The sequence below is a fragment of the Equus quagga genome, chromosome 5 (assembly GCF_021613505.1).
Source record: "Equus quagga isolate Etosha38 chromosome 5, UCLA_HA_Equagga_1.0, whole genome shotgun sequence".
Classification (NCBI taxonomy): Eukaryota; Metazoa; Chordata; class Mammalia; order Perissodactyla; family Equidae; genus Equus; species Equus quagga.
In genome coordinates, this window is record NC_060271.1 from 102,831,048 (window position 1) to 102,956,471 (window position 125,424).

Here is a 125,424-nt window from a genome sequence, read left to right on the forward strand (position 1 = left end):
AACTTGGTTCTCCAAAGGTGATGCCAATCCAGAGGAAAGAAAATAAGACTGACTCCTGGGGAGGGGATCAGAGAGCCTCCAATTTTTCTGAGGATCTACTGCTAGCCCAGGTCAGCAGGTAACACGAGGCCAGGCAGCCTGGCTGGGAAATGTCTCAAGTTCTTCTTGTCTTTAGCATTTTCACATGAGGATTCAGGGTGACAAACACTCACAAGTGACCCAAGTTCCTGAAAGCCCTGGGTTACTTGTGTTCAGGGATCACACCTAATCCACAGGATGGCTCACAGGGGATCCAGAGCAGTGCCGCAGCCCTGACCAGCAGAGTTGCCCCAGGAAGGTAAAATGATATGATATGAGAATATCAAGTGTTGATATAATTGTTGATGAGTGTTGATAGTGTGATGATATCCACGTCCACTGTGGATAATTGAGTCTGCTTTCCCAGCAGAGAAACACAGTATTCCATGTACAGAATTGCTGTACTGATTAAAACGTATGTTTTGAGGCAGAAAAAGATTCCCTCCATTATAGTCAGACTGAGAACTTGCATGTCAGGCTGAAGCCTCATACAAATTAAACAAATGAGTAACAAACTTTTTTGGAGAGGAGTGTACAATGGAAACACTGACGGGATATAATTATGATCTGGATTTTGATCACTACATTCTATTGAAGACATCTGTGGTATACAGTAGTTATGTAAAATACCTGTACACTGTTGTCAAGTGGCATTTTAGAAAAGCATTGGGGTAAAGTTAATTTTTAAGAGCCTCGGAAACCACGGTGATGATTAAATGAGGAGGCCAACACTGCTTTCTCTTTGCTACAAAGGAATTCAAGAGAGGAGAGGGGAGGGGGATGACTAGTGGCAATCCACTCAGGTCTTGTCTGTTTTTCCTTCACTTCTAAGAGGTTCTCAGTCTTCATAGTCTACGTTGAAGGTCTAATTATAGGACTGGTACACAAGTGTAGCCTGATAGAATTTTCCCAAATGATTAAACTCAACAAATAATTACAGATTGCCCTGTGGCACATACAACATAAGCCACAACTACTGCTCTCAAGGAATTTACAATCTAGTGGAAGAGAGAGAATTCAAATGCACGAAGGACCAATATGCAAAGCTATGCACCGTAGATACTATTGGGCCTTAAGTCTCCTTACTTAGTTGGGGAATTAGGAAAAGTCTATGAAAACAAAGGGCTTAAAAGATGAGTACAATCTTCAGAGAGAGACAAAGGTGAGGAGTGTTTAGGGCATATCAGGCAGAGGGAATAGCAAGAACCATGGTGCAGAGGCCCATAAGGTCTGATTGGGGCAAAGCACTAAACAAAGAAATAGAACCTTGCAATGGGTGATAGTTATCAGTATGAGGTCAGCCTGGAGAGAAAGACTGGAAGAAGATCCCATGAATGCCAATGCCATGCTAAAGACTTAGAACAATAAGACTGCATTATCCATCGAAGGTTTGTTATCAGAAAGTAATCCCATCAGAGCTGTGTTATGTTTCCAACAAGAGCAAAATTGATAATGCCCCTCAGTGACAGAATTGTCCCTTTTTAAAAAAGAGAGATGTGCTGCAGATCATTTTTATAGATTCTAAATCCCTTTATACTTCTCTTCCCATCCTTGTCTTTCTCTTTTAAGCAAAGAACACCATTCTACCCTGGCTCCAGCCCCAAAATGTCATTTAGGCCCAATTTCAAGCTAAACTTGATTGAGAGGCTTCCAAATGAGAATTAAGAAACCAGAAAAAATTCATAATACGCACTTAGAATTAGGCCACTCAGCCTCTGCAGTTTTCTGTCCTTTTCTATCTTGGGCCTCAGCAGGAGGCAAGCTGGGGGCATCAGACTAGGGATAACTGGCTGGTCTTAGGGTGCTCAATATCATGGACAGCTGAGTTCTATGTGTTCCTACTCAGGGAAAGCTGAGTCCAGAAGGGCAAAAGCAACACTTTAAATCTCCCTATTTTCTTATCCCAGAGCCTTCAATATTTGTAAAAAGAATTCGTTTTAATTTTCTGAAAGCTCCAAGTTTTCTGTGTGTGTGTATGTGCATGCAGATATGCACGCATCTGTACATCAAGTCTCTAAAGGGAGAACATGTGGGGCTCTTCTCTTCCTGGTGGGAGCCCAAAGAAAGGGAAGCTTGGTAGAGGGATTAGTCTTTGAAATTCACTGAGAGTGTCCATTCCACTGGTTTGGTGTGACAGATCTACTACGTCAAGTCTAAACTCCTGTGCCTGGAGATGCAGGCTGTAGCCGTAGTATCGCTGTCCATGGTGCTGACACATCACTGTTCACTAAGACATGGTTGTATCTCTTAACTCTGAGACACTGATGATGGGGAATTAAAGGTCCTTGTGAGCACTTACTTCAAAATGGTCATAGCTGTGTGTATTTTATTTTCTATCTGAGGAGTAACTTTAATTTTTACTATATTGCAGCACAAAATTATGATTTACATAACCCAATGTATGTAGAGAATTCACAGAGTTCTCTACTTATAACTCTGTCTGGCTTTGAAAGTACTCTACATTCCAACCATAATACCTGCATAGCCTTATCTCCTTCTTTCAGCACATATTCTCAGCAACAGTGAGCAATTGCCTCTTCACCTGTCACATGCTACTGCCATTCCCCCTCTATTTCTTAGCTCATTCTGTTTTCCAGACTGTAGTTCCCCTCACCTTCTATGAGTCTTTTCTGTCCATAAAAACCCTACCCAGATTTCAAGGCCCAGTTCCTACCCTGCCTCCTTAATGAAACAAACCTTCCTTGATAATCCAAGTACTTTTAGTTCTTCCTCTTCAAATTCCTTCAGAATTTATTATTTGGCAAATGTGGCATTTCATCTTGGACCACAGCACATTTGGAAGGAAATCTCAACTTTAATTCTGTGCCAATGTAGTACAATAGAAAAGCCATGTGTTTTAGTATCAGACAATTCTCGATTTCAATTTTAGCTCCTCCATTCCCTAGCTTGAGTGATGTACCTAACCTTTTGGGGCCTTACTTCTTCTCTAACCATGAAGCATAAATATTTACCCTATATATTATGAAATTATATATGCAGTATAAATTATTTGGCATACAATAGACTCTCAATAAATAGGATTTTGCTCTCTTCTTCACTGTAGCCTTCATGCCACCTAGCAAAATGTTGAACACATGGCAAATGTGGCTTTACTGAAATGTATACAAAATTCAGCTAGTCTACTTGTCTACTTTCCTTGCTGTGTGCAAGAAACTGGCCACCTCTGATCAAGCACATTTTGGGCAGAGAACTGTCCATAAAGCCTGAGAAAGTAAATATAAGAGAGATCATTTGGAGAAGACGTTGAAATACTTAGCTCTTGAAATGGTTATTGTGATGGTTAATTTTATGTCAACTCAACCGAGCTAAGGGATGCCCAGACAACTGGTAACATATTATTTCTGGGTGTGTCTGTGAGGGTGTTTCCTGCAGAGATTAGCATTTGAATCGGTAGACTGAGTAAAGAAGATCAACCTTATTGATGCGGGCATCAGCCAATCCACTGAGGACCTGAATGGAAGAAAAAGGCAAAGGAAGGGCAAATTTGCTCTCTACCTGAGCTAGGACATTCAACTTCTTCTGCCCTTGGACATCAGAGCCCCTGGTTCTCAAGTCTTTGGACTTAGATCGGGATTTACACCATCAGCCCCATGATTCTTGGGGACTTGGATTTAGGATTGGCTCCCATGGTTCTCAGGCCTTCAGATTTGGACTGAATTCCACCACCAGTTTGCCTGGTTCTTCAGCTTGCAGATGGCAGTTTGTGGGATTTCTTGGCCTTCATAATCCTGTGAGCCAATTCCTACAATAAATCTCCTCTTACATATTTCTATATATATCCTACTGGTTCTGTTTCTCTGAAGAACCCTGACTAATACAGTCATGCTCTTAGTGAAGGTCTGATGATGAGCGCAAATACTGTGAAGCCATTCAACAACATGGGCACTGGAAAAGAATACACGCGAACGCAGAAATCTGACTCCTGAACAACCTGTGCCCAAAACGCTTTAAAATTCAAAGTACAGTGTTGGAAGAAATTTCCACCCTCTACAGTATGCTAAATTTTGACATTTTTCCCCCTGACATTTTTTATTTTCTATTATCAGAAAGGGCAGAATTTCTTCTGAAAAAGAGAAGAAAAAGAAGATACACAGAATATCGGTTTTAAGTGTTATTTTTGTTCTTGAAAAGGCTTCTCATAGACTTTAAAAGAAAGCTTTTTTCCTTCAGAGATTTATTTTGATAGAATTATCTGAGCCTTGTCAGGGAGAACAAAATTTTGTGAGCCTACCATACCAGTAAAATGCCAAATTATATGCTGTAAGTTTTCTGTTTTATTATCTCTGGGTCCAGTCAAAGACAGAAAAGATTTTGAATCCAGAAGTATTAGCATCTGGAGACAAAAGAGAGCCTTCACTGAAGCTGTTCCCCCAGGGCTTGTTTCCCAAGCCCTAGAGGCTCCATCACTCAGGTGGGAAGATGCTCTACCCACCCCCTGCTGCACCCCCATGGCCACTACCCCTGCACACTTTTCTTCTGGAAATCCAAGGAGTTTACAAACATGATCAATTTCTCAGCAACTTCTTTCAAAAGCTTTAAGCCAGCTTTATAATGAGTAACAGGACATAAGCAGACACACAACCCCCCTAAAAAAAAAAAGTAACATTTTGCTGAGGGCATTAAGTCCACACTGGTCTATCCTGGTCACAAGGAAGTAGCATAATACAGTGGAAAGAGTTTAGACTCTAAAACCAGACACACCTGGATGTGAATCCCAGCTCTACTACTGTCCAGCTCTGCTAGTTTGGGCAAATTACCTAACATCTCTGAGTCTGAGTTTCTTCATTTGTAAAGAGAAGATGATAATATCTATGGTGAGGGGTCATGGTTAGGATAAAAAATATATATGCAAAATGCCTAGTGTACTGGCTTGCCTGTAGTAGGAACTCAGTAAATGATATGCTGTTAATGTAAGTGAAATCTGGGACTATGATATCTGAGAGACAAACTTTAGGTGTTGGAGACATCACGGGAAGGCTACTGTGGGTGGAAAGAGGAACCAAGAGGGAGCAAGTTAGTGAAGCTGGAGAAATGAGCAGAGGCCACGTCAGGTAGGATCTCATGCAGCCATGGTAAGGGCTTTGGATTTTTGTTCTAGTTGTGATGGAAAAGCCATAAAGAGTTTGACTAGGGGAATAAAATGATTAGATTTACGTTTAAAAAATATGACATTCGTTGCTGTGTGGAAAACAGACTGCAGTTGAGCAGTTACGAGGCTATTACAGCAGTCCAGGGGAGAGCTGATGGTGGTGGAAGGTGATGATGCAGGTGGCAAGAAGTGTTTTGAGGTGCAATAGATCTTGATGGTGGAATTGACAGGACTTGTCAATGGATTGGATGCATCGTGTGAGAGAGAGGGGAGGAAAAAATATGATTTTCAGGTTTTTGCTCTGAGGAACTAGGAGATAGGAATAGCCATGAATGAGACAGGGAAGACTGCGGGAGAAGCAGTTTGGGTCAAAGGTATTTATTAAACATCCAAGTAGGAATTGGAGACTGGACCTCAGGGAGACGTGAGATAGGAATTTGGGTGTCACCATCATAAAGATGGTATATAGAGCCCTGAGACTAGAGGAGATTCCATGTGAGAGAGAGAAAGAACTCAAGGATGAGGCCCAGGGCTCTATAATGTTTAGAGGTTGGCATAAGGAGGGAATCCAGTAAATTAGACCTAGGAGGAATATTCACCTCTGGATTTGGCTACATAAAGGTAGTGGTAAGTGGAATGGTGGGGACAAAAGCCTGATGGATAAGTTCAAGAGTGAATGGAAACTGATGAAGTAGAGGAAAAACCAGCATAGACAACTTTTTTCAGGAATTTTAATATAAGGGGAAAAAAACAAAACAGGAGTTGCTGGAGGGGTAATTAGAGTCTAGAGGTTTTTTTAAGATGGAAAATATATTAGAATGCATGGTGATCGGAATCATTTGGCAGAGAGGGGAACTTACTGGTACAGGAGAAAGAAAAGAGGATTTCAGGAGTAAAGTCCTTAAGTAGGCAAGAGGAGATGAGATTTGAACATAAGTGGGAGGACTGGCCTTACACAATGGATTATAAGAACAAAGGTCAGGTTTATGGGCACAGATGCACGAGGCTGGTAGAATAATTGTCTTGCATGTTCCAGAACAGGGCCTCCAGAACATTACTGGAGAGTATCCTATACTGGGGAGGGTGGCATTCTATTAGTATGAGATTTCATGGCACAACATAGGGAAAGTTAATTTTATTTTTCTCCTAGTTCCCTTCCATCGACCTCTCCCGCAGTCTCTGTGGCTTTTCTAACCAGACTCCAGCATTGACACTGCATGCTAATGAGACAACACTTGGTCCAATCCCAGGCATTTGTTTCTGAATAATTAATCTGGCACTTTACCAGCACCTACGAGCTTTGGTTTTTCTGATGATTAAATAAAAGGCCAAGGCTCTTAACAACTGTCAACTAGCTCTTCGGTCTGGTTTAGCTCCACATCATATTAACACACTGGGAAGTCTGGACCGATCTGATGAAAGGAGAATGCTCTCCTCCCTTTTGGCCCCCCACCAAACCATAGCTCAGACAGCAGGGGGTTCAGCTTAGCCATTACAGGAGGATGAAGGAGGAGAGAATGTCCTGACAATTCTGACCCTTACACCCATTTCAAGCATCACCTGGACCCTCTGGATTTCCTGAGTCTCTTCCAACATTCAAGTGCCTTGTTTTTGTTTGCTTTCTGGCAATTCTCACATCTCTCTCCTCTCCGTCCTCTAGTCTTATATTTCTCCTGAATGTGATCAACATCAGCTTAAGTTCCCCAGACTGTGTGACTCAAGCCCTAAATTCAAAATAAAAGAAAGTCTCCTTCCCACTGAGAATTAAAAAAAAACAACAGGTTTCTCTCAGTTCAAATTTGAAAATGCCAAACAGGAGCCCCACCTTTTAGCCCCACAAGCTTTGAGATTTCTTTAAAGACGAAGATGGAAGAGAAAGAAGACAAGTTAGCAACCGGTTTTTGCGAAGTCCTGCTGGCACTGCAGAGCTTCCTGAATTCACAAGGGGCATCGGAGGCACTGAGATGGCAGAGATTGTTGTGGCAGAAGCAACTGGAAAATGTCCTGAGACTGAAACACAGACAGATTAACATTACCCCAGTGGACACTAATGACTTGCACTTTGAAATGCCAGAGGCTCATACTGCCAGTTAAGACAAGGAAAAAACACATTTCTAGTCTCCAAAGACCTTAGATCTTTCCAAACTCTGCAGGCAAATGCAGCCGTCGTGAATTTCTGCAGCTGGGCAGCCCCTTTGCGCCGCTAGGGGAATCATTGCCAGAGTTGCTATGGGCAGTGTAGTCAGTAAACCTGAATAAAACAATCACGGAAAACCTCCCAGAGGTTAAGTTAGTAATGATTCAATTTATAATTCAATGCAATCAAGCCTACAGCACTTCCACATACCAAGCTTATTTTAGTGGGACTAGGTAAACCACTCTTTCCTCTGAACATTCACAAGCTCAACAAATGGGTTTCCAAACAAGTTTTAGATTTACCATCGACAGATAATTAGAATGTCTTTTTCAATCTCTGCCATCTGGATAAGGTAATTTTGTCCCAGCATGGGCATTTCTAGGAGGCAAACAAAAGTCAAAGAGGAAAGAGCTTGCTGGAAGCTTTCTCAAAAGGAAAATCTTTTAAGAACTGTTCAACAAGAATGTTTCCGCACCAATTTGATTAGCAAAATAAATGTGGGCTCTGAGTAGCGCGATCAACAAAAGGATAGTTGATGTAACTGAAGGAAAGAAAGATCTGGTTAAACATCTAAAACCGCAAAAGGATAGGAACTGACACAATGTAATGTCAATCTCATTAATTCAGTCCTAAATGAAACTAAAATTCACAAGTAAAAGGTTTCTAACGTCAATTTAGCACTTCCAAATCTGGTCAACAAATAACTTAATGGTGCACTGTAGCAGGTGTTACAAGCAAGGGGAGAAGTAAAACTGGATGAGTTCTCTGTCAATTTCTTTTTTTTTGTTTGTTTTTTTTGTTTGTCTTTTTTAAAGATTTTACTTTTCCTTTTTCTCCCCAAAGCCCCCGGTACATAGTTGTATATTCTTCGTTGTGGGTCCTTCTAGTTATGGCATATGGGACACTGCCTCAGTGTGGTTTGATGAGCAGTGCCATGTCCGCACCCAGGATTTGAACCAACGAAACACTGGGCTGCCTGCAGTGGAGCGCGTGAACTTAACCACTCGGCCACGGGGCCAGCCCCTGTCAATTTCTGATACAGTCAAAAAGGCAAGACCAACAGAATGAAAGGGGAGAGGCTGGACCCACGGCAGAGTGGTTAAGTTTGCGCATTCTGCTTCGGAGGCCAGGATTTCTTTGGTTTGGATCCTGGGCGTGGACATGGCACTGCTCATCAGGTCATGTTGAGCTGGTGTCCCATATAGTACAACCAGAGGCACTCACAACTAGAAAATACAACCATGTACCAGGGGGCTTTGGGAAGAAGAAGAAAAAGAATGATTGGCGACAGATGTTAGCGCAGGTGCCAATCTTAAAAAAAAAAGAAATGAGCGCTCCTGTCTTCTAAAAAAAAAAAGAATGAAAGGGGATACAATTAAATGCCAAAGTGTGAGACATTGATTGTAAGTTGAGTATAAGATGTTCAGAAATGAGAGAAATCAGTGTAGGCTGGGGTGGAAGAGTTCCTGGGAGGCAGAGTAGCAAAAGACTCCAAATGAACCCAAATATGTCTTCTACTGGCCTGCCCGCCATTGTCACCATTATTGTTGTGCCTTTGCATTAAGGCCGCTATTTTAAAACAGTACAGGTGGCTTTGGAACCAGCCTGTCTGGGTTTCAAACCTGGCTCAACCATTGACTAGCTGTATGATTTTGAGCAACTTAGCCTTTCTGTGCCTCAGTTTCCTCTTAATAAAATGTAGTTAATAATAGAATCCACCTTACAGAACCATTATGAAAGTTAAATGAGTTAATTTATGTAATTCACTCCATAAATTTATAATTTGGAGTGCATCAGAACCACCTGGGGAATTTATGTAAAATATATATGTCATGAGATCTGTAAAAGTTGAAGAAACTCAGCCCTCTAGAGCAGCTAATTATATTGGGGGAGATGGTGTGGTAGCGTGCAGTTTAGAATTTAATTGAGACTTTTTTTCTTTGAAAGTCTTATTTTTTCCAAGCCACTTGGTCAGAGTCCATTTCACTTTTGCTCTAGGGTGTCTCTCCTCAATCTCTTGCACTATTTTGCTGTGATTCCACATTTTGGTGTGTTAGTTTCAATTTGGAGTATATCTGATTTTTAAAAAACTCAGTTATCCTTGACTTGTTCCCTTTTGTTGAAACTTTGGAGTAGGGCTTGGTTATATTTTAATCTTCCAGCATTTTCAGTGCAGTATGTTAAAAAAAAAGTAATGAAGTTATAACCAACAAAATGATAAAAGAAGAAATTATGAAAACAAAAAGAACGAATTAAAACATGTAAATAATAATAATAAAAGAATCAACACATACTCATGTTTAGAGGAAGCATGCTGTTAAAGAATCAAATGTAAAGCTCCAGAGAATGACGATCCTATCCAAACTCAACAGGCACTAAGTTGGGCCTCTTGCTAGCGCAACAGGAAAACCTCTCATAGTAGCTTAAGTACACAGTGATTTATTGGCTCATGAAACTGGGAAGTCCAGGGGCAAATATGGCTTTGAGCAGGACTGGATATAGAAACGCCAATGAAGTCACCAGCCTCTCTTCAGTCCTTGGTTCTGCTTCTCTACGTGTTGTTCTCATTCTCTCCTACTACATACAGGTGTCTTCAAGGGGCAAGGAGAATGGCCACCAGCAATGACTGATTCCACATTTTCACAGCTCAATGATTCTAGGGTAAGACATCTTTCCTACTAGCTGCAGTTAGTAAAATTCAATGAATTACGCCAACAGCCTTAGTTTGGATCCCCTAAACAATCACTCTAGCCAAAAGGATGGGATTGTCTCATAGGCTAGGCCTGGGTCATATGCTGATCCCTGTGACCAGACTGCGGGCGGGGACGGGGAGGGGAGATACTGGAAATCAGAAGTATGTATGCAGGGGAAACACTGTGGAACAACTGAAAAAAAAAAATGCTGACACAGTCTACTCCTAACATGCAGCAATAAACACATACCTTTCTTCTCACATATAATTCAAAAAGCACTTTAACATAACGCAACTGTCCCACACTCAACTGAAAACACACCCCTCACTCTTTCATGGGAAACAACCCAAAGACAGACATATACCATTTCTACATCCTGCATTCCTCCCAATCAGGCCTGGAAAGCAAGATGGGCAGCCAAGAACAACAGCCAAAGCACTGTCTTCGCAACTTAATGCAATGGGAAATCCATATATTCTTTACTAAGCCCAGGCAAACTCTCGTCTCCCTCTCCAAATTAAACTGAAATTATTAGAAGGCAAGCTGCATGAAAGTGTCCAACTGGTAAAAGATAAATTATTTTCAACCCTTAGAGACACACAAGCTAAAACAGAAATTCCACATTATCTATTGCTCAGAGAAAATTAAATATATTTTCTAGTTCCTTAAAAACAAAACAAACAAAAAACATCAGTTAACCAGGAAATTTAAGAGACTCATGGCACATTTGAGAAATTAACAACAACTGTTAATAACCATTTCCTAAAGTTTACGTTCAGCTATTACAAGGATTATAACTGTTTTCTGTCTTGAAGGGACTCCGTTGTATAGTACATTGAAATGCCAATTATGTTTGACCACTATCCTATATTGATTTATGCAGACACTATCTGCCCTGTGGGAAATACATAAACTTTCAGCCTTCACACATGGTAACACTGGGAAAATATCAGCAACAACCCTTGTTGCCAGTGCCGGTTACTTTCTGACAGTAAATGACCCTGTATCTGTCTTCCCGGTTTGTGAGCTTATGAAAGAATTATTGTTTGACAGAAGTGTTGCTGAAGGGTGTAACAATGACAAATTGGACCTCCACTTATAATGAGAATCTTGGGGCTGTGTGCAAATAAAGGTCTGAGCAGAACATTTTTTTTGAATAATTGGGAATTACATACATGAATAAATTTGGATATGAAAAATGTAGTCACAGATGAAAGAAGCCCCTGATTCATCAGACAAGTTGCCTTAAGAGGAAATACAATCATAGCTAAACATTACATCTGCTGCTTAAAATATGTTAAAGCTTTTAAGCAAAACTGGCTTTTAAACTCAAGGCAATCACTTGGTTCTTTGCTCACATTATTTTGAATGTATTTGTGTGAAAATTGGAGGAGACTCCAAAAAGGCTGACAAACAATTATGAATTTTCAGTTCTATTTTCTGATTCTTTGGAATTCATAATAAATTGTTACGAGGCCAAAAAAACGTTAAGTGACCAAAGAGAAAGGAGATTAATGTTCACTGCCTTGTAGATTTCAGGGTGTTGAGTATCATTCTTTCAGCTCAGAATTTTGAAGATAAACGTTTCTTTTTGTAAAAAAACTTTGGTCTTAAATGAAAATCTTTGTCTTAGATTGTAATGGCTACAATCTTAAATATTCCATATTTTATGTAAAATTATTTAGCGACAACAGCAAGTTTTGATGTTTGAGTAACTATTTGCTGGAGAAATCAATTGACTATGTTGCTCCCATGACCAGGTCTCCAGCTCTCAGAGGTACAGGCTGGTACATTTGTCTGCCTGGTTCTGTTTACTTGGCATTAATATTGACATGATTGAGTACAGTGTTTTTCAAATTCCAAGTCATGCTGTATTAAGAAGTAGTGAAATAAAAATACAACCAGCATTTAAGATCTTTTTCTTTATGAACATTTAAAAACATAAGAAAGTAAAGAGAAGAGTAAAATGAATTCCCATACACCCATCACCCAGATTCAACAATTACCAAGATATTGTCACGTTTGCTTCTTATATCCTTTTGTCCTTTCTTTTATACTTTGGGAAGTATCTTAAAGAAAATTCCAAACAGCATGTTAATTTACTTCTACATATTTCAGCATGTATCACTAAAAAAGTATAAATATTTTCTTACATAACAAAAAAGTCCATTATCACACCTAAAAAAATTAGCAATAATTCTTGATATTGTGCAATATACCTCAAGTGTCTAAAAAATGTCTTCTTATAGCTGGTTTGTCTAGATGAGGATCAATCAGTGTTTTTAAGAAAATAAGATAGAAAAAAAAGGATTAGTAAATATCCAAGGACATCATATGTAGTAAAGCTCATTACTGTTTTATGAAATGTCTTTTCGTATGTGTGTATTTGTGTCATTTATAAAATGTATTTTCTTACCATTGGTCACAGCCACAGAAGCATGAAAGTCACTGGTCTAGCGATCCTCTCCTTTACGTAACAGACTGCGGGCAGACTTCTGCATCCAAGAACACTTTCTGCAGTTTAAGGAGGGATGTATGTACAGGAAGGAAGCATCATATCTTTGCTCTTGCTGTTCCCTCTGCCTAGAACTCCTCTGGCCACTATGTCTACTATTTCACTTCTTCCGCAGTCTCCAAGGGCTGAAATCTCATTCCCATCATGGAACCACCTTCTTCTCTCCTGCCCAGCTGTCACTTTACAATATGTATTTTATCCTCCCCAATAAATTAAGCTCATCAAGTGTGGTATGCATAACTTCTTTGCCCTGAGATGTAACTTACCCTGCACTTTGCTTACACTAAACAGTTAATAATTGACTAAACTGAGTTAGGAGCTTGAGACACTAGCTATAGGTTATTAGACAGCGAAGATGTTAGTATCAAAAATCAGACCCCAAGGAGAGACTGGAGAAGAGCCCAGATTTATGAGGTTTAAACCTGATGACGAAAAGCAACAACAACAATAATGGTAGCTATATCATTTTTCAGAGCTCCCTATGTATCTGGTACTGTAAGTACCTTACTTATTTTATCTAACAGTCCCCAAAATCCTAGAAGGGGTAGATATCGCCAGTTTTACACATAAGAAAACCAAGAAGTTAAGTGCTTCTTGCACTTGCAAAGTTTAGCTTCTAAACTGTCCTTCCTAATAAGATTCTGTTCAGAGACTATTCCACTCACTGGGACATGGACCCCTAATTTTCTAAACAACATTTGCAATTCATTTCATAGTTTAGAATAAGCTTAGGGAGAAACCAAGGAGGATCAATCTGGACTTCTCTTCCATTTCACAGCTTCTGTAGTCTAAAAAATCTGAGAACTTGGGAAGCGTGAACTGAAAAATAAGAAAACACCACTCTCTCTTCCTCCCTTACACACGTGTGCATGCACCTTGCACATGTTAACAACTATTCATCCTTCAGACCTCAATGTAAGGATCCTTTCCCTGGGAAACTTTTTGACTCCCAGGTGAAGCATACTGTCTCATGGAAACATGTCTCTTTCCTTCAGAACTCGTTTCAGTGTGTAATTCATTTTGTGTGATTATTTGATTAATATCTGCCTTGCCCTCTGGAATGTAAGCTCCATAACTGTAAGGCCTACTCTTGCTTTTGCCCATATTTTTTCTAGCACTTAACTTGCTGTCTGGCAGATTTTTTTTTTTTTTTAGGAAGATTAGCCTTGAACTAACATCTGCCACCAATCCTCCTCTTTTTGCTGAGGAAGACTGGCCCTGAGCCAACATCTGTGCCCATCTTCCTCTACTTTATATGTGGGACGCCTGCCACAACATGACTTGATAAGCAGTGTGTAGGTCCGCACCCAGGATCCGAACCGATGAACCCCAAGCCGCTGAAGCGGAATGTGCGAACTTAACCACTGTGCCACTGGGCTGCCTCCTGCCTGGCAGATCTTGGGTGTTCAATAAATAGTGAATACATTCATGAGTGAATAAATGAATGCTTAGACAAATTTCATCAGCAGTTGCTTCATACTTCAAGGGGGCGCCTCGTACAGAAACAGAGAGAATGTTGGTAGGGAATTAAGGGTTTCAGGGCTAGAAGCAATCAGAAGAGAGCACTCACTCATTCTCACCACTCTCTCTCCCAGACTTGTTGCATCTGTGACTACACACCTTTCCTTCTGTGACAATCGCTGGACTCTCTGGATTCTTATCTAAAGTCAATCCCTTCTCTTTGGTACTGGATCCCATCGCCTCTTGCCTACTCAGTGTACTCTTTCTCTCTTTCACGCATTATCAACTTTTCACTCCCTACTGCAGCACCATCCAATAGAATTTTCTATGATGATGGAAATGTTCTCTGTCTATGCTGTCCAATATGGTAGCTACTAGCTACAATACTTGTAGCTATTGAGTATGTGAAACGTGGTCAATTACTGAGGAATTGAATTTTTAAAATTTTATTTAAATAGTTACATTATACGGATAACTCCCATCAGCATCAAACATGCTATTATTTCTTCCATCTTAAAAATAATTAACCTCCCTTGACTTCACACTCCCTTCTGGATACCACCCCCATCTCTGCTCCCTCCTTCACAGTACATTTATTCTACAAAAGGTTTGTCTACACTGTCTGTCTCCACTTTCCCCTCCTTCATGTACTCTTAACCTTACTTCAATCCATCTTTTGACTCAACATGTCACCAAAAGGGCTCTTCTCAGCACCACCGGGGACCTCTGAGTCGCCAAATCCTATGGTCAACCTTGAGCGCTCATTCGACTAGAACAGCAGCATTTCATGGGGTTGATAATTCCCTCCTTGAAAGACTTCCCTCTCTGTTTTTTGAGACGTCACCACTCTCTGTTGGTTCTCATCCTACCTCTCTTGCTATTCTTTCTCAGTTTCCTGTGCTGGATTTTCATCTCCATTATCCTCTAAATATTGAAATGTCACAAGCCTCAGTCCTTGGACCTCATCTCTTGTCTATCTGTATTTTCTTCCCAGATGCTCTCATCCTTTTCCATGGCTTCAAATACTGGGTATAGACTGTAGACTTCCAAATGTATCTCTAGCTCTGAACTCCAGACTTGTATGTCAGACAGCCAACCTCCTACTCAAACACGACATCTGGATGTCTAACATGCACCTCAAGCTTAATATTCCGGAAGATGACTTTTGATTTTACCTTTTAAACCTGCTTCTCCCTCAGTTTCCTCCATTTTAATCAGTGACATTTTCATCTTTCTAATAGCTCAGGCCCCAAATTTTAGAGTCATACTTGACTTACACCCCACAGTCAATCCATGAGTAAATCCTCTTCATTCGACTCTTTAAAGAGAGTGAGAACCTGGCCCTTTCTCATGATCTCACCTGCCACTCCCCTAGTCCAAGGCACTACCACCTCTAACCTGGATTATTGCAAGAGCCTCCTCACTGGTCTCCCTGCTTTTATTTACCCCTATTCCCTTAAAATAACCTCTCCAAATAGCAGCCAGAGAGATCTTTTAAAAATGCAAAAGGACTCATATCACAGCAACACACCACACTTTCCAATGGTTCCCCATCTCATTCTGAGTAAAAATCAAAGTCCTTACAGCCACCTATAACACCCTGCATGATCTGACCCCCCCGCCCCCCCCACTACCTCAGGCCTCCAGGTCCACTGTTCCTCCCTTGCCCACCCTGCTCTTTTCTCTCACCTACAGGGTCCTCCTTATTGCTCTTTTAAGGGGCTAAACATGCCACCCTCAATCCCTTTACCTTGATTTCTTTTATATCATAGTCCTTATCTGTCTTCCCAAACTAAACTTTGGAGCACTTAATGAGTCCAGTCTTGGCCTGTTTTGTTCTCTGCTGTATCCCCATCTCAAATAGTGCCTGGCACTGAATATGTTTTTAATAAAGGTGTTGAATGAGTGAATAAACTATATTCCTAATACGTAGTAGTATAATCCAGAGTAAATCATTTAACCTTTTTTGGATCTAATTTCCCTAATCTCTCAAAGGAGAGGTGAGCTAGATAATCTCAAAATACACATTTATTCAGCAAATATTTAATGCAACCTACTGTGCGCCTGGCAGTAGATGGGTGCTTCCGCTACAAGAAAAGGTCACAGTCCTTGCTCTCAAGGAGTTTGATGTCCGCCGGGAGAAATAGCCAAACGGGAAATTACCGCGGAGGGCTTCCAGAGGAAACTTCTGGAATACAGTTAGGTGAAGGTGGAGTGGAAGTTTGTTCCTGGCTTCCCACGTGCGCACAGGGAACCTTTCCAGGCCCTAAACCCAGTGAAGGCAAGGGCCTCCTGTTCCGCGAGCAGATTTGGCTCCAGACTCTTAGTCCTATCGTTATCTTACTCCGGTGCCAATGCCGGTGCATTTACTGAAGGAAAGGGCGGGGTGGGAGTCGGGAAAGATGAGTTCAGTTCCGGCTCTAAAACTATACGACCTTTGCTAGAATGCATCTATTTCGTAAAGCGAAGCACTGCTTATGGACTTAGGCTTGGATCTACGTATTCCTTTTCACGGCCCCCAGGCCAATAATCACATCATATATAACCTCGGAGGCCCGGAGCACAGTGCAAAGGTCTTCAACGTTTCTTCTGTCTCACATTTCTGAGAGGTACCGCATGTTCCTATCAGGTAGCGCGGCAACTTCGGCGCTGAGCAGGAAGCGCCGAACGTCAGCTGCAGCACCTGCACTCGGCGAAGAATCACCCCCTACACTCTGGGATCTTCACACTTGACTCTTCTGGAGAGTTCCCAGGGCTTCTTGCAAGTTGGCCTCCCGGCAAGCCCCTGCGCTAACCTGGGAGGAGTCGACCTCTTCCGACTCTACCAACTGGAAAACGCAGGGGTGGAACGACTGAACTTGCTGAGATGAAAGATAAAAGCCGGAAAGAGGAGCGTCCTTAAACACTATATCAAGCTACTTTATCATTTAAACATGGCATGGGCTCACGTCTCGTCGGAGGAATAGGTTTTTCCATCTTCCAAGCTAAAGCAACATTTGTCTCCCCCTACATCTGGCGCGCCCGGCCATTGGTCTCTCCCGCGCCGGGCGACCCCGCGGTCACGTGCTCCCCCTGTCCTAGCCGAACGTGCATCCTGCTGTGGGGACGGTCGAGCCATGGCAGCCCTGCTGAGACCTGCCCGCTGGCTCCTCCGTGCCGGGGCGGCCCCGGGCCTCCCGCTCCCCCTGCGCCTCCTCGCGGGCGGCCCGGGTCGGCCCCGTGTTGCCCTCTGTCTGCCCGCCGCTCTCCCCGGGCCCGCCGCCGGGTGAGTTGCCCATGCACTTCCTCCAGCCCGCCTGCAGCGCGGGCGCCCCCCGGGGTCGGACGCTGGTGGGGACCGGGTCCCGCCTGTGCCCTCTCCACGCTCTCTTCGCCGCTCCGGGGCCAAGCTTCCCGGGGCCTCGGACCATGCTCCCCGCCTGGGGATTTTCGGGTGACGGGGTCGCCCTCAGAAGGTCATGGCCGCGCGCATGGCTTGCTTCCGGCTAGGATCCTGCCCTCGCCGCCCCGAACTGGGTCTTCCTGCTTTCGCAATACCAGTGGCCTATGAAGCTGAGGGGGGCTTTGAAGACTACTGCAGGGGTCAGGTGTTCCCCTTCTCCTTGGGCTTGACCGGCTTGGGTGCTGCCCCACGTGCAAGCATTTTTGGTGATCAGGAGCCACCTAGGATTTAGATATCGAGAGCTTTGTTTTTGGAGTAGGGGATAGGTTGGGAATTTGAGGTGAGCTAGAGATAGCTTAGAGATGGACGTTTAGTTATGGTCGTTTGGGCTTTTGGCTACATTTTCTTGAATAGTTTTCCTGCCAGTATTTACGATGGTGTGGTATGGGTTGGGAATTGTCACAGTAGGCTCTGTAAGTGTCAGTGAATGAATGAATGAGCACATACTAGCCACTCCGTGGGGATCTGGGGATGCAAAGACAAGTTAAATTCTCACTGGGTGTCAAATGTGTGAATAAATGCCCTCATGGATTGAGGTTTATTAGGAGATGGGTTTGATTTGGACTTTGTGGGGTAGGGAGGGGATAAGGAAGCTTGATGAAAGTGTTAATGTGAGTAGTATTCTGACCCCCTGAGAAGGGGAGATGGGTGCTGAGGTTTTAAAGTTGGAGAAAAGCTGATTTTGAAAGACAAGTGTTTATAAATAAAGGTACTTTGGGAGACAGCATAAAGATTAAGAGCTAAAGATCTAGAATAGGCAGGGGCTGGGCTACAGGCTCTTCTGTTTATTTGCGTTAAACCATTGGACAAGTTACTGAATATCTGTGGGCCGCAGTTTCCTCGGTTACATGATGGGAGTAGTAATAGTGTTGGTAGTATTGCGTGGGATTATATACAGCACTTAAGGTAGGTCCAGGTACCTAGTAAGTGCTTTATTAGTTACTATAATAGTAATAACTCTGTATGATCTTTGTGGACCAGCCCGGAAACCTACTTTCCACATAAAATTATATGGAAGAGCTATTTTATGACTTAATGACTTCGTTATAAATCTTTGAAATGTAGCCTCCTTGTGACTTGGAGCCTGCCTAGATTTTCTCAGTAGGCCTGAACAGTTAACCTTCAGAAGTCATGCCTCTGCTTTTGCAAAACTACATCTCTTGGTTTTCAAAGAGTTTGTTTTGAGAAAGTTGTGCCAATTACTCTTATTTTTCTAGTCCTTATCATCCCTGTGAGGCCGGAGGAGGGTCGATGTTATCATTCCTCTTTGCTACTGCCTTTGAGAAAAACGATAGAGGGAACACAGTCTAATAGAAGGGGTGTTGGTTTGGATATTCATCAGGCTCGAGTTCCGTTTGCTTGCCGTGTAGTCTTACCTAACCTCTTTGATCCTCAGTTTCATTATCTGTAGAGGTAATAAGACTTTTCCGCCTTCTTTGTAAAGCTGATTTTTTATGGTTGCTGTTCTTCAGAGAAGCCTTACATCAACACTCAATCTAAAAAATTACCTTATGTTAGTTTTATCACTGGCATGTCTCACTTGTCTCATATTATTCATCTGTTCTCTGTTTCCTTAGTAGAAAGTGAGTTGCATGAGAGTAGAACTTTGTCTTCTTCACCACTGTGTGCTCAGCTCACAGCAAGCAGTAAAGAAATATTTCTTCCCTTTTCCTCCTGAACACTCTTTCTGTACAGTCTCCTGTCCCACAGCTTGTAAGCATGCCCACATCTTTCCCACTTGAAAAATAAAACCTCTCCCAGGACTCTTGACTTACTCTGGATGCTTCCCAGCCTCTCTTCCCTGCCTGTACTCCTGTCTCCTTCATTTCCTCACATCGCATTCACTCTTCCACCTGCTGCGATCCCGGCACTGGCAAAAGCCAGGATTGTTTTATTTATTAATTTTTTATTGTGTACTTTTAAATTATGAAACTCATATGCCTTGAGGAACAATTGCAAAATACAGGGAGAAAGCAATAAACTAAAAATCACCCTTAATTCTGTCATCCAGAGGGAGCCATTGAGATATATATATCCTTCTAATCATTTATGTATGTGTGAGATGTAAGTTTATTTCACTTAATTTTTCCAAGGGACCTCTTGATTACCAAATCCACTTTTAAGGCCTTGACCTCTGGCATATTACTGTCCCCTATTTCCCCCTTCGTGAGATCCCTTTCTTGGCATTGATGACAGCCTCTTTTTTTTTTTTTTTTAAGATTGGTACCTGAGCTAACATCTGTTGTCAGCTTTCTTTTTTTTTCTTCTTTCTCCCCAAAGCCCCCCAGTACATAGTTGTATATTCTACCTGTAGGTGCTTCTAGTTGTGGCATGTGGGATGCTGCCTCAACATGTTCTGACACGCGGTGCCATGTCTGCGCACAGGATCCAAATGAGTGAAACGCTGGGCCGCCGAAGTGAAGCGTGGTAACTTAACCACTCGGCCACAGGGCTGGCCCAGCACTCTCTCTTGATTTTCTTCTCTTTTTTTTTTTTTTTTTTTTTTTCCTTTTTCTCCCCAAAGCCCCCCGGTACATAGTTGTGTATTCTTCGTTGTGGGTCCTTCTAGTTGTGGTATGTGGGACGCTGCCTCAGCGTGGTCTGATGAGCAGTGCCATGTCCGCGCCCAGGATTCGAACTAACGAAGCACTGGGCCACCTGCAGCGGAGCGCGCGAACTTAACCCCTCGGCCACGGGGCCAGCCCCTTGATTTTCTTCTCTTTAGGATTTTTCTCACTTGCTTTGTTGCTTCCTTTTTCCTGTGTTCATCTGTTAAATACTGATGTCCTTAGGGGTTTTGTCCTTAGTCCTTTTGTGTTCTCACTTTTTTTCATTCCCTCTGGGTGACCTCTTCCAATTTCAGGGCATCATCTTCTATCTACCTATCTGATGATGGCATTATTTCTCCTCTGGATATAGATTGTCTACTAGACACCTCTCCTGGTTGAACTACAGGTACTTCAAACCCATCACATCTCTCATTGGACTTGTCTTTCCTCCCAGATCTGTTCCTCGCATGTTCCCTGTTTTAGTGAATGTTGCCATTTTTTCCTGCTCCTAGAGAGCATTTGCATTTATATTTCATTGACATCTCCCTGCCCCGGCCTACCCCTGTGTATTGACTGCAGAAGTGAGTAATCCTGTTAAATCTACTTCATCTGGAATGAATTCCATCTTCCTCCAACCCCCAAAGCATTCCCTGGTCTCCCTCATATTTGATCCTGTCATTTTCCTACTTACAGTTAGACACCGTGATGGCTCCCATTAGTTCCACGATAAGGTGCATCGTGATTTGGTGATGGTTATGGAGCCTCCATATGAGTTCCTTCCCATGGCATCCTATGTTCTAGCCATACCAAGTCACTACTTTGAAGTCCTCTATCCAGGCTTCTGAAACGATAATGAGCATGAGAATTCCCTGGGGATCTTGTTAAGATGTAGATTCTGGTTTTGTGGATCTAGGCAGGGGACTGAGATTCTGCATTTCTAACAAACCTCTAGATGATAAAGCTCCTGCTGGTCTTTGGACCAGCAAGGCTCTGATGGGCCATGTCGCACATCTCCTTGCCTTTGAATGTGATGTTCACTCTTGAGATGTGTCTCCCCTTCCGCCTACCGAAGTGTTCCCCTTCTCTCTTAATTCTTTCTGGACTGCTTCTCCCATTTGACTGCTCTTTTCTTGTGCCCTCTCTCAGATCCTGAATCGCCAGAGCATTCGTTAACAGGATTACATGTGTACCCACCAGCCCTCCAGACCTGGCTGTAAGCTCCTTGAAGGCTGGGACTTTGTCTTATTCTTTTTGCCTCCCTTGCTGTCTAACTTTGTGGCACATAATAGCTGTCAAATGTTTGTTGAGAAAATCTTAGACATTGAGGAAGGAATATTGTGAAATGCTAAGAAGTTTGAAGGGGTACTTAACCCATTCATGTAGTACAATGAATCTCCACAAATTCACCCTGATCTTGATTTCCGGGAATGTCCTGTCTGAGAAGGACAGATGAGTATTATAGAGTGAAATTATTAGAATTTATTAATGTTTTCAAAATTGAACCACGAAAAAGTATATATATTTTTCTTTTATATTCTTTAGTCTTGCTTTTCATTTTCCCATTTCAGGACTTCTTTTTCTTTTTTTAAACAAGTGTTTTCTTAAAAACCAGCTCTTAGCCTATCCTCTGTGGGAAGGTTGAGGGACAAACACTTTTGCTTTCTCTCACACTCTTTTCTCACACTTCTGAATCAGAAATTGCTTACACACTTCTTTTTTTTTTTTGAGGAAGATTAGCCCTGAGCTAACTGCTGCCAATCCCCCTCTCTTTGCTGAGGAAGACTGGCCCTGAGCTAACATCCATGCCCATCTTCCTCTACTTTATACGTGGGATACGTACCACCGCATGGCTTGCCAAGTGGTGCCATGTCCGCACCTGGGATCCGAATCGGCGAACCCTGGGCCACCAAGAAGTGGAACGTGCAAACTTAATCACTGTGCCACCAGGCTGGCCCCTGCGTATATACTTCTTGTGAGAGTTTTTAGAATAATGCTTGCGTGCTTCAGATAAATGAGAAGCTTTGAGCCAAATCATTTTGGAAGTGGATCTAGATTGATGATTGGCTTAAAGGTGAAGATCACATATCGCCCTATGGCAGAATGATGTGACTTCTCCTTCTAAAGCTGGAAGAAAAGAAGGCTTTCCTTTGTTTGCCTCTCATTAAAAAAAAAATCTTCTTAAATATCAAGTCTGTCGGCATCCTTTGGGATTGTTGTTCAGCCCCTGCCTCCTGTGTGTATAAGTTTATCAATCACAGAGGGCTGTGACGGGCACATGTGCAACGAGTGTGTATGTGCTGTCCATAAGAGGAATATAATACTGTGCTGTTTGAGAGAGAAGAGCAATCATGTTTGTCTTAGGAGATCTCTTGAGTTTAAGAGGACTCATGAGAATGAGTGGTTAGAGTGTTCAGGGGAAGAGAAGAGCATGAAGAGACTTGGAGGCTGTACTTTTATCTGTGTGTGGCTGTGTGGGGTGGGACGTGGTGGAAGATGATGCTGCAAATGCCAGTTGATTCCTTGAAGCTGCCAGAGTTGGTTAGAAATTTGGTCGTTTGATGGTTGGAAGGCTTTGGAGGCTTTTGAGAGGTACAGGTCTTGACAAAGTTGACAAACTATAGGAGAGATGGAGGCAGGCGATGGACAGACAAGTTAGGAACGACACTGATAATACAGATTAGGGCTAATAGGGCTTCAACTAGGTGGTGCAAAACTGAAGAAAGATACTTCCTTTTCTTCTTGAGAGAAGACAGGAGATTGGTGAGAGTGTTAGCAGAATTAGGAAGAACAGATTTGGAGATTAGGATAAACAATAGTACTTTTAGTTTAGATCTTCACTGTTTTCAAACTGTTTGTATGAATACGTCACATGTACATTTCATCTTCTCTGGGTGGATATTACACCTTAGGAAACTGAGGCTTAAGGGTGAAGTAGTTTATCCAGGATCTCCAGTTGGGATTCGGCTGCAGATACTGTGATTCCCAGTTGAATGTTTGGAGGATGTTGTGTTTTAGGTGCTGAAGGGATTACTTACGGACATAAAAACATTGTTTAAAAAGGCAATACCTGATTCATTATAAATTTAGGAATTAAAAACTGTCACAAGTTAGTAAGCACATGATAAGATCTCAGAATGTAAACTGTGGAAGGAATCTTTGGAATAATCTAGTTCATTCCACTCTCACTTCATAGATTCTGAAGAGTACCTTGCTCGATGCAACCAGGTTAACTGACTCTCCCTCACTTCCTGTCGTTGCTGAGACAAAGGAGACATACCTTTGAATGGAGAGGGCATCTGGATAGGTGGAAAGGAAGGACATTGGTGTTTCAAGCCAGGAGACTATTATCTGTGTAGAAGGGTTGTAAGTAGCTTTTTTAGTCTAAAATTCTGTTTTTTTTTTTAATTTTTAATTTTTTTAATTTTTATTTATTTTAAGGAAGATTAGCCCTGAGCTAACTACTGCCAGTCCTCCTCTTTTTGCTGAGGAAGACTGGCCCTGAGCTAACATCCATGCCCACCTTCCTCTACTTTATACGTGGGACACCTACCACAGCATGGCTTTTGCCAAGCGGTGCCATGTCCACACCCAGGATCCGAACCAGCAAACCCTGGGCCACCAAGAAGTGGGACGTGCGAACTTAACCACTGTACCACCGGGCCGGCCCCTAAACTATTATTTATAGTTAATATTTTTCTTTACTTTGGTTTTAGGTTTAAACTAACATTTTTTATAACTTAATTTTATCTTAAGAATGCTAATAAAATAAAAAACTTGATGTGATAGTTATTTTTAAATATTTATTAAAATATCTACTGAAAGGGAAAATCTGTGTAAATGCTACCTAAAATCATTTTGCCTAGCAGAAGTGTGATATTTTGGGAAACAACTGCATTCCTGTTTTTCTTTCTAAGATTGTGTTATCGAGTGTTTTTGAAAATGATGCATAATAGGGTTGAAAATATACAGGGGATGAAGTAAGCCCCTCTCTCGGGCACTTTTACGTGAAATTTTCTTATTACATGCAAGTGAGAATTAACAAATTGTATTGGTGGGACTTGGTGGCTAGAATTTGCAGTTAAATGAGCTGGGGGCCTTGGTGGTATGTATGTCTTTCCCCTCCACTACCCACTCTGGTCTAAGCTTCCCTTAGTCTCTCACCTGGACTATTGCAACAGCTTCCTAAATGCTATCTCTGTTTTAGTTCTTGCTGCCCTCTAATTTATTCTCCACTCAGCAGCTAGACTGATCTTTTCAAAACAGAAATAGATCATGCCACAACCCCTCCCTATAAGCCTTCGGTAGGGTTCTGATACAATTCTGTAAGCACACTCTATGACATTTGCACAGTGGTGGAATCACCTGACAGTGCTTCTCAGAATGTATCCCCATTGTTAAAGCGACACATGACTGTATAGGATCTTAAAGAGAGAACGACATGAAGATGCTTTTGGGGATGAATGATCTGGCAGTTGTTTGAAGAAAAGCTGAAGCTTAGGGGCCAGCCCAGTGGCGCAGCGGTCAAGTTCACATGTTCCGCTTCGTTGGCCTGGGGTTCGCCCGTTCAGATCCCGGGTGCACACCTACGCACTACTCATCAAGCCATGCTGTGGCAGGCGTACCCCATATAAAGTAGAGGAAGATGGGCACAGATGTTAGCTCAGGGCCAGCCTTCCTCAGTAAAAAGAGGAGGATTGGCAGCAGATGTTAGCTCAGGGCTAATCTTCCTCAAAAAAAAAAAAAGCTGAAGTCTGAAAAACTAATTAGGGTTTTGTTGGAAAAATCCGTGTGTTCTGGATTGAGCAAGGAACTGAGAAATAAAGAGATATTTGAAGACTCAATAAATGGGGTTTGAAGGGTGAGAGGGATTGAGCAATAAAATAATTACCCTAAGATTTCGTGCTTGAAGGAACAATGTAGTGGTGTAGTTGGTAGCAAGGGAGAAATTTGAAAGGAGTACCAACCATTTTTAGGAGGAGTCATTATCGTTTTGAATTTTTAACATGTTAAAACTTAAGTGGAATTGGTATATGTATAAAATGTATAAAAAATTATGTACAGTGACCAAGTTGGGTTTATTCCAGGTGTGCAAGGCTGGCTCAGCATTTGAAAATCAATCATTGTAATCAATCATATCAGCAGGCTAAAGAAAACTCAAGTGGAATAGTTAAAATAAGGGATTGGTGAGAATATAAAAGTTTGAGATCCCCGTTGCCTGCAGAATGGTACAACAAAATAGGCTGAGAAAGCAGCTTTCTGGAAATCAGTCTTATATTTTATAAGCCTGTCATAAAATCCAAATCCCTTACTTAGCAGCCTTTGGACGCATTCCATTCTCTAGTCTCACCTTCTCTGCCTAGGTTTAATTTTTACCACTTGCCAGCGTGAATCCCCTGTTTCAGCCAGATTGGTTTCCTTGATGCCCTTCCGCCATGTTGAACTCATTTCAGAATGAGACTAGCTGAGTAAAAATCCTGGCCCTGTCAGCCTGTCATTATCTAGCTTTTCTTATGACTTTGGGCAGTTTACTTTAGTTTTCTTATCTGTGAAATCAGGATTGTTTTCCGTTACCTAGCATGTATTACTAAATGCATAATAAACATTAACGACTGATTACACCTATTTACTGTGTATCTGTATCCTCCTTTAAACTCTGATGGCTCCAAAGTGATGCTAAATTGGCTTATAATAACTGAGTGGGGGGGAAGAGGGTGTATGGAAACTCTGTACTTTCTGGATAATTTTTCTGTAAACCTAAAAATGCCTTCAAACAGTAAAATGTTAATTAAAAAGTGCAAGCTTAAAAGGAGAGTCCCATGGAAGCCTGCTTACGATAGTCAGGTCCTTGTACCATTTTGAAATATGAACACCCAACTTTAAAATCGTTATTTTTTGTACTAAAGAGTTAAAAACCGTCGTCACCAGTTTAAAAAAAACAGCAGAAAAACAAATAAATGCCAGAGAAAATTCATGGGTAACCTGAATATTAGTGGTGAGTATGGAGTCTCAGGAGGGAGCCTGAGACGTTGAACTCAAAAATGTAAAGGAGCCATTTATGACGCTTTGATGAGATAATAAAATTTTCCCTTATGTGGTTACATCAGAGTTGGTCATCAGAATTTGGAGGCAGTACATTCCAGCTGGTGCAAGATGGGTAGGAGCTAGCCTTGTATGGACCCACCTTAAGCCCTGGACTTGTTCTTTTCTTTCCTTTCTGTCACAACTTATCTATTATTCCAGGCTATGAAATTCTTGTTCCTTCAGTGTGTGTTCAAGTGAATTTAAGAAAAATTCTGGGCCAAATAATAAATGTAGAAAGAACCGTCACTTAGGGAAGCACTTGGTGAATCCTTTTGAAGAGTGAAGAATCCTTTAATTAAATATGTAACACTTCCTCACCCCCATTTATTGTATAGTGAATTCATATTTCAACCTAACTGTAATTAAGGCCAAGCACACTTATGTGAAGGAGACTTGGCTACCTTGAAGATTTATTTGTAGGAAAAATTAGCTGTAGAATGTTTAGAATGTTGTGCTGCTTTATTAACATCTCTGTCTTGTGCCTGAAATATGTTTGTTTGTTTGATCTTACTTTTTCTTTTTTGAGGAAGATTAGCCCTGAGCTAACATCTGACACCAGTCCTCCTCTTTTTGCTGAGGAAAACTGGCCCTGAGCTAACATCCGTGCCCATCTTCCTCTGCTTTATATATGGGATGCCTGCCACAGCATGGCTTGACAAGCAGTGTGTAGGTCTGCACCCGGGATCCGAACTGGCGAACCCCGGGCCCCTGAAGCAGAATGTGCAAACTTAACCACTGTGCCACTGGCCCGGCCCCTGATCTTACGTTTTAAAACTGCATTTTAGCAAAGGCTTTATTTTTATTTTTATTTTTTTTTATTGAGTTATTGATAGGTTACAATCTTGTGAAATTTCAGTTGTACATTAATGTTTGTCAGTCATGTTGTAGGTGCACCATTTCACCCTTTGTGCCCACCCCCCACCCCACCTTTTCCCTGGTATCCACTAAACTGTTCTTAGTCCATAATTTTAAATTCCTCATATGAGTGGAGTCATACACAGATTGTCCTTCTCTTGCTGGCTTATTTCACTTAACATAATTCTCTCAAGGTCCATCCATGTTATTGCAAATGGAATGATTTTGTTCTGTTTTGCAGCTGAGTAGTATTCCATTGTATATATGTACCACATCTTCTTTATCCATTCGTCTGTTGCTGGACACTTAGGTTGCTTCCACGTCTTGGCTATTGTAAACAGTGCTGCAATAAACATTGGGGTGCATAGGACTTTTGGGATTGCTGACTTCAAGCTCTTTGGATAAATACCCAGTAGTTGGATGGCTGGATCGTATGGTAGTTCTATTTTTAATTTTTTGAGGAATCTCCATACTGTTTTCCATAGTGGCTGCACCAGTTTGCATTCCCACCAGCAATGTATGAGGGTTCCTTTTTCTCCGCAACCTCTCCAACATTTGTTACTATTAGTCTTAGATATTTTTGTCATTCTAACGGGTGTAAGGTGATATCTTAGTGTAGTTTTGATTTGCATTTCCCTGATGATCAGCGATGATGAGCATCTTTTCATGTGCCTATTGGCCATCAGTATATCTTCTTTGGAGAAATGTCTGTTCATGTCTCCAGCCCATTTTTTGATTGGGTTGCTTGATGTTTTGTTGTTGAGTTGCGAGAGTTCTTTATATATTATGGATATTAAGCCGCAAAGGCTTTATTTTTATGGTCTTTCACAGTTTATCAGATTTGGGTTTTGTAAAAAACTTTGGCAGATGTACTTCACTATGATTTTGAAATCTCTCTGTTAAGTGACCTTTGTTGTTGAACAATATTATTGTATACTAACCTGGACTTGACACATTGTTTTGGATGATTTAAAATAATATTATTTTGTGTTTGCCTGACTAACAAGGGCATAATTTAGTAACAGCTGATCCAGTAGCCAGATAAATAGCCAGAGAAAACCTTTGAAAATAAGGGATAATTGTATGTAGGAGTGTATCGTCTGTGGTTTTAGGTAGTAATCTAGCATTTGATTAATTCAGCTTATTTAACAAACTTTAATCAATTAGCCATCTACAACATGCTGTCATTAGGTTCCTAAAGATAAGACATTGTCTTATTTCGTTGGTATCCTGATGTTTTCTTTTGTTTTTCAATCTATTTACTTGCGTAGGTGGCATCATTGATGGCCGGAGTGGTTGTAATTTGTCCCAGATTACGGTGGTAGAATATCGAGTCTAGTATCAGTTTCTGCCTCTGTGTGTTATCTAACCTTATGGTGAGACTTAATGGTGTAGCTTTCTTTAATGTAACATCACATACTTAATCATTCAATTCCTGACTGGTTTTCCAGGTTAATAACATAGGACAGGAAACCAACAGTTTCATTTTTAAACTCACTACTATGTAAATATTTGATTTGGTAATTGACTGAGGTAAAAATGTGCGTGTGCCAGAAAATGTGATTGTCATCCTAAAGGCATTCCTGGATTAATAAGTAGAGTATTTTTACATTATACTTAGTTAATATATGCTTAGTGTATATTACTTAGTTATACTTACTGGCTGCTATTGGAAAGTTTAAGATATTTTGGAGTAAATATGTAAATCTCTGCAAATTAGAAATTTTGTGTAAGTGATATTTGAATGCAAAGAAAGTTTAGATTCAATTCAGAGATTTATGACAGGGTTTCCTTCACACATAAGGGTTATTTTTAAGTCTGATATTTGTAAATCAGGTACAATCTGTATGTCTACAACATGGAAAACCTCTGACTTCATGCTTTAGAGCATTTGGCTTGCATGTTAGACTCTATTATTAAAATATTGAATGGTTTAAAGGTTGTTTGCTCTTTATAAATATACATGTACTAGTCTGACCTTACCTAATTAGTGAACATTTTTTCTTTTGACTGCCTGAAAATTAATGATATGTAACACCAGAAATTTAGTTTTATTTTTGATGGTTGCAGTTGTTAAAGTAATTAGAAAAGTATGTAACTAGCATTTTGACAGATGAAAAGCAGATATGAATTGAGAACTGAAACATTATCTCTTTTTAACATCTGTTTTAACATCATATTTTTTTTTAACATCTGTTTCTTTTGGAGAGATGGGAAATTCTTTTGTCCTGAGTGATCCTTTAAAAAACTGCATGATTTTAACTTGGACATTGATCTTCTTTTAAATTCATAATGAGCTTACCTAGAAAACATTGGAAAGTAGTTATCAAAATTTTAGATATATTTTAGTCTCTTGTCTCATTTATAGAGGTGAGAAGAGCTTTGTAGCATAAACTGCTTCATTTTCCTTCATGAACCTGGTTTTGGTTAAGGGAGATCAAAAAACACTTAAAAACACACCGTCTTACTGTCTTAACTTGAAATCATTCCATGTGAAAGGTTATCAAGGTACTGTCCAACAATTATTCAAGAGATTTAATTTGCATGTGTGCATGTGGTTTTACTTAAAGCAAAAGTCAAAACTTTCTTTCCTGCCAGTTTATACTTCTGAGCATTTTTGCTATTGCACTATCAATTTGTGTATTTAGTAACTAATAAAAAAACTTTGTATAAATTTTGCTCAAAAAGGTGACCTATATGGATAGTAGTTGACTTAGTTTATTACTAATTGTGTTTCATTTTATAGAGGGCTACTGAGCCAAGCCAGGCTGTATGCCATTGCTGCTGAAAAAAAGAATTATCTTCAAGAGGAGCCCACTTCTTCGCATAGAAGGAATGCCAGTCAATTTGATTGGGCTTTAATGAGACTAGATAATTCTGTCAGAAGAACTGGCCGCATCCCAAAGACTCTTCTACAGAAAGTCTTTGATAACACCTGCCACTCAGGTATTTCAAAGTGTTCTCTTCAGAAAGTTGAGCTTCATAAGTACTTGTTTGGGGGCAAACTCATTGTAGAGTGTGTTATTTACTACTTTTTATTTTGTTCTTTCCATCCTTCCTGATTTTATGTTATGATTGTGGTCTTTCTTTCCAATTCATCAGGGCAAAGTTCTGTGAAACTAAAACATTGTTTCAGATATTTATTTCAAAATCAGCTTGTCTTTGCTTTCCACAGTTTGTAAAACAGTCACTTTCAGTGGTAAATTGGAAGATATTAGTTTTTCTTATCTTTCATTGTGTAGTGTCAGCTTTCCCTAAGATGATCACATATGACAAATTTCTAGAAAGACTGATGATCATTATTTCCCTTTCATTTTCACTTAGCTATTAAAATCTATTTGAGTCACTTGTGCAACTTTGATAATCTGCTAGAAGCTTGTAAGTCCTATACTGCCCCTACCCCTCAAAGCCCACTTGCAAACACACATGTAATTTTGCAGATAGTTTCAGAGCATTCATCAGCTACTTAAAGCCCATGCCTGGATTTCAGTCATGCTAAGAAGCTTTAGAATCTAATGATGAGGAACACCAAAGAGGTATCAGTTAAAATTAAGTGCATTTAAAGACTGTTTTATCATTTTCTCTGTTTGATTTATTCAGAGTTGTACAGCTGTCACTACAATCAATTTTAGAACACTTTCATCACCCCAAAAAGTAACCTCCACATGCTAGCCTCAGCTCCAGAACCCCCATCCCTTTCAGCCTTAGGCAACCACTAGTGTACTTTCTGCCCTTGTAGATTTGCTTATTCAGGATACTTCATATACGTGGAATCATGCAATAAGTGGTTTATTTTTATTTTTGTTTTATTTTAAAGTCAGCTTTCAGGGACGTGTAGATAAAGGTCATGGATAAAGGGAGAAGGAAGTTGATGTTTTTTTGGTAACTGATTATAAACCTAAATTTCATATTCATGGGTTTTAGTTATACTGATTTGTACTGTTTTTCTTAAGATACTGAGAAGGGTAGTCTTTGAATTGCAGTAAACTGCTTATAAATTAGGTTCTTTGTATTTTTGTATTCTGTAGAGACTTGCAGATTACATGGATTCATAACCCTAGCTTCTTAAGAAAGAAGAGTAAAAATTTGTAACTTTTAGTGATATCGTAAATGATACTTGTGGATTAGGATAGGATTTTTCTAGTTTACAGGGACTCTCAGTACTGTATTATCTTTAGTGAAATGGGCGATTTTTGAATATTTACAGATTTCAGTTTAAGTTTTTATATTTATCTGTATGATATTGGTACTATTTTAAACGTTATCCATTCACCTTTTTTCATAGGTAGCCCGGGTGGTAATCAAGCCTTGCTTCTACTGCGCAGCTGTGGTTCTTTGTTGCCTGAACTAAAACTCTCAGAGAGAACAGAATTTGCCCATAGGATATGGGACAAACTTCAGAAATTGGGTATGATTCTTTGAATATATGTTGTGTATAAAAGGTGTAGACACTTTTAGTAAAAAAGAGTTTCTTTACATAAATGCTATAATTCAAATTTATGGAAGGACTACTTGATTTGTAATTCTTTTGTAATATGATTTGGTGAATTATAGTGACATCTAGGGGCATTAAGAATAATTTTCATGACAAGTATTACTTTTATGGTAAATTAAAAAGAAAAAGAACAAAATAGGAAGGCATTTGGTCTGTCAAAGTTGTAAATGCATACACCATTGACCAAGCTGTTGCTTTGTTAGAATTTAGATACAGATATGCTCACATATGCAAAAGGATATTCTTCATTGCGGTTTGTTTGTAACAGAAGACACTGTTGTCCAAAGACACTGGAACTGACTCTGATGTTCCTCACTAGGGGATTGGATGAATAAATTATGGATTGTACATAAAATGGAATACTGTGCAACTGTTAAAAAATGAAGGAGCTTGAGCTCATCGTACACTAATGGAGGATATTCTCCAAAATATAAATAAAAGTTAAAGTGCAGAACAATATTTATAGTATGCTACCGTTTTGAAGAAACAATCTGTATATATGCATACAATATTAAAATATTTCTGGAAGAGTGATGAAAACTGGATACAATTTTTACTTTATACCATTTTATGCTTTTTCAGTTTTGAACCATATGAATGTAGCACCTGTTCAAAAAATAAGACTATTTGATAAAATCCAGTGTTTATTCCTGATTTAAAAAAATCCTAATAAAAAATAGAAGGATGCTTCTTTAACATGTTAAAATCTAAAGCTAGCAACTAGTTTCATGTATAATGGCAGTGAAATAAGATGTGAAACAAATACTTAGAAATTATTTTTTAGGCGATGTGACTATTTACCTTTAAAATCCCAGTAAATCAGCTTACAGTTAAGTAGTTGGACATATTAAATGTTAAAGAATCCATAACTTTTCCTAGTTAGAAAATAAAATGGATAAAAGGATCCAGTTAAGTATAGCACAATTACATAAAGTATCTAAGACTATCTTTCAAGAAATATGTAGACCTATATAAAGTGTAGAATAAAGATAGCTTCATTGTACAGTTTTTAATTTATGTAGAATTTTGATGACTTTCATTTTTTCTAAATTTAAAAAAATAGAGATAAATATTGGATTTCAGAATAGAAAAGGGTTTTCTAAGTGTAAAAGCAGCAGAAAAGTGAAGATAAAGAATTGACTTTATAAAAGCTGGAAATGTATGTCATTAAGTCATGTAATTAAAAAGGACATTTGAACTGGGAGAAATACTTTTGAGAAGTTTATGTTCTAAAATCCATAAAAGCCTTTACACAGCAGTCAACACCTCAATGAAAGATAGACATGTATTATAGTCTATTATATTACAATTGCTCACAAACATATTTTCCTTTAAATATTCCATGTTTATCCTTAGTGAGGGTAGAATCCATAACTTCTTTGTTTTCCTCTTTGCCAGAGCACAAGGCTTTGTACATATGACACTTGATAAATACTGAATTAATATTGCCAGAAGCCTGCTAGGTTGCCAGCGTGACTCTTATTCACAGACTTGTAAAGTTGTAAGAAATGTTTTAGCTTAGGTAACATGTCCAAAGTTACAGAATGAGCTCTTGACAGATTTGAGACTGGAATTGAGACATCTGGACTGGAGGGGGGAATGCTGGAAGTGGTGGACTGTCATCTCAGTTTTGCCATGTGCTAAGTCCTTAAAAACAGAGTTTCTCTGCTGTACTTCTTTGGCCACACTATGGTAATATCTAAGTCTCCTTAACTATTTTTGTTCATATTGTTCATCTTGTCTGGAATGTCCTTTGTTTCTCGCTCTTTCACGTGATTTTCAAGCCATGGTTTAGATCCCTGCATTCTGGAGTTTTATCTCCACTCCAGACTATTGTCTCTCGTATTCCCTTGGTGTTACCATCAGTTGCTTTGTATTAGAATTGTGTACCTGTGTTGATAGATATTCTTCTCTTGGAGGCTCATGATTGTATCTTAATCATCTTTGAATCTTTCCCGTGAACTTTTCAGCATTTTGCACATGTTGAGTATTAAAGTAGTATTAATTCAAATGGTAGAAAATGGTCAGGCAAATTTAACTTGATTTTTTTTTTAATTTAAATTTTACTCCATTAAATAGTAAATATCTTAACATCGTTCAAAATTCAAAAGGTTCAGTAAAGTTTATAGTTCAAGGCTTCACCCTATGATCCCCAGCCCAGTTTCACTTCTTGGGGGCAGTCAGTTGAATCTCACTTAAAAGGAAAAGTTCTCTAAGAGAATTATCACATTTTGAAAAAGATAAGTTAATTTACAAAGTGATTAAATTACTTTGGAAAAGTGTTTTAGAAAACACTTTCTTACAAAATGCTATTAAAATAATTTATTTGGGATTGAAAAAAACCTTAATCAGTAGCACTCTGATTTAGAGACAAAGGTAGGGATAAAGACAACTCTGAACAAAAAGGTGCAAATGTGTTTTTAAGTATTGGTATTAGGACAGGTCCATATTTAATATAGTCATATACTATGATCTTGATAAGGGGGACCATATAGTGACATCTTTAAGTTTTTAGATGACATCACGTTTTTCTTGCACAGTAAAATGCCAAACTAATTAGTATAACTAGAAATAATTTTTAAAGCTCTGCGAGACGACAGAAAAATGGCAAATGAATCTTGTGAGAAAGCACAGTGTGATACATGGAGGAGGGAATAATTATCCAAATTATACCAATGAAAGAGTGAGCTCTGATCTAGGCAGGAAACCCGGCTTTTGTACAAAATAGGAATATTTTAGAATATCCCTTCAAGTTTGAACAAAATAAGTATAAGATAAATGCAAGTGGATGATAATATACAAAATTATTATGCAGAGTTTGAACAAGAACATACTGTCAAAACATTAAAAGTTACGGACAGCAGAGCCAGAGACGTGAGAAATTGTTATTGAAAGTATAAGGGTATATGGTAAGATACATAAGGAAATGCTGTTGTTAGCTTTTGATTATTAAAGTAGGATCTTTTAAGATTATGTCTCTAAGTTTTTTTTTTGTTTTTTGTTTTTTTTTTAAAGATTTTATTTTTTCCTTTTTCTCCCCAAAGCCTCCTGGTACATAGTTGTATATTCTTCGTTGTCGGTCCTTCTAGTTGTGGCATGTGGGACGCTGCCTCTGCGTGGTTTGATGAGCAGTGCCATGTCCGTGCCCAGGATTCGAACCAACGAAACACTGGGCCGCCTGCAGCGGAGCGCGCGAACTTAACCACTCGGCCACGGGGCCAGCCCCAAGATTATGTCTCTAAGTTTTGAGTTTTTAATTTGAATTTTAGACAGTTCTAGATGTTCTTAATTCATACTACAAAAGATACAATATGTATTTTTAAAAAAATTCTCTTTTTCAAGAAATGACCTATGAAATTAACAGACATAATAGTAACTATGAGGATAAAAATTTTTACTGAAGTTCACAGAAACATTTTTGTCGTCATAGAACTATGCCAGTGTGACAGAAATAAAGAAATGAAACCCAGTAGAGTTATGTTGAACATTGATCTTGACTGAAATTTGTATGAAAAGCTAGAATAGATGTTACTTTTCTGGGTTTTGAGTAGTTTCCTCAGCTTCTCCAACAAACTAGAGTGAATGCCTTTACAAAATTATAGAATATTGTTTCCTTCAGCCTTAGAGCTATAGCCAACCATTGTTCGAGTTCAGCTTGAGGTAATGATTTTTTAAAAGAAGCTTTCAGACACTCTATGGTAACCTTGTTGCATAATCATCACATTGCAGATGTTGAATTGCACATGGTTCCCTATCAGGCCCTGTATAAAGTGTTAGAATGGTTAAGAGATTAGGCGCTTAAGGCACACCACCTGCATTCAGATCTGTGGTCACTTACTAGCCGTGTGGCCTTGGACAAGTGCAACAGTCAGTTTTCCTCATCTGTAAGATGGGGATGATAGAACCTGCCTCAAGGCTGTTTGTGGAAAGAAACTGAGCCTCTGTGTGCATAGCATCTAGCACAGTGCCTGAAACATAGTAAGCACTCTACATCTCTACTAAGATAAAAACAAAATTAATTTAGTAGAATAGGTCTCAGCTGCCTAGAATCTCAAACTGACACCAGATACTGATCACAGGCTTGTGTGGCCACGGGCACTTGAATAAAGATATGAAAATTAGTTCATCATAATTTAGTAAAACATGTTTAGCACTGGATTGATAAAATGACCAAGTCATGAGTAGAATAGAGCAAGAGTGAGTAGTAACCTTAATTGATGTGGCCTTAGGCTGGATGGACGCTGAAAGAAAACAAAGGGCCTTGGAATACAGGTAATAAACAATAGCAGACTAGAAGTGGTGGTTTAGCAAGTGGAAATAGCATGGAAATGGAGCCTTCAAATAAAGTCTTTGAGTAGCCTGGTTAGTAAATGAGCAAAATTGCCAGTGCAGTCCTACCCTCTATAAAACACCCTCAGTCACAGTCTGGGCATCTTAGTGTGTCTGTACTGTGGCAAGGACTGCTTTATGTAGAAAAATCTTTCAGTCACTTTAAATACAAGGGTATTGTCAGCATTTTCTAACAGGAAGGGAATACTCTGCTTCAGAAGTAAGAGACCTATTAATATCTGAATAGGCAGTTACTTATAACTGTACTGTAATTCGGTAATTACTGTCTTATATGCTTAGCTTGCTCTTTTCTGACCAGACTTTTATAGAGATAGATCTAAGGATGGGGTGAAACGCTGAAGTGATCATTTTACCCTTTTTGTGTGTTTGCTAAATTTAAGTGCACATATTTTAGCTATGATAATGGATATGATTTTAAGTGCTTTTCTAAAAATTTGATTTAAATCTCATTTGTAGGTACTGTGTATGATGTAAGTCACTATAATGCTTTACTTAAAGTCTACCTTCAAAATGAATATAAATTTTCACCAACTGACTTCCTGGCAAAAATGGAGGAAGCAAACATTCAACCAAATCGAGTAGGTAGTTGCTGTTGTAAATATCTATTGGTCATGTCACTTTTTTTTACCCAGAAAAAAATATCATTGGAAAAATATAAACTGGCTCATTTCATTAACAGGTGACATACCAGAGGTTGATTGCTGCTTATTGTAATGTAGGAGACATTGAAGGTGCCAGGTATGGAGCTCCATAAATGTGTGTTTAAGCAAACAAATTTGTAAGTCTTGTACACCTAAGAAGCTTCTTCTTAGTAAGGGAAATGACTTCAGAAGTGTTTTGCTCTAGCAAATTTGGTAATAAGACTTAGATAAAATATAAAATTAGGTAAGGGGGAAAGATAGGTGAAAATTGTTGTTTTAATTAAAAATTTGATTTACTGGAGCAGAGATTTAAAATTGTTGAGGTATAAAGCTGGCTTTACTTTTTTTATTATTAATATTTCCTAAAGGAAATGTTCTTAGCCATTTAAACTGTTCATTTATGAAACTGGTAATATTCTCTTTATCTCACTGATTCATATAAAATCAGTTGTGACATTTCACTGCTTGTGTAAAATTTATTGCTACTTTTGGATGGAGGGTTTAGGAAGTAAGGGATAAATTGAAATGTACAGTCTCATTTTTAGCTAAATGAAGCTTATTAAACTTTATACTTTTTAAAGGTTAATTGCTGGTGTAGATGAAATAGTGAGATTTTTAATAATTACCTAGTTTGAAAAAGAGTACTTTAAGACTGTTGCTATAATGTGAGGGAGTGAGATTTTGTGTGTATGTGTGGTAGAAGGTATTTTTGAAGTATCTTTCCAAGGAGTTTCTTCGTTTCTCTTTTATTGCAGTAAGATTCTTGGCTTTATGAAGACTAAGGACCTCCCAGTCACAGAGGCCGTGTTCAGTGCCCTTGTTACAGGGCACGCAAGAGCTGGGTAACGTTCAACCTAAGGTTTTGTTCTCAAGTGAAGTTTAAGTTCTAGAACGTTACTGTGGGAAATTCTTAAACTCTTTTTGTGTACCCCTCAAAAAGCTCGTGAGTGCATGAGGTCGAACCTGCAAAGTTTTAAGTAACTTACACTTACACTTGTCTGCTTCATAAAACTTCGATTTGAAAAGTTTCAGTTTTAAAATTGGGCCTAAAGTAACTGACTTTGTAAAGTTTATTAACTGCTGTGCTGTTGCCTTGGCAAATATTTTTATGTTTGAAGAATAATTTACTAAATATTATTCTTCCTTAAAAAGGTAAATTTGGCTCATAACATCCTTAGTGAAAGAGGGCACGTTATTCAATGTCTGTGTAATTATTATACAATCTGATCTCTCTTTTGGAACGGTTATCTGTAAAAATTTGAGATGTTTATGACCTTTATTATTTCAGAAACCTATAACCAGTTTAATATGTATTTATCTTCTTCTGATGTTATGATTCTAAATGGTACATAAGAATTTTTTAATTTCGATAAACATAGGGTAATACATTTTAGATTGAATGATAACATTGTATTTGGAAGTGTTATACTAATCTGTTTTGTATTCTTTGAATTAACTTACAGAGATATGGAGAATGCAGAAAATATTCTAACAGTGATGAAAGAGGCTGGAATTGAGCCTGGTCCAGATACATACCTAGCATTATTGAATGCATATGCTGAGAAGGGTGACATTGACCATGTTAAGCAGGTATGTAAATAAACATACTTTAAAATCATTTGTATGAACTTATGTTTTGCGTGAAGCAGAAAAGTGTAGTTTATGTCTGTTTTTATGTTATTTTAATTTTTTTTATTTTTTAATTTGTTTTATTTTTTGGGGGGGGGGGCAAGATTAGACCTAAACTAACATCCACTGCCAATCCTCCTCCTTTTGCCGAGGAAGATTGGCCCTGAGCTAACATCTGTGCTCATCTTCCTCTATTTATTTTTTTTCCTGCTTCTCCCCAAGGCCCCCCAGTACATAGTTGTGTATTTTAGTTGTGGGTCCTTCTAGTTGTGGTGTGTGGGATGCCGCCTTAGCATGGCTTGATGAGTGGTGCTAGGTCCACGCCCAGGATCCAAAGCAGCAAAACCCTGGGCTGCCGAGGCGAAGCACACAAACTTAACCACTCGGCCACGGAGCTGGCCCCTATACCTGTTTTTAAAGATAAATCTTATAGACAATAGTATCAAAGGAAAATTCTTACTATAGTTTGGTACCTTGATGTTGATGTAACAGTTATTGTTGAAATAGAATATTTTCTGTTTTGTAAAAGAAGTCCTAAAACTTGAGATGGTATGTGTTCCTAACTTTTTTAATCTTGATATTTTAATTTATTTGTTTTTAATAAATAAACACTGGTTTCTAACTTGTTCTTCTACTTTCTGGAACTGTCTGTAGACTCTGGAGAAGGTGGAGAAGTCTGATCTTTATCTTATGGACCGTGATTTATTTCAAATTATCTTTAGCTTCAGTAAAGCTGGGTATCCTCAATATGTCTCAGAAATTTTGGAAAAAATTACATATGAAAGAAGATATATTCCAGGTAGTTTTAAAAAATTTATTTTCATGATTTTTCTAAAAAGTGGAGTTACTATTCTTACGTGATGGAAATAGTTTGTCTCTCTAACAATAGGGGATTGTGGTAGATGAACATAGGACTCTCTTAATGTTGGCTTAATAAGCTGGAAAAGCTTGAGCTGACGGACACATGGGAGTGTTTCGATTTGGAAGTGTCTCATTGCTATGTAGGCAGATGCGTCCTTCTGGTGTTTGCAGTTTCTAAGTTTGTCTTTCATGTTGGTTGCAGTGTAAATATTGTTCAGTTCAGTAACAAAAGATGTCTTTGTTTTCTTCCCAGATGCAATGAATCTCATTTTGCTTTTAGTCACTGAAAAATTGGAAGATACAGCATTGCAGATTTTATTAGCATGTCCTATATCAAGGGAAGATGGTCTGAATGACTTTGGCAGTTTTTTTTTACGACACTGTGTGACTATGGATACGGTATGCTGTCTGTTTTTACTTTTTAGACAGTGTAATAGGCAGTGAAATAAGATTTTTCGAAATATAAGAACATATTATGAAGTTAAGACCAGTTATAAACATGAAAACTTTGTTTTTGTGTTGCAAGATTATTGGGTAGAAAGGATGAGAGGTTAAACTTTCCATCTCAGAAGTGGTGGAATATTTGCAGGAGATCAAATGGTATATTTGCAGATCCAGCTGACGTGGTGCCTTTTTTTCCCAGCCTGTAGAGAAGCTGAAGGATTACTGTAAGAAGCTGAAGGATGCTCAGATGCACACCTCTGCTTTGCAGTTCACACTCCAGTGTGCTTTACTGGCCAGTAAACCCGGTACTGTATTTTCATAATTAACCGACACAAATGAGTTTTGCTGAGGTAGCTTTGTAATACTTTATGATATCTCTTTCAGATTTGGCAAAAGCTCTAATGAGCGCACTGAAGGAAGAAGGTTTTCCTGTCAGAACTCATTATTTTTGGCCGTTGCTAGTTGGATATCAGAAGGAGAAAAATGTTCAAGGTTCGATTTTACCTTTTACAGATTTGTCTTGGTTCAGAGATTCAGTGTTACGGTTTCTACAGATATCTAATTGAATTCTTTTGGAAAGCATACTTATTCCTGAATATTAGATCTTCTCAGAAAATAGAATTGATTTAAATCATAGTAAAGTATTAGGTAAGCATTTAAAGAAAAATGTAATTGATTTCTTTCATCTTAATTTCGTTAATTTCATTTTTAATTCATCTCTGATCTTGATATTCAAACTTGTGAGTGTAGTTTTAACAGTTTATTAGTTTTGTTTTTAAAAAAACTCATTAATTCTTGATTTTACGTGTAGTGTTTGAAATTAGTTTGTCTAGCCTTATTAAAGATAAAGTTCTATACAATCAGGCCATTTTCTTTGTGGACCGTCTCTTTCTTCTTAACTGAGCTGAGTTATAATAATAGGAAAGACAGGGAAACTTTTATTGCAAAGTGAGTACTCATGACCTGACAGCCTGCTGATTGAAGGATAGAAATGTTCAATCTTTCAGGTTCTTAAGTACGTTTAAGCATTTAGCTTACTTTTCCCTTGTACACATGGGATGTCTATAGGATATGAATAAGAATTGAACAAATATTAAATTTTAGAGTACAGTATCTAATTCTTTGGTTTGCATTATTGGTAATTCAGAAAGAGTAGTCTCATAAAAAGATGCTTTTAACAGAAGTACTTCCCCCTTGGGGAAACAAAAAATGGTCTTTTTCACTTTATCTTGCAGTATAATGTGCTTTAGAATGAGATGCAGAGTTGTTAGTATGACATTGGGTGACAAACAAAATGCACGAACAACAAAAAAAAGTGCTTTTAGCAGACTTTCATATTGCAATTTTATTTTAAATATATAGCCGTCTTCTGGTTTAAAGGAAATAGTGAAACAAGTATTCCCTAATTGTTTCTGGCTATAAAAGTCTCTAAATCCTTTTCAGAAAAATCTTTGTGAAAACAGTGTGCTTGTTGATTAACTCTTTATATATCCTCCAGTTCTGAAAGCTCCAAGAAGTAACCTTTAACCCAGTATTTCTGAACCACAGAAAGTTTATACTGTTCCATGAAAATCTTTGAGTGTATTAATATTGTCCACCTTTACACAGATATGAAAATACTTGTGGTACCCCTGTTGAAATGTTTGTTTGTTCATCAGGTAAATTTGCTTTCAACCTTATCATTGTATCTAGACTTGAATTGGTTCCCACATTTTTACAACTTAGTAAACATAAAAGAATTCAGGTAACTTCTTTCTATAGTTGTAGCTCAGACTGTAGAAAAGTGGGTTCTATTGTGAATCATCTCTTCTTACAATCTTAGAATTTAGTTTTCAAAGGTGCCTTGTTGAAAGCTCACATTATATTAATGAAGGAACTGAGAGCCACAGGGAGATTCAGTGACTGACCTTACGTTCCACATCTAGCTGTAAATAGTGCTGGGATTAGAACTGAGGATTTCTGTCCTCCTATTTTAGATACTCTTTTTTAATACCGTAATACTTCCATACTAGACATTTGTAAGTATATGCTGTATTTGTTTTATAAAAATTCTTAGCTGTTGGTTAAAAATTATGGTACCAGTTTTTGCGTTAATGACATTTTAAAAAGTGGTGCCCAATTTTTTAATCAATGAAGGTTTTAACTGGAAAAATACAAAAGCTGAGAAAGGTAACTTGAGAGTGTAAGATATTGTCAGTAGTTTTACAGTTTTTAAAAACTACTTTCTTGAGCCAGCCCCGAGTGCCTAGTTTTCAAAATTCAGGGTGCTCTGCTTTGGTGGCCCAGGTTCAGTTCCCAGATGTGGAACCACACCATTCGTCTGTCAGTAGCCATGCTGTGGTGGCAGCTCACAGAGAAGAACTAGAAGGACTTGCAACTAGAATATACAACTTAAGTCCTGGGACTTTGGGGAGAAAAAAAAAAAGAGGAAGATTGGCAACAGATATTAGCTCAGGGCAAATCTTTCCAGCAAAAAAAAAAAAAAACTAGTTTCTCCTTTGCCTGCAGGGGGTCCTGAAAAGTATCTTTTCTACACTCTTCCTTCATGTAACAGGGAAATGGCTGTGTCTATTTTTTATAGTTTCTTTAGTGTAAGGTAAGAAAGTAACATTCTTATTAGTGCAGTGAACTTCTTCTTTGTCCGGGGAAAGTCATGTATAAACTGAAAGAAGAAAATATGGAGGATATAGAGGAGTGTTTCGTAAGGAATAAGTAAAACCCTTTAAGAAATCAAAGAAAGTTATCAAACTGAACCAAGAGTTTTCAACAAAAAGATGATCAAATTTTATTGAAGTCTAGAATTTTTCTGGCTGCAAATTTAGCCATCACCATCCTCTACAAAAGATTCATATAATGACTTCCTCATGGCTCATCTTACTACTATTTTCCTCTGTGGCACAAATGGAAAAGTTACCACTTAGAATTTTAGCAAGTTGGCCTAAATGAGAGGAAATAACTAAGAATGATTGAGGATCTACATCCCTTGGTATATTTAGAAAACATAAAAATAAGAACATGGGGCTGGTCCGGTGGCACAGGGGTTAAGTGCGTACGTTCCCCTTCTTGGCAGCCTGGGGTTTGCCGGTTCGGATCCTGGGTGCGGACATGGCACTGCTTGGCACGCTGTGCTGTGGTAGGCGGCCCACATATAAAGTAGAGGAAGATGGGCACAGATGTTAGCTCAGGGCCAGGCTTCCTCAGCAAAAAAAAAAAAAAAAAAAGAGGAGGACTGGCATTAGTTAGCTCAGGGCTTAATCGTCCTCAAAAAAAAAAAGAAAAGAATATGGAAAGGATAAAATAAATAAGGAAGGGCTGATATGAAAGCCTGAACATCAGTTGAGTGAAGTAGTTGAAGAGAGGGTACTTGTCAAAAAGTTAGAAATTGTCTTCTAGTAAAGTGAGTCCTCTGGGTAGTCTAAAATCGTGTGGAGTAAACAGTCATAGCTGGTGAAACTTGTTCAGGTAAACCATATATCTTTTCCAAAAGTCTTAACTGTTTTAGTTCTTTTTTCTTTTTCTTTTTTAAGATTGGCACCTGAGCTAACATCTTTTGCCAATCTCTTTTTTTTCTAACTTCTTCTCCCCAAAGTTCCCAGTACGTAGTTGTATATTCTAGTTGCCGGTCCTTCTGCTTGTGCTATGTGGGATGCCGCCTCAGCATGGCTTGCTGAGTGGTGCTAGGTCCGCGCTCACAATCCGAACCAGTGAGACCCTGGGCCACTGAAGTGGAACATGTGAACTCAACGAACTCGGCCACAGGGCTGGCCCCTGACTGTTTTAATTCTTATAAAACTTTGTGAATGGAGACTTTCCACTAGATTCATAAACTTTCTCATGACTACATCTGGAATATTGTTATTAGATCATTTAGTCTTAGTTTAGATTTTCTAAGTTCAGAGGTTTAGGATCCATGTTTATCTAAGTTGATATATGGTTATTTTAATCTTTTCTTATCTTAAAGGGAAATATGAATTGTATCTTTTAGGAAGATATATATAGATATGCCAGAGCAGTCGCCTTTTTTCTCCTTATTGATAAGTGTTTCTCTCTTCCCATCTGACTATAGTTTTTGAAGCAAGTATCTTTGTATTCTCCCTCAGAATGCCTGAGGGAGTGACGGAGCTTTTCCCAGCAGAGCCTATGAACCCTGGTTTTCTTAAACCTGCTTTAGTTTCAGATAGAAAGATACATAAGTTAAGAATACTGGCAACACAGATCTTCTAAATGAGCAGAATGCACTCCTCCCCTGATAAACATTATTGGAAAATGAAAAATTAAGAGAATAAAATGTATTTGAGACATAGATGGTGGGGGAAGTGTATTGTGCAACAATAAGAATCTTCTATCTGTAATCAATTTGTTGACCTATTTTCTGACATTAGAAAATCAAATATATAGTTACTTCATTATGCTACATTTACTCTATGTCATCTAAGGAAATTTTAATTATTATTAGAGTATTTCAAGACAGCTAAAAAAATTAAATCATTATTGTTACTATTAACATGTAATTAATATTTTTAGGGTTTCACACTTATTTTATTCCTTTAATTTTAATGACCACCCTGAGAGGTAAGTAGGGAATTTTACTGTTATTGTTTCTATATTACAGACAAGGAACCGCTAAGGGTCACCCTTTTTGGTGGCAGAGCAAGGACTGAATCCCATGTTCTTCTGATTCTAGAAAAAGGTGTAGGTTTTTGCAGTTTTGAGGTGTTAGAAGCACCTGCCAGCAATTAGGAGACATGATTTTTTAATTCAAGATATGCTCTTGATCTTGAAGAAATCACTTACTGTAACACTTCTGTTAAAATAAAGATTATTTGACTTCTAACGGCATTTCCAGCTTTATTTACATACAGAAGTACACTCCCCTGATAGAGTGAGCTGAAGACCTTGTTAGTAAAGAGCTTGATATACTGATCTGAACTAAGTTGTGATGCTGGGATTCGTTTTGTTGAGCAGGTTCTGTTTTTCCTGTTGCCCTCAATCTTTCTTTAGATCTAGACCACAAGAATTTATTCCATACGTGTGGGTAATATTTACAATTTGTAGTACTTACTTCTATCCATTCAATAGGCATGGACTCTTTCTGACCTCAGAAAATTGTTCCATTCGTTGAGTGCCTTGGCACATATATTGCCTTGCTTAATCTGTGGATGATTGTTAGAAGGATTAAGCCAAGTGTTATGTGTTAAAGTGTGTGGAAGGCACAGTTCCTGGCATGTTGCCATTCCTAGTGTGTAAACTAAGAAATTATGGCTCAGAAAGTGAAGTAACTTGCTTAGGTTTACAGTGCTGTTAAGTGCCAGAACCAGGGTGGAGAGCAAGTCTCTTTAAACTCCAAAGCCTGATTTTGTTTTGTCATTTCACTGAGTGTCTTACCAGAAATCTAGCTATTTACTTTAAACCATGGTCATGTGAGCAATCGTTATTGATCAGAAAAGACATTAGATCAGCACGGGTCTATTACTTGTAATTGAAAGCAGCTAGCTTTGTCCTCCCCTCTAGTGCTTAGTAATCTTTGCATATGAAGAAGAACACAGTGTGATTTGCCATTTTTTGTGGTAGTTACAAAGGTTATTAGTACTAATTCCCAGTGAATTGTTAGAGGAATAGTTCTGAATTTTGCTTACAAGTATTGTTATGCTTGTGTTTACGTTGCATGGACTAACTCTACATGCGTGGTCTCCTAAATTTATAAGTAAGCTCTTACTTATAATGCTTTGTCCTTTGGGTTTTTTTGCTCTGTTATTTTTACATCTTGAAAAATACATCTAAACATCTAAGATTTTGAAGATAGTAGGTAATTTGAAATATAATGAACTGTTTAAATTTAAAATATTTTGATCCGTAATCTGAATCTTATCTAAAAGAAATGTGCAGATATTCATAATGTGGTCAGACTTGCCTATATGTTGCTGTACTCAGTGGGAATTTACAGTCCAGTTTTTGTACTAGAGTGCATTACATAACAAATGTATAGAAATGTGATTTTTCTGTAGATCATATCATTGGGCAACAACAGGGACTTTTAGAGGAAGTTTTAATGTGAAAGTAATGAGGCTAAAGAAGTAAGTTGTAAAGAGGAAAATAAGTGAGTCCTTTCTTTTATTAAACTGCAGCCTTTGCCTGACACCTGAGTCGTTTGACAATTTTCTAGAATTAATTGATCTGATATAAAGGTAACTGACTGTTACCTTTCCAAGCTAACTGTAGCTTTGGAAAATATGAAATGTCCTTTTAAGAAGTTAATAAAAAATTCTTATGAATGGAAGAAGAGAGGGAACAAACAACTTAATAGATTTTTATAGTTCTAAATATAATGAGACAGTAATTTATTAGAATCAATTGTTCTCTGTTTTTTATTCTTGTGTATGAAGTATGAAATCAGAAGTTAGTAACAATTAGGACATTTTTTACATAAGTGCTTAACTTAACGCTTTTGGGGGTCAGCCCTGTGGCCAAGTGGTTAAGTTCACATGTTCCACTTTGGTGTCCTAAGGTTTGCCGATCTGATCCTGAGTGGGGACCTACACACTGCTCATCAAGCCATGCAGTAGTGGCATCCCACATAGCAGTATAACCTAGTTGTAAGTCATTCTAGATCTTCTATGTACCAGGGCTTTGAGGGGGGCCGGGGGGAAGAGGAAGATTGGCAACAGATGTAGCTCAGGGCCAATCTTCCTCACCAAAAAGCATACCTAAAAAAAAAAACAACCTAGTGGCTTAAAAAACAGTAACCATTTCAAAATGAAACAAAACAAAACCAAACCACTTTTGTCTTTGACGGGTCTCCTCTCACCCTACTCCTCTAATGTCTTCCCTCTACAGTATTTATTCTTGTCAAGTTTCACTGTGTAGATCCATCATTGCTCTGTAACAACAGTGATTTTTATGATCTCTGTTCAGTTGGGGTACCAGAAATGTTAGGCGTATTGCTTAATTGTTTTAAGCTTTCTTATCGTTATAATTTCTAGGGTATTTCCTTAGCACTCACTGCTGAATTGAGAGATGAAGAAAGGAGCAATTTATTTTTTTCATTTATCATCTTATTTCCCGGCTCTGTTGCTTTTCTGCTTTCTCTTTTAGACAAACAAAATGCTAAGTACTTTTCGTACATTATAATTTTAGAAAGTTAAACTGAACTTGCTGATCTTTTGTTAATTTATTTCAAGTTCTTCATCTCTGTGCTTCTAAATTTTATCTTACAGGTGTAATTGAAATCCTCAAAGGAATGCATGAAATGGGAGTAAATCCTGACCAGGAGACATATGTAAATTACGTGTTTCCGTGTTTTGATAGTGTAAAATCAGTTCGTGCTGTTTTGCAGGTGAGTTCAAGTGTGGTCTTAATTTCATAATTGAAGAGAATGTCTTTCCTCCCAGATAATGCATCTTGGTAACCAAAAAAATAAGTCATTGAGCTGAAGACTAAAAGTCGTCTGTCTGTATACAATTTTCTAAAGCTTTGTAAAAATATTAGTGTTAACATCTATAGTGGTTAAACTTAGAAAATTTTAAAAGGTTAAAGTAGCATTTTTGTTGTGTGTTGAAAAGACAATAGGTCAATTTCAGGAAAAGTTTAAATGAACCAATATTCACTTCTTAATCCTACTCTACAATGCAACTGTAATTTTCATGTTTTGAATATTACCTTTCACTTCTATAGGAATTTTCATGATACACTCATAGTGTATTTACTATTCTGTTTTTGTTTTTTTTAATAATCTTTTGTTTGACTCCAAAGCATTATTTTCCCACCAAATACCTCCTGTCTCCACAAGAACAGGCAAGGCATTTATGAAGGGGCATGTGAAGAAATTGACTTGGAGAGTGCATTGGATCAGCAAGGGTTGTACAATTAGGAACAACATGGCAGATTACCAAATGCTTTTTTTTTTTTCTGCTTTATTTCCCCAAACCCCTCTGTACACAGTTGTATATCTTAGTTGCACGTCCTTCTAGTTGTGGGATGTGGGACGCTGCCTCAGCGTGGCCTGACGAGCGGTGCCATGTCCGCGCCCGGGATCTGAACCCTGGGCTGCCACAGCGGAGCACACGAACTTAACCACTTGGCCACGGAGCCGGCCCCTCCAAATACTTTAATAAGAAATATTTTGCTCAGGGGCCAGCCCTGTGGCCGAGTGGTTAAGTTTGAGCGCTGTGCTTCAGTGGCCCAGGGTTTTGCCGGTTCGAATCCTCGGTGCAGACATGGCACCGCTCATCAGGCCATGCTGAGGCGGTGTCCCACATGCCACAACTAGAAGGACCCACATCTAAAAGTACACAACTATGTACCGGGGGGATTTGGGAGCTAAAGGAAAAATAAAATCTTTAAAAAAAATGTTTTTGCTCAAAAAATGTGTTTCCTAGGTGTTTATTCACATAGTGCCTTGATTTTTTTCTGATACTAACAGAGTATTCTTTTCTTTCTTTGAAATAATTACATAATGACAATGCTCTTAAAGATAGAGTTTATCTTGAGTGTCTTTACCTCTCTTCCCTGAGTATTTAGCAGAGTATTTTGAGCCTATGCTATACATATTTTACTGTTAAAAAAGTAATTTTCCCACAGATTTTTATTTTCCCAAAACCTACTTTTTTTCCTTTGACATGTTTTCGTTACAGTATGTAATTCCACAAATTATTTTTTATACTTGCATGCTGTTTTATTGTATGAATATACCATAATTTATTTTTATTCATTGCTTGTTATTGATTAGTTGGTTTTTAATATTGTGCCATAATACAATGATTCAATAAATATATTTGAGCTAAACTTTGGCTCATGTATTATTTTAAAAAATGATGATCGTGGGACAAGTGATTAACCATTTGGAGTTAAAATTAAATTTGATCTTTACCTCACTGTATACCCCAAAATACCATTTTAGATCAAGGCATTGAATTTTTATTTTGTTGTGAGTGAGAGAATTGTTCTGGTGTCTTCAGTAGTAAGGAAGGATAGTAGTAGAAGGAAGGCACTCTAAGGGTAACAGATTATCTGAATTTAAAGATAAGCATTTAATTTGGAATGTTGGAACTCCATCTCATAGCTTTTGCTAAAGTTCATTTATTCATTTATGTATTGCTCTAGAAAATGATTTTTTAAAATGAAGGATTATGAGAGAATATGGTGATAGAAAGAAATGGGAAAACAGGAGATTTGAATGGCATATCAAAATATTTTTAGCTGAGGAATATTATTACTGAAATATGCTTTATCCCCAGGAAAATGGATGTCTACCTGAAAGTAATGTATTTTCTCAAGCTGAATTGAAAAGTGAAGCAGTAAATGGGAACTTAGACTATATTTTATCATTTTGTAAGTATGCAACATTAGCCGTAAACTTGGCAGGTGTTGGTTTCAGTTCCTCCTGAGGGTATACAGGGTGCTTCATGCCCTCAGTGCCTACCTCAGGGTAGTTCAAGGTAACTTCCTTGAAAGCAAGGAAGTTTTTCTATGTTTTGTTTAAGTCAGACTGATAAGACAGTTTATGGAGTTGAACTTGTGGATAATTTGGAAGTAGTTTTAAAGTTAAAAGGACCTTGGAGATATGGTGTTAAGTTGGACTGGGGATCAAGAAGAATTGGATCCTATTTATAGTTAAGCCTTCTGATTATGGAACCTGGAACAACTGTCTTTACGTTTCTTTGCTTCAGTTTCATGAAATGGAGATAGTATTACTTATCTATCTCCCTGATGGGAGTTGTTGTGAAAATCAAATGAGGTAGTGATTCTGAAAGTATTTTCTAAACTAATACCTATTATAACCATAAGTTACACGAAGCTGTCTTCCAGTCCTCATTCACAAAAGCACAGCACATGTTTACTAAATACTTATAAATGCTAGCATACTTTACAGTGTTCATCACAGTCACAAGATTACCTCCATTGACAGATGAAGAAAGGCCTAGAGAGCTTGTGATTTGCCCAAAGTTAGTGATTGAGCCAGAACCAAGATCTTCTAACTGTAACCTTATTCTTTTCATCATACTACATTTTCATTTTAATAAATAAGACATTTCTTAAAGTCTTCGTTTTTGAACATATCTATAACGTTATACTTGACAGTTTTTCAGATCTAGTGAAAAAGATCATTTAAAAACGAAGCACAAACATAAGTTTCTAGCCCCCTAAAGTGTTAAAAGTTAAGCTCTGATTAATGTATATTCACATTGTTTAGGTGGAAGCTTTCTAAAAACCAGATTATTGGTATATATTGCCTATGTATATGTTACTTAAAACAGTTCATGATAATATTGTAAGGGAAAGGCAAAGTGTTCAGTATGAAAAATGGTGACTGTTAGAGGTGTAGTTGAACTGAATGTTGAGTATTAATGCTGGCTGCTATCTGAGTGTATTGATTTTACCTTTCACTGTATAATATATAGATTTTCCACACTGACAGGATCAAAACAGAGAAGCATTAGCAGAAGAATCTGGGTACGGAGGGTGCATCCATGAGAGCTGCCTTTTCCCTTTATCATACCGTCCATTCCACTTCATTGTCAACCCCTTGATTTTTCAGAATTGTTTGTTGCTAAGGAAACTAGATTCTTTTTATCAGCAGCCTTCAGCTTGCTGAGATGTTTCTAGTTACCTTTTTAACCAATAAAAACTTGACAATATACTGTAAAATACTAATTTGAATAGTATAAAAGTAAATTTTCAAGAGAGGTTGTTTATTAAATTTGAAGAAGAAAAATTCCGGGAGCTTTAAGGCTAAAGAGTATTTCAGCTCACACCTGTCGGTGCCCTCCCCCTTAACCCCACTTTGATGAGCAGTTAGTTCTAAATTGCTGGTATTCGCTGTAGGCAGCTCGTAGGTAAGCACTTTTGGTTACTACGTCACGAGGAATGGCAGGTAGTAGAGAAGAGTAAGAGGCTTATCTTGATCAAGTTGTGGACTCACAGGAAACATGTTCCCACTTGTGTTTGTAGGCGTGGAAAATTGATTTGATCAAGCAAAATTAAAGGTTGCTGAAAGGCATGTGCAGTCATGCACCGTAGAACAAGGTTCGGTCAACAACAGACCGCATACAGGACAGTGGGGCCATAAGATTAGTACCACGTAGCCTAGGTGTGTAGTTGGCTACACCATCTAGGTTTGTGTAAGTCATGTTCACACAGCGACCAAAGCACTTAATGATGAGTTTCTCAGAACAGATCCCTGTCATTAAGTGACGCATGACTGTAGTTGTGTCTACATTCAAATCCTTGAGTGGCTAAATGCAGTTCATTTTTTAAATGATTTTTAGATTTTCAAATGCTGTATAAAACCACCGAGGAACTTATCCTTCCCGTTCAAGGGATATAGCATTTGGTCTAAAACAATTTGTGTGTGTGTTAAATTTTTACTCATATTTAGGGAAGATGAGCAAATAATCTTAAAACCTACTATGACTTTTCCCATGAGTTTTCTTATTTTAAGTTAACCAGCTATTTTAATCTTCACCTAAAATGTATTTATTAATTCTGTCTTCAGAATTTGCCTCCACTAAGAGTTCCTCTCTCATTCCATCTTCTATCATTGAATATCCACATTACATGTATACTGAAAAGATTAAATCAAGTACTTATAACATGACACCATTTTAGTACAATGACAGAGAAAAATAAATTCAGGAAAAATGCCTGCTGTGATTCTATCCCTTGCTACTTACAGCAAGGGTTATGTGAAATATCAGGCCTTATGTGTTAAGGCCTGATTCTTAAAGTAAGGGAAGTCAGGCTCACAATTCAGCGTTGAAACACAAGGTTGTAGACTGTTAAATGACAAAATTTGTAGCAGAGCAAACAGTTGCTCAGAAAACTGAAAGATCGATATAAATCAACTACATGACAGATAAAGACCTATTTTATTATGACTTTAGGTTGTCAGTCTTGCATGAATGCATATCATTGATCATAGTGGAAAATGGAATGAGAACATGTGAATAATTCAACAGAACCTACTACCACTTTCAGAAAAAAACTTTTCCCTGCATCTACAGTCTTTAAGGGACAGAAGTCCTGTGGGGTAGTTACAGTCTCTCTCTTGATAGTGCCACATTGTCTAATAACATACAGCCTTGGTATGTGTAACGGGCTCACTCGGAGTATGCTGGTAGATTAGTTATTGCCATTTATATGAAAGAATATTTATAAATTCATTAGTTGTCTATATTCATGAAAGTGAAGTAAATGTTTTAAAAGGATAGCTTTTATTGCACATATATATAACTGCATTATCTAATTAATTTTGTATGAAAACATTTCCATTTTAGAAATGAAATTTCCAAAATGAAAATTATAAAACGGTATTGGTATACATGTGTTTCCAAATAAATTGATAATTTAAGACTTTTGGTTTTGGTCTGGAATTTAATGGTGATCATTTTCTTTTGCAGTGGAATCAAATACATTGCCTTTCTCATTTACTTCTTTGAGAGGCAGCCTAATTCTAGGCTTTAGGAGGTAAGATGATTACTTTATGTAATGTTCTTTGCCTGAATATGGACTGATTTCTCCTTTCTTTTCAATCTACTATATGAGGAAAGAAAGATATTCTTATCTTCCAAATCTTCCAATGTTCTGGTTACCTGAAATAACCTTTTATTCTTCCTGCTAAGTAGGTTGAGTTGTGTTTAGGCAGCCTTTTCTATTACCTTTCCAAGAAATACACACAAATTTGGTAAAGGTCTTGTTTCAAAGAAGAAAGCACTATTTGAAATTGGCGACTTGGAGTTACAGATAAATTTGCACATATGTTTGATTTATAGTTTGAGTATTTAATTATAAGGTGACTTTTATTCAATAGAATATTGCTCTCGTCCTCTGTGTGCTCAGAGAATATTAATGACCTTTCCCTCCCAATTTTGTTATTTTGGAAATATTCAAACATAAAGAAAACTTGAAAGAGTAGTGAAGGAAACACCCAGATGCTCTTTATGTAGATTCACTGTTTGTTTATATTTTGCCATGTTTACTTGCACTCTCTCTCATACGCTTTTTCTTTAATATGTATATATATACATGCACGCACATACATATACATACTTTCTCTTTTTTGCTGAACCACTTGAAGTTGTAGACATGATGATACTGGATCCTTCAGCTTATATCTTTTAAGAATAAAGTTATCATCTATATAATTACAACACCAATATCACTCCTAAAGAATTAACAGTGCTATAATATCATTTAATATACATAGTCCATTTTCGCATTGCCCTAGTTCTAAAAATTCTCTGTCTCTTAATCCAGAACAATTCTCCTATTTTGTTGTTTTTTTTAATCTTTTATAACACTGACTTTTTTTGAAGAGTCTAGGCCACTTTCTCTGTAGAATGTCCTTCCCACGTTTTGTATTTGTCTGATTTTTTTCTCATGATCAGACTCAGATTGAAGATTTTTAGCAGAATACTTCATAGGTGATAGGCATTTCTTATTGCGTCAATACATACGTCAGGTGTCCAATATTGGTGCCATCAGCTAAATTTTATCACTTGGTTAAGGTGGTAGCCCCCATGTCCCTCCCTTGCAAAGGGGCCTCACTCTCAATTAGTAAGAAGTCTGTGGGATGTTATTTTGAGACAGTCTGTCGATCCTGTTTCCAGCACCTTTCACTTAGTGGTTTTAGGACAGCCATTGGCAGTCCTTGTTGACTCAGTTGTTAACAGTTGTGGTTGCAAAAGGGCGAGTTTCTAATTTTGTCATTCTTTCTACATTTATAATGTTAATGATTTCTTATACTGATCTCAGTAATTTTTAGTCTGTTTGTTGGTGAGAGCAGTAGGGTTTTCTGTAGACCTCTTCAGAACCTCTATTACAGTCAAGAAGAGGCAGAACAAGAAAGTGGGATCCTGTGTTGCTGCCTTTTCTTTAGGCAGTGCAGTTCCATTCTTTTGTTTTTTAAAAAAAACAAACCAATGTCTGTGCTTTTACTGGACGTGGACCTACACACTGCTCATCAAGCCATGCTGTGGTGACGTTCCACATAGAAAATAGAGGAAGATTGGCCCAGATGTTAGCTCAGCGACAATCTTCCTCACCAAAAAAAAGAAGAAGAAAGTTTGAAAAACACAGAATCCATAATCAGGTGAATAAAAATACTAGTAGAACCAGATTTTTAAAAAAGAACCCATAATCCATTATAAAGTGAAATAGAGTGACATTTTTGTATAGTTGTCCTTGAAAAAGTTTTTCATATAAACTTCCAGATCATGAGTATTTCCTTCTTTAATTTTACTAACATTAAATTTTTTAGTCAGTTTGGATGTCATTTGTTATATTTCACAAATCCTAGACTTCTTAAACAAAGTGCTTCGGATATGAAATTGATCCTCACTCCCATGTGCTTATCAGTGCTCAGCTATAGACTGAGGACAACTCTGCAGATCTCCAGAGCTCTCTCTTGGTCAAGGTCTCTCCTTTGGTACTCTGCCCTGTAAGAGTAGGTTTTGGCTAGTCCCTTCCAGGAAAGTATTTTAAATCTGTAGCTTCTAAAACTATATTATGTTGATGAATTTTTCTTACTGTAGATGTAGAAAGGTTTCAAGTTGTGGTAATTTGGCATTATTCATAAAAATATGTGCATAATTTGAAGGATTTGTGCCTAGAAGTGATTTCTTTCTTTCCCTACCATCCCCAAAACTACTAAAAATCCAAAATTAACCAATGTCATTACAATCCATTATCTTGGCATTAACGTAATCTTTTATTTTTTCATTCGATGTTGAATCAAATAGTGTATGTATTTTAAAATCCATATGTCAGTATATTCACTATGACTATTGAAACAGTCACCTATCACTTGCTTCTTAGGACCCTGTTATATTCTAGCAACTTGAGAATTCGCTAAGTGAGTAGGAAAAAACTGAGTGCTGATTGGTATTCCCAAAAGAGTTCAAATTAACTACCTGTAACTCTTATAAGGACTAGCATATAAGAGACTTACATAAAGTTATTCCTTATCAAAGACTATTGTTCATAGTTATCAGATATGTCAGATATGTAAGAAGTTATAGAACATTAAATGAGATCATAGTCACTTTAGCTGACCCTAAGGGAAACTTGAATATGCATTTCACTGTTGGAGTGGTTCCCTACCTTTAGTATAACCTGTCTGCTGTAGTGGTAGGCCCAGGGTTTATGAGGCACTAAGTCCTAACATGTGTTCTGTAATCTGTTTTGACCCAGATTAATTTTTTATACTATCCCACCATATTTTTGAAAAACTAACTCTGTTTTCTTTATTAGCAAGATAGTATTCCTGTAAGTTGATAAGCCAAGAAATGGTCATTGATTACTAATCAAGTGTAATTCCTTCCTAAAGTTTTCGAAGTTATAAATCAGATTTTCTGTTAACATATATAGGCAAAGTCACCTGTAGACAACTATTTAAGTTCAGTATTGCTTAATTAGGGTGAGATTATTCAGGATTATTAGGGAATTTTTACTTTTAAACTTTTTGAAAAAATAGGCTATTTTTAAGAGTATTTCAAAGGGCGTTTAGATCTGACTGATAAAGTTACTAAATTCTTATGTCAAATCCAGGGCAAGAATAAAAACTTCTAATTATAAAAGAATAAGTCATAATGATGTAATGTACATCATAGGGAATATAGTCAATAATATTGTAATAACGTATGGTGACAGATGATAATTCAACTTAGCATGGTGATCATTTCATAATGTGTAAAAATATTAAGTCACTATGTTGTACACTTGGAACTAATATAATATTATATGTCAGTTATACTTCAAAAAAAATCCAGGACAAGAAGATGTTTAGTATGAATAAGACTTTCTTTCCTCCTAATAAAAGTGCCAGCTGAACAAAGTTCAAATGAAAAGAGGGCAGTGTACATTTTGTATATTACTGAAATCTCCACCACCAGAAATACTGAATCACTTCTAAGAGACAAAGTGTCAGTGAAGCCAGTTTACAACTTGGCTGGGAATTATAACACATCAAAAAGAGAAATGTATCAGGATTGGCCTGGAGGCATTTAAGTCTTTGTAGTCCACAGAAAAAGATATAAGGAGGAATTTTCTGACCCAATGGCAACGGTCTGAACTTGGCAAGTGGGAGTCTGTACCATTGAAGTGGTGCCACTTTTCATATGTTGGAGAAAAATCAAGTTTCTGGTGCTAGCTTTCTTTAAGTCATCAAGTCAAATGCCAGGTATTAGGGTCTTCTTTTCAGTCAGCCAGTGAGGGTCCACTCGTGGCATTTTTACAGGGGAACGGGAAATGTTTGATGAACTACAGTTTGTGAATGCTCAGAAAATATTAGGTCTTATTAGTGTGTGCCAAGGGCTGGGACTGCGAGATAATAGGTAATTCAAGGACGCGTAGGAAACTTCTTGCCTCTAAGTTGTTCATAGTTGGAGACCAGAAAGTAAAAGCATCTACAAACAAGTCTTGGTAATTATGAATGTATAGAGGAGAAGGTACTGTCTCTTTCTGGCTAGGAGAGGGACAGGTCAGGGCAAGGTGTGCAGAGAAGGTGCTGAGCTGAGCTTTGAAGCATGAGTAAGAATTTGTCCAGGGGAAAGGAAGGGCGTTCCAGGAAAGGCGCTGAGGCTGAGAGAACAGTGCATTTGGGGACCTGAAGGTAGATTGATACGATGGTAACCCAGGAAACCATGAAATAATGGTAACAGATAAAGCCAAAATGGTAGCCTGGGCCTCTTCATAAATGATCTCATTCCAAGTTGTGATGTTTGGACCTTGAGGCATGGCTTTGGACCACTGAAAGATTTACGTAATGAAGGCAAGACTCAAAGTGAATACTCAAGGAGGGAGAAGAGGGTGCAGCTAAGGGAAGATGGGGGAACGAAGAGGACAACGTGAAGAGATGGTCAATAATTTTTGGGATACTTTGAGGTGCTTTTTGAGTTGGCTGTAGAACTTCAGGTGAAGATACTTTGCTTAGCCTTTCTAAGACTGTTTCCTGTTCTGAGAAACAAAGAATTTAAATACCTTCACACAGGATTGTCTTAAAAATAAAAAATGTAATGCACTGGGAACCTTGTACAGAAGACTGCTTTTAAGTAGCAGATGGGGAAGGAGAGTTTCTGAGCGAGACTGAGTAGCATCACTGGGAGACTGGCAGATAATGATCAACAACAACACAAATCTCAAAACTTAGTCAAAGGGGACCTAAAAGTGTTGAATTTTAAGTTGAGATATAGTGGTACTTTTAGCAAGAGTACTTTCACTGGAAGTTTGGAGCCAGAAGCCAGATTGCTGTGGATTAGGGAGTAAGCACGCAGTGAAGAAGTGTTAACTATTCTCTTACAAAAGCTTAGTTTTAAAAGATTCTGTGTTGGTTTTGTTTTTTTTTCTTTTTGGCACCTGTGCCATCCATCATGAAGCTTCACATTCTAGGTAGTTCTTTTAGTCATTTTTAGTTGTTTTGAAGGTATGTAGAATTTTGAAAGTTCATCTCCATGCCTTCCCTAGGTGCTTCATGCCAGCTCTGAGGGCCACTTAATATCTCGGCAATATTGTTTATTCCACATTAAGTTGATATTTTGATGGAAGTTATGAGTAAAGTAGCTTTTCTTACAAAGGAAGCCCAGCTTGTTAATGTTGAGAGTTGCAGAAGAGATGCAAAATTTAGGCCGGAGATGGTATGTGTTTAATTTTTATTATGGAGTTTTCAAACATTTGCAAAAGTAGAACTCCCAAATATCCATCACCCAGCTTCAACAGTTAAGATTTTGGCAATCTTGTCTCATCTGCTCCTGCCCCACTACCTACTAACACCACCCCTTTTTTTTTCCTAGACTTAGTTTAAATTACAGACCTTTTGTCATTCTATCTGTAAATACTTTAGTATACATCTCAGAACTTGTTTTAAATAAAACATAACTACTGTAATCCTATCACACCTGACAAAATTGACACTAATTAAGAAGAGGAATTCATCAAATTCCCAAAGGGCTCCATGATACAGAAAAGGTGACAAGCCGCTTCGAGTCTTACCACTTAATATTGTGCATTACTCTCTCACTTCCTTGCAAACTCTGATTTCCCTACACCCCAAACCCCCACCACCATTCCTTAAATGTGTTAGGCATCTACAAGTTAAGATTACTCGGAATTAAAGCTGTTTCTACCTTAACCAAAAACAATGCCTGATTTTTTATCCATGTAGATTTTTACTGTATCTTACTCTTCAGTGCACAGCATTTTATCTTCATATCTTGAGTTCTCAGTCTTCTTTCACTTACTATTTGGCAAAAAAAAAAAAAAAAAAAATGTTTTTTCACATAGTCACAGGAGGCTGCCCTGTAATCAGTGAATGGATGAGATGAAAACTGCCTTGTTAAGAGTGAAGACATTGTTTTTTGCTACAGCCTAGAGAAGCGATTGTTAAGTCACTTTATCATTTCTTCTGTTAACTGATTTCCCAAAGAATTTTCCCAAGTCAGAATAAACACTATACTAAACACAGGGCTTTATAAACACTTTTCCCCTTATAGATAAGATCCCCTATTCTTTTTCAAAACTTTTTCTTCATGTGCTTCAGTGATAGGGATGACTTCATCTTAAGGAAGAGGATTCTAAAAGGGCATGGAACGTTTTTTTTTTTTCATTTTGAAATAATTATAGAATCACAGGAAGTTGCAAAGATAGGACACAGAGTGCTTATGTGTTCTCCACCCATTTTCCCCCAGTAGTTACATGTTACGTAACTGTAGTACATTATCAAAATCAGAAAATTTTTTTAAATGCCTATTTTATTTATTTTATTATCTATCTATTTATTTATTTATTTATTTTGAGGGAGATTAGCCCTGAGCTAACATCTGCCGCCAATCCTCCTCTTTTTGCTGAGGAAGACTGGCCCTGAGCTAACATCCTTGCCCATCTTCCTCTACTTTACATGTGGGACGCCTGCTACAGCATGGCTTGACAAGCAGTGCATAGGTCCGCACCTGGGACCTAAACCGGTGAACCCCAGGCCACCAAAGTGGAATGTGGGAACTTAACTGCCCCCCAAAATCAGAAATTTTACTTTGGTACAATGTGTGTGTATAGTTGTGACATTTTACCACTTGTATAGATTCGGGTAACCATCACTGCGATGAAGGTATGGAACTATACCATCACCACAAATATACATGCCCCCCCCACCCCCGAATAGTCATACCACACCCCTTCCCCCATCCCTAGCCCAAGGCAACCCGTCATTTGTTCTCAATTGCTATAATTTTGTTATTTTGCAAAGATTATATAAATGGACTTATAAAACATATTATATTTTGATATTGGCATTTTTTTTACTCAGCATAATGCCCCTGAAATCCATCCAAGTTTTTATGTGTCAGTAGTTCATTCTGAATATGTTTTTAAAGGAAAAATAAGTACCGTGTTAACTCACTGTACCAAAACTCAGTCCACTCAAAACTGCCAACTCAAGTTTAAAAAGGCCTATGAATTTTTGTGGGTATAGGTTTAAAAAGGCCTATAAATTTTGTGGGCATTTTACAAAGTAAATACACTATAATATAATTAACTATAAATATACTATATTTTATGGTGTATAAATACACTATAATAAATATAATTAATATAATTTATATTATATAATTAATAGATTAATAACTATAGTATATTTACATTGTAAAATTACCAATAAAACACAGTCTTCTTAAAGTAGATTATATGTTTGAATTAAATATACAGAGCTTACAGACATTAAGTTTACAAAGGTTAAAAATAGTGTAAGACCAGGGGCTGGCCCCGTGGCCGAGTGGTTGGGTTCGCACGCTCTGCTGCAGGCGGCCCAGTGTTTCGTTGGTTCGGGTCCTGGGCGCGGACATGGCACTGCTCATCGGACCACGATGAGGCGGCGTCTCGCATGCCACAGCTGGAAGAACCCACAACGGAGAATACACAACTATGTACCGGGGGGCTTTGGGGAGAAAAATGAAAAAATAAAATCTTTAAAAAAAAAAAAAATAGTGTAAGACCAGTGTTCATTGTATATGGTTTTTAATTTAAAGAGGCAAAATTTGGGTGAGCCCTTTTTGCTTTCTTTGAAATAATTTCAGACTTACAGAAAATTACAAGAATAGCTCAGGGAACTCTTGTATGCCTCATTTACTAACCTTTAGCATTTTGCCACATTATCATTATTCATTCCCTCCATCTGTCTATCTATATATACACACATAGAGATATATAAAATTTACTTTTTTGGAACTCTTTGGACTGAGGTTGCATATATCATGATGCTTTACCCTTAAATGTGTCAGTGTGTAATTCCACAGAACAAGGATATTCTTTTACACATTTCACATCACAGTTAACAAATTCAGGAAATTTAACATCGATGGAATATTTTTGTCTAATATAGTTCATATTTGAGTGTTATCAATTATTTTCTTTTTTTATATTTTCCTCCTTCCTGCACGGAATCCCAATTCAGGCATGCATGTTAGTTGTCTTTTCTCTTTAATTTTCTCTAATCTGAACAGTTCTTCAGCCTTTGTCTTTTATGACATTAACATTTTTGGAGAATACAGGCCATTTATTTTATAGCATGTTCCATATGATTAGATTCAGGTTATACATCCCTGGCTGAAATACCATAGGAGTGATATTCTGTCCTTCTCAAGGAATTCAATCTAAAAACACACGTTGTCCATTAGCATCTAATGAGTGATGTTAGTTTTGATCACCCAGTGAAGACATAGTTCGATTTCTCCATTATATGGTTGCTATCTTTACGATTACAAGTAGTAAGCAGTCTGTGGGCAGACATTTTTGAGACTATGCAAATATCCTGCTCCATCAAATTTGGACCCCAAGATTTAGGGATGGTTCTTAATGATTCTTGCCCAAACTAATCTTTATTTTGAGATTTCAAAGTAAGTGAGAGTCAACCTTTCTAAATTACCTTGTCTTGAAAATTCAGCTTGATTTTGGAAACATTTATTTACCTATTTATTTTATGGCTTTGATCTGTATGCATTGCATGTAATAATTGCTAGTGCATTTTAATTTAAAAAATGTTTTTTAAGCCTCTGGGTTATTTTTAATCCTATGCTGCCCTCTGCAGGTCTATGAATATAAATCTTTGGAGCAAGGTAAGTAAGCCTAATATTGCAAATTGTAAGGTCATGTATAAAAAACTATTAAGAGCAAAAGTTATAATAGCATCACACATTTATGATGTATTATTATAAGCTAATGAATTTAGAATCTTGAAGTTGATAGTTTTAAAACTGCCTTCCTTGGAGCTTAAATTTATTTTTGAAAAGATCCTTGACTTAGTTCTAAATTCTTCATAAGGTTTTCAACTTTTCCAAGGGATAGCTGTTAACATTTTTGCAGTGACATTTGGCCATACAGATATAATTCATTTTTTAAATATATGCATATGTATATGTTTGTGTTAAGTATATCTACATATGAATGTATAGATTTTAATACAGTTTTAAATTGCTATCTTTTTAAAAAATTAACTGCTTTTATGCAGGAAGTGCAATTATCCTTATGCCGAATTACAAAAAATATTTGTAGTTTAATAAAATTAGAATGCACATTGATTGAAATTTCTAATTTAAATATTTTTAAATCTAAATTTCATTCAATTCTGTTTTTAGTGTTAGTTATACTGCCATTCAGACTATATAGTCAATTGTAATATATGGCTGGGATATTTATATTCAGAAGTAATTTTTTGACTAGAAAGATTTTTCATTGGTTTATTCATTAAATGTGTCTTTGTTCAAAATTTGGTATTATCTGTGGTTGTCTGATGTCTAATGTACAGCTACAACTTCTGGTAGAATTTATTGTCTGTCTTCTACACGTATCTGTGTTGGTTAAAAAATAGTTTGTAAATGAGGGTTGCTTTTGAACAGTTTTTACCTTAACTATCCTTTGAATTGCCATTAACTGCAGCATGATTTTCCTGGTGGCGTTAAGTTGGATATGGTCAATTTTGCCTAGTTTTCCATATTAGCTAATAAACAGTAGTTGCAGTAACTGCAGTTTGAGTTGTTAACACTTATAATATGTGCTGGGTGCTATTTTAAGAGCAAGTAGGTTGGGTTGTAGAACACAGTAGTTCAGAATTCCTGACTCAGATCACTTTGGAAAACAGCTGTGTATTTCCGTTCTTATTGTCTTTAGCCAGAGGATATATAGTCACATACTGTGTTGAAAAGTTACAAATCAATACTCTAGGCTTTGTAATCATTTTCATCATAAAATGCATATTTAGATTTTTTAATTTAAAATTTTGTTGGCAGAATTAATGTTGAAGAGTAAGCATTGTATATGTCTTTTAGTGTTTGTGTACTCAATTGATAAGAATCCATGAGAACAAACACAATAGAACTTTTGACCCCTTTTGTTTTAATACCACTAAAATGACTGGAAAGATTTCATTGAAAAATGAAAAAAATTAAGTTATTTAGTGGTTTAGGATATTTTACTTTATTATTTCTGCCATACTTCATTTACTAGAAGGAGACTGGTCCAATTTCAACAAGACCAAAAACAGTACGATAAGAAATAATATTGGTTGATAATCCCTATTAGCTATTTCCTATATAATAATTCATTTAAAATGATATATAAACAAATCAGTGGAGAGGCTTTCTTAGTGACATTTCATAAAACATTGCAGTTTTCCTTCAACATGGGTTTGTTTTGTTTTTAAAAGACAAACCTATTATTTAAAAACGAAACAATCTCCTTGGCAGGTGGGGGTGGTGTTGAATTACTGTGGTATAGAGTAATACCTTACTGGGGAGAGGCTTTATTATTTCAAGAATTCAATTTCAGACTGTATTTGTTCTTGTTTGCTTCTCTTGCTGCAATGCGTGCATTTTCTGTCTTACCAGATAACAGAACTCTTGTACAAGGATGGACGTTATTGCCAGGAGCCTCTAGGACCAACGGGTAGCGTTTCAATTTCGATGATTGTAACTTATCCACAAATCCATTCTTCTGTGTAATGATGGGCTAGAAGGATTACAGCAGTAAACATTTTCTTTTTAAAAGTGAAATTTGAAAGCATTTGGTTGTAAATCTTTATATTGATAATGACAACATTTTGAGATCTGTAAGGTGTTTGGTTTTATCATAATTATTTTTTTAAAGACAAGGTTGGGAGGTTTTTTTCTTTTCAGGTATTTAGGAAATGCTTCTTATAGCATCTATAGAAATAGGCTTAAAAATAAGTAATCCTTAGTCTTTATGTGATTTTAGTGTTTCGCAGGTGAGTTAATTTTTAAACATAAAGTAGTAAGGAGGTATGTAGATTTTTTCCATTTAAACATAATTTATTACCCAAAATGTGTTATTTTGACATTTAATGATTTTCATTTTTATAATGAGGCCTAGAATATATGGTTTTCTGTAAGAAGGTACTCTTCTTGAAAGTTCAAAATTTCTATCCTAGGTATTAACACATGGCCCTATACATTTTATGCTTGAATGCATAGGAAAATTACTGTTGTTACAAAACATCTTTGTTTAATCTTGGTTTTTCATTGGCTAATAGGCAGCTCTCCACAGGATTACTGTATCTGCTTATTAAAATTATTTAACTTTCTATACTCAACATTTAATAATCCTTTCTACTTTTATGTGTTTCCCTAAATATTGCCCACAAAAAAAATTAGTATAGCTATGTGTACAGGCATTTATTCTCGCTATTTGTGATTTGGAGAGGAAAGGGGTAAGGCCTTGGGCAGGAACACTTCTGTCACAGAGTGGTGGAAAAAAATAGATTGAAGTAAGATTCAGTACTGAAAAGCTGTCACTTGGTCTGAAAATAATTAATATTCCTTTCACTCACCAGTTAGATATGTGCTCCCAAACCACATAATCTCTATGCCTCAGTGATCATTGTTGCCATTTCAGAGCCTCTCATCAGGGTGACATCTCACACCAAAATGATTTCTTATAAATTAATCTTGATAACATGACAGTCTCAGTAATTTTAGTGGAATGCTTTCTCTTGTTTTTTTCCACAGAAGCTGTTGGCTATTTTCTTTATAACTTGATTGACAGCATGAGTGACTCAGAGGTACAGGCCAAGGAGGAGCATTTGAGACAATACTTTCATCAGCTGAAGGAGATGGTACCATTTCATTTTTTGCTATATAATGCCTGTCCTAGCTGACATGTATCTATTAGATTTGCAATTGCTGCTTTTTAACTACAACCAGACCACTTCTCAATGACTCACATGAGTTGGAGACTTAAATTATGTTTGAGGTAATTTCTGTTAGATGAATTTCAGTTTGGTTGTCTAAAACTCAGGGGTTTTTTTCCTCCCTTCCTTTTGTACAGAATGTAAAAATTCCTGAAAATATCTACAGAGGCATTCGTAATCTACTGGATAACTACCATGTTCCCGAGTTGATTAAGGTGTGTGTTAAATAGTAATCAACTTTTTAAAATGCTTGATTTATATATAAAAGCGTGTTAAAATTTTGTTTAAATATGAGCTTTTGGCAAAAAAAAAAGTTCATTTAAATGACAGCCATTAAAACAAGGCTTTTCATTGATTGTTAGTAAATACTGTTTATATATTGATGAATGTGTTTAAAACATTTATTACAATAGTTAATAAAGTATGAACAGAATTTCTGGAAAATTTTGGAAAGATGGAAAAATAGCAGTAAAATGACATGGGACTTCCAAAATTTGCTTTTGACCTTTGCTAATATATTTTTCCATTTGTTTTCTAATTATAATTTAAATCTCAATTTTAGGATGTTAATATACTGGTTGAGAGAGAGAAGATAGACTCTCGAAAAGTAAGTAGATTTTTTGAGAAGATTCTACATGTTATAATTACATTTAATGAGAATTCTAAAGTGTATACTTATAGAACCAGTAGTTCCTGTTTTTGCCATGGTATACCTCTTAAGAAGTTGGTAAAAGCTATTCCCCAGCTCAGAAAAATCATCATATCAAAGAAATTTGTGTGTAATCTCAGGAACTTCATATACCCCTGGAGTCCATCCACAGGTTCCCAGATTAATTTCCTTGATAGCATTTGTGACATTTAGGAAAGGTCACTTTAAAGGGAAGAGTGACAGGGGGTACATTTTCTTTTTGTAGTCAGTTTCTTTTCTTTTTTCTTTCCATTTCTATAGACCATGCAGCTTACAATATCTGATTTGGAGTCCACACTTGAAAAACTAAAAGCTGAAAATCAACCTGTAGGAGATGTCCTAAAGCAACTCATATTAATGCTTTGTTCAGAAGAGGTAACATTTGTTTAAATATTTCAAATATGCTATTAAGGTAAAAAAAATTCTTCATAGTTAAAAGCAAGCGAAGCCAAATATAATATTTATAATTTTTACGAGTGATTGTTGTACTTCATGGCTGTGAAGAACGCAATTAAATGAAAGGTTAACTAATTTCAGGTACACCTTGAATGGCATGTTTTCGAGTTGCTGTAGTTTGTTTACGATAATCTGCAAAGTGAATGATAGTAACAGCCGTGATAGGTTTATCATACATGCCAAATGTCCTTTCAAGCCATGGCTCCGGTCTCTTATATCTAGATTGTCAAGCAACTGATACATGCGGTAGTCATTTGCAAGTCAAATATTACTAGGTTGTTAATGCAGGGATTGAAATTCCATTTTCCTGCTGGAAAAAAGCTCTTTCTGAGATAAAGGGTCTCTTGCCTTTTTTCAGCAGGCGTCCAGCTGTACTTTGTGTTCATTTTAGTGTGTCTGCAATTTGTTGTATATCACTAGACTTTTTCAGTTTCTGGTTCAATATGATTTAGTCGTATGCCTGTATTTTTAGGGAAAAAAATGTAATTGACTTTAAGGTTATGAGATGGTACTGTTAAATTCTAAAATATTTCTTCACATTACTTGGATATGAAACTAGACTGTGAGGAACTTTACGATGATATATATTTCTGTGTATGGAAATTGGATTGTGATTAGGGGCTGACTTGGTACATGTTTAATCTAGAAGTCTTTTTTATAGTACAATACCAAAGCTAAAACATCAAATTTGGCACGGTGGACCGTTTTGCATTACAGATAACAAATCTTTTAAACCCCACATGTGTATCTTGCCTGCTTTTTAAAAGGCGAATAAAAATGCCAAGAAGCAAGGTGAAGTTAATAACATGAATCCATTTATTTTTAAAGTACTTTTAACTTTTTCTACACTCTGAGCATTAAAACCAGAAATTTTACATTTTCTTTCGTACTCATTTCTTCTTTATTTTTCACTCTATCCTTTATTTTAGAACATGCAAAAAGCTCTTGAATTGAAAGCAAAATATGAATCGGACATGGCTGTCGGTGGCTATGCAGCTTTAATAAATTTGTGCTGTCGACATGATAATGCAGAAGATGCATTGAACCTGAAACAAGAATTGTGAGTACCTTGGTACTGAAACAAATCGTCAACATTTATGCTGATATACAGCCCTTGATGGATCGTGTAGATTGACTATTGCTCTCTTCTATAATGTAATTTTTAAAAATTCTTTTTTGTCAGTACCTTTGACATTTCATAATAGGAGACTCTGATTAATTATGGCTTGTTTTTAGCAAGGAGTCTTTGTTTAAGTATGATAAGATTTTCTGCTCCTTAAAGCCAAGATTTTTTTCCCATTGATTACATAATGCATATCACAACAGTGGTGATGGTAACTATTTTATGAGGTTTGTTAAACATTCCCCTTTCTATACTGTGGTGTAAACAAAATTTTGTCCATTTCTCAAGTATCTTTGGTTTCCCAATCCTGATAAATTTATCAAATAAAAATATGCCTTTTTGGGTATTTATTTCAGTGTTCATGACATGGTTAGAATCACCTAAACTACCATGAGGCGTAAGAGTTCCTTCATTAGCATCATTTGGAGACATAGTGATGCAATATGTATGTAGTGTTAGATCTTTACTTCTTTTGTCACTTTAAATATAAATACATGTGAATTTGTATATGGCTTGAAAAATAAACCTTAGCTGAAGCCAGTGTTAATAACAATTCAGACCATCTGATGAGTTTTTGAAAAATGATAAAATGGATGGTTAATCAGCTTTGAAGCTAACATAAATGTGGCTTTAATTTTTAGTGACCGTTTAGATTCATCTGCCGTCCTTGACACCAACAAGTATGTGGGCCTTGTAAAAGTATTGGGAAAACATGGCAAGCTCCAAGGTAAGCCTCGGCACATAAAGGAAATATGTGATGCAAGTATCTTGCCACTGGAATAATATGTGAATTGATATTAATGGTATATCATGTCCTGCAAAGTGCTTGAACACTTTGCATAGAAATTTGCATGTGAATCCAACCAGAGCTGCATGGACAGTGTAGGCCATTAGTTTTAATGGATTGGCAAGCTTGTCATTTACATTTGCACAGCTCAGTGCTTTTTGCATTTCTGCAGCTAGTTTTTATTAGCGTTGCTGTTTGGATTGAGTTTGAAGATCATGACTTGTGGCACAATTTGCTTATATGCCTATACTAATGGCTTTGTTTTTGCTTAAGAACATCCGAAGGCTGAACATAACTATAAACATAACCTTGTTTAAGAATATGAATTTTGCAGTAGTCTTTGTCTTAACTTTTAATGACATTAACAAAATGTGTACTTTAATAGTTTTTATTTAGAAGTTTCCAGGGAAAGCCTAGCTGATTATATAGCTGATGTGCATATTCTAATTTTCTAGTTGTTCAGATAATGCTAAGCCTAATAGAATTAATCACATTTGATAAGATAGTTTTACTGTTTGCTTATTTCTTAACTCTCTCATTGGGCTTTGTTTTGAAACTTCCTTTTTAGCTTTCCTCTCTTCCTTTTATTCCTAGAGAAGATTTAAAAAAAGTTTTATAGTGAAAAATGTATGGAGAAAATATTTGATTTGAACATTGAATTTTTTCCTAGGAACCCTTTTTAACACAGAAAACTCTTTTTAAGGATTAGCCTGCTTTTTAAAATTCTTTTTGTAAAGCGGTCAAAACATTTTGTCTGTGCAATAATTATGAACAACATTATAAAAATGCACTTATTCCATATCCTAAAATGTTTGTTTCTGCCTTCCTAATGAAGCTTAATGAATCTAATGTATTAACATGCAGTCTTTTGGAAAGCTTTCATTGGCTCCTCTTGGCTAATTAGTATCGACATAGCAAACAGGCCCTATTGGTATCAGACCATTAGTCTGGCTGTATATACAGTGTAAACACATCTTTATTATCTGGCCTCCTGACAAGCCATCTGCTGAAGAAACAATGGTGTGATTTAGCAGATGTTAGCTCTGAACGATAAAAGCATCCATTTAGGAGGATCTTACAGCTATAGGGCAGACCGTACAGGGTTATGTGGTGCAGAGTGGGCACACAGTCCCTATCTATAATTTGTAGTCAAAGTTGCAGGGAAATGATAAAACCATGCTATTGTGGATTTATAATTGTAGTCTCGTTTAGAAATGCAAGTAGTAATTAACTTGAAATCGGCATTATACACTAGAATTTACATTCCTGCTGGGCTTGAAATGCTGTTTTAATAGCAGTTTGTTTTCCCTACATGAAATTACCTAAGGGTCTTTTGTGTTACTTCATTGTAGATGCTATTAACATTCTAAAGGAGATGAAAGAGAAGGATGTTCTTATCAAAGATGCAACAGTCTTGTCCTTTTTCCACATCCTAAATGGCGCAGCTTTAAGAGGTGAAACTGAAACAGTACAACAGTTGCATGAAGCCATCGTGACTCTAGGGTTAGCGAAACCATCCACCACCATAAGTTCCCCTTTGGTCACTCTTTATTTGGAAAAGTAAGTTAATTGAATTTTGAATTTTAAATGTTGGCATAAAAGAATGAGAATAATCATTTGGGGGTTATACTTTGTAAATACTCTGTGTTGCTGCGGAAGCTTGGAGGTTATTTGCCACAGAATAAGAGGGCTTACATGGAGTAGGTGACCTTTAAAATCACCAGCAGCCGTGTGGTCCTGTGGATTACTTCTCAATGGAATGAATGGTCTATGGCAATTTTTCTGTGGGAAATTTAATGATATGACATGAAATTGAATCTAGTTTTTCCCATTTTTGAGCCTTATAAGAGTTAATTATTAATAAATGTAAGAAAGAAGGATTCTCTGGGGCTTTTGATTACACATCATGACCATTATTCAGGTAATAATGCAGCAGCATCTCTTCAGTGCCCCTTACTCCATGTGGTATTTTATTTTAATTGCATGTACCAATACAGTTATTCTAGCTTTGGTAAATATTGTAGAAGATGTGTGTGTGCCTTGTGAGAAGAAGATGAATTTTGTTGATAGGGAAAGATTTACTGAGTTTGAACATTTTTACATTTGGAATGTACATGTTGGTGCCCAATTTAAGGTATTATTTGCAGTGCAAATCATAAAATCAGCCTACCCTCTTGTAATGAGTTGAAACATTTTAGTAAGATGATTAAGCACCCTTACTATCTTCTTTTCCTTTTGTTTTTGTTTTTCTTTTCTGTTGTGGTTTTTTTTCCCCCTTAAATTTCTTAGATCTTACCTCTTTGTCATCTTTTCCGCGGCTTAATGCAATTTTTAATCTGCTTATTTTGTGATTGGGATTTTCTGATTTTAGTGTGGATGTTGCCCTATCAGTGCCAGGAGAAAAATAAAAGATATATCTTAATGTTTCTCATATTCTTCCCGAATTTCTGGTAGTTTTTCTTTACTTATTAGGGGGTATAATTAATTGAATGTAATGAATGGTTTAGAATTGGATTTAAAAGGTGAAATAAAAAACATCTCTTTTAACTAGCTCTATGTTAAGAAATGTGTGTATATATTAATATGCACATACATTCATGTTTTATGAAATAATTCCTTTGCCATTCAATCAAAAAACAGTTTGATGATTGGCCAAATCTTAACCTCCACAATCTCAGCATTATATCCTTTTAAAGAAATAGTGATTCAAACAATTACTGTGTTACTGAGTTCTCATGTTCACCGCCAACTTTATATAGAAATCCTATAATTAATATGCTTCCTACTAGAATTTTTTTGATTGTTTAAGAGACCCATCTCTGCAAATTTTATGTAGTGCTCTCTGCATAGAGATTTGAAAGAAATGGGCCCAGTGCCCAGAAGAATTAGGCCCTCCTCCACTACTGGGCAAAAAATAAAATAATTGACAATGAAAACGAGGCCATAATAGAAAAGTATCTTACAAATAGAAATACTTTGAAGACAGAGGAGAGACAAAAGTTTTCCAAAAGAGGTCTGCAGATGGGGCTCATGAACCAAGAAGAGCTTACCCAGGGAAAATGGAAATAGCATGGGATTCAGATGTTAACCTGGAGCATGCTCTGGGCTCCTCATTATACGGCACAGTCAGACTTGTATGGCTCAGTAAAATTTGGCTGTCCCTGTTAATTGGGCTAGAGAAATCTAAATTAGTATCTTTTCTTTTATGATTTCTTTCTACTTTCACATACGTAGAGAAATTATTACCTTCTATTTTTATTTGCCTAAGTTTTTTTTTTTTTTGCTATCTTTGCTTTGCAAGACAGTCTCCATGACACGATCTTTCAGTTTCATCTATCATAATAAAAAGGTTTTGTTGACTGTTTTAGAGTCATGAAAATAATAAAAAGGAGATAAAGGAAATTTTATGTTTATGAAATTGCAGAGAACAGTAGTAGCCCTCCTAGTCGGGCATAAGTTGGAGGAAAAAATTGACTTTGAAACGTTTTCCAATTATATTTTCCCCAACTGATGGAAGATAACTAATTAATACGGAATCATGACAAGTACAGTACTAGGATTAAGTGTACTAGCCTGCCAAAAAGTCCACGTGTATTTGATTTGATTAAATGTATTTGATCTTCAATAATATCATGTAATTGACCTCAGCAGGTATGAGCTCATCTGGGGAATGAGCCTTACTTATTCAAACTTGAGATAAAATTATGAATACTTTTTCGGAACATAGTACCAAAGCTTCATCCTTTCATTGAAAGGTGAGCCTCTTTTTGAGATGCCATTGCAAAGACTCTAAAGAGGCTATCACTTATATATTGTAATTCTGGAACAAATCTATGAAGTTGAATTCCTCAGAAAAATGATCTTTAAGATTCAGTAGATCTTAATTTTGAACTGACTTTTCCAGCATCGGATAAAGCACAGGAGAAATTAATACTGTGTCAGTTTGTTAGTTGGATAACATATAAAAAGCTTTGTGGGTATTGAAAATGAAACGTTTTGTTTTTATTCATTTGCCAAGGGAAATCCAAAACAATAACAAATTTTCAAAATTATTGAACCGTTTGTAAACGAATTGCTTATTATTAACAAAATGATACTTACATTGAACAAAAAAGAAATGTGCAGAGTTGAACAAAATTTTCATTTTATAAGCCGCATGCCTACATGTAGTCCAAACAAATGTTATTTTTTAAACATTTTCTTTTGTAACTACTTAAAAAAAATTTTTTTTAATTGAAATCATTCCTGATTCTGGAAGATGATCCTCCATATTAAGGAAGAAAGAAATGCTTTAAAATAGGTTAAAAGAGCTTTTGATCAGTCTTTATGCAATGGTAAAGGAAATGAAATTAATAAAATCTGGGCCATTCGGTTTAAAAGCCTAAAAATTTGTATGATGCTGTTTCAGATTCACTTGTTTTCTAGCTGATCCATTTTGGTTTCATTGCCTATGAAAAATATCTGAGGCTGTTTAACTGGATTATTTAGTGCAAATGATCAAAGAAGCTTTAATTTCTGCTTTCCATTAAGGATTTTTCTGTGCTGATTTGTGCTATAATCTGTATATGCCCACATGCATTTCATTTAAGTGAATCATGGACTTTGTATGTATAATCCTCCCAGAACTCCTGCTAAGTTAATCTTGAGTTCTTCATAAAGGTCACAATTTCTGTAAGATGAACCTATAACAATCTAAGTTTTTAAACTCACTGTAACACTTTAATATGTTACATAAATGGGAAATACACTTTTTAAAATGCTGGTTGTTCTGTCATATACACTCCCCTTCAATTTTAGCATCTTCATTTGTACTGGATACTTTTATTATTTATGGGAATGCTTGCCTTCTAGAGTAAAACTCTTTGTGTGCTGAAAGGAAATTAGGGAGGTTTGACTCTTTTACTCCATTATTGCAATTAAGAATTTAGCATCATCAGTGCCAAAGGACAAAAGTAGTTCATTTGCCCTAGGGGGACAGGACAGTGATAAGATGATTTTTCGTCAAGGATCATTGGGTCGTAATTAAGTTACATTCATGGCTATTGCTTTTTGAAGGATGATTGGTAAATGACAGGCTTCATGTGCTTAGTACGGACAGTGTTCAGTAGGGTTTTTTCTCCTTCTGTCAGAAAATCCTGTTGAGCCTGATAATGTAAATGTGGCATTTTATTCTGAACAAAAGAGCAGGGAAATGAGCTATCTTGTCTAATCATTCAGTTGTTTAACACCGACTTCCAGTTTAGACTCAATTGGCTGGAAAGCACTTGACATGTGAAGTTAGTGCTGTTCGGAACGCATGTTTGAGTAAATTTTAAAGTAAGTGACAGCTAAATTGTACCTAGGGAAATTACAAAGCCTTCAACACAGTTAATTTTTTGGGGAGGATTAGTTGTAATTGCAACACCAGTCTCCTTGAAGATTCCTCGTTTGTAGATGATGAACAGAAAAAAACATTTAGCTCTTTCAAGGACTGGTTCTCTTAACAGAATAATTTTTGTGAAGACAGTGGTTTCTCCTGAATTGATTTCTCTCCACACTGAATATTTGCTTAAGATTTATAGAATAGTTTGTTTTTAGAGTGTTGAGGTGTTTTTTTCCTCTCTTGTTTTAAACTTTTTTCTTCCCCAAGGCTCCTCTTTTCTCTAGTCATTTCAGATTTTGAGAGCTTTTCATTTAGTAAGCCCTTTAGGTAAATTGCCACTTCACTAACACTTTATGTGTAATGTTGAAGCACTTTACTGCAATTAAAAATCACTATTTGTCATTTTTGTTGTTTAAATTAAGTATACTCTCAGGATTGGAAAGCTACTTACTATGAGTAAGGAGATTAAGTTTAAAGCTACTGATAGGTGAATAGATAGTTGTCAGTGGTTGGGCTTGTTCTAACAATTCGAGATCATATGAGACACATTTGTGATTGTCACAGTTGTATAGAGTGAGGAATTTGAGTTAGGAGTGCTTTGTTTCCTGGTAATTTTATCATCAGTGGATACCTCATATGAATATATGTCCAGTGTTTGTTTTTCTGTCACTGACGTTATAGCATACTTTAATTTCATAATAAAAACTAAAAGACATAATATCAGATTTGCCACATGAGCTTCAGGCTTACCTTTTTTTGGATGTTTCTCCATGTAATAATGCAAAATTACAGTTTGTAGTAGTTTTATATATGGTCATGTTCCCTTAAAAGGTGGATTAGAGATTCTAGAATGAATTTTAATATGAGCCAAGTGAGTCCATTCAAGTTAATAAATAAAGCTCTCTTTTAAGTGTTCAAATTACTTGTGGACTCAGCCTTATATGTGTGTGTTCTTAAAATTCAGAATTACAGAATCTTCCTTTCTTCCATCCTGCCTTTGTTTCATAGGCTTACAGAATTTTGGTAAAACTTATATTAAGTTAATTTACATCAATCAAAATATTTTTTAATATTGCTTTTTTCGCATATGTAGTTTTATTCATGAAAATTACTTTATGTATTTCGTTGAAATAGTTTGAGGGGGAATCTAGTCACTGTGAAAATATGACAGTGGGTTTTTTTTTTTTAGAGATAATAGTATGTTACAGAGTTGATTTTCTTCAGTATTATTTGAGGTTTGTGAAAGCAGTGGCTAAATTTTTGTCAGGAATGGACTTTTAAAAAGTTGTGACCCATATGTATATAAAGCTTTAGAAATTATGCATATATATACTGAAATAAGCATGGAATCAAAGTTGAGAATCCAGAGTTAATATTACTAACATGGTTTCTTCAAAGGATTATTGTTATTTTAGAGTAGGATTTTAAGTCAGTTCTAGTGTTTTAAAATGTACAAAGGAAATCACAGGATCATTTTAGATCACAGAAACTAGAGGTAAAATGTCCAACATTTTGGATATAAAGCAGTTTCCACCTTTTTCCTTTTGATATTTTGCTGTTCTTACTGATTTTATTCTGCCTAATAAGAGTAGTATTTTCATATGATGATTTTCTCTGCTGGTGTGAAACGTTTGAGTTGATGAACCTAATAAGCTCAAATTTGTAGAACCTCATGTTAGAGTATTAGAACTGAGAGGGAACCCAAAGGTCCTTGAGTTCAGGCATTGTGATAATCTGATTTTCATCACCACCTCTAGAAACGTATCACATTGCTACAGTCAAGCTGCATGTAGTACTTATCAATTGGAGTTGAAATTCAAAAGTCCTGTGAATATACAACTATTTTCGTAGCAATGTGACTTTTAGGTACTTTTTTATATTTTTCATTTCTATCACTCAAGTTTTCAAGCTTTACTAGGAAAGATTAATGATGACATCAAATTATGAGGAATGGACATTTTTATCTCTTTATTTTAAAGTGACATGATCGAACAAGTCAGAATGTAGATAATAGGGATTAAAAAGAACCGACTAGTCATTAGTTCTTTTCTGTCATCAGTACAATTTGTACAAAATGTTTCATTATAGATTTCTAATTCATTTTGTTGGCAACCTGAGAGCAGTAACATTGGTACTTAAAATTACTAACAAATATATAAATTATTTCCATTTTGCTATTCTTGTCTTTTCTGTTGTTGTTCTGAGCATGTATAATCTTCAGAAGCATATATTTGGAGACCAAAGACTATTAACATGTCTCTTTGATTGACAGAACAATTATTTGCTCATTTATTGATAGTTTTGACCTAATGTAGGGAAAATACAATTGAGACAATACTATTGTAGTTTGGGAATTGATCTGAAAAAGCAAATCATACTGCTTTAAGAAAATCAGTATGTGTTAGTTTTTCTCTTAAAAATATTTTAGTAGTTTTCCATTAAATGGAATTGTAGAAAGGTAATAACTAAACTTGTGTCTGCAGCAAGGGAAAATACTGATTATATAAAGCTTTATATCATATGTGGTAGCTACTGTAGCATTTCTCTTGTATGACAGTAATCTAGCCTGCAACATCTACTTGCGGTTTTGAAATTAACCTGTAATTTAGTCTTCACCCCAAATGACAAAAATTCAAATGACTCTGTAGGGTGCCAGAAGATGCACTGTAAACAGGGCTCAGTAAGGGGATAAGGTAGAGTTCCGTCAGGATAGGCTCATTTTCACTGTGTCAGTGTTATTGCAATGAAATTAACACTTCTGCATTGTATTTTACTTTTTAGTACATCTTAAAATCTTAATCTAGATAAAATAGTAATTCAGTCTAGGGCAACATAACATTTGTATAATGGACCGAGATGTTAAGGCTTCAACAGAAAATAAATAAAGACTCCTTCCTTTTGAAAACTGTTTTGTGTGTGAGAGAAATATGTTTTCTCCACAAGGATTATCGCTGTCACTGGTTGTATTTTGCTCTATGTCTCTAACCATGCTTCTTTTTTTATACATTTCGTACTTTTATTTTCAAGAATCTTTGTTATTCCAAATTGTAGCACCTCATTAGTTTAAATAAACAACTGCTTTTCATAGAGCATGATGTATACTTAGATGTGCTCAACTGGAAGTGGGAAGTCCAGGGATCTGATGACAGAGCCTTCCTCTGTTTACCTTGTGGCCTTAGGCTAATCTGTCAGTCTCTACATGCCTTATTTCCTCCTATTTAAAAATAAAGAAGATGACAAGTAGAATTGGATCACATAATCTCTGTAGCTTTTCCAAGGTCCTACATATTTCTTATACTGTCCTTTTCCTGTGAAAGGAAAAAGTAGTTTTTGAGGACCCACAAGAATGTATTTCCACACTCTTGTTTAAGAAACTCTGACTTAATGAAATTGTCTTTTTATTTTAATTTATTTTCACATAAAAGAGAAACCTTGACTTTATAATTGGAAATAATTTTTAAAAGCCTACCCTTTAAAGAGAAACTTTTTAAGAGTCTTCCTAAAATTTACTGACCATAAGAATATCCTGGTTTTAGTAACAATAAGTTTCTCTCTCCATATTTCCTGAAGTTACTTCCTCCTTACATGGAGAGGTGGCAATATAAAAAATATGATGATAGAGTTGAAAGTGCTCGAAAATTCCTTGATAGCTATTGATGGACATTTAATAAAGTTTTCAAAATCTGGAATTGAGGACCATAAACACACATAAGTAGCTGGAAGAAATATTTGATAGTAGTCCTTGTTTTTAGAAATAATACATTCTTAATAGCCATTTTTATATAAAATCGGATTTTATTTATAATAATCTCAGAGTATCTTCATCTCTTTGGACTTTTCAAAAAAGTGCCATTTAGCCAGCAAAATAATAAAGATGAAGCGGCGAAAATGGAACTGCTATTGATGTCTGTGCTCTGAACGTTTATTTATATATAAGGATTGTTTCTCTTACTTTTTTTTTCCATTTTGTCTTCATGGTTTTCTACCTTAAAGTCGTGTACATTTTGACTAGTCATCGTATATCTCTTTAAACTAAATTAGATATATTTTATTCATTGTTAATATTTTGATGTTTCCAAGGGATGACTTACCTACTGCTCTTGAAGTTGCCATTGACTGCCATAAGAAGTATAAAATATTACCAAGGATTCATGATGTCTTGTGTAAACTGATAGAGAAAGGCGAGACTGATCTAATTCAGAAAGGTTAGTCACCTTCTAATATCTTAGTATAGTTGTTTTGTTTTTTTCTCCTTTTGCTTATTTAATCTTAATGCATTGCTGTGAAGAGAAAATTTAAAAGGAAGGCAAGCACATCCAGAGAAACTTTTTTACACTTCTAAATTGAAAAGAAAAATATCAGATACATTTTCAATATTATAAATGTCCTTGACTTTAATAATTGTTCATTTTGAAAGGTTATCCCTATGTTGTTTTTTGTTCTACTTATTGATGATCAGCCTTTATGAGAATTTTTTACCCTTATCCTCACCAGTTCTCTTTGAAGCTAGTCTTAGGTACTTAATGTCATAAATAAATGTTATGCTGTTAGATAAGGAATATGACAGAAAATTGGTTGATATAGCTATAATCTTTAAGTTATTCTAAATATTTGAGTTTTCTTGTATTTGTCCAGAACTTCAAGTGATAATGTGTTTATGTTTTTTCTTGTTTTTTCTCTAGCAATGGACTTTGTGAGCCAAGAACAAGGTGAAATGACGATGCTCTATGATCTCTTCTTTGCCTTTCTACAAACAGGAAATTACAAAGAGGCCAAGAAGATCATTGAGGTGTGATTTTAACTACAGTATTCTAATTGTACAGCTATTTAGACTCTTAATTAGAATACGTGTAAAATTTTTAACCTTTAATTATGCTTGTTCTGATTCATGTTAATATAATTCAGTCCCAATAATGGGGGGGGGGGGAACTCAGCCAATTTCTTTATTGTATATAATTACAGTTCAGAAAAGGCAGCCTGGTTGTATATTGAATTTGTTTCCTCACTTTGTTAAATTCACTGTTATATATCAAAATGATATTTGCATATTAAATCTTGGATTGTGGAACAATTAAATTAAACTGGCATTCCTGGGTGTAAAGTTGCTAATCCTCTTTGCCAAGGAATTCTTTGTTCTTAAAAGCAGTGGAATTTAATTTGCAGCAGACCATGCTCAGATTTATTTGTAATGCTTGTCTACAAGTTAATCAGCCAAACAAGTGCTGTCTGCAACTGTTTGGCATTTAATTTAAAATTTCTTCTTCTTTTTTTTTTTTTTTTTTTTTTTTGCTATGGTAAGCAGCTTATGGAAAATGGCCAGGTGACAAACCTGGCCTATTTAGGATTAGTATATTTTATCTAGGCTTGATTGAAATTTTGCTTACTGAAATTGATAAGTCAAAGGGCATCTATAAAGTCTGTCCAAATTGTGATTAATTTTACTGTTAAACAATTCTGTGTCCATTAAAAAAAAAAAACAACAAAAACCATTCCACAGAAGATGGACTCATTGCTTTAAGAAAAAATATTTAATGTGATTAAAATACATTTGTAAATACATCAGTGATCACATTCTCTCAGATCATACTTTGCCATCACTCCATGTCTTTTTCCACAAGTGCCCATGGTGGACACGACACAGAAGTGGTGTTTGGCCTCCTTGTTTGTGTATTGATGACTGCTTATCATGAAATTGAAAATGTAGGCACAGAACCCAGAAAGTGATTAGTTTCTCTTGATGTTTTTCAGAGAAGAGAAAAGTCTAGTCTGAAAAGCGAGGACCGTGAAATTAATTCAGAACTTTGGTCTCTTTTGTCGTATAACTCAGTCTGTCCTCTAGTCTAGAGGGCAGTGGGCCAGGAGATCTTGGACAGGTGCTTCTGTAGCTCAAGCAGTTCATTTGTGTTTTCTAGAAAATGGTATAAATTCTTTGATCGAAAATGCATGGTGTATTTGATATTGAGGGGAGCTGTCTGCCTGTTGAGCTCTCCGGTTCTTTGTGTATGGTATCACTGTTAGCAGGCACTGATCAGAGTGGAAAGGAAGCTCAGATTTTCAGATAATAGCGATGAGAGGTTCTAAGTAGGAAATCATGTGCCTCTCTTTATGTAATAAGCAAGACATAATAGCCAAGAGTGAGTTCTCCTTTTGCCGTCTATTTGCTAGTGTGATAATGGACAAGTTACTAAACCTTTTTAAGCTTCCTCATCTATAAAAGGAAATATAATATCTTTCTTTAAGATTCAATCACATAATGTATGTAAAGCAGCTTGCATGTTTTCTGGATTATGGTAGTAATCAATAATATTAATTCTTTGCCCCTTAAAGGTAGGGATGGTGTTGTCTTCTTTACCTCACATAATTCACAATATGATGCTGAGCTTAAGGTACATGCTTGTCACATGAATAGGCAAGAGAAGACTGCGTCTTAATTATTTTAAAGCTTGGCTAGTTTACAATGACTGTGATCATTTAGGAATGACTGTATCCTGGTGACAGAATTTTCATACTAGATGTGTAAAAATTGCTTAAAAGAGAAAGAATAGCTTTACAGAACCTCTGCAGTACCCTAGGGTAGGACAGCAAAGTATGTAATATATGAGAATATTCTGAGGCACATTTTTCAGTTGCATTTTTTTTTTATGATTAATTGGAGTTAAAGTGGGAATTTGCTTTTTTCAGTATTAAAATTCAAGACCTTGGAGTTTTCTCTTAGAGTTTTCTAAGAATTATTAAAAATATAAAAAGTAATTAAGGTTAATAAGCTAGGACTGTATCAGCATATGAAAGAATATTAGAAATACTGTGCAACATTTTTATCATTCCTAAAAATACGATAGTGTCTTATCAAAGGGGAGATTCACTAGGGTTGAATTTCCAAAGCAAGATATACAATGAAGCTTCTTTGTATTTGAAGCACTGTGGGAAATATGATAAACCAGTCATAAAAATGCTCGCATTAAATGAGGAAAGAAGAAGCAAGATTCAGTGTATAATATGGCCTGTGTTGTTTTTAAAATGAGTTGGTATACATATGTATAACATGTTTTAACGTAGTATTATGTTTTATTTCTACATACGGATTATTGCAAGAAGGTGCAATTATAGCTCTGCTCTGCTTTATATTTTTCTGAGTTTTCTATAATAAGCATATATATGCTTATATTCAGAAAAAGTGTTATTTTCTTTCAAAAGAAAGAGAATAAGAGAGAAAAGTGAATCAGAGTAAGATCAACCTTCAAGGAGCTACTGTGCATCTCCTTGAACTTGAGATTAAAATGTGAAGATAACTGCTGTATAAGACTGAGAACTGTTAACTGCTGTAAGAAAAGTGTAAAGAGTTCTGAGAGTTCAAGAATGGAACTTACTCCCAGTGTAGGAAAATTAGGCAAGACTTTCTGGAGGAAAGTGGGGCTTGATAGAAGTGGCAGTCCTTTAACATTCGGGAATTTGATGGGGTTGGGAAGGGTGTTAGAGGCAGAGCAAAGAAAGAGAAAAGGGAAGTCTCTAAGTAGTTCTTCTCCCCGCCCCAACTTTATTAAGATATAATTGACATATAACACTATGTAAGTTTAAGGTGTGCAAACTGTGTTGATTTGGTATACTTAGATAGTGCAAAATGATTACCACAGTAGCATCAGTTAACACCTCCGTCACCTCACATAATTACCATTTCTTTTTTTGTCACGAGAACATTTAAGATCTTCTCTCTTAGCAATTTTCAAGTATGTAAATACATAATAATCAAGCTGTACGTTAGATCTCCAGAACCTGTTCATCTTATAATTGAGTTTGTACCCTTTGAGCAACATCTCCCCGTTTCCCCCAGGCCCTGGCAACTACCATTCAATGCTCTGTTCCTAGGAGTTTGGCTTTTTTAGGTTCCACATATAAGTGACCTCATATGGTATATGTCTTTCCCTGTCTGACTTATTTCACTTAGCATGATATCCTCAAGGTCCATCCATGTTGTCGTACATGGCAGGATTTCTTTCTTTCTCATAGTTGAATAGTATTTCATTGTATATATTTATACCACACCTTCTCTATTCATTCATCCATAGGCAGCCACTTGGATTGTTTCCATGTCTTGGCTATTATGAATAATGCTGCAATGAATATGGGAGTACATATATCTCTTTGAGATCCTGATTTCATTTCCTTTGTATATATATCCAGAAGTGGGATTCCTGGATCATGTGGTAGTTTTAGTTTTAGTCTTCTGAGGAACCTCCATACTGTTTTTCATAGTGACTGAACCAATTTATGTTCCCACCAACAGTATACAGAGTTTTCTTTTCTCCACATCCTTGCCAACATTTACCTCTTACCTTTTTTCTTTGTTTCTTTCTTTTTTTTTTTTGAGGAAGGTTAGCCCTGAGCTAACATCCGCTGCCAATCCTCCTCTTTTTGCTGAGGAATACTAGCCCTGAGCTAACATCTGTGCCCGTCTTCCTCTACTTTATATGTGGGACGCCTACCACAGCATGGCTTGCGAAGCGATGCCATGTCTGCACCCAGGATCCGAACCGGTGAACGCCAGACTGCTGAAGCAGAACGTGCGCACTTAACCCCTGTGCCACTGGGCCGGCCCCTGTCTCTTTTCTTTTTGATGATAGCCATTCTGACAGGTACAAGGTGATAACTCTTGGTTTTGATTTGCATTTCCCAGGGTTGGTCATTTGTGTATCATCTTTGGAAGAATGTCTGCTCAGTTTCTCTGCCCATTTTTTTAATCAGATTGGCTTTTTTGCTATTGAGTTGTATGAATTGCTCATATATTTTGGATATTTACCACTTATCAGCTATATGACTTGCAAATATTTTCTTCTGTTGCTTGCCTTTTCATTTTGTCGGTTATTTCTTTTGCTGTGCAGAAGCTTTTTAGTTTGATGTAGTCCTCCTTGTTTACTTTTGCTTTTGTTGCTTATGCTTTTGGTGTCTTACCCAAAAGATCATTGCCAAGACCAATATCAAGGAGCTTTTTCCTTATGTTTTCTTCTAGGAGTTTTATGATTTCAGGTCTTATGTTAAAGTGTTTAATCTATTGCAAGTTAATTTTTGTGAGTGATGTAAGATAGGGGCCCAGTTTCATTCTTCTGTGTGTGATTATCCAGTTTTCCCACCACCATTTATTAAAGACACTGTCCCTTCCCCTTTGAGTATTCTTGGCTCCCTTGTCAAATAGTAGTTGACGATATATGTGTGGGTTTATTTCTGGCCTGTCAGTTTTGTTCCACTGGTCTGTGTGTCTTTTTTTATGCCAGTACCATACTGTTTTGGTTACTATAGCTTTGTAGTATAATTTAAAATCAGGAACTATGATACCTCCAGCTTTGTTCTTCTTTCTCAGGATTGCTTTGGCTGTTCGGGATCTTTTCTGGTTCCATACAAATTTTAGGATGCCATTTGGAATTTTGATAGGGATTGCATTGAATCTATAGTTGGTTTTGGGTAGTGTGGACATTTTAACAATCTTAATTCTTTCCATCTATGAACATGGAGTAGTTTTCCATGTACATCTTCCCTTTCTGTTTCTGTGTACAGATCTTTCATCCTTGGTTAAGTTTATTCTTAAGTGTTTTATTGTTTTGGATACTATTGTGAATGGGACTGTTTTCTTTATTTCTTTTTCAGATATTTTGTTGTTGTTGTATAGAAATGAACCTGATTTCCGTATGTTGATTTTGTATCCTGCAACTTTACTGAATCTGTCGATGAGTTCTAATGGTTTTTTGGTGGAGTCTTTAGGATTTTCTGTATATAAAATTGTGTCATCTACAAACAAAGACAGTTTTATTTCCTTTCCGACTTTCTAAATAGGTCTTTTATCCTAAGATATAGGATTTGTGAGAAATACTTTGTGAGGGTAGATTGTTCCCAGAGACCCTTCAGTATCAGAATAAGCAAGTTGGAGTTCGTTCAGAAGACGATCGACTCTGAGCAGTGCTGAAACAATAACTTATGCTAGTAGAAGTGTTACGATAGATTACAAGGGGTTTGGGCCAGTGAGACTAATAGGATCTGAATTAGGATAGTGGTTGTGGGATTTTTAAGACACTTTACTCAGTCGTTTTAAATATCTAATAACTGAAGGATAATGACCTTAGTTAGCAGAAGGTAGGGTGAATTAACAGAGGCATGAGATCATCTGAGCTCTAATTCGAGCTAAACTAAGCTCTGGCTTAGATTTGATACAGCATCTCCCATCATGAACCTTTAGAGTTGGCATTGGCAGATTTCTTCACCTGAAACTTCCTCAATGAAGCCTTTTAACTAAGATAGTTGATCACAGTTGAGTGGCTTCCCAGTGTGACCAATTTTCTCTCCCTCCCTTCCTTCAACAAATAATTATTCATCACATCTTACAGTCTAGTCATAGAGATAGACCTTAAAAAGATGAATCTATAAAATGCAGTAATTGCTGTAAGAGAGAAGTGCTGTAAAAAGGACCTATTTTAGACTAGATCTTTGTGAGGAAGTGATGGTTGGGATGAGAAGTAAAGGATGAAGTGGAAGTCAGCCATATACAGATGGAGGCAAAAGCATTTCAGGTAGAGAGAATTGCCTGTGCAAAGGTCCTGAGGCAGGAAAGTGCTACCGTCGTTTATGCTTGTTCTGTCTCTTAGGACTCTATCAGATAACCCTAATAAGACCTCATCTAGAGTGTCTGGTACATTATTAAACACGTAATAAATGTTAGTTTTATTCTCTTCCTTCTGTGTGACATTCTTTCCTGTGTTGAAGTCAGCTCTTTGTCTCTTCTGCAGTCTCATCCTCTACAGGCTACCTATCCTTAGTTCCTTCCAGCATTCCTCTGGCACAACCTGAAATGAAATATGCCACTGGGGAAATGGTCACAAATTATTTTTACAAACTTATGTAGTAATATCAGGTAAATATGTTTTGTGAAGTGTGTTTTGTATCTTACCAGTGATAAGGATCAGTCTGATTTTTTTTCCCCTGTGAATAGACTTACGTGAAACTTACACAGGTTATTGTTTAAAATATGCCAAGTAGAAAGACTCACTATTAATCCCATTACTTATCTAGTCATCTTTGTGGTTTTTCTGTCCTTTTATTCAAAGCATATTTCTTTTATATATAATTGAAGTGAATCATATAGCTTATTTAATACCTTCTTACATCACTGTCTCTGCATTTCCCTGCGTGCAATTAAGAACTCTTCTAAGCATTATTTTTAATGGCCACATCATTCCGTTGTATAATAGAGCTAAAGTTTATTTGCCCATTTCTGCTTTGAGAAAAATTTTCACTGTTATAAGTAGTCATCGTAATTCTTTACCTGTAGTCGTATTTGGTTTTCAGATTATTTACTTAAAATCATGTCTTAGAAGTGAGTCAAGTGTCATTACTGTTTTTTAAGTCCCCTAATATGTAAAGACAGAAATTTTGTTATGTCTTTACAGGTACCACCTCTTTTATGGTTCACAGTAGCAGAGATTTGGACGAAAACGCAGGCCTCATGACTTCTAGTCCCACACTCCTTTTGCTAGAAATTATAATAAAATAAGATGGCATTTCTTTGTAAACAAAAAAATGGCTTCATTGTTTGAGTTAATTATCTTTTAAGCTACTTCAGTCACCTCCCAGGAAGGAAGTGTTGCAGGTCATTTAAATAAATTAACGCTGTTTGGATAATTTATTTTGTGTTTTAAGACTGGACATTAAGTCTGGGGAGAGATGATACATACAAGTATGAAGAGTTAAATAATGATCTGAAATGTTAACCATATTAAAGGTTTCCATAAAGAAATATATTATTTAATTTTATTCATAGCACTTTGAGCAGTTCAGTAATCACTTCCCGAGTGCCTGCCGTGTGCCAGGGACTGGTAAGTCCTCAGGGTGCTAAAACAAAGATGAGTAAGAGTCTAATTTGAACTTAGTCAGCATTTCTTATTCTAACCTCTTCCCTTGAGGTTCAGGCCCAGATTACAAGCTAAACAGTATAACTGATACTGGTACCCTTATACCCTCCTGTGATTTTCATGGACGTCTTCATAGGAGCCTCACAGAGCAAGGTGGAGAAGTCACCAGGGCAGAGATACTTGGGTCAAGTGTGTGGAGCTTGTTTCCTTAGTGTAGTGGTCATGGAATTTGAAATTGGGCCTGATTTCACATTTTCTGTTGGTTCCTCTACACCATTCCTACCTCCATGATCTCTCTCTCTCTCTTTTTAAAAAAATTTAGATAAGATTGACATATTGCGTAAGTTTAAGGTGTACAATGTGTTGATTCGATACATTTTTATATTGCAGTATGACATCCGTGATCTCTTGACTCCTCAATATCTGAATCACTGAAACAACTTACCCTTTCTCCAAAATTGCTTTCTTGACTTTTTCCCCTCTCTTCTTATCTACTGTTATCCTTCAGTGGCACTGCAGCCAGAATAAATTTGCTGTCTTCTCGGGGGGCGAAACCCTTCTTTTTATGGCTTTGTGTTTAGGACTGAAAGTTTAGATTACAGCAATCTGCCAATATTTGTTACTCTTCCCTTTCTTCCTCACTAGATCAAATTCAGGGTTTTATCCTAATTTGCCTTCCTTAATAAGCCAGAGTGGATCTTATATATACAAAAGGGATTTTAGAGCTAGTTTTTTTTTTTTTTTCCCTGACCTCCTTGGTTTCACGCGATAGCAGTTCTCATGCCGGTTCACATCCCCTCTCCTGTGAGTTAATATACTTAGTATCTCCTGTAACTCCTGGTTAAGTGGATCGTGTTTAGTTGATGCTTGACTGTTAGGTTGGCTTGCTCAGTCATGTTTTCCTCCTTGACATGGTCTTTAAGTCTCTCTCTGAAGATTTTAGAGACGAGGATAGATATTGAAGGTTTAAGAAGTTCCATGAGGCCCTTTTCCCTCCCTTGCTCTCCTAGCTATGGGATAAATAGTTGGGTTCTTGTTTTTGTTAGTTCCGTCCCATCGTGTACCTGATTGTCCTCCCTCCACACTGACTAGAGGACAGGAAGCTACGCTGGTGGTTTGTGTGTTTCTTGTCTGTTTCCCATTTCCTGCAGTAATGGAAAGAAAAATCAAAACAGGTAAACGTTTCTATTTGAGTTAAATTTAAGATGGTTTTTCTTGAAATAGTTTGAAGTAGAAGAATCTTCATTTATTTTCCCTTTAAAGGTAATAATTACTTGATATCTATTTTTACTAGTATACATAGAAACATTATGATAATAGCAAATTTACATCAGAGTAATATAATGAAATTAAAGTTATGGAAATTGTTTTTGATTTTGGATTACTTTTTTTTCTTATACAAGTGAACCTAATACTAAATTGGAACTGCACAGTAACCCAAGTGGAGACAAACATACCAGGTTTTTTATTAAAATAATTATTTTATCCTCAACTGTCCATTAAATAGATTGTATGTAGCAAAAACAGAAAAAAACTAGAGTCGAGTTCATTGTTTTAATTAACCATTAACTGGTTTTTGATAGTTGTATTCAACATCCCAATTAGAATTCTATTCTTCTCCATGTTTTTATTACATTTTCTATTTTTGCTTTCAACTTGCAGTGTTTAAAATTCAATAAGATGTTAAGAGATCAGCCAGAAATGTAGACTATTACAGAAGCCCAGGAGATTTAGTTAATCTGACCTACATGTTCTTTTGATGATTGAGGTTTATATGTGAAAACAGTTCTCAATTTCAAAATGAAACATAGGAATATCTGCCATATAATATAGTCAGCTGTCCTGTCAGTGACAGGCAGATTAAGCAGCCACAAAAAAGAAGAGTTTGTCATAAAAGTTGTGCTATTTAGATCGTTGGCATTTGGATCAGCAATAATATGGAAAGTTGTAAGTGAATTGTAGCCCTTACATTTTGCTGTGTTCTAAAGAGGATTATCTAGTATTTTTTCAAGGGATTTTTGTATACATTTGATGTTGGTTTCATTTTCAATGTAATGCATGTGAAACAAAATAGATAATGTGAGAAAATCCTTGAGTAGAAGTTGTGTGCAAATGTAAATATTAATGATATTTGAGAATATATTCCAACAATTAATTTATTTGACATTTATTTCTTGTATCACAAAATGTGGATACTTGCAGTTAGAATGAGAATACTTAACTTCTGCTGTACTGATTTTCCTGTCATTCTACCAAAGCTCTGAGATATTAGGTTCTGCTTCAGTTCTTAATTTAACATTGTGCAATATTATTTTAGGAAATAAAAAATAATGAGGGTTTATAAATAAGAGATCAGATTCAAGGGGTACCTGGTTTAGTCAACAAAACTGAGTGGAGAAAGGAGTAAAGATACCTCCTCTAGACTGGAGCAGCCAGGGCTAATGAGTATGTAGTTTTCTCATCATAATGCTGTGATTGAAATGTAGTATTTAATGGTGAAGCCCTCTTACAGATGATGAAAATACTGTAGTTAGAATGACAAATCCTTGGAATTATGTGGAAAATGGTTTGTCTTTTATTCCAGTACCCAAAATGGTAAAATAATTACTTTCAAGCCAGAGTTCTTGACTAAACCTTAGTAATTTCTTTTTTTTTTTTAAGGTTTTTTTTTTCTCCTTTTTCTCCCCAAAGCCCCCCGGTACACAGTTGTACATTATTCATTGTGGGTCCTTCTAGTTGTGGTATGTGGGATGCTGCCTCAGCGTGGTTTGATGAGCAGTGCCATGTCCGCGCCCAGGATTCGAACCAACGAAACACTGGGCTGCCTGCAGCAGAGCGCGCGAACTTAACCACTTGGCCACGGGGCCAGCCCCTAAACCTTAGTAATTTCTAATTAAGCATATAACATCCGTCTCAATTATTGAAATAAACTAAGACTATGAACTAATTTTGCATACTCAGCTTGTTTTAAGTACTTAGCTCTTTAAACATTTGGTTTTAGATATTAGGCAAGCATTTGTGGTAGTTAGAATACTTTCATCACTAAATTTTACAAAGCATGTTTCTTTTAAAAAATAAAAGCCATAGGTTTATTGTTGTGACAGTTGTTAATAAGTCTATGTAACATATAAATAATTTTTGCTCACTGAATCTGTTAGGATCTCTGAAGTGGGTGTGTGCATTTAATTTGACAAATTTTGGGGTTTATTTCATCATTTCAAGGTTTCTTTTTGAACTAAAGAAATCTTAGCTATTTTAATAATAAAAATTTATGGAATGAAAATTGACCTTCAAGAGAGCATTTTGAAATAACCCAAGTCTTCTAGACAGGGGTTAAGTGTAGGTCACGTTTCACGCTCTGATCTATCCCATAGGGCTTTGAGAACTGTGGGATTAAGTTATAGGTTTCTTTTAGTGTGTATGTTTGGGAAGGAGGCAGCAAATTCATCAGAAGAAAACTGTCTTGGAGGGAAAGTCAGCACTTAGCTAAAGCCCTAACCTGTGTGCTGTGTGGTTATTTTGTTTTACAGACTCCAGGCATTAGAGCTCGGCCTACAAGACTTCAGTGGTTTTGTGATAGGTGTATTTCAAGTAATCAGGTTTGTGTTTAATTTCTGGTCTCAAGCATCTCAAACTGTGAGTAGAAAGCTAATGTCCTACATGTCACGTGAGCATTTGGGGATTTCAGGAGATAGACAGCATTATTAAGCAGTGTTATCTCGTTTGTTTTCCAAATATAAGCAATAGCTTAATTTTTGTTCCTGAGGTGCAGTAGAATCTATAAAAATTTTAACTTGAGCCCTGAAGAATTTTAGCTTGCTCTTTCCTCATTGTTGGTTTAAGCAGGCTAACCTTGTGTCCTTGGCAGTTTAAATCTGCTTCAGTCCTTATCGACCCGAGGAGTTGCTTGGTGGGAGCCCAGTGGACTTTCTACTTTACCACCACCCCCACCCCCCTGTGCAGATATCTTTTCACATCCTGCCAAGTAAAAGCCACAGGGGAATGGAAGTATAAGGTTTTGGTGGAGTGGTATTCTTATTAATAAGCATAGGATATATTCACCCAGTCTTCCACCCCAAATATCTTTCAGTTCTCCAAAATATACCTTCGTTTAGGTTCCCTCAATTAGATAATTGTTTATGTTGGGTTCTTGCCTCCAAAGAGTCCTTTAGCCCTTTAACTTAAAATAAAATTTTTTTTAATTGTGGTAAAACACATATAAAGTTTATCATTTTAACTATTTTTAAGTGTACAGTTCAGTGGCATTAAGTACATTCACATTGTTATGCTCAGCCCTTTAACTTTTGAAGTGAAATTAATTTGCCCTTTGAAAGAACCTAATTTGAAGGGTTATCAACTAAGACTTGTCGGCTATAAAATGTATATCTAGATCCATCTGTTAATCTTATTTTTAAGGTTGAAACTCTAGAAAAATTAGTGGAGCTGACGCAGAAGCTATTTGAATGTGATAGAGACCAGCTATACTACAATCTGCTGAAAATATATAGTAAGTGAGCTGACTGTTCCTTCTCTTTTCATTTTGAGACGTTTATTCTGTTGAAGGTGGTGGCAGGAGAGGAGGATCAGGCTTTGAGGAAGCTCCAGGGATTGTCAGATGAACTTTATCACAGGATTATTATACCGTATCACTAGATACGTACAATCTTCATAATTTCTGACATTCTTACTGCAATAGTGAGAAGGTGAGAATCTTCATCAGAGCCACAGAATTTGATAGGATTTTTTGAGGAGAAGCTATTCTTTTTCTTTTTAAATCCTCTGGTAGATTTTTTTATCACACTTCTCTTAAATAGGTAACCATTGACATGTTCATGTGTATAAATCTTTTTCCAGAAAAATGGTTATTGATAGACAAATTCATTGCTGAACAATTTCTGTTTAAAATATGATCATATTATAATATAGTTGTTTTTTTTTTAAAGATTGGCACCTGAGCTAACAACTGTTGCCAATCTTCTTTTTTTTATATATTTTTATTTTTTCCTTCTTCTTCTCCCCAAAGCCCCCCAGTACCTAGTTGTATATTCTAGTTGTGAGTGCCTCCGGTTGTGCTTTGTGGGATGCCTCCTCACCATGGCCTGAGGAGCAGTGCCATGCCCATGCCCAGGATCCAAACTGGCGAAACCCTGGCCCGCTGAAGCAGAGTGCATGAACTTAACCACTCCGCCACAGGGCCGGCCCCTATAATATAGTTTTGACTCAGTTCTATATGACATACATTTTTCTACATTTTATCACCTACAGATGACGACATTGAATGCATATACTAGAATTTACTCAACCAATCTATTGCTAGACATGTGAATAGACTTCAGTTTTCCATGTTATAAAATAATACCTCGTTGGTCATCTCTGTACGTTAATCTTTGTTCATGTTCTTAATTGTTTCCTTAGGCTGAATTTGTATTCAGGGTTAAAAGTGATTGACATTTCTGAAATTTTTGATCTGTATTATCAAACAATGCTCTAGTATGTTTATCCCAATTTGTACATCTGGGAACTTTGCGGTCTCTTTTAGGGTATTTGGGTAGAGAGGAACAGCGCTTTTTTTTTTTTTTTTTTTTTTACTTCATAGATATTTGATCTAGATTTATTGTTCTCTTTTTCTCATGGGAATTTTTTCTTCACCTAACATAGGCAGCAATGAATAAGTTAATTCATTTGTCTTTTTTCCCCACACCTGCTGAGGAAGATTCGCCCTGAGCTAACGTCTGCTGCCTGTCTTCCTGTTTTTGTATGTGAGCCGCTGCAACAGCGGCCACTAACAGACGAGTGGTGTAGGTCTGCGCCCAGGAACTGAACCTGGGCCTCCGAAGTGGAGTACACTGAACTTAACCACTAGGCCACCAGGGCTGGCTCTCATTTGTCTTTTTGAATTTGTGTTTATTTATTATCATTGGTTGCTTTTTCTTACATCTTGATGGAATAAGTAAGATAAGACTTGGACAGGAACCAGACAAGGATGCCCACTGTCACCACTCTTATTTAACGTAGTGTTGGAAGTCCTAGGCAGAGCAATCAGGCAAGCAAAAGAAATAAAAGAGATCCAAATAGGAAAAGAAGAAGTGAAACTATCACTATTTGCAGACGACATGATTTTCTATATAGAAAACCCTAAAGAATCCACTAAAAAACTTTTAGAAATAATAAATGAATACACTCAAGTCGCAGGATACAAAATCAACATACAAAAATCAGTTGTTTCTCTACACTAACAATGAAGTAGCAAAAAGAGAAATTAAGAATACAATCCCATTTACAGTTGCAACAAAAAGAATGAAATACCTAGGAATAAACTTAACCAAAGAGCTGAAAGGTCTGTACACTGAAAACTAGAAAACATTGTTGAAAGAAGTTGAAGAAGACACAAAGAAATGGAAAGATATTGCGTGCTCTTGGATTGAAAGAATTAACATAGTTAAAATGTCCATACTTCCTAAAGCAATCTATAGATTCAATGCAATCCCTATCAAAGCTCCAACAGCATTTTTCACAGAAATAGAACAAAGAATCCCAAAATTTATATGAAACAACAAAAGACTCCGAATAGCCAAAGGAATCCTGAGGAAAAAGAACAAAGCTGGAAGTATCATACTCCCTGATTCAAAATATACTACAAAGCTATGGTAACCAAAACAGCCTGGTACTGGCACAAAAACAGACACACAGATCATTGGAACAGAATCGAGAGCCCAGAAATAAACCCACGTATTTATGGACAGCTTGATTTTTGACAAGCGAGTCAAGAGCACACAGTGGAGAAAGGAGAGTTACTTTGATAAATGTTGTTGGGAAAACTGGACAGCCACATGCAAAAGAATGAAAGTAGACCATTTCCTTACACCATGCACAAAAATCAACTCAAAATGGATTAAAGACTTGAATGTAAGACCTGAAACCATGAAACTTCTAGAAGAAAACATAGGCAGTATGCTCTTTGACATTGGTCTTAGCAGCATATTTTCAAGTACCATGTCTGACCGGGCGAGGAAAACAAAAGAAAAAATAAACGGGACTACATCAAACTGAAAAGCTGCACAGCAAAGGAAACCATCAACGAAACGAAAAGGCAGCCTAACAATTAGGAGAAGTTATTTGCAAACCATGTATCAGATAAGGGGTTAATATCCAAAACATACAAAGAACTCATACGTCTCAATAGCAGAAAAACCAACAACCCAATTAAAAAGTAAGCAAAAGATCTGAACAGAGATTTCTCCAGAGAAGATATACAGATGGCCAACAGGCACATGAAAAGATGTTCAGCATTATTAGCTGTGAGGGAAATGCAAATCAAAACTACAATGAGGTATCACCTCACTCAGGTCAGAATGGCTGTAATTAACAAGACAGGAGACAACAAATGTGGGAGAGGGTGTGGAGAGAAGGGAACCCTTGTACGCCGCTGGTGGGAGTGCAAACTGACGCAGCCACTATGGAAAGCAGTTTGGAGTATCCTCAGAAAATTAAGGATAGATCTACCATATGATCCAGCTATTCCACTGCTGGGTATTTATCCAAAGAACTTGAAAACACAAAGGCATAGGCACCCCTATGTTCATTGCAGCTTTATACACAATAGCCGAGACTTGGAAGCAACCTAGGTGCCCATCAAAGGACGAATGGATAAAGAAGATGTGATATATATACACAATGTAGTACTACTCAGCCGTAAGAAATGATGAAATCTGGCCATTTTTAACCTGGATGGACCTTGAGGGTATTATGCTAAGTGAAATAAGTCAGAGGGAGAAAGTCAAACACCATATGATCTCACTCATAAGTGGAAAATCAAAGCAACAACAAATAGCGGCCGGCTTGGCAGCGGTTAAGTGTGCACGTTCTGCTTTGGCGGCCCAGGGTTCACCGGTTCGGATCCCGTGTGTGGACATGGCACCACTTGGCACGCCATGCTGTGGTAGGCATCCCACATATAAAAAGTAGAGGAAAATGGGCACGGATGTTAGCTCAGGGCCAGCCTTCCTCAGCAAAAAGAAGAGGATTGGTAGCAGTTAGCTCAGGGCTAATCTTCCTCAAAAAAAGAATAAAAAACAAAACCAAACAAAAACAACAACAAATAAACTCATAGCAACAGAGATTAGATTGGTGGTTACCAGAGGGGAAGGGGAGAGGGAGGAGGACGAAAGGTGATTAGGCCCACATGTGTGGTGATGGATTATAATTAGTCTTTGGGTGGTGAACATGATGTAATCTACACAGAATTCAAAGTGTATTACAATGCACACCTGAAAGTTATATAATGTTATAATCCAACGTTACTGCAATAAAAAAGAATTTAAAAAAAGACGATATAAAATTTACATTTCAATTGTTGGTTGCATTGAACAACACACTTTTCAATGTAATTCTTAAAACTGGCTTAAATGATCAAATTCTGGCACGTGATACTGAAGTTGTTATTAAATGTTTGAAATTTAAAAACTTACGTTTTAGGCATTTAGTCCTTAATTTGTGGATTATAGCCTGTATTCGAGTGCTAGTTCTCCCCCTTCCCTCACTTTTTCTTCCTTTTGAAAAACTATTTCATGCTTAAATTCTAATTTTATGCAAACTTCAAGAAAAACACTGAATTTTTTTCACGTGAGTCTCAGCATTTAAATATTCCCATAGAAAACTATATAAACTTTCATTCAGAAAAAAATATCTCTGAAGCCCTTACTGTGCTAGCCACTGAGGTGGGCATGGCAGTGTAGAGGAGTGCTCTGCGGATGGAGTTAGACCCCTAACCCGGACTGAGGATACAGGGGAGAGAACAGCTGGAAGAAGGCACGAGGTACGGGGCAGTCCAGGGGAGAGAGAGGGGTGGCAGCCTCACAAACTTTTTTCCTATGCAAATACCCTTTTGCTATTGTTTTTTTAAAAGGGAAAAAAAGTTTTAATTTGATCTTAAAATTTGCTTTAGGGATAAGCAGTCTCAGGTTTATTACCATTTTCTTCTTAATCCCCTCTATCTGTTTTGTTGGGCGCCTCTCTCCAATTTCTTGCTCTGTGTTTGAGCCCAGTAGAGTGAGGAGCTCTGTAGCGGGAGGGTGGCCTCTTGTGAGGCTGGAATCCAGAGGAATCATTGGAGGAAAGGATACTTTTTAACCCAGTTTGTATACTTCCTACCTTCTGTAGTGCTAAAAATAGTGTGGTTGTGATAACCCTAATCCTTCTTTTTCAAAAGAAAAGGCAAGCTATCATTTTCTGTGGCCGCCCCGCTTCTTCATTTTGCCCTCTGACTTGGACCACTACTTAAATGTGTTAAATAATTTGTAACAGTATGGACTCAGTTTATTTGAAAAAGGAACACATGGAATGGAATGATATATCAAATTTGGTCCTATGATATATGAAAAACCCATGAACACACGGAACGGAATGATATATCAAATTTGGTCCTATTATATATGAAAAACCCCTATTTTGGATTGTGGATTTCTGAGAAGATAATTTGTTTCCCTACTGGAATTTTTAATGTGCTCATTCTTTTTCATGATGTAATTTTAGCCCTTGAAATGGGTTGACTTAATTATTTGGGGGTATTTGTTGAAGAGCAGTTTTATTTTGTTTATTTTAAAACAGTACCTCTGAGACACACACTTAATTTGTTGCGGATTACAATGTACTACAGAAACATGCACAAAACAAAGATAGATTGCTCAACGGTTTGTGACCGCCAGCATTCATGTAACTATAATCTAGATTAAGAAATAGAAAGTGTAACTCTTTTCATCGTTTAAATACTAGCTGTATTAAAACTGCTTTCGTTTTCTACTTATTCTCTATAGTATGATGTTCATAGGTAATCTGTTAGAAGAATCTGGTGTAATTCAAACTTCACTTCTATCCTTTCTAATACGTTTTGACCTTCCATGGTGATAGTCTGCAAAAATTAGCTCCTGAGACCTACAACAAACATGTGAAGGAAACAGCTCCCTTGCCTGCAAAAGGAATGTACTATTCTTTCTAAATGATGATATTTTTACCTTCTTGCCAAACATTTTTTTATATTGTAAACACTTCAGTTTCTTCTTTATATATACAAAGTGAAGACAGTTTATTCTTGGTATATATAAAGTACTCCATCCAAAAGTAAAGCTGCCTCACATTCATAATTTTGCAATAAAAATTCTTCAAATCTATTTTTAAAAACTTAACATTTACAACTTTACTATTTATTCTACCTCAGAAGTTATTTATGTGCTGTTTTTTTCAAGTGCTTATGGCAGTTGCCATTTCTTTTCACAGGGTGGTCTTTTTCCCCCTCCATTATTACACAAATAAAACATGAATATATTCTAAATTACTAAAGATTCAAGGAATACAATAGTGTACAGAGCAAAATATGAAATTGTCATTTTGTCCACCCCTCAGAGGTGACTTGTCACTTGGCCATGCTTCTAGTTCTCTCTCTCTCCATTTGTATCCATGTGTTTTTTTACATAGACACCTGTTATTTTGATTATTTTGTATTCTCTGTGTTTCATACCCTACATTGTATTCTCTGGCTTTCTGTTTTAGTTAATATGAAATAACTTCACAGGAAAAGATAAGTGCTTGCTTTTTCTCCTTTTAATTACGTGTTTTAAAGTGCTGGTGTCCTTGGAGCCTCCAAAGCTGATGATTGATTTTTTTGTTTTTAAACTTTATATTTGTCTTTTAATTTGTTGCAATCATTATTCTCTTTGTTGCTCAGATTGTCCCATCTTTGGCAATGAGAACTCCTTCACATTGGCTCCTGTATCATTTGACACACCTGTTGGTCTTTGATAGTTCCTGTTTCCAGGCAAAACAGGACAATCCAGGCTTATGTGGCAGAATTCCTGTCCCAGACCTAGAGTGCGTTAGAGACCATAGTCAGGTGATTGACAAATGGGGAATTTGGAAATTGCCCCATCTTATCAGTAATAGGTAAAAACTTATCAGCTCTGTAATTAAAACCCTGAACTAGTTCATCTTAGTTTAATACCATAGAGACTGTGTGTGAAGTGCCAACTGTTGGTCCATATTGGTCACATAGCCATAAAATGTAGCCCCACATCTGTGTCTGTTCTTGTAAAATTCACTAATAGTGTCAAAGTTTTTTGGCTTTATAGGTTAAGGTTAAGAGTTCTCAGAGGTCATTTAGTAGTCAGTCTTGTTCTTTAAAGAGTCTCAGGAGGGGCCTGCCCCGTGGCCAAGTGGTTAAGTTTGTGCTCTCTGCTTTGGAGGCCCAGGATTTCACCAGTTCGAATCCTGGGTGTGGACCTAGCACCGCTCATCAGGCCATGCTGAGGAGGCATCCCACACAGCAGAACTAGAAGGACCTACAACTAGAAGATACAGCTATGTACTAGGGGACTTTGGGGAGAAGAAGGGGAAAAAAAAAAAGTGTCCCAGGAAAGGGATGGGATTATTGAGGCAGCGTGTCCATTCTCTGGGCACAGCCCAGGTTTGTGGCTATTTGATTCTTCAAATAATAATATGATTGTTGTTATGTTGGTAGAAGGAATGTTAAGTCCCAGAGGGATATTATGAAAGAAAGCCATGGCCTTTCTGTGCCTCTCTGAGATTTTACACACAGCTGCAGATTTTGGCACACTGACTAGTTTGATTGCCTCAAATTTTTGTTAAGTATTTTGTGCTCCAGGTACATTTCCAAGAAATTTTTTCCCTTAAAAAAAAATATACACACATACACAAATACATATAAATAACTGAGTTGTTTCATGCTGTATACACTAATTCTCACCTGTATTTTGAAACAGTTTCTTGTTATAAGTTGCTAGTCCATTTGAATCTTTGTAATATCCTGTCCCCCACCCAAAGTAGCTTTTCATATACTTTGTGCCTTTTTTAGAAGAAGAAAATTGTTTTTCCAGAGTTTTTTCACTCTGAAGGCACGGAGTTGTTCATCCTCTACCCACCTTCTCCTCAGTGCTTAGAATGGTTGTGCGAGCTTTAAAGTTAATCTCTGGAAAGAGCACCTTACCAGTGCTGTTCCCGTCGCTGAGAACTTTGCCCAGCTGTGTCTTCCACAGTGTGCAGTACCCTTTGGCAGGAAACAGAAGTGTCCCACCTTTCCCCTTCTATAGAATTAAAGATTCCGGGGCTTGGTTTTTGTTTTTGATTTGTTTAATCAAATTAATTTTATCCATTCACATGCTTGAAAAATTATTCTTGAGTTTTACATTACATGAGAACATTTTAATGAAAAGCATAATTAGCTCATGAAACTCTTGTTTTGAAATTTGATTGTAAATGTAAGGGTTAGGCTGATTTTATTATCAAAGTATTTATAAAATCACTCTGAACTTTAGGTTAATTTCTACTGTTTGGGCCACCTTTTGGTATATTCTGTGTTAGAGTTTAGGCTACCATCTATGTATGACCTAGGAAATTTTCCTACTTAATGACCTTTTCTTTATTGCAGCTTTCCGATGGAGTGTGAATGTGTTTTGGTTTTGTTCTTTGAGTTTTTTACTTCCAGGAGTCATTAGTTAGCAAAAAACTTAGCTTTTCAATTTTAAGGTGGAGAAATCTAGGAAAATCCCATTTGTTTTAGTATTTTGGTATTTTTGAGAAATAGGTGTACTCTTGTTTTCTGGAACATTTTTGCTCTGAAACAAACCCCCTTCTTAGAACTGACCATACACAATCAAGATATTCCTTATTCATATTTGCAAAGTTTAAAAAAGAACACATTTAAAGCCATGTGTCTTTGTGCTTAATAGCTGTATTAAACTTAATTAGTATCATGACATTTTTCATATTTTACTCTGTTTTTTCACAAGCAGAAGTTTATTAAATTAAGTGACTTAACTTTTCTCTTTTCAAAACCCATTAGAATGTTTAAAAACAAAATCTTAATTCTTAAGTTTTTGCTGTTTGTGAAGACTAGGTTGCCACGTGGAAGGAACTAGATTTTTCAGTATGAAGGAATCTGCCTATTTCCTTCCACTAAACCTGCTGTTGCTCTGTAATGCTTACGTAGTCTTATGGCGTTATCCTGTTGAGGTAAGTCTCTCACACACTGTCATAGAAATTCTTCAAGTCAACAGAAGAGACAGAATTTTCCCTATTCATCTAAGTGAGAAAGGTTTGTTGATTTGTCACTGTTGAAGAAAAGCATACATTTGCACACTTTGAGTCATTGTAGATCTTCCACCCTGTATTATACCATTTGCATATATCCATCGTCTTTCCAAAAAGGTGAACTTTTTGTCAACATGATTTTCAAAGTGTTTAATAAAGTGTGGGGTGTTTTGTTTTTTAATAATTAAGGAATTTCTATAGTTTAAAATTAAAAAGGTAGAAAAAGATACACAGAGAGAAGTCTTCTCACCTTTGGTTCACAGTCACCGTGTTCTTTTCCCTGCAGGCAGGATTTGGAGTAGTGCTTCCGTGAATATCAAATAAGAAAATGTTCTAAATAGTTTAATGAATTCTGCTTAGGATGTTCATTAATTTCTGATTAACCACATTTTACAGAAATAAATGGTGACTGGCAAAGAGCTGATGCCGTTTGGAATAAAATGCAAGAAGAAAATATTATTCCTCGTGGGAAGACATTAAGATTATTAGCAGAAATCCTTAGAAACAGTAATCAGGAGGTTCCGTTTGATGTACCTGAGGTAATTTGTTTTTAAGTGTATGGATAAAAGATCTTGTTGTCGGTGTTAACTTCAGGTCATGGATTAGCCCAGTTTTATACTGAAAAGATCACTGTATTTAACAGTTTTTGTTTAACTGAGTTAATTTTGTTTTTAAGTTGTGGGATGAGGATGAAAAACATTCTCTGGATTCTTCACCCTTACCTGAGGAGAGTAATCTCCAGAAAGATCTTCTGAATGCCTGCCAATGGAAGAAAAACAAAGGTAAATATGTACATTGGGGTCTTCTTTCTTATAGCAACCTGGGATCCAAGCCCAATGATTAAGTGTTCTAGGCTAGAGATGGAACTTAAATTGTATATGTTAATTACTTACTTTCATTCTTTACATTAACAAAGACGTTTTGGGGCAATTGGAAAAGTTTAAGTATTAACTTAGTAGTAGGTAAAATTAAGAAATTACTCTCACTTTTATTAGATATGTAATAGTATTATGAGTTATAGGAAAATACCCTTAAATTTTGAGATGTATAATGAAGTATTGAGAGATGAAAAATAAATCAAGATTTTTGTAATTTATTTTAAAATACCTAAGCCATAAAGAGCAAAGATAAATCTGGCAAAATGTTAATATTAATTATTAGAAGGGGTTCATTATACTATTCTTTATATTTTTCTGTATGTTTGAAATTTTTCGTAATAAAATTTAAAAGGTATGCTTTTTCTCAAAAGTTATGCTTTGAAAATAGCATGATCACCTACCTCTCTTACGACTACTTGAAAATTTTTATCACTATCTTGAACCCTCTGATATGAGTTTTGCCTATTGCACTCTAGTTATTTTCATTTAGACTTCATTGTTCTCTCCCCAAATCATATATTACCATTGTTTCCCTTATGTTTGTTAATTTTCCTCCATCGTTTTTCTGTGGATTTTCAAGTGTGCTTTACGATAATTTAAACATTATGCAGCAGGGTTTTTTTTTCATTTTAGTATTGACAATTTTGTGTTCTGTTTAGTAGAAAGGAATCAATTTAGAAATTTATAGAACCTCTTAATTTCTTGACTTAACTAGAAATTTTCTGACACTGACAAAGTGTGTGAAGTAAGGATAAGGTAAGCTCATACACTTTCTCAATCATGCAGAGTAACTTTTTATTATTTTTGAGTCATTTCCCTTTGCTGCATATTCAGTATATATTCTTGTCTTTCACCATGTATCTGTTAAATCTAAATATAAAGTTAATTATTATTATCAAAACTGCTTAAATATTCTAGTGGAATTTGATTTGACTGAAGTGAATATAAGGGTAGTGTATAGTTTGTATTTAAAGATTCTGGAACTCCTCCATATATTGCCTTTTTTTGGCTCATTTTTGTTTTTGCTGAGGAAGATTCACCTTGAGCTAACCTCTGTGCCAATCTTCCTCTCGTTTTTGGTATGTGGGCTGCCAGCACATCATGGCTGCCAGCAGAGCGGTGTAGGTCCACACCCAGGAACTGAATCTAGGCTGCTAAAGCAGAGTGTGCTAAACTTAACCATGAGGGCACTGGGGCTGGCCTATGTATTGCTTTTTGTTTTGGTTTTTTTTATTTAAGTCAAAAACATTTAACCAGTTAACTAAATATAATGCAATGTTAATTATAAATGTAGAGATTCTAGTTTTTATATATAATTTACATTTATCTAATTAGTTTCATCCTGTTAATTCTTCAGAGTTGTTGGTTACTTTTATGTATATCTCAGGATTTGAATGCTTAGTAAAATATGAATACTTTGAAAATTGAATGGGTTGCATTAGCACTTTTTGAAATTTCTGATAGTTCAGTATACTCAAAAGGATATTGTAGCTTTCATACCAGAAACAAACCTCTGGTGAATGATTATGGTACATTACAATGTTAGCGTGTTTTTTTTCCCCCACTAATGGAGAATAATAAACACAGCCATACCAATTTCATATGAAGACTGCAATTTTAGAAAACAGCTAGTAAGATTTTTCTAGATTATTTGTTGACCATTAATATTCAAATTGTGCTTCCTATATATTTTCATTCAGCAAATTAGTGAACTATCATATGTGCTTGTTGGGAAGTAGACAATAATTACATTACTTCTTAGCTCACTTAAAAGGAAAATGTATTGGCCCAGCGGCTGAGTGGTTAAAGTTCCACATGCTGTGCTTTGGCAGCTGGGGTTTGCTGGTTCAGATCCTGGGTGTGGACCTACTCTGCGCATCAGCCATGCTGTGGAGGCATCTCACATACACAATAGAGGAAGATTGGCACAGATGTTAGCTCAGGGCTAATCTTTCTCACCCAAAAAAAAGGGAAAATATATTGCACTTGTATTGAATGCTAGATTCTATCTGTTCTCCTTAGTTAAGATGCAGATATTAATGTCATACTTTTTCTCTCGTTTTCTCTGAATTTAGCTTAAAAGGATAACTTAAGTTTCTGATGTTGTTATTGCAGTTTAATTGGAAGGCTAATGCAAACTCCCCCAGCTTTTAAATACAAGCGTAATTTCTGCCTGTTTAGAAACCTCTAATGTAGCTCAGAAATGTTCTTCTGAGCATTAATGTCATGTTCATTCCTAGTGGCAGTTCTGTATTTCCTTACGTTGAGCTTTATATCCATAGAAGGTCATCCATGAAAGTTCACTTATGCCCCATCTTCATTGTGATTTGTTTACACACACCAGAGAGTGGATCATAGTTTGAGTTGGATGTTTATAGCCAGGCAATTTTATTTCAGAAAAGTAAGTGACTGAAAAGTGCACTTACTTCTCTTTTGGTAACATCTTTTCATTCACTGACAGTTATTGTGAACAAGTGAAATAAAACTGTTAATCAGTCAAACAAATGTTGCCTAGTTTACTTGTTAGATATCTGTATATTTGAAAATTGTATGTTTTTGTATAAGTCCTGTCGAAGCCAAATAATTTGATCTCCTAATTTTAGAATTATAGGCTATATTTATTTTAATGCTATTGTGTTGAAATGTTAACCATTGTAACCACCCACTTATAGATTAAAGATTGCTTGAAAATGAATCTTTTGCTCCCCTCAATCTAAATTATACCTCTGGTTTATTTGGACTTTAACACACATTTTGCAATTTATTTTGAAACTGATATTATCTTGTAATGAACAAATTCTCGTTTTTATTGGCATGAAAATAATTTATTGACAATAGTTTTAAAAGGAAGCTCTTTCAGGGACTGTCCATTTGGATTAAGTAATAGTTTTCAAAATTGACACTTTGTTTTTTAGAGACTAGAAGAGTGACAGCATCTGCTTGCTCTGCCAGTTTGGATGTCTCTGTAGAGTGGTATAGTGGGTGTATGTTAAAAGAAACAGAAATATGTAGGTGTGGGGCTTTGTTTTAGGGTTTTTTCCCTCCTTTTTGCCATTTCAGAATAATGTCATCTCATTTTTTGTTGTTTTCTCTTTTTCATAGATGCATATAATATTTTCCTGAAAGCACAAAATCGAAATGTTGTGTTTAACGGTGAAACTTACAACAGTCTTATAAAATTACTATTGACGAAGGATAATTTTACACAAGCAATGCAAGTGAAAGATTTGTAAGTATTAGTCCTTTTATTAAACCTATCACTTAAAAAAAATTGGGTATCATTAGGATTTTTCTAATGATATGTTGTATAGCAGTTGCTTAATTATCCTCAACTACCCACAACACTCGTAGGAAATGGTTTTCTAATTTTATGGGATTTTTTAAACTATAAAAAATACAACTTTTACTGGCCCTGCACAGTACAGTACATTTTATTTACCTTTTATAACCTCACAGCTTATTTATTATGTCCATATACAGAAAAGTAATTTTTTTATTATATCCTGTTTCTTGTTCAGCAGCTAGATCCATGTACCTTTTGTGGTGAGAGCAGCTTTGAACTTAGACAAGCGTTTGAATTTTACTTGAAAGCTCTGTGACTTTGGGAAAATTATGTCCCATCTCTGAGCCTCAGTGTTTCTTCTATATGACGAGGGGATAATAAAACTTAGGTTACAGATTGCTTCTGGGTGTTGAAGTAGATAAGATGAAGTGGAGAAAATGTAGACACTCCACACATTTTAATACCTTTTCTCTTTCCCCTTCTGTTGTGTTTTTTGTTTGATTTTGGTTTTTTTTCAATCTATGTGGTGGTGATGGTAGTGGTTTTGTCTCTCTGGCTAGTTCCCTAGAGTAAAATACTTTGTTAATCAGAACAAGAATAAAGTTTTCTTACCTGGTGTGTTAGTTAACTGACTCTGTTGTCTTATGCCCAAGGAGGTATGTTGAAAAGTTGAGTTATTAATAAGAAAGATCCCAGAAAGGCGTAGATCAAGGTCACCTGCAATGGAATGTAGACCTACCCTGTTGATGAGTCAGTGGGTTTATTTTCAATGGCAGAGGTCATCCTTTTTCTAATATATTGTGAGTTCTGAAATAATCTCTCTTGGCTAATTTTTGGTCTTGAGAATTTTTTAGTCACAGCACTTTTGGAATATTAGAATCCTGAATACAAAATGGATGCTTACCATTCTTGCAGTTCGCTGGAAAATCTGGTGTTAATACTAGTGTTAGGTTACAGTTATGCACTGTAGGCCATATTTACTGTTTGTGTTTCAGTGCATTTTGAAAAATGTGTACTTATCTGTGGAAATATCCATACACATACACATAACAGCATGTATGTGGAGATTTTTGTATATATCTCTCTCTCTATGGTCTTGATTCGTCATTTGTATGTCTTGATAAAGGGCAGTCACACTAACACTTTCAAGTTCAGATTTTTAATGTGTTCTGTGTCTCATTCGTACGTTTATTCAGTTGCTAATTAAATTTACCTACCCCTAGATTACTCAATACACCCTCAATTAGTGACTTGGAATGTTTGACGTTGAACAGTATCCTGTCATCTGTAACCATTGAAGTCGTCAAGGGGGTGTGGGTTTTTTCCTAAAATTACTTCTCTCAAAAAATTATCATCTAAACTCTCCATCCCAACACTATCCATAATAAGCAAAGAAGTTCTGAAGCACTGGTGAGTTTTGGAGGAAAGAGGCATAAAAAAGAAGGGAGCGTTTTGTGTTGAGAATTGGGTATAATTAAGTAAGAGGATAGAAGCAAAGAAGGAAAACTTTTTAAAAAACTTTTAATCCTGAGGTTGGTGACAAAGGCCTCTGAAATATTTCCCAAGGGTACACATTGTAATTTTTTCGTTTTAATTGGGCTTGTTCTGGAATGGTGAGCCTTACATTCTGGTAGCCTAAAAAGAGTCCCCACAGCCCACTCCCAAGCTTCTGGTTTCGGTTGATTTGGTGCGAGGCCCAAGAATCTGCATTTCACTAAACACCCCAGGTGATCGAAGAATCACGTATCTTAAACATTTTGAACATAAACCATTAATAGTGAATTGTCCTAATGTGTCACATGTAAATATATTGTAAAACATAGAAATTCTTCAGAGGATAAGATTTAAAAAGAGGTTTAAATGTTTTCTTGTCTCGCTCTGGAGCCTTCATGCATATCTTTCGTTGAAGAACACTGATCTGGAGTAGTTTTTCAAACTACAGTTTGTAATCAGTTAGTGGGTCATGGAATCTCTTCAGTGGACTGGAACCAACATTTTTGTTCTTAATGAAATAGAATAGAAAATATCAAAGCACTTCATGTAGTAAAGATACTGTTTTGTGAAAGTTTTATTTCAGTTGTACGTGCATGTGTATATCTGTGCACTGGTATGTAGTGTATAACATCATTTCTTACTATGTCTGACTGTGTGAAAGCTGCTGACTTATAAGTTGGTTATAGGCACAGCCCTTCTGTTTCCCCGTACGTCTACAACTTGTAAAATGTAGGTTTATCTTCTTGCCTTCCCACCCTGTCAAGATCTTCATGAAGCCTTTCTGTACTCTTGAGGGCACTTTCATCTTAGCTGTGTTATCCTTCCAGGAGTATTTTGTAGCTGCCCTCCCCGTGTAGCTCTTGGGCCCAAGAGAATCCTAGATGCAAAGCCTTAGAATGCCAGAGGCAGCTGACCTGGGATTGGATGTGCATCCTTTCCCTTGAACCAAAAAAATGTTATATCTAACTATGAAGAATTGTATCTTGGGTTAGATCTACGGTGAGTACTTTCGAAAATAACTCTGGATGGGGAATTCAGAGGTGAAAGTTGGAGTTCAGTTTTCCAACTAATTACGTTACTGGAGGAATGTCACGTAACGACTCTGGATTCATTTCCTAGTTCATTGCCAACGTTAGACTAGGTGATCTCTTCCTCTTCCAGCTCTCTATGAATGATCAGAGTATAAAAAGAATTGTTCCTTTTTTTATAGGCATCTTTATTGTAATATGGTGTGACCAAATGAACCACTGTAGCAAGTGACAGTACCCCCTAGTATTATTCTAGCACTGTTACTCTAGTCCATAAATAGCAGTCTCTTGTTATAATTACCTACATGATGTCACTAGTCCAATCTTAAGAGCAATAGGTTTCCCGATGAACTAAAAAATGCAGTCTTTGTTTTTGCTGTACCTGTGCTGTCTCTAATGTGTTGTAGATTCACTTGACCTCTACTGAGATTTCTTCAGTTTTATTAACAAAGTCATTTAACCTTCCCAACAAGAAATATAACATCAGAAGTAACACTAACAGCTGCCTTTAAACATTTTTAAAGAAACCAACTTTCTTTAATTTTTAGCTGGAGTTGCACCATTTCCTAATGTTTCAAAATAAAAATTTAAGTACAATGAATTCTTTCAAGGGAAGGGAACTGCTTATTCAAAGAGCAATAAGGGATATAAATTATTTTAAATCTCTGATAACACTACACTATTAGTGAATTTGAGAATCATGTAACAATAACTCGGCTTTATCTTTTGAGAATAGCACTTCATTTTCTCTTGTCCCTACTAGCTTCCTGTTTCATTCCATCTAGAAATAGTTCTAAATCAATCTGATGGTTTTTACTGGATTGGCCAGTTTTTGTTATTCAAAGTAAGAGAAATTATAATCACCGACTAATGTCCTATGTGCATGTTATGTAAGTACAATCCATAGACCAGTCATTGCTCTGAAATCTCTAATGTGAAATTTCTCCTGTAATACTGTCATCTTTGGTTAAGACAGATTAAGTTTTGCAGTTGATTGTAAGTTAAAAGATTAATACCCCTTTAGCTCTGTAATTTTTTCCTTTATTTTGGCAGTTCAGAAAGTGAAAAGAAAATGTCTAGAATTCTGTGTTATACAATCCAGTAGCCACTAGCCACATATACCTGTTTAAATTAATTAATAAATTAAAATTAAAGATAATTAAGATTTCCGTTCCTTCGTCACAGTATCCATATAGTTACATGTGGCTTTGTGACTGTTCTGTTGGACAACATGGGTAAAGAATATTTCCATCATCACAGGAAGTTTGATTTGACAGCTCTGGACTAGATCTTTTCCAAAAGGACAGATCAAAAGTGTGGGTCAGGAGTAAACTTCTTTTCTGGTATTGTACAAATGAGTCCATTGCTAACATCTCTACCGGTAACTTTTGTAGTTTTTCTCCTTTTACCAATTTGAAATATAGTTTGGTCGTTATCGGTCAATTTCTTTGTATGTAAAATACATATTTTCAGTACATAATAGATCTGGGGAGAGGTTTTTTCTGCTATTTATGCCCACTTTCATATTTGTATTGGATAGGCAGTTTCTTGAGATAGGAAGGGATTGAAAGAAGATATTCTGTATTTTGATGTCTTTGAAAGGTTTCTAAGTCTAAACACTGTCAATTAAAAGTTTTCTTACTTCGTGGTTTTAATGAATTTTAGGTAATATTTTAAAGTAAATATGATATAATACCTGTAATAATGTTGGCATAAGAAGTGAGCTTATTTTTAATAGTGTTTACTATTTAATCATGCTAAAGACTGAGAAAGTAAATCCTTTATTTTATGCAGTTTATAGTCTTATGCACGAGTTGTTGACTTAAGAGCTTTGACAGATGGGACAAAGGAAAAAAGTCAAACTGAGCAATGGGTGCTTTGGTGGGATTAAGAGGATCGGTCGGGGGGTAAGAAAATCCCACACCGGGGACGGCAGGGCTGAACCTCAGGCTGGAAGTGGCCGAGAACATGGGCGCATCACGGTGTCTTTGGAGGATTTTCTTGGGATTGACGAGAATAATTTAGCGGTGACCCTGCTTTCCTCTCAATCTGCTCAGCTTAGATGTTCATGTCAGCAGGCGAGGCTGGCAACAAGATCATCGCTGAGCTTGATAAGGCAAATGGCAGCAATTGCTTTTGCTCCTTTTGACCTTTGGAGATTTCCTAATCGGGAGATGAACCTGGCGGTATTAGGATGCTGAAATTTCATCCCAGGAGATGTGCAAACAATGTAGCAAACAAATCATCTCTGGCTAGGGCGTTTTTTGTTTGTTTTTGTTTTAAATCCTGTAGGTTTTAATGATAAATAAAGCAATTTTTTGCTCTTGAGTTTTAAAAAGTTCGGGGGTGGAGTTTGTTTCAAATTTAAGGCTAAGACAAGATTGTTGTGTGAAGTTTTTAATTTTATCCTAACAATGGTTTTCATTCTGTAGTATGTTCACCTTTAAAAACTGTATGTATCTAGATGACAGAAACTTGAAAATTAATCAACCAAATGATATGGTGTTAGTTAGTAATATGCATTAGTTTATAGTTAAAATATACAGTGCTGAAAATAAATGTTCATTTTTGTTGCTGAAAGAATAGTTTTACATTTTATAATTATGGTGAATGCAGAAAAAAGAGGAAAAAGTATCCAGCTTAGGATACAGCAGAACAATGCAGGGCATGCAGTTATTTTAGTCATCTAATATGTCAGCATTCAAGAATCTGAACCGATTGTTTAAAAAAAATCTTGTACTTTGTTTCTTTTGTTGCTCATTTCCAACTTTGTCATCTGTCAGAATGCAAAAAAAAATTATCCTTCTATAACCATTGACAGGATAACACAAAAGCTGTCTCCAGGTCGATATTTTGCAGCAATATTTTTAACATACGAACAGTAGTTTTTATAATTTCACCTTGGTGCTCAACCATTTATTATCGTATCAGAAGCATGTCAGTAATTCCTTTCTAAATGTCTGCTTCTTTTAGCGCTGAGACCCACATCAAGGGCTTCACACTGAACGATGCTGCCAGCAGCCTCCTCATCATAACGCAAGTTAGGCGGGATTATTTGAAAGGTATGTCACAATGCTTGACCTTTACGTCACATTAATGCCTCTGCAGATTTTTCTTGTAACGCCCTTCGAATACTTGGATAAAGGAGTCCATTTAGCAAATTACCTGCTTATCAAGAGCCTTTTGTGGTAGCTGAGAGACGTAAATTACTGTACATGCATTTATAATACAGCTTGAATATGAATGTACTTGTCATTTGACCACTTAGTCCAGTTTCCATTCCATTTAACACAAGATGGGTTTTCTTAAGATGAATCACAGCTCTTCAGACATGCAAAATTTGTGTTCCAGAACGAGAGAAAGTACAGGCTTTCAAGTGCGTTAAAATTCACAGCACACGTCATTTTGCTTTGGAAATTAACATACTTTAGAGCATCTGAAACAATTCCCAGCAGTTGTTTCTTGCATATTGTATTGGTTGTGTGTGAGATAGCAAATGAGTTAAATTGAGTGTTAAATGTGTGGGATTGTGCACCAAATGATTATAATATTGATTTTTAAAACTTAATCTAATACTTTTTTAATAGTTCATAATACCAACAGCAGTAAAATATGGTGTTTGTTTGGAGTTTGGAGTTTTTAAATTAATCTTAAGAGGATAACACCAGAAAGATGTGGAGATGGCTTTGGGGAGGGTTGGGATGGGGGCTGTTTGTTTGGTAGTGGCTGTTTATGGGTTTGCAGAGGGATGGACTTGGATGTGGGGGTCTGTAAAGGAGCTCCCAAGGGGAGAAATGATGAATCATTTAAATTTAGGTAAGCGTCATTTCATGCTTAGTTTTACATTCGAATTAGTCAATTCAGTAACACTACAGTTTTGCCAGGACAACAAAACCCACTTAGGAAATCTTTAAGAAAGATTAAAAAAGCTCTAAGTGTTAAATATGTTACCTTGTTTCTTCCTCAGTCTATAATAATGGTGTTATTCCTCACTTGCATGTTGATAAAACAATTTCACGTCCCTAAGAGAGAGTTTCTAATTGTGCAGCCGTAATGTTGCCTGTAACACCTAAATGTGCTGGTCTTTAGATGTCTTCCTAATTGATTAGACTGAGCCTGTACGTGAGGATTTCTCCCTTTGCAAAATTTCTACCTCAGCATTCCACAGGAAGGGCCAGACAATCTAGACAGTCTTTTTGGACAACCCTAAGTCATAATTGAGTGATGTAGGGCTGGTTATTAAAACTTTAAAAGCTTTCATTTTATTTTCAATAGAAAGGTTTTGTCAAGTTATTTTATGTATAAATGATAAACAGTTTTAAAACTGAAAAATTAAACTTGCTGCCCATATAAATAAGCTCATTTTTGTAAATAGCTTATATTTCTGTAGACACGGAGATAAGAATAAAATACTTTTTTAATTTCAAGGGGTTAAGTTTTGAGCTAAATCTGGACTGAATTTAACTTGACCCCTGCCCTTTACTTGAATGTTAGGTGCCCTGTGAAAACTGTAAAAAACTACATGATATAATTTCACATCTTTTCTTCTCAGCTATTCAGCTCAACTGGAGACAGGCTGAGAGCAGGAGCCATGAACCCACTACCACCCCCACCCCGACACACCACCTCCCGTGCCTTGCTACAGACTAACCTATTGTTAAAGTGGCCATCAGCAAGGATGGGCATGCTGTTGGCTCTATCTCCATCTCCTTACTGTGCTCCATGGCTGATGAGAGCTCCCAATTTTTAACATTTCCCTTCTCTTTTTCAGGTTTCTTTTTCTCAATCCCATCTAAAGCAGGAAGAAAAAAAAAGCCAGTTCAGTCTTAATCTAACTTTATAAGCTGATATTTTTCTGGAATATTAATAGGTGATAATGGCACCATTGCAGTGTAATCAATATTATAAGCAAATTAGGTGATAATGTAAAAAGGACTCGGGAGGGGTGTGGATGGTTCCTGTTTTTGGTGTCTCTTAACTCATAAACTGTACAGAAGGCAATTTCTGCATAGGAATATTATTTAGGTTCCAGGGTCCCATACTCCCAAGAAAAGGATCTGTTCTCCTTGATCCTCCTCTCACACGCACATGCACCCATAGATGCAGGCTCTAGGGTGGCCAGATTCTTGGGTTGATGTCTGACAACATGACCTTGGGCAAAGTTAAACTCTCCATGCCTGTTTCTCACCCAGAAATCTGGTACTTAAATCAGAAGGATAGTTGCTTGGTACTGTGCTCGGCGTGTAGTACATGCTCCACAAGTGTGGTAAAAGCTTAGTCAATGCCAGTTACTACTGTCACCATCGTGATCTTATTTTGGTTATTATTTTGATTCACTGGTGGGAAGATCCTCCCTAGCCGACGGTGTTCTTGCTTAATAAGAATATTATGATGTTGATTATCTGTGTATGACCACCAGTTAAGATTTTATCAAGATTATTTTCTGTAGATTATATTAAGATGGTATAAGCAATTTTTCTTTCCTGTATGTACATATGTATTTATAAAATTTTATTGAACATCCCTTTTAAAACTACCTATTTTCCCTTTTCCTCATTTGAGAATCAATTTAATTATAAATTGTTTATTCAGTAATAAATGCTGAATTCATTATCTCTTACTGTATCACTTTTAAGAGACTGTTTAATTATTACCCTTTCCCTATTCTTCTGTAAAAGATAGGCTGATCTTATTTGGAAAGCTGCTTTGAGAGTCTTAGTCTTGTCTAGGTTACATGGCTTTAATTGCTATAAAGCCATGAAGGTTTCTTTGGTAGCGATAGTGGTGATTGTTATGCTAAGTATTACATTTTCCTTCCAATCCACCACTTTATTTAATACAATGATTTCAGTACACTTGCACGTGAGTCAGTAAATCAGAAGGATATTCCATATTTATCCATAATCAAGTGCTTGTCAGTATACTTTTAAAAAAACAGAAACTCCTGTGGCTGTATCCATGAGAATCTAATGAGCTTTATTTTCTTTGAAAAATGAGTGCAAGAAAATATCTACAAGGTATTGAGTCATGTGAAATAAATTTGTTAGTGTGAAAGTGGAATGTTCCAGTTTAGCTGCTCCTGTGGGATCGATCCTGTTTGGATTAAAAAGAGACTTTGTTTTCAAGACGGAATCTCTGGGGTATTACAAGATTCTGATAATCATATAATCTTTGAGTATAATAAAATCTGGGAAAGTATGAATGTGGGTGGAAGTTGCATATTTTTGGAAACTTCTTAATTTTTAAAATTCTTATTTATATTTCTCTAAACTTGTCAACTTCCTTGAAAATAGTCACTAAATTTTATCCCAGACTGGAACCCACTTTCTGTCAGTAACATTTGTATTTTTTCTGTGACTTACAGGAGAAATTTCTCTAGTCTCTGATATCTGAGTCAAACAAATCATTATTTCTTTTTAGGTTTCTTATAAAGCGTCAATATTTTCTGTAGTCTCAAATAAATTATTCAAAACTTTTTTTGTGTATAGCCATTTGGTGCTCGCAGTTAAAAGCTGGTTTTCAAAATGCATTAAAGTCAGTACCTTCCATATAAGAAAAACTCTGGCACCTGCTCTTCTGTTGTAGAGGCTCTAACAACACTAAAAACAGCCCTGGATCTGGAGCAGATGCCTTCTAGGATAGCAGTGACCCGCCTTATTCAGGCATGTGCTTTGAAGGGTGATCTAGAAAGCATACAAGCGATTCAGAAGATGGTAAATGGACTCGAAGATTCCATTGGACTTTCAAATATGGTTTTCATCAATAACATTGCTTTGGCACAAATAAAGAAGTGAGTATTTTCGAGCTTTCTTTTCCTCCAGTGGATACTGGAAGGAGCATTATCTCAAAAAACGTTTTTAGGCTATTAGAAACAATATCAACCACAGAGGAAATATTGATGCCACTTGCTTATTATTCTCTTTTGGGGATTAATTATATGTTACAAAATATATTTTAACTTTAAATTAAACCTTAGAGTAAACAGCATTTATCAAATTTTTTGAATTGTAAAACTTGCTCCACTATTGGTACCTTTCCTCATTCACACATGCCAGGCCCTTACTGTCAAAATACTTGGTTACAGAGGTGAAAAATGAGTTCATTTGATTGTTAGCAACACTTGAGTGTGATGACACTCTACTAGAACATTGTGAAAAAAAGGGCCCAGCAAGCTTGTTAAAAATAGATGTTTCCTTTTTCCCCGCTCTCCTACCCATCCACCCTGTCAACACACACCCACAAGAAGGGAGGGAGTGAGAGGTGATTCTTTTCCCACCATCTCGAGACTGCTTGTTGAGAATCCCCACTGTAGAAGTAAATGAGGACTTGATTTTTATTAACCTCACTAGCAAAGTACTTTGCTCAAGTTAAAGATTCATGGGGGTAATTTTGGAATTGACACTTCCTGCTTTTTTAAAAAAAAATTCTTTAGTAATTAATCTTACATACACTTAATGGATTGTGATATTAAAATGTAGTGTTTGTTTTTGCAGGATATTTTGTTCTTATGTCTTTGGGCAGAGAAGAAGTTGTGTTTCTTTGTTTTTCCCTTTTAAATCTATTTCCCCAAATAGAACTTTAAACTTTCCTGTTAGTAAGAAAATGTGATTATAAGTTGGAAGATCAAGGAAATTATCCCAGTAAGATCTGGATGAATTTTAAAATTTTATCACATAAACACAGTTTTATATGATGAATAGAGTGTTTTTATTCACTATTAAATAATTATCTAACTAAAATCTATAAGAAAAATTTATTCTAACAGGGTATTCCTTTTTAGTTAGAGAATTCTTATGTTTTAGGTCATAATTTCAGCAAAAAATTGATTATTTGGATTTGGAGTGCCATATCATAACTCTTAAGTGTCAGTTAAAGAGTACCTTAACCAAAAAGATAGTCATAAAGATAATTTGTATTATAACTTGTTAAATAAGGCCATGCAATTGACTTTTTTAATGTAAAGTATGATGATACTTTTTTCTGAGAATTTTAGTATAAATTGAATATTTTCCAAATGTTGTATAATATCTGACAAAAACAAATTGTTGTGACTGTGGGTTGACAGATATGAAAATATACCTTTGGAAGACAATCATCAATGTCTTTGAGAATGCTGAGATGTTAATATATTATCTTCATGCAGTGGTAACCAGTTATAGATTATAAAGCAAAAGTTAACAGCATTTAAACAAGTTTTCATTTTATATCCAAAGAGCTGGAAGAATCAAATATTTAAGATATAATATTTTCTTAAGGTATCGTTCCTTAATTCTTCTATATATAGTTGTTTGATCTTGGCTCTAGAGCAGTGTTTTAAAATCAGCAACTACTTCAGTTATTGTAGTATAAACCACCTAGTGATTGCTTTTGCTACCTAAATGTGATTGGGTTCAACTTGCGTAGTGTTTTTTATCCAGTTAATTATAAATGTATTTCCTTTTTTTCCAGAAGTATTTGTATGTGTGATTGCAAAGTAAGTTCTCATACTAAAACTGCCTGCAATATTAACACAAAAGGAAATATTTCTTTATAATTTATTTTCCTTTCTTTTACAGCAATAACATAGATGTTGCAATAGAAAACATTGAAAATATGCTTACTTCAGGGAATCAAACCATGGAACCCCAGTACTTTGGCTTGGCATACTTATTCAGAAAAGTAATAGAGGAGCAGCTGGAACCAGCAGTTGAAAAGAGTAAGTTAGCTGTTCTTGCTGCAGAACGTAGAAGCACATTTCTCTCTAGCGAGACTGGGCTCAATTTCTTTGGTGGATGAGTTATACCACTGTTTAAATGAAAGATTTTTTTCTTACCTGTCATTTTTTTCAGTAAGCATCATGGCAGAGAGATTGGCCAATCAGTTTGCAGTTTACAAACCTGTCACCGATCTCTTCCTTCAGCTTGTGGATTCAGGCAAGGTGGATGATGCCAGAGCTCTCCTACAGGTAATGACCCACCACACATGGAGCAGTGGCTTGTGGCTTGTGAGAAGTAAATTGAGGAATTTCTAAACATAGGTGTGTGGTAGGGTACCAGAATGAAGTGTGGTGCTGCTGGCACATTTAAATTCACTGTGAATCAGGGTTGCCTGGCAAGGACTGGATTGTAAGTTCTAGGTTGCTGGTTTTGAAGATGCCAAATCAGACTAGTAATGTCCTTCAATTTAAGGGGCAGAGGTGTTTTGCTGAAATGATTTAATGACCAATGTTTCTGTGCAGATAGGTAACGCAGAACAATTCCTTTGATTTTCTACTTTAATTTCTCTAGTGCTCTAAATACCGTGCGTCCCCATGGCAACACAGTTTGCAAACAAAAAGTAGGAAATATTTGCTTTTTAAGTACAACTTCTCGCTTGAATACTCAAACATTCTCAGTGCCTTATTCAAGGTTTATTAAGAGTTGAATTTGCTTTCCATTCACTTGTGTGTCACTGACACATTAAATGACAAATGCAGGTCGCTGTGGCCCGCACGCTCAGTTAAATTAGCAATCTTCAGGGAGGGAGACAACTGCATTCATGCCATTTTAACAGCACTAAATATAAAGCTGCACCAAGTGCCGACAGAACGGTGGGTGATCGGAGCTGCCACTGGCAATGTACACAAACAGGCGCCGCCGGGGAGCCCCTTCCCAGCAGGTGGCAGTCAAACAGTCACCGTGATCCCACCAACGGCTGTATTTGTGTAGACTCCCTGTGTCACACTGAGGCCTGGGACCAGTTTCTGAGAGTAAATAGTAGTATGTTCACTTACATTCTCACTAGCTGCAAAACATCCTAAGCGGTAGATCTGGAAGGTGAGCCTGCACCCATTCGCTCCGGCTCTAGTTTTGATCCTTAAAGTTCATCTAGGTTGACAGTAGCATCTAAGCCACTTGTGAAAGGAGTTCCTGAGAAATTTCTCTATGTTAACAGTTCTGTAAAAATTGTAAATTGGCACTGCTTCTAAGGCTTATTTTACTTTTGTTCCTGGACAGAGAGAAATTCCAGTTAATTGGAAATTTTTGGTTTGGTTTGTTTAATTTTTTCCTTCCTTCTCCTCCTTTTTTTTTTTTTTTTACAGGAAAGGCAGTTTATGATAGGGATTTCAGGAATCTTTTCATTGTTTAATCTTGCTGCCTTTAGTGTTAAAAACTCTATCTTGAAAGGCATAAATCCTAATGCTTTATCTTTGTGTGTACATATCTAAGTGTACCTACTAGGGGTGTATGCATATCTAATCATACATGTGATGGTACTCATTCGATTTTAGCACGTCATTTTGATAGTTCTTTAGAAAGTGGCACTTGGTCATTCATCTACCAGCTTGTTCTGAGCTGTAAGCTTTCAAGGCTCTTCAAGAACACGGCTGACAGCAGCCTGGGGTGGGAGACAGCAGGGATAGTGCCTGCTGCCTCAGAGCTCCGGTCTGTGTCACCCACAGCCGCCTGTCGGGGGCTCTTGATGACAGCTGAGGGTTGATGCAACAGCAGTAGACTTTCCGTTTTCATCCTTCAGTAGACAGAGGTTCAGATGATAAACCCTTTCCCCAGCCTTTACCTGCTTGTCAAACAGCAAAAGCAAAAGATTATTCTTGCTGTAGTGAAGCATACTTTATTCACAGACGTCGAAAACATCAGTTTATAATGTAAATATTCTGTGTGTCCCCAAAAGTTCTTTTTATCCTATTCATTTTAGTATTGACAATATTTTAAAGCTTTGACAGAGCCGTGTGCTTTTAGAAACTTAAGAGAATGACATCTGTGATGAATGTAAACTAAAATATTGTCTTGCCATATTTGATTTTACTATAGCATCTAAGATTGGATAGACACTTGATTTATCTGGTCTGTCATATAAACTTTTTTTTTTTGAGTTTAACTTTTGTCTCTTTCTCAAGCACTGGCTGTCTGTTGCGATGAAAGCCTTTTATAAAATAGAGAGATTGAAATCAGTCCTTTTGTATGCATAAGTGTAGGTAATTATACTTTAAAGAGAACTTGCTTTGTACATTTTAATTTTTATAAAGAAACGAGCAGTTATCTCCCTGACACCTTATTAAATGTATAATTAACCTTATGATCCCTAGCTCACTTGTGAATGCTTGGCAGTATAATTGGAGAGGAATAGTGTTTCTTTTTTTCCCTCTTTCTTTGCAGTCCTAAACCTTATGCTGTGGTTGTTGAAGCATTAGTTTAATTTTTCCCTTTTCTTTTTAAACAAACTTTATACTTGTGATGCCAAGGACAGCATTCATAAAAGCTTGGCATAACTTGCACTTGTTTTCTTTTTTCTTACCTTAAAAAAATTGGTTGACTATTAGGCCTTCCTATTGGTAATGACACATTACTGTATTATTGTGAACTTTCTTAATTGGGAGTGTTCACCTTGGTCTGCTTGTTTATCAAGAATCTTCACTTACTGAATAATGTTTCACTTTTTAGAGATGTGGTGCAATTGCTGAACAGACCCCAATTTTCCTGGTGTTCTGTATTCGGAGTTCTCGGAGACGAGGAAAGGTACTGTGCTTTACTTGCTGACGCACCAGTTGTGCTATAAGCCAGTCTTGTTCAAAGCTATTGAGTATCATGTAAGAGTTTGTTGTTTCAGGATTTTATATAAAAACACTCTAGAGATTGAAGACTTGCTTGTCTGTAGTTGTTTACTTTTTCAGATGTTGCTATGGAGTCAGTTCTGGCCCCTTAGTTGTAGTGGAAATACAAGTCAGTATATGCAGTGGATTCTCTGTGCATGTAGTTGTGCAGTGAGAGCTCCAGGAAAGGGCCCTTGGAAACGGAGGATACCAGTCCTGTTGCTCAGGTCACTTAGCACGTTCAGCAGGAGACCTGCCGAGGGAGACTTCACCCTGCAGAGCGTCTCCTGGCAAGTGGCGGCTTGTGACTATTTGTCAGATATAAGCCGTCAGGTGGATGAGCCGTTTGGCTTTAAAACTGGTATGTGCTACAAATTAATGTTCTCAGTTTCTAGGTTACCTTATTTACACTAAAAGGCGTGTGAGTGTGTGTGAGTGTGAGAAACAGGACCAAGTCATATTTTTGATGTTTTAAAAAAAAGGATAAAAGCATTTTTTATGGGGTCACCCCCATGGTCAAGTGGTTAAGTTCGTGCACTCCGCTGTGGTGGCCCAAGGTTTCACCAGTTCGAATCCTGGGTGCGGATGTGGCACCGCTTATCAAGCCATGCTGAGGCGGCTTTCCACATGCCACAGCTAGAAGGACTCCAACTAAGAATATACAATTATGTACTGCGGGGCTTTGGGGAGAAAAAGGAAAAAAATAAAATCTTCAGAATAAAAGCATATTTAAAAAAATTTTTTTAGATCCAGTTTTACCTGTTGAGCACCAGAAACCCCATTCTTAGTCTCTTTGGGCACATTATGAAGTTTCAAGCTGAGCGCCAGTAGTACTGTTTGTTTTATGTGAAACATTTAGGTTGTTCCCAGTGTGGGAGGTCTAGTTTTCCTTAATCTCCACACACTTCCTCCACAAATACACACACTTCTTTGTGTAATTTACCTTATTGCACTTTTATCTAAAAACACTCTAGAGATTTTGTCTGTCTCGTATTTATTTACAACAAATAATTTTTAGGAAATATTTAGTTCCCCTTTTTTTTCCTTTCAAAAAGACTTTTTTAAAATTTGTGATTAAGAAGTATAAGAAATCTAAAAAGCTCCTGTCCCTCCACATATGGGGCTGTGCCAGGTACCTACTGCCTTTTCAGAAGATGGGACAGGAAGTGCTCAGTAATATATGTGCTGAGAACATTCCGCCCAGGAGACTTTGAATTGTGGGATGTCCTGGAAAGATGTAGTCCACTTATGGATTGACTGAATGAGCATGCTAAAGAGTGAGTTGAAGTTTTTAAAAATTCCAATTACAGGATCTAGCTCTTTGATATTAGACTAATTAAGCCAGATTGAACTTTTCTTGGTCAGGTGGGAACAGAGTGTAAATGTATCCACCTTTGATTTGTCCAGCAATATTGGAGTGTGTTTGGAAACATTCAGTGGTTATTCCTTAGGGTGTGGCAGTTCTGTGTTCACTACAGGAAGTAAAACCATAGCTGTGTCTAGATACCCTCTGAAAAGCAATCGAGTAAAAATTCCAACGAGGTCCTGAAAATGCTCTATTATATACCAAGTAGAGAAAACTTCAGAATGTTTGACTGAAGTCTTCACATTTCATCTAAAACTTTTGGCACCTAAAGATGCAGTATTACGTCCTCTCCCCTTTGGGATCACGTAACTTCTTGGTGTGGTCACCAGTTGACAAAAGAAGTAATCTTTATAATAATTTATGAAAATAGTCATAGAAATATAAATAGAATTCCATTAACTTTTGAAAAATCCTGGTTTGTTTTGTCTATGAATTATTAAATCGACATCAAATACTATGATATACAGAAGGGAAAATCGTCCATGGAATAGGCAGTTCTGTTGTAATTATTGTCAAGACTTTTTGATAGAACACTGATAAACGGACATTATGTTTTACTGTTCTTTTGAGTTATGGTAATGTTACCTGTATTTAATTTCCTAGGCACCAGCTCTGAAATCTTTGTTAGAATTGATTCCTGAATTAACTGAAAAGGAAGAAGCATACACTTCCATCATGAAAAGCTATGGTAATAAGTTTAATCTGACTGTAGTATTTAAGTGATTTAAATATTTGTAGCATAGTTAGCTAAGTCTTCAGCTCAAAAGCAGTAATCCTAAATATCCGATAATTACTTATGACAGAATAATTTATTTAGCTTTAGAATGTTTTAAAACTATATTTAAGAAAAATGTGAAATTACTCATATAACTTTAACATAAAAAATGTCACTGAGCATCTTCAGAGGGGCCCAGGTGTGTTGGGTAGGATCCGAGGCTCCTGGGGAAAAACGTGGAAGTTCACGTGGCTTCACGTATCGGGAACCGGTCCAGTCTCCCCAAGGCTCTGCCACCTGAAATGATACCTATTGGAGACTGTCACTTGACTTGCCTTCTTGCTCCTGCAGTACCCTCCCTGCGTGCCTACCTTCTCCTTTGAAACAGCAGACCTTAATTAAAAAGTGGATCCCAAGGTTTTACCTTAAGTCACAGTTGAAATTCCACTCTTTTAAACAGTTTGTTCCCTCATTGCAAGGCAATCACATATGAAAGGGAACCAGTCTAACGTTTCCTCAGTAACTAAGATAAACGTTAGCATTTCTAAGTTGTGATCACCTATCCATCTGCCACCCACTGATTTGCTCACTTGAGGCAAGGAGTAACTAAGGATTGCTTTGTTGATTTTATTGTTGGCAAGACAACGGACTCAGCAATCAGAATTAGTAAATTGGATCTCCATTTTTCCACTCTTGGGAGGGGAACATGATGTATTTCAAAATAGAGCTGTAATTATAAACCTTCTCAAAGTTCCATCTGTGGAATTGGCAGATATTAAACAATAACTAAATAACATGGAATATTATGTGTCAAACAGCATAAAACGACTACTGAATTGTGTGATCCCACTTGGGAACTGGGGGGCAGAGGCGCAGGGAGATCAGGAAGCTGTGAAGGGGAAGATTGGGAGAGTTTTCTGAGCAGCTGCCTGGAGGGTTTGTCCCTTAGCGAGAGGAACAAAGGATTTACCCTGGAAATTGACTCCACCCAAACTGCAAAGATCTGTTCAACTCCAGTGAGAGCTTAGGAGTGATTTATGCTCATTACTTTTTGGGAGATCCTTGGATTGATCCCTCAATTTCTCACACGCGTCCTGAAGGCTCACCTTGGCGCTGCTGGAGTTGGGATTGGTTATTCAGCGTCAGTGTAGGGTGGGGGTTGTTTGGTGCTTAGATGTTCATCTAATGCAAAATTAAAGAGTTGGATTACCAACAGCCATTGTTAGCAGAGCCCTTGTAATCTCCACAAACTTAAAACAAATTTTCTGCAAATCAGCTGCAAGTGCAGAGAGAGCCAGCTAACCTTAGCTTCTAGGCTCCTTCATCATCCAAGTGAGTGAAATATTAGTGTAACTTCTTAATGTTATATAGATGTATATAAATTTTTTATGTATGTTGATAATGTATACAGATTTTGTTTTTGTCATTATACTAACTATATTCCTCATCTTTGCTTCTTTTACGGTAGGGGATGCATTGAAAGTCTTCTTGGTGTTTAGCTGATGATCTTGATGTAGATACAGATTTGTACATAATTGACATGCCCCTCACAGCAGTCCCTGAATTAGCTTAATCTCAAAGTGTGGTTTTAAGCAGAAGAGGGTTGAATGGTATGTGCTGACTCTGTTTTAGGACTTCAGTTTGTGGTCACTTTAACTCTCATGGGTCTTTAAAAATAGCCATGTTTGTCATTTTCCGTCTCTTCCATAGTGAATAATGCTGAATGAGAAGTATGGGGAAGGAGTGAGGGAGCTTGTAGGTTCCGAGTGTGGCGTTTCTGAAGGTGGTTAAGTATTCATTTGCCTTGGGATAACGGGATCCATGAGTCCCTGAACAGCTAAGTGTTTTGGGAAAAGAGGAAGATAGATCGTCTTTAACTATGCTTAATATCTTTTTCTTCAGTCTTGGACAATGATGTCGTGTCTGCTAAAGCACTATATGAAAACTTGACTGCAAAGAATATGAAGTTGAACGATCTGTTTCTAAAGCGTTACGCAGTTTTTCTGAAGAATGCTGGAGAGTCTGTCCCTTTCACTGAGCCTCCTGTGAGTATTTCTTAATTAAGGGGAAAAAATACCTCCACAGATTTATGTGTGCTTCATAATAATGTGTAAAAAAATAAGTTGAATACTTAATTACAGGAGGATTAAATCTCTGGGAAGAACCTCAGGGGAGGGCTTGGGGAACTGAACGATCGTGCCTCAGGTTTGGTGTGTGCGAACATCGCCCCCTGGGGCCGAGGTTTAAGTACAAGGTCAGTCTCAGACCTTCAGCTGTAGATAGGAATTTATCAAATGTCCTTGGGGCGGTTCTCTCATCATTTCAACTTGAAATAGGATTTAACGTATTTCAGTAACCAAGCATATTATGTCCCTGTTAATTACTTGTTCATTCTAAATACTTGGGCTTTTATTTCTTCATCTAGGAAATTATTTTTTATTGAAGTATAATTGACATAACATTATATGAGTTTCAGGCGTACAACATGATGATTAAATATTTGTATATATTGCAAAATGATCACCACAGTAAGTCCAGTTGACATCCATCACCATACCTAGTTACAAATTTTTTTTCTTGTGATGAGAACTTTCAAGATTCTCGCTCCTAGCTCCTTTCAAATATGCAATACAGTATTATTAGCTATAGTCACCGTGCTGTTACCTTGCATCCCCATGACTTACTCATTTTATAACTGGAAATTTGGGCCTTTGACCCCCTCACCCATTTTACCCACCTCCCCAACCCCCACCTCAGCAACCACCAGTCTGTTCTCTATATCCATGAGGTCAGTTTTGTCTGTGGTTGGTTTTTTTAATTACATGTATAAGTGACATCCTACAGTATTTATCTTTTTCTCTCTGATTTATTTCACTTAGCATAGCCCTCAAGGTCCATCCATGTTGTCACAAATGGCAAGATTTCATTCTTTATTCTGGCTGAATAATATTCCATTGTATGGAATATTTTTAAATCCATTGGTGAACACTTAGGTTGTTTCCATGTCTTGGCTATTGTAAATAGTGCTGCAGTGAACATGGGAGTGCATTTATCTTTTCAAATTAGTGTTTTACCCAGAAGTGGAATTGCTGGATTATATGATAGTTCTATTTTTAATTTTTTTAGGAACCTCCATATTGTTTTTTCATAGTGTCTGCACTAATTTACATTCCCACCAACAGTGCACAAGGGTTCCCTTTTCTCCACATCCTCGCCAACACTTGTTATTTCTTGTCTTTTTGATAATAGCCGTTCTAACAGGTGTGAGGTTTTGATTTGCATTTCCCTTATGATTAGTGATGTTGAGTATCTTTTCATGCGCGTGTTGGCCATCTGTATGTCTTCTTTGGAAAAATTTCTATTCAGTTCCTCTGCCCATTTTTTAATCAAAGTTTTTGGTTTTTGCTGTTGAGTGGTATGAGTTCTTTATATATGTTTGATATTAACCCCTTATCAGATATATGACTTTCAAATATTTTCTCTCATTCAATAGTTGCCCAGGAAATTTTATTTTATTTAATAAGAGAAATTGTATATGTACAATTCCTTTTTATTGTGTCGTGGAGCTAAAAAGTCACTGCACCATGTTTATTTCAAACCCCTCAGCCTTCTGTACCCAGGTGTAAATACCTGCACGCACGTGCATGCACACTGCAGAGGCGCCTGTCCTAGCCTTCACTCCGAATTTGGGCCCTTGAACTGATGATTTCGTAAAACAAAGGAGTGCTGAAGCTCGAGGGGACAGCGACTGCCATAGGCCCTGCAGTCTGTGCTACCAGTGTGCAGTACTTTTTGATTTGTAAGTTTTGTACCATCACCTCTTGCTAGTAACTTTATCTGTGACTTCCCTCTCTTTTTGTCTCCTTCACAGGAAAGCTTTGAGTTTTATGCAAAGCAGCTAAAGGAATCAAGGGAGAACCCTTTGTGAAAAAAGCAGCCACTACTTTGTTTTGTGTGTATTTGTAATTCTGTGTCTAAAATGTTATTTTTTAAATGTATTTGCAAGAACAAAATAAATAAATGAAAAGTTACTTTGTTTATGTACTTTTTTTTATTTGTATATCATCATATAATTATATGATAGGTTCAGATCTCATTGACAATAATTGTGTGCACTCAGTCACTAGACTTATTTTGGGTTTTGCCTACAATATAAATCTACGGCATTTTCTTCGAGGCTCCTAATGTCTGAAGCCGTAGTTTTTCAGGGTTCTTCTCCCATTGACTCTTCAGTTCTCGTGTTTTGTGTTGTTTACAATTTTCATAAAAAGGTTGTTCTTTATTTAAGACTTGCATGTTAATATTGTTGATCTGAAAAATTTTGAGCTGGACAAAATGATGCTCAGTGAACTTTGTAATATTTAATATTCTATAATATAACAATTCTTTGAAGCCCTGCATAACTTTCCAGTTCTGTAAAATGTTGGCGCCAGAAGGCATCTTGTGAGTCATCAGATCCAGCCCTCATATTTTTCCAGTGAGAAGCAGAGACTCAAAGAGACTTGTCACTTGCCCTTGGCCAGGGTGCTGTTTTCCAACCCTGGAGGCTCCGCACCGTGCTTACCCTTCTCCATGGTGGCTTCCAGGAGCCTCTGTTCACAGAAGTCTCTCAAACTGTGTCTCAGTCATGGCTTTGGTCATGAAGCAGAGCAGTGCATTTCCTCTCGTTTTGGATTTAGGTCTTTGTCAGCACAAGCTACACCCTACACTGGACTTGTTACTTTATACTCATATTTTGTGAATATGTGATTTAATACATGAAGGAGTGAGATCTTGGTTTGAGAGTTATCCCTATTTGGGTGTATTCCTTGTCCATTTGAAATTGGTGACTACCTACTGTTTTGATTTCAGTGACGACTTGCTTGGTTCCCACTATGTACCTGAGGGGAGACCTTGCCTTGGGGGGGAGTAAGCCAGCCTCCTGCTGTTTGTGCTGCTAACCTGTGTCTTGTGGGACCAGCCATCCTGCATCTAGAGCCTGCAGATGGCGTGAGAGGCAGAGTTGATGGAGGGAAACCAAGAAATAAATGTTATCGTGGCATTGGCCATACTTTTCTTCATCTGTGTTTTGTAGATTTAGCCCTAAGGAATCAGGGGGCTTGGCCAGTGCCCAGTCCTGGCCTGGAGGACTTCATGAAGCTTTCCTGTATACACTCCTCGGGTGCAGGACCTGTGCAGTGTTAGAGTATTGATACTGTCTGATTTGCCATGAACCTCACTCCATTAGAAATTGCACTGAAGCAGGCCTGTTTTTTGCAGTTGCTAACCATAAGTTACTTGAATAAGTTTGATTGATGTTTATTAAAATAGGTCTCTTAAGATGTAGCATAACCTTGGGGCATGATCTGGACTTTTCCAGTCATCCTTGGGGAAACTGAGAGTACAATCTCATTTGCATTAAGGGACTCCAAGCCAGCCTTGTGTATTGACTCTGATAAAATGTGAGTGTAGGGCAGAGGAAATAGGTGTGAACCCCTCATCTTGTCTTGTTGTTCTAGACAACAGGCTGGGGCTGTTAACTATATTACATGGATTAACAAAGAACTGTGAAGTCATATGTCTTTAGCACTGTATCAGCTTCCCCTTTTGAATATGAATATTTAAAATGTAATGTATATTCTAGATGGGCTTATGAATGCTTTCTAAAATATCTAATAGTGAAATTGAAATAAATAGAAATATAGAGTGAATACAATTATAGCAGCAGAAAATAATACATTTTAGACAAATGATAAGCAAACAGCTAATCCTGAAAAGTAAGCATCACTATAAACTTTTGGAAAGTGTAGTGTTTTATATGTAATTGTATGTTCATGTATTTGAACCTAATACTTTAATGTGAAATGCTTTGAATAAATTGTACTCCAAAAACCTGTGGGCTTCTTCATTTTTATCTTATCAAATTTTTGCATAACTAAGCCATTTCAAGGACTTTAGTCTTAAAATTTTAACTTAAAAATTGTGTGGTGGCCTCTGCTGTGGTCAGAATTTCCTTGTGAAGTGGTGTACGGTTTGTGTGTGGAAAACCAACAGAAGTCACCACTTATCTCTTGTAAGGAAAAGCAGGTATTTAATTTGAGATTTCAGCACCAGAAGGAACATTTTACAGCTGCGTAGATGACTGGGATTCACTCTGGTCTGTCTGGACACTTCCCAGCTCTTCTCTGCCTTCACCCTCCTCTTCCTTTCCCATCAGTCCTCCCTGAGGCCCACCTGGATGTCACGTCACCTCTCTGCCACTTTCTCGGCCTCTCTCCCTGCGCAGTATCTTAACAGTTCTCTCTACAGGGCTCCTGCAGCACTTAAGAGCAGAGGAGGTATCCTGCAGGCTGTGAACTCCCTGGGGACCAATTCTCTGTCTCATGCCTGTGTATCCCCAGGCCTAGCATCGTCCTGGCTGCTGGCTCACAGTAAGTCGACTTATCTGAGTTATCTGTATCCGGTTCTGTGGGTTCCTCATAGCTAACCCTGAGCACCTGTTGTCCCTCTTGCCTCTTACAGTGAGAAAATGAGCTTCCAGGGGTTCATGTGCCCAGAATCACAGCGACACAGCACATGGCTTGAACTCTAACTAGTCACTTTCTGTGAGAGTACAAAAAACAAGCATTACAGTTTAAACTCAGTTAAAAATTTGTTAAAAGTCGAATTGAAATCTCTATAAGAATATTCTGTAAAAAAAAAAAACAAAAAAACTTTCCCATTAGTACAAGTGTTCCCAGTCCCTGGATGCCAGCACTGTAAGGTTATTTTCTTCCATTTAATCAGATACCCAGTGCCTGGCATAATCGCTGAGTTTTTGAGTTCCAGTAAATTATTAAGCAAGCTTTATATTGCAAATTGTTCTTCCCGGTGCAATTTACTTCTCAATTCGGCATGTATGTACTCTGCATACTTTTTCTCATGTCTTTGAATGCAATTTTCATTTAATGTTTGTCTTTCTGACAAACCAATATTTGTAGTTTCTGTAAGTGAAAGCAACATTCCTGAAGTATAGTCGAACTAATAGCTGCAGGGGGTATACAATCATGGTAATTTATCGCTTTGCTGTTGTACAATCAGGAATGTGAGTGTTTCCATTAGAAATGTATCCTGCTTTCAGGCCTGCGGACTTTACAAAGCCCCCATTATGCAGCCTTAGTACAAATAAAGGAAACGGCTGTATTAGCAAATTCAAAATAGGCACTTATCTTTTTCTTTTTTGCACGAAGAAGAGAAACATCATCGGGTTGAGGTAGAGCATAAACATTAAACCAGCTGCAGACGTAGTGTCCCTGCACGTTTGTGTGGACAGCGATTGGCTGCCAGCATGCGGACTGAGTTTTCTTGAAAGTGGGATCTTGACTGACCCTGCCCCGAGATGTGCACTTGCTGAAATTCTCTCCAGTGCTTACTTGTTTTTGTTGTTTCCTCCCCTGGAACGTGAGCTCTCATAGTGCTTTGCGGACCCACCAGTTAGGATAGAACCTGGCACTGTAGGCGCCCAGTAAACATCATCAAATGAATCAGTGGGCACAATACCGGTCTCCCTTTCCAGGTCCTGTTCTTTCTGAGATGTATGATGTGTGTGCATTGGGGGGTTTCCTCACACACATGTCTTCGTGAGATATAAAAGATGCCATATTGAAGCCGGTAAACAGCCAGTGATGATTAGGTAACTGGTAACTAAAGTTTTTTTCTTTTTTGCCGTTACCGATTATAGCTTTTAATTGTTCCCTCACCCGTTGTTCACTGCGCTGCTTAGGCAATATGGTACCTGACTCCCACTACATTCCTTTAGATAGCATCTCCCTGGCACCTGGGTCACCATGGTAATGGGTGTTTGAGCTGTTCTTCAGGAGTCAGGACCCCCTTGTACAGTTCAGGCCAATTGAGACCACCAACCCATCAACTGGGGCCACGCAGATGCCGGATAAGTGACCTTTTGACATCAAGAGACTAAAAACTCCACCCTCAGATCTTGCTAACACCGCCATTTTGTGAACATGCATTCTACCAAGAGGCATGAAGTCTGACTACGCTTGCATAGATCATCAGTGACCTCACCCCTCCCACCTCCAATCATCTATCTCCACACTTCAGACCACCCTGCTCCCTACCCTAGAAATACTCCTGAGCCCCCATTTGCAGGGAGGCTGTTTTGAGACTTGTTCTCCTGTTTTCTCAC

General features: G+C 36.8%; 1 protein-coding gene across 2 annotated transcripts; it reads left to right on the forward strand.

The window, feature by feature from the left end:
* Nucleotides 1–17,079: 17,079 nt before the first annotated feature.
* On the forward strand, nucleotides 17,080–121,291 carry LRPPRC (leucine rich pentatricopeptide repeat containing). 2 transcript variants are annotated; one of them, XM_046661178.1, is made up of 38 exons: nucleotides 17,080–17,259; nucleotides 29,668–29,867; nucleotides 31,207–31,329; nucleotides 36,223–36,344; nucleotides 36,446–36,504; nucleotides 37,163–37,249; nucleotides 37,871–37,997; nucleotides 38,691–38,835; nucleotides 39,151–39,296; nucleotides 39,541–39,646; nucleotides 39,726–39,833; nucleotides 46,556–46,674; nucleotides 48,575–48,668; nucleotides 51,737–51,803; nucleotides 60,409–60,436; nucleotides 62,204–62,261; nucleotides 63,341–63,447; nucleotides 63,660–63,737; nucleotides 64,085–64,129; nucleotides 64,472–64,585; nucleotides 65,596–65,726; nucleotides 66,431–66,516; nucleotides 67,929–68,136; nucleotides 76,019–76,143; nucleotides 76,621–76,727; nucleotides 87,360–87,428; nucleotides 88,246–88,336; nucleotides 97,324–97,466; nucleotides 97,604–97,709; nucleotides 100,908–101,034; nucleotides 106,584–106,672; nucleotides 110,196–110,400; nucleotides 112,166–112,305; nucleotides 112,439–112,554; nucleotides 115,031–115,105; nucleotides 117,149–117,233; nucleotides 119,163–119,305; nucleotides 121,132–121,291. In XM_046661178.1, exons 1-38 carry the CDS (start codon nucleotides 17,111–17,113, stop codon nucleotides 121,186–121,188), a joined length of 4,185 nt encoding a protein of 1,394 aa, XP_046517134.1. In that variant the 5' UTR covers nucleotides 17,080–17,110; the 3' UTR covers nucleotides 121,189–121,291. The 2 variants fall into 2 exon arrangements, with proteins under 2 accessions (XP_046517134.1, XP_046517136.1); XM_046661180.1 differs by lacking the exon at nucleotides 17,080–17,259 and adding an exon at nucleotides 28,206–28,297.
* Nucleotides 121,292–125,424: the final 4,133 nt, after the last annotated feature.

Excerpts from the sequence above, each read along its gene's own strand:
- LRPPRC (XM_046661178.1), top strand. The coding sequence starts at position 17,111 with ATGGCAGCCCTGCTGAGACCTGCCCGCTGGCTCCTCCGTGCCGGGGCG. Across the intron at positions 36,345-36,445 it reads CAAACATTCAACCAAATCGA|GTGACATACCAGAGGTTGAT; the intron begins GTAGGTAGTTGC and ends TTTCATTAACAG. Across the intron at positions 68,137-76,018 it reads GTCACTCTTTATTTGGAAAA|GGATGACTTACCTACTGCTC; the intron begins GTAAGTTAATTG and ends GATGTTTCCAAG.